This window comes from Melopsittacus undulatus, chromosome 4 (genome assembly GCF_012275295.1).
Source record: "Melopsittacus undulatus isolate bMelUnd1 chromosome 4, bMelUnd1.mat.Z, whole genome shotgun sequence".
Taxonomy (NCBI): Eukaryota; Metazoa; Chordata; class Aves; order Psittaciformes; family Psittaculidae; genus Melopsittacus; species Melopsittacus undulatus.
In genome coordinates, this window is record NC_047530.1 from 63,623,127 (window position 1) to 63,767,305 (window position 144,179).

General features: G+C 38.9%; 2 protein-coding genes across 7 annotated transcripts; one reads left to right on the forward strand and one right to left on the reverse strand.

Moving 5' to 3' along the window:
• Positions 1-9,616: 9,616 nt before the first annotated feature.
• On the forward strand, positions 9,617-43,892 carry PHYHIPL (phytanoyl-CoA 2-hydroxylase interacting protein like). 3 transcript variants are annotated; one of them, XM_005153652.3, is made up of 5 exons: positions 9,617-9,846; positions 34,562-34,758; positions 38,066-38,240; positions 39,186-39,303; positions 42,635-43,892. In XM_005153652.3, exons 1-5 carry the CDS (start codon positions 9,741-9,743, stop codon positions 43,167-43,169), a joined length of 1,131 nt encoding a protein of 376 aa, XP_005153709.2. In that variant the 5' UTR covers positions 9,617-9,740; the 3' UTR covers positions 43,170-43,892. The 3 variants fall into 3 exon arrangements, with proteins under 3 accessions (XP_005153709.2, XP_030909021.1, XP_030909022.1); XM_031053161.1 differs by lacking the exon at positions 9,617-9,846 and adding an exon at positions 10,174-10,240; XM_031053162.2 differs by lacking the exon at positions 9,617-9,846 and adding an exon at positions 10,545-10,563.
• A 294-nt stretch (positions 43,893-44,186) lies between these two features.
• On the reverse strand, positions 44,187-100,043 carry FAM13C (family with sequence similarity 13 member C). Of its 4 annotated transcripts, XM_031053157.2 has the most exons (16): positions 99,982-100,043; positions 95,241-95,297; positions 93,281-93,479; positions 87,223-87,344; positions 78,216-78,279; positions 70,346-70,496; positions 69,926-69,991; positions 64,681-64,891; positions 62,727-62,865; positions 61,275-61,356; positions 58,964-59,175; positions 53,289-53,372; positions 49,464-49,559; positions 48,107-48,303; positions 46,474-46,575; positions 44,187-45,674 (listed from the first exon to the last, which is right to left on the reverse strand). In XM_031053157.2, the coding sequence occupies exons 1-16, from the start codon at positions 100,041-100,043 to the stop codon at positions 45,551-45,553; spliced, it is 1,968 nt and encodes a 655-aa protein (XP_030909017.2). In that variant the 3' UTR covers positions 44,187-45,550. The 4 variants fall into 4 exon arrangements, with proteins under 4 accessions (XP_030909017.2, XP_030909019.2, XP_030909020.2 ...); XM_031053159.2 differs by lacking the exon at positions 53,289-53,372 and having other exon boundaries at positions 48,107-48,306; XM_031053158.2 differs by lacking the exon at positions 69,926-69,991 and having other exon boundaries at positions 45,519-45,674; positions 48,107-48,306.
• Positions 100,044-144,179: the final 44,136 nt, after the last annotated feature.

The following is a 144,179-nucleotide window of genomic DNA, read 5'->3' on the forward strand; positions in this document are numbered from 1 at the left end:
TGACTAATGCCTCTGTAAAGAGTTATACTAAAGACAAGACACCAGACAATTTATGTAGTGGTTTGGCTCTGTCTGGATGTCAGTGCCCACTGAAGCTGATCTATCCCTTCCCCATCCTCAGCTGGACAGGGGAGAGAAAATAGAACAAAAGTTTCTTGGGTCAAGATAAGAACAGGGACTTCACTCAGCAGTTACTGTCACAGGCAAAACCGACTTGGCTTGGGGAAACTAGTTTATTACCAATCAAATCAGAGTAGGATAATGAGAAATAAAACCAAATCCTAAACCACCTTCCCCCTAACCCCTCTCTTCTTCCCGGGCTCAACTTTACTCCTGAGTTCTGTACTTCCCCCCCAACTCCAGCAGTGCCAGGACCCTGCTCCAGTGAAGGCTTCCCATGGGGTCACAGCCTCCTTCCAGCATCCCCCTGCTCTGGTGTGGGGTCCTCCACTGGCTGCACATGATCTGCTCCCCCATTAGCTTCCATGGCTTGCAGGGGAACCTGTGCTCTGGCACCTGGAGCACCTCCTGTCCTCCTTCACTGACCCTGGTGTATGCAGAGCTGTTTCTCTCACATATCCTCACTCCTTTCTGGCTGAAGTTGGTTTTGTGCAGGTGTTTGCCCCTTCTGAAACCTGTTATCCCAGAGGTGCTACCACTGTCACTGATGGGCTTGCCCTTGGCCAGCAGCAGGTCCACCTTGGAAGCAATTGTCATTCACTTTATTGAACATGGAGGAAGCTTCTAGCAGCTTCTCACAGAAGCCAGCCCTGTAGCACCCTGCTACCAAAACCTTGACACACAAACCACATAGAATTCAATTTTGCTAAATAAAACCAGATCCTTCAACAAAGAAAGCATTATTTTTGTTTGCGTTTTGGTTATTTTTCCTATTCTTTACCTCATTTCCCCTCCCTGCCCCAGAAATGAACAGGTGTATGTCATGTGGTCAAACCTAAAAAGGTACTGTCAGCGTCTAAACTGAATTTATGTAGAAATATATTAATCAGAACCTGCACTGAGAGAAATAGGAGTAGATGAGGTTAGAGTAAAAATGGAGGGAAAGAGGAACAGAGAGAGTTAAGAATAAAAATGCTAGTAAGAAATGGAAAAAATAGTGAAATAACTCTAGTAAATTTGGTAAAAAAGCTCATCCAACATATCAGGTCAACAGTTAGCATGGAAGGAAAAGAGGAAATTAGAGAAACAGAATTTACTGATGATGGGCTTTTGAAGTGAGTTCAGCAGGTCACAAAAAAGCAGGGATCAGACAAGTCTGAAACAGACCCACATTCCATCACACGGGAGCCACTGTCAGACCTGTCATTAGGCAACAGCTGTGCCTGTATAAATGACTACTTTTCTGCTCTGCAGCCAGCACTGCTCCTGTGAGCATGTGTGGATGAAGCCCTCTGGACTTTGGACAAGGAGTTGAGGGGCTAGTGTTAGCCTAGGAGAGATAACTTTGCTGTATTTATTTGCTTTTCTCATTTCTCATTCCAGAATATATTGCAGGTTATCAGAGATGGCTGTTGCAAATACATATAAGAATAATCTGCAGGGGTATTCACAAACACTAAGTTTAGCCACAGGGTACTTCCACTCCCAGCTTCCTGTAGAATCAGGAGAAAGCATTTCTTTTGGGGCCATTCAGAGCACCTACAATGAGCTCCCATTGAGACGCTCTGCTGAGGATTTTACAACTCCCCGTAGGCTGTGGAAAGATCCTCAGGCAAATAAGCTCCTTAGGCTAAAGGTGGCTTTTGCAAATATCCTCTTGTGCAGCCTGGTTTAAGACCCAGGAGCAGTGGATGAGTAAATAACAGATTTTGCAGTCAGATCTATGATTTTCAAGGTTCTTACAGAATGCCACAATTCCTTTGCTGACTTTTAAGCCCTCTAAGGCACTGTGTATGTACAGCAACTGGAAATGTGTATGGGTTGCTATAATATCAATCACTAACATACTGCTGTGCTGCCATATATTCAGAGCACATGTAGCAGTGATAGGACATCATTCAGAGCAGAACATGGTTTAATTAAAACGTTTGTGTATGTTATTAACAAAACAGTGCTATAAAGTAATGGTCACTTTATTGTCTGTGTACTCTACCTAATCTGCATGTATATGGGTGCTAAGTGGGCATACATTTCTACCAGAGTAAAACCCTTGAAAAAACAGTTCCTAAATGCTGTTTCTAACCTATTTCCTTGTGAAATTCTAATTGTGGCTCACAGTTTAAATAATTATAGATCTGAAAGACAGTATAAGAGTAAGTAGCTATGAGTCAAGTGAGTGAAATTTAAGACTAGTCTCACTGCATATCCCGGCTCTGAGCCAAGGAGAGGGAATGTCTGGGTGTTCCTCCTCTTATTTAACACGGTTTTCCTTCGGTTTCCTTAGCAGTTGATTAGCTGTGTTCATGATAACAGTGGGGGACAAGATAATGGTAACTTTCCTGTCTTGCCATATCACCTCATTCATATCATATCTTGATGGTACAAAAGCTGGCAGGCAGCAACATTAATCTGGAATGACCATCTTCTGTGCTTATACAAAAAGCTTAAAGCTCTGTAGTTATAAGAAAACTAGGTAAGTGGATGACATTGAGAAACTAATCACTTAGACTTTCTTAATTAACTTTATATATTACTAAACCATACCTCTTTCTTGGCTGTCTTTAAGGAGTTTTGACATCATCTAGTGAAAGGAAGTAGTATTATGAGGAAAATCTCATTCACAGGATCAGTCAAGAGAGTTTAGGGTAAGTGCTTTTGGAAAGTTGAAGGGCAGTAAGACAGACCTGAGAACATAATGTAATGGAAACCAGCAGAAATGTGTCTTGTTCCAATGAACATGGGGAACACTGGAGAGAGAATGAGTCACTGTGGGCTACTTAAGCAAGTAAAAGTAAAATATGAACTGCACTGGAAACAGAAAACTGGAGGGCCACCAAATCAGGCTTCTGTATTCCAAGCTTAGTGCACATGAGAGAAACAGGGACAGCATGAGGATACACTGTTGCCAAGAGGTTAAAGTTAATACAAAAAGATGGTATTGTATTATAAGACCTGAAGGCACAATAGCACAAAATGACTTGACCAAGAAAATATTAATTGCAATTAATTTGTAATAATGAGATAAATTTTGAGACCAGTTCTTATTCCCACTAAAGCTAATTGGACTTTTGCCATGAAGTTTATTGGGAAGAGGATTAAACTTTGAGTAATGGCTTGGTTAAGAAATCATTGATGTAATTGTGAACTGCTGGGAAAAAGTAACTGAGAAATACATAACAAAATATCATCACTTGAACAAATACATCAGAGATGTCCCTTTGGGTATTTAAAGAAATGATGGAACAACTAGTTGCTAAAAAAAGAACACACAGAGAATTGAGGAAGTAGCAGGAGACTAATAAAGTGTCAGCATGGCTCAAGTCTGTAAAAATTGAATTAAGAATAACTATAGAAACTATTGTCTTATGGGCATAGCTCCAAATTGAAATATTAAAGCAGAAGGGGAAAATGTATTTATATGAAGGCGAATAGTATAATGAGACCCTGATAAGACACAGGTGCACTACAGTAAACTAAGCCAAACAAATTAGAACTTTTATCCCTCCACTTCTTTTTAAGAATAAGCCAGCAGCAGACTACAGAATGGCACCAAGACTTTGCAAAGGCATTTGAGGTTCTGCCACATAATGTCTTAAGGGAATTACTGAAACCAGTCAGCTTGGGCTAAAATTCGCTTAAAGGTATAACATGCTGGCCACTGAACTGTAGACAGAAAGTAAATCTGAATAGCAGTCAGCGTTGTCAAGGATAAGTGACTGCTAGTATCCTTTAAAGGTCAAGATATGTTCCAATATCTGGAGGATAAAGCACGAATTAAATGTGAAAACGATTACTTAAGTAGGAAGAATGATTAATAGCACAGGAGAGAGGAAACACGGAAGGTTCTAGTTATTCTCCAAGGATATTATGGATCTAATAAAGCAAGGCTAAACTTAAAAACAAATTAATAAACAAGCATTAGCAGTACTTTGTGCCCATTAGGCAACAAATAAATTTTATGAAGCTTCAAATACATATTTTTGTCTATGAAAGACTTTTTCTTTCTTAGATACTTATTCAGGCTTTATAAATCTGATCAGAAAAATTAAATTCAGAAAGCAGCACATAAAGAGCAGTAATAAAATGATAATTTGCTTGATATCTTTCTGTTTATCTAGGAGGAACATTTCGTTTTAATTGTTTACATTGCTGAGAGGAAATTGGGAGTTGCACACCATCTGGTACAGGTGGAGGGCTCCATAATCTGAAGTGTTGCTTATGAACGAAGACAGTGTGATTGTGGGTTGAGGAATGAAGGCTTACATACCAGGGTATTTTCTCAGTTCTGCTGGGTTAGACCAAAGACCTGCCTAGGCCAGTATAGTCACTTAGCAGTGGCTGAAAACCATAAAATCATTGAATAGTTTGGGTTGGAAGGGACCTTAAAGAACATCTAGTTCCAAACCCCTTGGCATGGACAGGGAGGGACACATGGATGTTTACAGAAGATGAAGAGCTGGACAAGTATATATAGCAGCTTTAACTTTTCACCAGAGTTTCTAATAATTTTCAGCTTAGGGACTCTGAATCACTTGTGGCTTGAGTAACTCTAAAGGATTTCTTTTCCCCAAACTTTTCCAGCCTCTCCTTGAACCAAAGAAAAATTTTAGCTCTGATACTGTTCTCTGGCCTTATACCTCTAACATAAATTGCACATCTCCTTCTATTTGTTGAAGCTTGTTACTATAAATTGCAATTGACACCCACTAATTCATATACTGGGAGACTTGGCAAACAGTCAAATTTGGCTACCCTGTTTGTACTATTTGTGCTTTAGTGAAACTATCACATACCCCCTTGGTTGCCATTTTCACAGATCAGTTAACTTTTTATCTGAGAGGGAGATTAGCTTTTCCTCATACAGAAGCCATTTTCACATCATACTTCACAAAAACCTACAGATTCATGAGTAGGTCCCTAGCAGCAGAAGCCACAAGATTACCTCAGAATTATCAGAGAACCATAGAATAATTTGGATTGTAAGGGACCTTCAAAGGCCATCTAGTCCATCCCCCTCTGCAATGAGCAAGGACATCTTCAACTAGATCAGGTTGCTGAGAATCATATCCAGTCTGGCCTTGAATATCTCCAGGGATGGCACAGCTACTGCCTCCCTGGGCAAACTGCTCCAAGGTTTCACCACCCTTATTGTAAAAAAGTATTGCATCTTTGATGTTTTAAAGTATGTTTTATGGCCTTGCATGAAAAGTCTGAATGCATGAACTGAATGCTAATGCTGAAATGAAGTCTTCCTAACAGGGAAAGACAGACTTTTTGAGATGTATGAAATCCTGCATACATCTCACTGGAGTGTTATCAGATACAGCAAGAGCTTCCCACCACTGCGAGCAGCATCAAAACAGAAAACAGCAGACAGACCCCTTTCCAAGACAGCTACAGCCTCAGTGCTGGACTTAAGAGTCAGGGTGCCTGGCCTTGTTTGTTTTCTTTGCAGGGAGGAGAGGGACAGACTCACTCCAGAGCTAAGACTGAGCACTGCTGCTCTGCCTTGGATTCTGCTGGAGAAAAAAGGGGCACCTGTGCTGGCATCCTCCTTGTTTAAGTGTTTGAGGAGGTTCCTGCTTTACTATCTGAGGGAAAAAAACAGAGGTCCCCTGTGAGATACCATGCCTAGTGCTCCAAGCTGTAGTACATCACAGTATGTCTCCACATAGAAAGGGAAGCTGTGTCACACTGTACTTTAATTATACATAGGCTTTCACTTAGGGTCTTATTATTCTTTTGTCTTTCTCACACCAGTGTGTGGATTTTACTTCAGTTTCCACACAGCCCTTTGAGAGTATGTGCCTTAGCATGCTTGAAACACTTGGCATGTCCACTGAAGACAAAGTATGACTGTGAAATTGCAAAGGATTTTTTTCTATTAAACTTCAGGAGTTGGTTGCTAAGCTTAGCCAATACTCCTTTTAGCACTGACCCAAAACACTGAATACTGGTTTTGACCCTTCTGTTTATCTGTCCTTTAATATTTCGCTTTTCTCCTCAAAAGTGACATATTAATAAGAGGGGAAAGAAAAAAAGGCTGTCTTTATTCCCTGCTTTTTCTTTCCTGAAAACTGTCTGTAGCCTTTCTGCCTTCTGCTTGCACAGTCCACTGAGCAATAACACAAGTCTTTTTTATTCCCAAGTGGGAAGGAAGAGCTGGAACTGAGTCTTGCTGAAGTCTGAGAAAGGAGGTTTCTTTTATAACTTCCAAATAAAAACCTGCTATTGTGAAATAAAAGACTGTTTTCAAATAGGAAGAATGGGGTTGCCTTACAGCTCTGTGCTGTACTCTGTACTGTGGAGCAGTTTCCCCAAAATGGAGTGCAACAAAGGCAGGGCAGAACTTTGTAATGGTGTGTGGGCTGGTTTGTGGGGAGAACAGGAGCACACAGCACCTTTACCTCTTGGTTTTATGGCTCGAATGAGGTTGTAGCTTGTAGGAAAGAGGCCACACACCTCTCCAGCTGGCTAGCAGTCTCTCTGCCTGTCTGTTGTAGAACAGTAGCTCTGCAGCAAAATCTTGGTGACCTACCTGGGAGTCTGTGAATGTCAGGCTAAGGCACAAGAGCTGAGATTGTTGAACCTAGACAGGCAAGAGATGTGTGTCATGGCTCATGTAAGTGTATAGTGCTGGAAAATGCTGCTTCTCTCCCTTTATGTGGGGTTGCAGTAATAACAGAGACACTCTTGTTGGACTAGAGAAATTGGTTATGTATTTATCTAAATTTTGAAAGTGTGAAAGGTTGCTGTTCTGGCAAATTCTTTGCAAGCTTTTGCAGCTCTAAACACACAACACTGCTGTCTCTAATGTTGTCCTGCCTTTGGCAGACTTCCCATTACATAATGTTGACCCATACTTGTTATATGTGACATTCTTTGCTAAACACTGTCAGGGATAATCTGTCACATAACAAACTTTCTGATTATACGTTAAGACTCTGTCATCCTTTAGCACAAATGCAACTTGCGCCTCAGACATTGCCATTTCTTGTTAAGACAAGCAGAGTACAGCTCTTTCAGGTGAGAAAAATACCAAGAGAGTATCATGTGGTTTGAGACTGAAATATCCTAGGACTAAATTCATTGCTGAGTGATTGCATGGAATCACATCTGGGAGTAATTTGAGCTTTAAAAATGTTGAGCCCTAGCCCAGGTGATGGGAGTAGTGATTGGCTGAAGAAGCATGAAGTCAGAAGTGTGACTCTGCAAATTCTGTCACAGGCAGGTTCGGCTTGTTCCTTGTTTTGGAAACATGGAGCTGTGGAAAAGGTTTCTCTGCTCTCCTCTTCCACTGAAGTCTGACAGTGTTTGTAGACTGAACCAGTCTTTTTGTTAAAAAAGATTAAAAAATTGAAAGAAAAAGAAAGAAAGGGTACTGGTGTGGGGAGATAAACAGGTATAGCTCAGCCAGGGGTTCTTGCTATAAGGCAGCTGAGAAATGAGAGGCCTTAGAGGAATAGAAACACCCCCAAAACTGTCTGCTTTCAAAGAACGATGCAAAATCCATTAGTTCCTAAAAACCTGATTTCAGTCACATAGAATAAACAGCAGAGGAGAGAAAGATGTATAGACTAGAGACAGAGAGAATAAAATGGGAATTGTCTCAGTATTCAAGAATACGGTCTGCTTTAAATGGACTTCATATAATGTTATAGCAAAAAAGTAACAAGATTGTGTGAGCTGCTGAAACGTCTGCCACGTTGTGGGGAGGAATGAATGTGGAACATAAGGCTGAGAGACTAAATACACTGTCTTCAGAGAAAGAAATTTCCCAGCCTTACGTAGGAGATGACTGTGTGCTAAGAACAGTTGCAATATCGAGGAGAAAGGTTTTGGTTCTATGCAAGGAATGAATGCTTGTCAGAGCCAAAATTAAAACCTGATGAATGCAGTCTCACCTGCTTTCATTTCTTCCCTCTCAAGATCCTACATTTGTCCTCATTCTGTCTGCGCATTCATTCATACATTCCTCTCCCCTCCCACCTCCCCATTGACTCACACTCTCCTTCCCTGTTTGTTATTGCTTCCTTTTAATTTTCTCTTCCTTTAGTTTTCCTTCCCACTCATTCCATTTCTCCTCTGCCTGATCCTTCTGCACACATATTCCTTCATGGTGAAAAAATAGCAGAGACACAAAGAGAAGGGAAAATAGAAGCTGAGTGAGGAAGGAAAGGGGCAGAGTAGACAGTGCAGGAAGGGTGCTCAGTGTTGCACTTTCTCCCCATGCTGAACTACACATTTTTGAAGGTGTCATAGGAGTCAGGGCTCTTAAAACCCGTTTCTTTCTCTCAGTCAGCAGCACTTGGCAGTGGCTTTGTGAAAGGTAATGCCAGAGCTCATTTCCTCAGATTAGCATCCCTGGAAACCATCATAAAGAATAGAATCCCAAAGTCCAGTGGGAAGCCATCTTGGAGTGACAAACATCTGGCAGTGCATGGAGCTTGCTGCCACATCGGACTGGGAGGAGGCTGGGTGGTCTTCAGGCTCTAAAATAGGAAACATGAGCTTTAAGACTCTTTGGACTTGCTGGCAGGCAGTGCTGACTGAGAATCATCACAGCCCCAAGCTTGTCATGGACCTGTGTACAATGAAATGGTGTTTCTCAAAGCAGCCAGTGCTGGTGTCTCAAAATCGATGGCCAAATGGTCCTGATTTTAGTTTAGTGAAATAACAGAGGTACCAGGAATGCTTATTGTAACATGTGGTAGCAAATGGGTTGAAACCACTTTATCTGTAGAGCAGTGATACCATCCCAGCTGCATCCCAAAGTTAGTCTGTACTCCTGCAGCCCCCAAAGCCCAGGCTGCTCCATCCAGCCTGCAGACCTGTGGGGGGAGTGGAGCTGAGCTGTCACACACTGATGGTGCAGGGCCACACAAGTTTTGGCTTGTTCTCCTGTTACTCTTTATTTTTATGCCTTGTCTAATCCTGTTCTTGTTCCTGAAACTGTTAACCAAGATGAGAAAAAAAAAAAAAACACAAAAACCCCCCCAAAAACCCAAACCTCTTACTTTTCACCAAAGCTTGATACATACAGCACCATACACTGCGGGTTATTTCTCCTTCCCACAAAAGGAGCAAGAAGGAAGTGTGCGGGGCACATAGCCAGAAATTACTCGTTCCTTTACCCTGTCCTGCCACCTATAACCTTCTGCCAGCTTTTCGTATCAATTTAACAACGCTCGCCTGCCCGCCTCCAAATTCTTGCACACATGAAGGATCAAAGTGGATGCTCGCATCCTTTGCAGTTTAGTGTGGATTACGTGCAGCGGTGGCGGCGGACTGCGTGCTCAGGAAGGGCAATCAGTGGCCGCGGGTTGTGGGGTTTTTGCCTTAATGCGACTCTTGGGTTATGGAGTAGCCTGGAACCAAAGCATCCGGCGGCACCGTTACATAAGGAGGGATGGGGGAAGGGACCGCTTTGACGCGGCCGCGGCCCCTTTAAACGCGGAGCTTGGGGCTCTCTGCTGCCCCCTCCCCGTCTCGCTGCGGAGACAAATCCGCTCCCCGCCCGCCTCCCTAAGCGCAGCCGAGCCGGGCGGCGCCGGGAAGCGCTCCCGTGCGGCTCTGCCTTGGCCCTAAACCCGACGGCGCAGGGAGCGGAGAGGGGCGCGATGGAGGCTCCGCGCCTGACGCACACCATGAACAGCCCTACTAGCCCCTGCGAGGAGGTGATCAAGAACCTGAGCCTGGAGGCGATTCAGCTCTGCGATAGGGACGGTAAGTCCGGGCTCGGCGCGGCTAATCCCTGCAGACGCAAGATGCTGCTGCCCTCATGGATGCTAATGCAAATTAATCCTCGCGGCGTATGGTCCTTTGTTATCCCCCATGTATTTGTAGGTTTAAGTGTTCCCCACCCTTCCCACCGCCGCCACCACCCTCTTGCCACTGAGAACAAAAGAAAAAGCAGAGGTTGCACCTTGCTGGAGGGAAGGGAGGGAGAGCCGCCGCTCCCTAAGCCATCCCTCGCGTTGCAGTGCGAGGTTCTGGGCGAGCCTGATGCACAACCCTGCCCCTGCCAGGAATGGACGCTGGGGTTTATTCTGGGAGAGGCCATGAGAGCTAGAGCTGGCACTGCCGGGAGCCCTGGTCTGAAGACACGGTGATGGCCCTGGTGGGCGCCAAACTCCTTTGTATCATGGGACAGTTCCTGTGCTTAAAATACACGAAGGATTCCACTAGCTGGCGGGGGATAACGGCGAAACTTGTTGCCTGTCGCTTGTGCCACAGATAAAGCGGGGAGAGGACCGATATTGGGGGTTGCAGGATGGGGCTCGGGGGGAGACAGAGTCCGGTGGGCCCCGCGGTTCAGCACCGCGGACAGCACCACGGCGTGCGGTTCTGTGCCGTGCCAGGCGTCCGCGCAGCCGGGGGACCGCAGTGCCCTAGAGCCAGCGGCAGCCCTTCTTCTGGGAGGCACAGCTACACCGCAGACAGGTGAAGTTTGGGGTTAGAGTTGCAGGTGCAGGTATTAAAGATTATCTGGGTCGAAGCAACCAGATAAATGTAAGGTGGTGGTGTGGGATAGCCGAAACAAATTTACATGCCTAAAGCACACTGAGAGCTGACTATGGTGGAATAATGTTGTTTATGCACAACTGTGATTGACAAACTGGACAGAGAAACTCATAGTCAAGCAATGAAAAAAAATATTTTCTTGTAGAGTGGCATATATTTTATGTTTATATACCAGATTATTTTCATATTCTCATTTGATGTTGAATTATCAAAAATAACTCCTAATGTTTTGATGCAAAATATGCTTTGAGTGTGGAATGTATGTTACCTGGTAAATATACCAAGGAATGGAATTACTGTGGTGGTGAATGGTACAACTGACTAAATTAAGCTGTTTCCTTGTTGTGAGTGTATTTTTGGAGCATAACTGCTATAGGTGATGATTAGAAAGAATCAGTCCAGCTTTCTCAGGCATTCTTTTACAGATTAGTTGTGATTGAATATTTTGTGCTTTTTTTGACTGAGGCAGATTAAATATTTTAAGTGCTGGATTTTTGTAGGAGCTTTATTTTTCTTGAAACATTCAAGAAATCAAGAAGGTGTTAAAAATGCCTTTTCAGTAATAATTTTCATAGCTGCATTGCAAATGCTTTGATTTTTCTGTTTGAATTATAATGTACCCTTCAATCCATTCATGCCTAACTCACTGCCCAGAAAAACTGGACTATGTTTATAGTAGTGGAGTCTAGAGTGTTCTTCAGTTAAGACACCTTTTCATGTTTGTTTATTGTATTAATACAGATAAATAATGCAATCCTCCTTGTTTGTCTGCCTCAAATAATTGTTAACTCCATGCTAATCACTACAGATTCTATGTGGTTCAGCATACTGTAGTTAAGGACTGTTCAATTTCTATGGAACAGTGTCATACAGACAAGCAAATGGGAAAATGTAGCATTTTTAGTTTTAATTCCCTTTTGAATAGGCTTTACTGCAAAACAACAACTTTCCTGTAGATCTGGCTTTACAAACTAATCTTTGTCAAGTAAGCCACTATCATACAGAGTCACTGTTTCCTACAATACATGGTTGAATTTCTGAAGGAGGCACCTATATTGGGTATGTCAGATGTGGAAATCAGTGCCTCATTTGGCACAAGGCTGCACTTGAGCATACTTTGCTCTTTCCTACAGGTGGCACTTATGTATCAAAAAAGCTTATTTTAATGGGAACATAAAAACAAGCAAGTAAAGGTTAAGGTATTAATCTTTCTAGGTAAGCATGTAAATGTATATGTAACATGCTTAGATTCCTAATTGTGTGCATGGGTTTAGTTAGTTCATTATATTAGAAACACAGTTTATTTTAGGGTATCTTTGCTGTAAAAGATGTGGTTCTTAAGGTGATATGTTGGCATCATTGAGGTTAATTAAAATTTTGTGATAAATATCAATATTTTACCCATAGTGAAATAAAAATATGTTAGATTTTAATATTCTGAAAATGTCCTCAATCTCTGAGTGGTAGTAATTGTAAAGGCAACAGATTAAATATTAACATTACATATCCAACCATGATAAATTCTGCAGCACACTTAGTTTGGCATTTCAGACAATGCTGCACTATAAACATAAGCAATAATTGAATTTATATGCAAATAACAAAATATTTTTCTTGTTTTATGAAATGAGGGAATTAATATTGAAACACTTCATATTAAAAAAAAATGTGTTATACCTCCTTTGGAGATATATGTAAGAGCCAGAAATCCAGGAAGTGGAGTGAGCAATTAATAACATCACAAAAATTAATATCTTTGTAGATTTTGGGTTGTATGATATTCTTTTTCCAAGTACCATCATCTTTCTTAATGAATCAAGACCATTTAGAAAACTTACAAATGCCAAATAAAAGAAAACAAATCTATGCATTTTGGAGATTGTTCTTTTTAAAAATAAACGCACCTGCTAAGATTTGGTTTAAAGTGAATGCAACATTCTGAAGCAGATTATCAGCTCTTATTTTCAACATTCTCTGTTATTTACAAATCCATCTTGCATTATTTTTCTTACTATTTAAGGTCTACTAGCACAGCTTAATATTAGTCTCTTACGCAGTCTAATATGTAGTTCCTTAGAACTCTACGTAACTCACTTTGTATATAGGAAAAAGTGTATCATCTGTTATTTTCCTTTACCGTATTTGAACACCACAGCCATATTCATGTAAAGTTAGGTCAGGAAATAATGTTTAATCTCTGCTAAAAATTCTGGTGACATTTTTATTGAATTTGTATTAGCCCTACCTAGGGATTAAACCTTTAGTAGATGGATAGCCTTTGTGTCATGAGCAGGCCAATTCTGTGAATATCTAACTTCAGAAAATCATACACTTTGAAAATACTGTGCTTTTTACAGACTTGGTAGAGCCATCTTGGACTTTAACAGCTGAATTTCCAGAAACTCCACATTGTGGTTCGCAGTGCTCCCCCTATAGATACTGCACTTTGGCTGCTGGGGTTCTGCTAGAGTAAGAACAGTGATGGTGTCATCTGCTTCCCATGGTTTTACAGTCGGCATAGACAGGTGGAAAGTGGCAGACACCTGTCAAAATGCAGAAAGGAGAAAAGCAGAGTGTCATGGTTTAAGCCCAGTTGGCAACTCAGCCACACAGCCCTTGCTCACTGCCTGCCCCCCTTCCTCCCCCTGCTCATGGAGGGGTGAAGAGGAGAATCAAAAGAATGTAACTCCTACGGGTTGAGATAAGAACAGTCCAGTAACTAAGGTATAACACAAAACCACTACTGCTACCACCAATAATGATAATGATAAGGGAAATATCAAGGGGAGAGAATACAACCGCTCATCACCTGTCAACCAATATCCAGCCCAACTGAGCAGTGATCTAGCTCTTTCGGGTAACTGCCCCCACTTTATATACTGGGCATGACGTGCTGTGGTATGGAATACCTCTTTAGCTAGTTTGGGTCAGGTGTCCTGTCTCTGCTTCCTCCTGGGTTCCACTCCTCCCTGGCAGAGCATGAGACTCAGACAGTCCTTGGTCAGAGTAAACATTACTTAGCAATAACTAAAAACATCAGTATTATCAGCACTATTTCCAGGCTGAAAGTTGAAAACACAGCACTGCAGCAGCTACTAAGAAGGAGAAAAATGACTGCTACTGCTGAACCTGGGACACAGAACAACATTCAACAAGGATGCAGAAACTTCAGAGACAGTGCCTGGGGAGCAGAGCAAGAAAACTGTCTAGAGGACACTAATAGAGACTTGGGAGTGGCTGGTCAAGGGTGGAAGAACAGGAAAGTCATTAAAACTGTGTATGTTTGTGAGAATTAGATTAAATGGGAAGGCAGAAATAGGAAAAATGACCCTGAATGAGAACAGGAGAAGATGAAGGAGCAAGGAAGGTAATCCAACTTCAGGCAGGGTGACCAGTGAAGTAAAACTGGGAAAAAAAGGTGAGGGACCATTCACCTTGATCAGATGAATTGGATGACTGAGGATGGAATGAGAACTGGACACCTGAGAAGAGTAAACCTAGAGATCTGTCTGCAAAGAAGAGATAAAGTACAAGAATAAGGAGGGGAGAATTGTACACAGAGGTTAGGAGTAGAAGAATGGAGCTAAGGCTTGCTGAGCAAAGAGGCTGGGACTGAAAGCAAAGCCTTAGGAATAAAGAACAGGAGTTCCGACATGTAACTGGGGAGTAGGAGAAGGGATGGAACAGGAAAAAGTTCAAGGAACAGGGCAGAACTGACCATGTTTTGGTGTGACAGCCAGAGAAAGGTCAGTGTGTATCAGCACGTCATCTTCCAAAGCCTCTCACAGCTCCAGGATACCAAATTCTTGTTGTGCACTTGCCAGCAAAGAATGGTACCATGGTATCGGGGCTTCAGGGATATTGAGAGTCAACAGCTGCAACTGACTTCAGCAAGAATAGGACTTTGCAAATACAAAGCACACCACTGAATTCTTGGAAAAGTAGATGTTAACCACCTTAAATAGGCAGTGAAAGATACTAACCATGTTTTACTTGTCTGTGCCTCAGTTTTCCATGTGTAAAATGGAAGCGCTATTATTGCTTTTCTTCATAGAGATGTTTTCAAAATAAACTAAAAAATATTTGTTAAGCAGCCAGGCACTGTAGTAGCCTAAAAAACCCATGAGGTGCATGGAAAAACCTATGATGAATGATGAAATCTATTTTTGTCTTCAGAGCAGAATATGAATAATGTGTAACAAGTAAGTCCAGGAACTACACACTGAACAGCAGCGGATAGCTGTTACAAGAAAAATAGTTCATTAGGTATGCACTGTTCATTATGTATGCTGAATGAGTCAGAATTTATGTGGAAAAATAGTATGTAATCATGCAGTTAAAGACTGTATCATAATCTGAACATACAAAGGGGCCTATTTAAAATTATTCAAGTATGCTTCATTCTGGTATTTTCTAACTCTTGACTGCTTGAGCTACACAATCTCACTAGCGTGCCTTTAATGTGTTCACTACATATATTTAAATATAGCATTTGGGTATCAGGATCAGAACTAGAATTGGTATCTTGGCCAGTTTCAGTTGCATAAGTCAATTTCATCACCTTCCAAACATTTGACACCATCAATAACATGAACAATTGTTGTCTAACAAGCTTGTATAAAACCATTACATCATACAAACTAAAATGTCATTTTTGTTTTATGTTAATGGCTTGCATCTTTGTTTTACCATGTTATTTGAGCACGTCTCATGTTTTCTTATGTATTTCAGAAGTTTATTATTATGCTGAAAGATATTTCTAGAGTTTGTAAACAGGAGTTTTTATGGCCATATAATGTACACATTTGCCTTTAAAAGAGAAGGGATAAAGTGGCATCATTTAGTCTCTGGAAGCATTCTTCAAATCTCTTTTTTGGCATTGTGGAGCAGTATCACTGCTATTTCTGAAATGTTATACTTTTAAGTCTCAGAGACAGGGAAAAAATTGAATTTCTAGGTAGACTTCTACATGAAGGACAACTGTGAGGTTTGAATTTTACAGTAATGATTAGAGTCTTGTATGGATGGGCTTGCATAGTTAAGGTTTTCTCAAACTATGGGAATTCTGAGCACAGGAAGAAAATAGTACTTTTATAGTGAGCATAATAGAGAGCTGTTTGTAACTGTGATATTTTGATAGGAAACAAAATTCAGAGGCATGTTTATTGTTGTTCTTATTCCTCTCCCCAACTGCAAGTTTGGACATGTAAATTCACTCTAAATAATACAAACTGTATCACTTTTGAATGGTAGTATGGCCGACTAGGAAATGTATTTCTTCCATAGAGTTTCATCTAACCTGGCTGAACTTAAAAATGGGTGAGGTTTGGGGTTTTGTGTGTGTGTGTTGGGGTTTTTTGTTTGTTCTGTGGTTTTGTTGATTTTGTGGCAAGCAATAATGCTGCTTCAGGTAGGAGCTAAAATCTAGTATATAGCTTTAAAAGCTGCCTTGTTGCAAAGAAAAATATGTATTATGGTTTTAATTTCACATTCTTACTAGAGACTAAGATTTCCACATGTAATATTCCTGACTGTTAGGACACAGAAAAATACTACATGGAGCCAAGCAATAATTTTAAAGGCTTCATAAATGGATGGTCTTCATAATTGTGGAAGAAAACTGATGATTTGCATCTGTCTTTCACTTCAGGCCACTACTGCAAGTGTCTTGGTTTATATCATAAGGAATGATGCCACTAATAACTAGCAAGGCTTTGAGTATCCAACATCCCTGTGTCAAGAAATAGTCATCCCCATTTTTCCTTTATATTCTTTAATTTTTAGAGTTATTTTCCTTCCTTCTTCCTCACTCATATCTTTTTAGAGCTTTATACCACTCAAATCTGTGTAATTGATTGCTAACTGATGTGTCTGGCAATGGCCAAGTTATATATTATTAACGACTTAAATCTTGCCTGGTATTTTATTTGTGCCCTATTGATTTAATTATTCTTCACTGAAAATTTTCTAGAGCCTTTATAAAGCAACTAAAATGCCTGATGTGTAATTGTGCAGATTCACATACAGAAGCACTGTGATATATGCTGATATTGCTATGTTGAAACTCAAATATGCAGTGTTGGTCTTGTTAATTTCTACTCATTCTTTTTAAACATTACTGTCTCCCATGTATGTCCCTTCTTCTTTGTGCTTGTTTCAGATTGTAGTTCCCAGATGCATTCATTTATTCTGCCACTGAATCCATTTTATCATTTTCTGCCTATGTTTCTAAGCCATCTTGTGCTTGCAGCTCCTTCTATTTTAATGTTGTCTGCAATTCAGAAATGTGATCTCCCTTCCAGATCATTCATAAAGATGCTTATTTAGCCTGGAACTAGTCACAGGCCCTATGGTAGCCCCTTAGACACCTGAACTCTTCAGCTGTATCAATCTCATCTGTCAGCCAGTGTTCAGCCCTGCAGATCAGTAGCTCTTAATAAGTATAATGGCAGGAGGAGTCATTTAAGGGAGAGAAATTCTATTCCCTCCAGCGTCTGAGAAGCAAGAATGCCAAGCCAACCCCTTACTTTAAATTTCATTTATGTTCTGCAAATCTCAAAGATAAACCTCTTTTTCTTCAGTAAGAGTTAAGCCATTAATATCTTCATCTGTTTCATCTTCCTTCTTAAACTAGATGTAGTGGTTTTCTTCTTAGCCTACTTAATCTGATGGCTCTGCCACACTGTAAACTGTGTTCTGAGTTTACACCTTCAAATTCACTATTTACCCTGCAGTTATGCCTGTATAAAATAGATCAGAGTCTGCCCTTCAGGCCACTTCAGCTTTTATAGCAGCTTTCCAGTGAGGTCCCTTCTCCCAGAGCCATAGGTTTTAGAACAAGCAGAATATCACTTTTGTCATGTAAGGTGGGGGACAGGGGGGGTAGAGACTACATCACATTCTCATTTAGAGTCCTCTGGTATTTCATAATTTGTTTCTGAATGGGTTCCAGTCAGACGTTACGATGTTTGATTGTCTCTGAAGACATGCTGAAGCTTATCTTCCTGACCTTGGATTTCCTTCTGAGGCTTCTCTGCCTCATTAATTTTTGCCTTTTTTCTTTTTCCCCTCTAGAATCTAGAAGGATCTCCTCCTTTACCCGTTCCTTGTCATTTGAGATTCCCTTTGGTTACTCACAGCCTCCTTAGTGCAGGTTTGGAGGCCCCAGCTCTTCTGAAAGAAGTAGTTTTCAGTTCCCCTTGTGCTGCTGAAGTAGCACCAGCATTTTTAACCACAATTGAGGAGGTGATATTTAAAAGTACTTGCAGTCTGGGTTTGTTTTTCTTAGTCCACTTGTTACAGTAGATACATCTGCCATGCTGCAAGTATGCATGGCCTTTTGTGCTTTATGTGACCTGGAAGGCGATATTTAATTCTGGCTGAACGTAGCCCAGAATCATCTATTCTGTTTTCTTTCTTTCTTTCTTTTGCCAGAAGTTTTAAGCATTTTACTTGTAGACTAATTTCTTGAAAAATTTATAAGCATGTAGAAAAAAATGCTACTTACCTTGCCAGTACATGATATAGGTATAAAATATGTCACTGCTATAGGAAAGTATGAACAAATTTAATGTTTATGATATTGGAATTCAGGAAAGCTCTGCTCCAGGATCACTTCCTGTGGTTTCCACACTAGGTTTTGTTATAGGATGGGTCTTCCTTTATTTGACCTTGAAAATGCTCCCTTTAGCACAGACAGTTTGGTTAGAATTTGTTGTCCTGTTTGTAGCTGGATCAATTTTCACAGCAGTATTTGTAGGTGAATCATTAGTCAATTTTATTTTATTGTTTTCACAGAATGTTCTTGTTTTATTTACGCATGAATGATCCTCAAAACAAGTTTGGTGTCGCTCTTTCATTCCTGCAGAATGACAGAAAGTGTTATCAGAGTTGCACTCTTTCTTAGTTCCAAGGACAGAATGTCATCTGGAGCTTATTCCTCCAATACTGTTAAGTCAGACACAGATGGTAGCACTAGAAGCATAGTTTGAGGAATTCCCTTATTAAGCTTTTTATATCAATGCACTCTCATTAGAAGAATTCTGCAATTCGCAATTGTCAGAAGCATCCCATGAATTTGTTCCCTGAGCCTCTCCATTGGCTTCAGTAAGACTTCATGTAAAAATACATTTGTGTTTGTAACACAGCATGATTCAGAATTTACAACTACTGTACTTTCTGAAATCTTGTATGCATTCTACCTTACTTCATACATAGGCACCTAATTTGGAATTTCTCTCTTGAAGTTTGTCTAGATTTCATCCTTACTTTTTGGCTAGAAATAATACTTTCAAAGAATTATTCAGTTGTTTTTGGTTTGTTTTTTTTTTCTCGTTCATTTCTATGTGTACTCATAGTTGAAAACATACCAACTTCAAAATCACTAGGATAAAAAGATGTTAAAAGGCTCTTTCACTCCTGGCTCGCCATAAGTACTAGTATACAGTATCAGTGGAGTAATTCATGCTGCCATTAGTCCTTGTAACCCAATTTATGTAAAGGGAAATTATACATGAGTTTATATAAAGTAAGGGATAAAATTAAGAACAAAGTATGCAGCAGATTGTATTTTAAACGCTACTAAGATGCATCTCATGACACAAAGTAAATATTATGCACTTACACTTTTATGATGGAATTTATACTGGTAGTATAATATAAATTCTCAGTAGTAAACATGTGGCTTTCAGAGCACTAATGTTTCTGACAAATTTCTAGCCTTTACACTTTCACTGTAATTTCTAGGCGTATCTTTAATCACAGGAATTAAAATACCCCAAGCCTATCTTCCCACTGAATCCATTGCATCATGGAAAAGCTCTGTCCCTCTGGTGTGAACTATATGGAAATTTTAGCCAGTGTCACCTGTGCACTCATGGAACAGCTACCACCTTACTCTTCATGAAAGGACAGGTTTGACCAGTAAGAATTCACACACATTTTATTGGTATTGTTTCACCTCTGCCCATGTGTAGAGGTTACTTTCCCTTCCCCCCTAGATGGAGGCAACTGAAGCTACTGGTACATTTCTTTGTTTCCTCTCTCTGTGAACTGCTTTGTACCATGCTTTGGAACCCCAACCCATTGAATGTGTTGCTTCTGCACTTCACTTTGTCACTCTGTTTAGGTAGCATGGAGTTCTTAAATCATATTTGATTTACAGGGATCTGAGTATTCCAGTCTTTTTAGAGTATGAGAGTTTAATTTCAAGTTTCATGACACATCAGTAGCAAGGTGCCCCGGCATGGCCTGTGTAGTGGGAACATGTCCATGTCCAGTACTCTGCTTTCTCATAGCTGTACAGGTATAAGGCAGACAGAATCAGGTCTCATATGTGAAAATAAAATACTGATTCTCCTCCTATTTTTGTATGTTGTCTAATGCTTAGCTGGTTTCTGTATTGCTTCCTTGAACAAACCTTCAGCAAACCAAGCGGGCTGTCTAGTGAGGTTGTCACCCCTAATGCAAGTCTGCAGTGCTTGAGATGGAAGCCATACAGTGAAACTAAATTCTTTGATGTATCTCACTATGCTTGTTATATTTAGCTCTTGTAGTAGGGAGTATGAGTTGGAAAGCACTACTTGAGATGCTTTTAAATGCTATAAATCCAAACGATGAAAAATTAATCTAAATATGAATTCTTTTTAAGTAACATACCCAAGGGGACCTGGTTCACTTAATGAATTTGCAGTAGGTTGTGCAGCTGTTCCTATATAGGTAGTAATCCAGTTTTGTTTTACCCCAATCACAATTGATCACTTATTATGATCCAATGGTTGGTTGATGGTCTGAATGATAAGACTACAGAAGACTTTGTAGCAGAAACTATTTAAAGTATTCAACTGAGCTGTGCTTTTAAAAAACAACTATTGAGGACCATGGAGTTCCAATGGGTTTGGATGTGATGGTTCAGAATTGTTATAGGTTTCTTTTTACTTAATTACACTGGAATTTCAGTTTGAGTTTTCTCTTCTTCATTAGACAGTCTTTGCTGGAGAATCTGCATGAAAGATCTCTTATGAATGACAGCAGGACAGAGAAATTGTGAGTGGGAGTCAAGTCCTGTAATAAACCCACAGAATCTATATGTTATACCATGTCTGAGTGAGGGGTCAATTATAATGCGGTGTAACTCTGCTTAAAGATTTCTTTTCACTGCTGTATTCAAAGCTATTTGTATATTCTAGTATCTGTGAAAAGGTTGAGCTCATTGCAGTCTTCCCCTTGGTAGGGAATATTTAATGGAGTTGTCTCTAATTTCTGCATGCTTTCCTAGCTTAATGAATCTGTCAGCAACCTAAGTTATCTATGAGCTCTCTGCTCTTGTCAGAGGTTCAAAAGTTGATAAGTCACCCAATGGCAGACCTATATTCAAAGACCTTGATTATGTTTGGTTGCCCTAGGAAACCAGCTGAAAATGAAACAAAACAGAACAACTCCACTCCTGCCAAAAAAAGGATCTTGAAACCCCTATGTCCTTTACATGTTGGCCTGAAAGTCTGAAACCTGCATAAAGAATCAATTTTAAAAAATAGTCCAAGTTACGTAGTAGAATCTCCTTAACTATTGTGAATATGTAACACTTTTCAAAACACACACAGTTAAAAAGCACAAAGTGGTGTAAAACAGAGACAAAGCCTATTCCTTACAAGAGATCTGTGTGAAAGGCACGCAGCAATTAATTGCCAGTGTGCTGAAATGAAGAAATGTTCATTCATGCTGCAGACTGCAGGGGTATCCAGTGAGTTACAAAAGCCCACTTATACAAAGCACCCTACTTTCTCAAGCAAAATGCATCACAAAAGTGTGTTCCCCAGCCTTGAGTTCTCTCTGCTGCTCTCCAAGTGATGAGTTTTGTCTTTCTCTCTGGGCTTCCCTTTGCTTGAAAGAAAAGTGGGTCTTAAATGAGAATCCTGTGTTATCAAGGCAGTTGCAGTTTTCAGACAAGCTGGCAGGTCAAATTGAAACTCATGTGAATACACGGCTGCCTCTCCTTGCTAGATCTGAACTCACATGACTTAACTTCAAGCAGAGAATATATTTTCTGTTTTTATTAAGACACAGCTGCAATAAATGGCGCAAGTTATTGCCAGCCAAATAAGAATGAGGTAAACAAGTATGAGCATGAGGTTCATAGTAATGAACTAAAATGAAAGCATTTGTCTCTCTCTTTTATTTACTGATATGTGAAAATACAGATTGTGAAAGGCCACTTCTCTAATACACAGCTAATATTAAAAGAAATAGAAGATTAAGGCCAATGCTTTGTCCTCAGTTACTGTGTTAGATGAAGAGCACTGGAGCAATTAGGCCAGTGACCCAGAGCAGTGTTACTTGGATTGGAATCTGGCCCCAAGCAACTTGTTCAGGGTCATACAGTCAGGGCTTTCATCTCTGAGGTCTGTTTTCTTTCATTGCTTGTCTTGGACACATAGGCAGTTCCACAGTCCCAGAGGCAGCTGTACTTGTTCATTCATCGGGAGAGAAAATCCTCATGCTATAAGAAGCTCCAGTTCCCTTCCTGCTCCGAAATCTGCCCTTTAGTAATCAATAGGGTGGAAGTCTGCTGAAAAATGCCACTTCCCTGTTTTCCAGCAAAGTAGTACTAAGATAGCATCCCTCCGAAAATAAAGTACAAAATGGGTCTGAGCACAGCCTGATGTATGGCCAGGATTTCATAAGGAGGCATAGACACCTGACGAGATAGGCTTCTCCTGCCAAATGAATAAAGTCCATGTGATAAACTGATCTGCTTTTATAGTAGTCTTTCTGATGTAGTTGCTTTCAAAATCTGAAAGTCCATGTAACTGAAGGTATGCATTATATGCAAATTCTAGTATACATAAGTGGCTGTAAAGTTCATTTTAATTTTTAAATGACATTTAAATTAAGGTAGAAGATGGCTTAGAGCTTTTTGCATCCCTTATTACCTTCTTTCCATTTCAGCATCTGAGAAATACTCATTTTAATTAAAATCTGTTTTTAAAATGCATCCTGTCGTCAGCACATGCTGAGAAGAGCCACTTACCACCCATGCACTGTAAGCTTGCTGTGCTGAACAAAATGAGAGCATTACTTTAATTAGTAGTAAATATTGTCATGGCTTAGTGTTTGTGGTCTACTATAATGTCCTGCTTGATTTCAAGAAGGTAGAATTGCTCTAGTCTAGCTTAAATGGTCAGAGGCATAAAAACTGATGGTGTGCCAGTAGGAGTTGCAGTGCAGCTGTAGCTATTTTTGTCGTACTGCAATTCTCATTCCACAGAAGGCTGCAGAGAAGCTTGTTTAGATTCAGTGTGATGAGGGATAGTAAAAAGAAAAATAAACCCACATCTTTAGTGTAAGCAGCCCAAGAAAACTTCAGTGGGAGCAGTATATCAATATGAATCTTTTTGCATATATGAGTCACTCAGCAGACAGGATGAGGAGCAAGGTGCTCATGTTTGGTGGTGGTATTCATTCTCAGTTTCAGTTTATCTGGCCAATTCAGTTTACTTGGTTTTGATATCTATGGGTCATAAAAGGAGTTCCCACCGCTTCTCCTCAGTTGTCTACCACAAAGATGTGGTCAGGCCTTAGGGCATGTTAGGATCAGTAGATCTGCATATATTACATAAGGGAAAAAGTAGGCATGATGGCATGTCAATATAACCTTCTGGACTAGGTGGCTTTTTAGCGTCTTTCCTGGTCCTGGTCCTTAGTGATGCAGTGTGTACCTACATCACAGCCTTCCAGCTACACATCTGATAATGTTATTCTTAACTTTTCATCATTTTCCCATGTATTTTTTAACACAGTGAAAATTAAATTCTGTGTGCACGTGTTTGTTTAGTGTAGCATTTTACTGAGATAACACTCCTCAACTTATGAGTAATAAACATGTGAAAAGGAAAGAGGAAAAACTGGGTAATAGTGGCCCAGCCTCGTGGAACACCAAGTACTTTACAGAAGCATAGAGACATCCAGTGTTCAGGAAAATGTTCTTTAAAAAATATCCATCAAGAGTAAGGGAAACTCTAAAAAGGTATCATTGTATCAACAAAATCTTGCGTCTATTTCCATTTTAGTACTCAGTCTATCTGAAAGTCTAGGGTTTTGGCTGCTATTGACATTCTGAAAATGTGGTTTAGTTTTGAAAGAGTAAGGTATAAATACTAAATACTTCTAAGACATCAGGATACCCAATAATAATGTAATCTTAGTGAAAGAATAAGGTCAGCCTTGCTATATTAGCCATGGACCAGATTTTCAGTCAGGTTTTGTCTTATGCTTTGGGTTTGTGGAGATCAAGTGTGCCTCCACTTTCATAGGTATGAATTGTTAGATATTTGCAGTCAAGTTTTCAGAAGGTCTCAAGTAACTCAGCTTAAATCCTGTTGATTTCAGTAAGACTCTTCTAAATCATTTAGGTACTTCTGAAGATGTTACCAAGTGTTACCTAAATTGTTGCTTCAAGTGAAGAGGAGTCAAAATTCAAAGGAAGAATTAACACTAAATTGGAACAATTGGCTGACAACAACAGAGGGCAACTCACAGTGATACAACTGAACTTTCTTTATGGTAATAAGAGGAAACAAATATTTTGAGAAATTAGTTTAATGATGCAATGTAATGCATTATTTATTTTTAATTAAAATTAATCAAAATACAGTTATTGCATAGCTTACCTTTAATTGCAGTTAGCAAGATAAAAATCCATCCACATTCAAGATTAAATGGTCTTGAGAGGTTTGATCCTATTAGTGCTTTCAGAAAAAAATAACATGGGTATAAGTGAAAAACTCTGAAGTATATGCAGAGAAATTATTCTTGAAAGTTTATCCCTTTGAAAACATCAGTCTAGAGGGTATTTATGAGTCAGATGTAGATTTGGTTTTGCTTTAGGAGTTCAGAAACTGGCTGCACTATAATACTTACTTTTTTCCCCATGTTCTTTTCCTTGTTTCTCTCTAGCAGGAGTCTTGCACATTATCAGAGGTTGCTGCTTCATCATCTGAATCATCAGAAATGATGAATGCAACTTTGGAAGTAATTACAAAGATTGGCTTCAGCTAACTCTTAACTTCTATGACCCCCCTCCCCAGTCTCTGAAAAGAATTTAGACTCATCCAGGGCAGTTAAATATGAGAGCTAACTGCAGGTACTTTGATTATCTGGTTTAGGACACTGTCTTTCTTCACTGAGTGGTAAGTGAGCCTGAGGATACTCACTACCTAAAGCTGATATTGGTCTTTGTTATTGTTTTCTTCATTCTTAGCATAGTAAGAGTATTGTGGTTTCCACAGCAGTACATAGAATCATAGACATCATATCAGTATTGCAGATGAACATCGTTGCAAGTCATATATATATAAAATCTTTTGGAAAGTAGCCTTTGCTTTTGAATTAGAGGATACATGTTTTGTATAAATTTTATTTCAGGTATAGTTTCACAGACATCTGTGGTCTTATCTCAGGACAGAATGTTGTTCCTGCTTTTTTCTTGTTACTGTATTTATTGTCATTTTTAAGAAGCAAATAAATGTTTGGGGTATTATCTTTAAAGCAGTGCATACAGCCCAAGAAATCCAGTCTTGGGAATTTTGTATCTAAGCCAAAATTTATATTCCACAGAAACGTTATAACAGGATTATTTGGTGTCTCCTTACTAATTATAGTAAACTTCCCTGTACTTAATTTCCTGTTGAACCTAATGTTGCATTCAGTGTCTACTGAGAGAATGCTTGAGCTGTAAACCAAAGCCCTACAGCTCTAATGACATAATCACATTCCAAAATATTCCAGTGTAACTCTTTATTTGCTACTACTAGATGTCGGGTTTGCCACGCTTGCAAATTGGTGTTCAATCAAACACCATTCCTATTGGTGTTAGTTTGAGAAAACTTAGACCCTGAAGTCCCATCTGTACAAGATCGTGGCATACATGATAGTCAACTGCTTTTCCTGAGGGCAAATGAGTATCTCAGTTGAGTTAGTATTCAAGCAAATGGTGAAACTTGACTGTGCTGCTTTTCCTTCATTATGCACTGTCCTTACGTTGCTATGCTACATGTCCTGTCAGGCAGCAACTGAGCCTCAGAGACATATATGTGAAATGAGAGGCTGCTTGAAGAACAAGGTGTCAGTCCTGTAGCCGGCAGCAGACAGTGAGAAATGAGGTTTGGGAGAGAGTGGGGCGCTGCTCAGTGGGAGCTAAGAACCTGCACATTATTTGCTGTCAGTGGCAGGATTGAGACATTGTGCTGCTCCTGATTTGAATCACGGGACCACTTGTAGAGTACATTTGCTCTCCATGTGAGATGGAGGAATAATTGAGTCCTTTGCAAAAGGCTGAGAGGAGTTCTTTAATACAGAAACTAGGTAATCTGGAGATTGATCAGTGCTTTACATAGGCATAGTTTTGGGTACCCTCTCTGCTGAAAGAAATGGCTGTAGTTAAGGCAAAATTGTGCTCCCAGACAACAGTTGTGTTCTCTTTGTTTTGCAATGTGGAATATTCCTGCTGAAGTCAATGGTAGATTAGTAGGAAACAGCTAAATTAAGCCTTGAGTTAAAATCAAGTAACAAGAGAATATGACTGTATATGAAAGTTTCAGACACACTCAGTAAATATAGATATACGTATTCCAGTTGTACATGGTGGTGCTTTACATTTTGGTCAGAGTGCACATTATCTTACTAGAAAATGCACAACAGTAGCATTGGGGACATGGGGAAGAAATGGGGAGAAGATTTAGAGGGCTTTACCCCTCTAGCGGGATTTATGGAGCCAGGCATTTTCTCTTTATCTAATGTAGTAATTGGTTTTGCAAGGACATTTATTTAGAAATGATTCTTGAATATGCTTATATAAATATAAAAATCTGTATTGGGAGTTAGTTTACGAGGATTGTGAGGCAGAGGAGAGAGACATTTAAGAGTATGAAACTATTCAGTCTCATTTGTACATGAAAAAAGCACAAATAAGGTGTGAATGTTACTTAAGCAGTTATGGATAGTAAGTTGAACTTTGAAATAGAATAGCTATCCTGGAGCTATTTGTTATGTGGCCTAACAAATAACATCTTTGATTTGGTAGTTTTACAATTGTTATTGTATTTCTATTTCCTCTGTGTGATCAGTCTCTTTTGAACAAGGTGTTGCAGTGAACAGTGAAATTCTTTATATCCAGGTTAATTATTGCTTGGTAGGGACATGTTGTCCTTGTCCTGTAAAACAGTTTTATGTAGCTGTAGACCAGTTAATTCCAAAGCTCTGGAGAAAAATATTATATTGTATTTTTGCTTAGTTATATTTAAGGTATGAAGCTCATATCAAATTTCCTGGAACTTTCTTGTTATTTTGGATGGCTATACAGAAAGAAGAATTCTTCTTTCTATTATTTTTTTCAGGAAATACAATGCCTCCACAGTAAGTTGGAGAACTTAGTCTGAATTATAACACTCAAATATTGTCAGTCTGTATCAGTTTTATAGAATTACAAACTTAATATTTCACCTTTATAGAGCTGATATATGACCAACTAGCTGAATTATCAAGACAAGGAAAGGCAGAAATTTCCATTTCAGAAGGTGTAAAGATGTCTTTGTTCATTTCATGGGAGTTACTGTTTCTAAATCAGTTGTTTTCAATTGTTATATCTATCTTAAGGTCCTTTCCAACCCTAACTATTCAATGATTCTATCTAGTAAGAGGATTTCTTCTGTCTACATGATCTTTGTGAAGTTGATCCCCCCTTATCAAACATTTCTACTTCAAAAGGTCATAGCTAATATCTCTCATTTGACATGCATGTCTCTCATGTATTGAAAATGTTGAGAAAAATACTTTCTGTTTTACCTAATGTATATATTTTAAGATCTCCAAAAGGAGACATTTAAAAAAAAAGTGATTTGTATTGCAAGGTTTTGTTTGGCTTCTAGTGTGTTTATTAAATGTGCTATTTGTGTATAATATAAACCTGTTCTTTGGGGTCTCAAAAATTGCTTCACCTTATAGCTTATTGCTCTATGCCTCTCAACCTTATGTACATATCTTCTGATTTTCAGCTACCTTACCAGAATGAGTTAAGGATCCAGTGTTAGCTTCTAATATGCTATCTAGGTACAGTTTCACCTTGCTTATTTTCTGTCTCACAAACCCTAGTCACATTTCCCTTATCAAATTCCTAGGTTTTCATGGAGCTGACACTTTACAGAAATAACTGCAGGGGTTAATATCTTGTGTGTCTTTCTAAAGGTGGTAGAGAACAACACTTTGCACTATGTTCTGCATGACAACAGCTCACATAAACACCAAACTACGTGAACCAGATGAGTGAAATTACATCAGTGTGGGAGAATATTGCGGTGACATAGAAGCAGCATAATGACTGTTCCACTGGCTTTCCTTTTCCAGTTGCTGGTTGTGGGATATCACAAAGGCTTCCTTGTGCTTTTGGCGTTCCCAGTTAGCTCAGTAACTTCCAGGTATCTTACCTGCCATGAAAAATTGCAGCAACCAAAAGGCTTCCAGCAGGTGCTTTAGCACTGAGTTTAGATGAATGGAACAATTACAACTGAATCTGGTTCTTTTTTGTAGCAAGCTTTCAATCCTGGGCCATAGGTCAGTGGCAGAGGTGGAGATTCTTCAGGAACTTGGCATAATACACAGGCTTAGTTTTCTGTATTGCCTGTATATTACCCCTGAAATATGTGCTTTGTATCACCTAGGTTTCCATATTTTTTTTCCCATCACAAAGCCATTTTTGATCATACAAATGTCAAAAGATCTCATTTTTTGAAAGTGTGTTGAACTGTTTTCTTTTTTGTTGCTGCTAGTGGTATATTCAGAGAACAGCCGGTCTTCAAATAGACTTTGAGTAAGACCTCTTACTTTAACTTTTGTCTAGCAAGTTTTAACTAAGCCTTAAATAAGTGCCTTGACTTTAAAAGGTATTGACATTTATGTATCTTCATTAGATTCTTTGGGTATTATTAAATTCATTGACTTTTAACACTGTGTGTATTTGAAATCTCTAAACACAGGCATGTCTATGGAAAATTAAACTTTTTTAACAGTTGTTTTTTCACAAATCATTGTGAAGTCAAAGTTTAAGAAACTGCTGTCCTCAAGTATCATCTGTCACCACATCAGCTGAGAATGTGGTAGTTAAAGTAGTGAGCTCTTGGGATGTTTCAGTGTAACTTACAGCCATCTCTAACAAGCATTCCACTGTTTGTGTTGTGTTTTGTTGTAAATCTAGACTGTATTAAATGCAAAGAGCTCTGTCCTCAGATAAAGAAACTTCCTAATAGCAACCATTTCAGATGCAAGGGCAAGCATGAGATTTACAAATTGACAGTCTGAAATGCCATTATGGTTTTTATGAATCTCTCGAGAATGTGTTTTCTTGAATGTGTTATCATCCGTGGCAATAGTTTGGCAGCTCAGGAGAGGCATAATAGTGATTTTTGAATGTTTGCCCCAAGAGCATCTGAAGTTCATGTTTCCCACAACATGATGCTAAAGACACTGAAGTTTTATTCCTGAGTACAAAAAAGTTAGAACCAAATGATTTGTCTTTGTCCATACAACTGCAGATGCCAAATGAGGCAAGCCTATTTATACATGTTTAGGAGGGTTCATAATATGTTTAAATGAAAATGTTAAGTTGCACTTCGTTAAGCTGATGCAATTTGCATCTTGAGGGACAGAAAGACAAAGAGTTAGCAGGAAACACAACTGACAAGAGATTTTAAATTGTGCAAGGAAAAGCTATTTTACTGTTCTCCTTTCTGTTGGTTGTTCTCTTGGCATGTTTGGGCTCAGTAATATAAAGCACATTTACATCACTTCGGAGATGTACAACTTTCCTCCACTACTTAGGACAGCTCTGATTTTAGTGGCATGAGGGTTCAAACAGACCCCCTTTCTCCCTGTTTATTCCAAATCTGGTTAGATATTTACATTTTTTTTTCCACATAAAAAATGAGTAAATTATTTTTGTCCAGATATAAGACAAATAGCTGATTTGGTTGAATCTAAACCCTGTGAAGGGGAAATAGCAATATGAAAAGCCTTTGTATATTACCTTGGTCATTTCCCCTAGTATTCAAGTCTAAATTGCAAAAAAAGGGAAATATTTTACAGCTATATTTTGTCATCCAGGATGACACATACTCCCTTGCCCTGCTGTGAAGTTAACATAGTTTTAGAACAAGTATTCTAAACTGATAAATATTTGTGACTGCGAATGCCCAGTAAGTACCAATCAGAGGGTGTGTTAAGGTTCTTTTCACCATCCTTCCACTGCTGCAGATGTTAAGGGTTTAACTTGTTTTGAGTGATGAGGCAAGTTAAAAAAACCCATCATCCTTTTCCAGATCTTTTCAGTGTGGACTTAACAAATTCCAAGTCTTTATCGTTTGTCGCCAATAGGGACAGATGAAAGCCATGAATTTTCAATGGGAATTTTCTGCCTTTTTTTTTTTCCCCAATCAGAGATAATTTATGTAAGCAGAAGATATAATGTGGATACTAAATTAAGTGTGTCTATGTGTATATAAATAAAATGGGTTTGCTATCCATTTGCCAGCATTTTGGCTCAGCTGCAGCAGTGAGTATCATAACTGCTTTAAAATTGATTAGACAATTTAACTTGAAATTTAACTCTGGCTATGGCAGAGAGAGATAAGCCTGTGAATAGGAGCATAAAACATTAATCCTGCAGTTCTCCAGCTGATCTCAATAAAGCTGGCATGTTGTATTTATTCTTTGGCTTTCAAGAAATGTAAAGTCTTTTGCTTCCAGTGTGACCTATGCACACTAGTGGTCTTTTTCTTCTTATTATATGGGTCAAGAATCACTGGACCCTTTCACTTGTTCTAAAGGTGAACTGGGGGTTTTTTTATTAGATTAGAGGTGTTTCTGCAGCACACAGGGGTGACATGCCTAGGATTTTTGGCAGGGGAAACCAGGTTTGTTTGACTACTAGTTCTTCTATAAGTTTCTGCCCAAAAGAGACCTGAAAACAGTGACTCTATACAGTCCCACTGTGGCTTCCAGTGTTAAAGCAACATGAATGTGCACAATGAAATAGCCATTTTAACTGGACGCTAATCTATTTTAGTTTTATATGGAGCTGTTCAGAGCAGCATTTTCTATACTACTTTCATGTTCAGTTTTTGTCTGGGTTGTGATGCTTCTTCAAAGAAAGGTCAATTTAGCCTCATTGAAGTGGCAAAGTGATGAACATGAAAGCAGCCAGGTCCAAGTCCTTCTCCACCTATTCTCACATCCATATCAGCTGCAGTTTTTGAGTGCTTTGGGGCAACTATGTGCTGGTTTTGAGTAAGTTCAGCTACATTTTCTGTTTTCAGTAGACATCCTGTTTCCTGATGTTGAGCTATTGTTTAAGTTGATCCTGGTATAAAGAAGTGTCTTGAAGTGAACATGCTTTCTGATATGAAAACCAGTTCAAAATGCTCACCAAAGCACAAGGGGAAAAAAAGGCAAGGTACAAATGTGTTACCTTTTAGTCAGTTATATCTCTCGGGTTCTGATCTCCATGACACCTATAGTACTCTTACAACACACTTGAAGTCTCCAGTTTTAACTAGCAGGTCGTCTGCTTAGCAGTGTTTTGCAGCAGCCCGTATTTTTAAGTGGTTTGGATGACAATACTATCACACCCTAATTGAACCCCCACTTTAACACCAAACAGTATTTTCTTAAAACACCTGACTTCAAAGTTTACTCAAAGCTACCCTTGTGCTATTGAAAATTCTGCCTGTTCTTACTATTTTGACTTACGTAACTGTGTATTGTAGTGGGATGCTTTTATAATATTGATAAACTCTAATGGAAATATTCAGCATTATGTGCTTGTTATAAATGGTGTATGTATATTATCAGACTGGATAGGATATTCTTACTCTCTTTCTATGCTATCCTGTCATCTTAATTAGGGTGCAGTGATATTAAGCCCTCTATCTCACATTTTTATGTCATATTGCAGTACATCTCAGGACAGAATGCTGTTCCTAACATTGGAAAGCACTATTTTCTTTTTTCATAACCCAGATTCCAGTTAGAGCTTATGCTCTGTAAGAGAATGCTGCTTCAAAATTTCTTGGTGGTCTGAGTGCTAGGGTGTCTGCTGCATGGGCAAAGCTGATCACTGTATGTTTGGTTCCTAACATCAGTCAAATCTAAGAAAGGAGGAACATACTCTTTCCTTTTTGATCTTGTTGCCATGCAATGGTATACCTGTTGGTATTCAAAAGTCACCATTTACCAATGCTCACTGAATCATCATCCTCCTTATTAGTACTATGTATCATTATCAGGTTCCTATTACTCCCTGTCTACTCAATGGATTCTGACCTTCAGGACAACACAAATATGTATCAAAATAGAAGTATGCATTACAAATATCACAGATATTTCATATTTTAAATAGAAGGGAAACTGGAGTATTGCTTGCTGGTGATAATTGTGTTGTATTCTACTTTCTTACTTAATATTCTCTTCATATTCTGTTTGTATTTAGAAATGTGTGAAATTATTTTTTCCACTCTCAAAGAGCTTTAAATGCTTCAGGGAAGTGTTTATTTTGGATTTTGTTCCACCATAAAGAAAAGGATGGCTTAGCACTTAGTAATGCAAGTGGTTTTGTTTTCTTAGACTGATGTTAAAATGTTGCTAAGGATTACCTGAAGATTTTTCTGCTAGACATTTACTTAAACTATTATTCACTTCTTAGGCAACAGAATTAAAGGATCAGGGGTACAGACATCTAAAGGTGTATGCCAGCTGTCAATTCCAATAACTGTACAGAAGAAAATACCTATTTACAGAAGCACTTTTGCTCCTGAAAAAAGGTCCTTTTTCATCTCTGTTACTTTTTGTCAATGGTCATTACTGCTTTGCACATGTGTCCTGAAGCTTAAACTACTGTGGCTCTGTGTAACTTGACTAAGGCCCATAGGTATGGAATACAGAAGGTCACTTTTGGGGCAAAGAAGTTGCACGTTAACACATGGTGGGTATATGTGGCTTGGATTTCCTAACTGCATGCCAGTTCAGTTACTTGGTGTTCTGGGATCCAAGTCTGTCCAGCTCTGCAGGTCTGAGAACTGCAGCAGCATCACTCCATCCTCTGCTTAAGCACAGACCCTTGCACCTAGGCAAGTGATCCCATGTAACCCTTTCAGTGTACTTAGTAGAGCTTTCCATCATTTTTCAAATACAAAATGCTTATAAAAGAAAGCAGTGCCATTTTCTCCCTGCAGGCTTCCTGAAGTCTCACGCTGGGAAAAGCATTTACTATGTATTTCATATGAACAGGAAGCTTTCGGTAATGACTGCTATTTCTGCATCTACAGCAGCAAGTCCAGCTGTTGATAATGTCATTGTGGATGGCACAAATAGGGTAGGATTTTAGCATCTGACTTTGATGTTAGTTGAGAAGTAAAAAAGAAAAAAGGCGATAGGATGTGTGAAGTATAAACAGCCTGTGGGATGTAAAGGCACAAAATGGAACAGAAAGCAGAGGAATATTATTTTTGGTTCTTGAAATCATCAGTAACATTACTTTGTTCAGAATACTAGCTGCAAATCTGTGGGTTTTGCAAACTCTATGATTGAATTTCATATGTCCACGAGAATTTTGAACAATGAGGCCAACATTAATATTCCTGCATTAAGGTGCTGGTGTAATTCTTTGACAGAGCATGTTGGGAGGTTGAAATGTCCCTCATGTTTCCAAGTCAAATTTTTATTATTATTACTGACCAGCTAATGGTTTTCATCGGTTATGGTGGAAGTATAAATAGTATGTTTTTCTGTAATTAGATGTGACTAAAAACAATCCTGACAGTGTGTTGCCTCACATCTCTGCATGAGCTTCCTGTCTTCCTCATCTGGACAGATTTTGGAATCTTTCTTTCTCACACAGACTTTAGTCCTGGTTTTCTCCTTTGTTTCTTTATAATTTTATCTATGTTTGATTTTTTAATTCCTTTTCTATGCTGTGTTTCTTTACCCCTTCTCTTACATCATTGTCTGTATTTTTTCTTTTTCACCCACTCATTTTTCTCATTTTTTTTCTTGTTTAAAATTGCTTATTCACTTTGGACTTGTGTCTTACGTAGTACATTATCACCTATTGTTTCTGAAGTTTACTGTTCATGGAATGCTCTACTACAGGGTTGTCTTGGGAACTAAGGGAAAACCTAGTTTTAGAACCTGTGATGCTTTTTTGAGGTCAATGGTTATTTGTTCATCTGCTATATACCTTTAGAAAAAACTTCCCAAGGACATTGCAGGATCTCAACTGGGAAAACAGAATAGAAAGAATAGACCAGAAAATGAAACGGGTGTGTATCTCCCTTTTACTGTGGCTCAACAAGGTGATCACTGTTAATTGTTTCATTGTCAAGGATACAGTACTTTATGTATATGTGTACATATATATGCCATCTATAAATCTTGAAGAGATTGGTTTTACTTTGTGCTTGAAAAATAGATTTAGGATGAATATGATCTTAATTTGTATTTATCTCACTGAGAGGTACAGATAGAGCTATTATATGAACTGTGGATGTTGCTGCCATCTTAGTTAAATGCTGTAGGACCAGATAACTTCAAATGTTTTTTATTCTCAAACTGCAGCTGCACACAGTTGTGATATTAACCAGTCTCTGCAGCCTGTTTACATGTTATTAGTGCTTATTCACATGAGGAATTTCATCCCTTTCCAGTGTTTCCTGTCACTGACATGGACACTTGCATAATTGTAACTCATAGTTGCTTCTGAGTACCACCTATGTGCCTTTATTAAAGGCTACTCAGAAATGGGATTGTATCGGAACACAGAAAACAGATACCTAATAGGTCTTTAAATAAACAAATCATGCTTACTTTTTTTGTGCAGGAAACAAATCACAAGATAGTGGGATTGCAGAGATGGAGGAACTTCCAGTGCCACACAACATCAAAATAAGTAACATCACATGTGATTCCTTCAAGATTTCTTGGGAAATGGATTCAAAATCCAAGGACCGTATTACTCATTACTTCATTGATCTCAACAAGAAAGAAAATAAGAATTCCAACAAATTTAAACACAAGGTAATTTTCATTTTAAAATCCTGAGTTTAAATAGACGAGTCTCAGTGTTTTATTAACCTTTCAAAGGCAAACCATGAGAGACAGGTATTGGACATCCAGCAAAGGTGGGTTTTGACAATCTGATTGACTGTTTATTTTTTACTCTGAATATTTTCTCCATCTCTAGCCTGTGTGCGTGTACACACAGATGCATGTATTTCATATAAAACTGAACGTTACCTTTCCCTTCTTCATTTGGAAACAGTTTTTGAGACTGTACAATGTATTACAAGACAGACATTTTTTATTCCTGACTAGTTCTTAAGCAGTATTTAAACAATTTATATGTTTTGTGCCTGTCCTTGTTTAGTGACAAACTCATGAAAATAGCACGTCTTTAGAACAGAAGAGTCACAAATTCTAATGCACTTCTAGAAGGCTTCCAGCAATTTGAGTCTGTAGCATTCAGCACTGTGACCTGAATATTCATCTGTCCTCTTTCCTCAAGCCACTGATGCAGGGACATACTGAATGCACTGCAGAATCTGTACTTATCAAGCCCAGCAAAATTTGCTTTGACCTCAGAATAGTTGAAATGCTGACATATCCATGGAAACATGAAATGAGATAGAAAATTAAACAACACAATCATCTGCAAATTTAAAAACCATTTTGGCAAAATCTCTAAAAGATAAGGTTTGCCAAGGCACAAATGCCTTTCATTTTATTAATCTACATGGTTTTTTCTTATTCATGTGCAAACTAGTGTAAAGTTGTAAAATTTGGGTTTGTATAAAATAGAGCCACCTTGGCAGATCAAAAACTGAATACACTTCAAAACCTGTATCACAGTGATGAGACTAGTGTTAAAACGTTTGCAAATATATAAAGTATATTCAGCATACTTAGGGTATGCACAGTTTTATTACTTAAGGCTGTTGTTGTATTTGTGAAGGAGGAGGTTTCTATTGGTAGTAGTGTGCAAAGACTAACATTTTAATAAGGCTTTATCTTTTTCTCAATGCAGTTTGCATACCCCCCTTCTTTTTTTAAGACATGGAAGTATGATTCTTGCCATGTAATAGGAAATGAGATATTCAGATATTCAGCAAAACTAGGACTAAAACCTGGGTGTGCTGAGTTCCTGAAACTGAGAGCAGACTTTGAAAAGAGAAGGGTAGGATGAAATGGGAGAAAGAGCTGAAAAATGAAAGCTGCTGCTTTGGCAATGAAAAGGAGCTGCAAAGCAGGCATCTTTTGCCAAAGAGGAGAAGAGGTAGTGTGACTCCTGTATTAGTTACTCAGTGCTTGCAGGTTGTTCTTGGAAATCATTGCCATCTAGGTACTTTCAGAGTTGTCTGGTGGGTGCTTGTGATGGAGCAGCCATTTGCTGCACCAGAATCCCTGCTGCTCTTGAGCTGGCATGTGACCTCCTTTGCACTTCTTTGGGGGCTCAGCCAGGAATGAGAGCTGAGCAGAAAAGAGATGAAAGGAAGAAATGGAGAATCCCAATCCCCAGAGGAATTCCAATATGAACATTTGAACATTTTTTCCTGAGGTCAGGGACCTGAAAAAGAAAATAAAGTGTTTTCTTAGATAAAAAAGTAACAAATTAAGAGTTTTGAAAAGCATCATATCTGCCCATCCTCCACAGCTGTGCAAGAGATAAACCCTCTGCCCTCTGTTTAATGGGGTTAGGTAGTCAGCCCGTTTTTTGGTACATTAGAAGAGTTTCCTGATACACAGCTCAAAGGTAAGGCTTTGATGCATGGGGGCAATGAGGCTTTTAACATTACATAAAAACTGACAATTTATGGGGGTAAAAGCCATCACCAGTGTGTGAGCACAGAGACCAATGGAGGCAGTTTTTACCCTAGCCAAAGAAAAGATGACAGGAAAACTAATGATTTTCACTGTCACAGCTGTTGACAGAATTACCAGTAGCAAATTCAGTCCAATGGGATGCATTTGCAAGACAGTTCCAGGGTGGCAGCTTTAAATGTCATTTGGGAGTTCTTTACTTTTTCCTTGTAATTTTTCCCAACTGTCATTTGATTTAAATAAGAATTAGCAAAAAAGAAATCATGACAACAAAATGTTACCCTTGATTATCAGTCAGTCGCGTTTCAGTTCTTGTTACATCACAAGCTGCTAATTTTACACTTTGTTAGTACAGAAACCAAAGAATATTTTTTGCTGACAGGAAAACAATAAAAGAAATTTTTCCATAATAGAAGTACAAAAAAATGTTTTAGGTCTTGCTTACAGATCATGAACAGAAAATGTCTCTTTTCTATTTCTTTTTTCCCTAAGGGACTATTGTGCTGGTATTTATAAGATGACTATGGACTATTATTTATAGGTGGAGAACTATGGGTGTTATCTAAAATTCCTGCTTTTCACAAGGCAGCCATCTTATTATTCTGTGATTACTGATATATCCAAGAGTATATCTCTATCTATCTATACCTCTCTCTATTACAGCTCCTCGGGTGCACTGTGCAGAGAATCATTCAACTTCACTGAGCATCCTTTCACCCACAGTTCTAGCATAAACTGTCCAGTTCTTTATTTTTCTTTTCCCCCTTTGTGGTCTGTGCTGCAGCCTTTGGTGTGGTGGAGATGAGGCATTTCAACAACAAGCAGCTATTCTTTGTTGCACTGTAGTGCAATACACTGGAAGAGCAAAACAGAGTATTTGTATGAAATGGTGACTGGGTGGGAATCAAGAGGTGCAATGGCAGGCACAAACTCTCTAGCAGGATGGCTTGCTCTGGCCCTTCCTCTACATAAGGGTACTTTGATACATGTAAATCACACAAAGTTACTCTCGAAAAGTGTTTAATTTTCTCTGTTAAGGTTTGAGCAATACAGCAATACAGCAATACAGCAATAGAGGTGGACAGACTGACAGCAGAAGGAATTTTGTTCGAAAGAAACAATGAGAGCACAAGAAGCTCTTAAAGATACCCTTGTCCTCAGTAACGTGTCTTTGGCCCTAGTCTGAATTATATGTTTGGGTTATATATAATCATATCAGTCTATGGTCACTTGGAGCCAATAATATGCATACAAGATATCAGCGTAGCTCTTTTATAGCAGACTGTAGACCACTGTCCTCTTCCACTCTTATTTTTAATTATATTTATTTTTTTATTATTACTTTTATTTGTATCATTTTCATTGCTGCAGCAATCAACTGTGAGACATAACTAAGGTTTATGCAGGAGAGACAGGGGTTGGGAATTACGTTGCAAAAACAATGGGTTGTGAATTGATTTGATTGCATGCTGACTTGTGTATTGCTTTGTCTTTTTATTCCTGTCAGGATGTCCCTACAAAATTGGTGGCCAAAGCTGTTCCTCTGCCTATGACAGTCCGCGGGCACTGGTTCTTGAGCCCAAGAACAGAATACACAGTAGCAGTGCAGACAGCTTCAAAGCAAGTTGATGGTGATTACGTTGTTTCTGAGTGGAGTGAAATCATCGAGTTTTGCACAGCAGGTAATATTGCTGAGGAAACATGCACCTCAGGATGTATGTAATTAATGTCCATTGTGCTGTCTGAGTGGGTCAGCCATCTCCCAGTGCCACCTTGGCTGATAGAGTTAGAACAGTCACACTTGGAAACTAGAATTGGAACTTCAGGCTTTGTATGTGCTCAGGTTTGGTGCTTTCATGAGAGGCATCTGGACTGCCCCTTTGTTTTGCAGCAATGTAGCTGCCCCAGAGTGCTGTGCCTGACACTACTGCTTGTGCCAGGGTAGGAAAACAGGCTAGTGAACCAAAGGGAAGCAGGGCCACTTGCATGCCTGCTGCTGGCTACTAGCACCATGTGGCAGCTCCCTAGCAGACAGCTTGCTTAAGACTGCTACTGCTCTCCCTCCTTTGGATGATGCAAAGCCTGAGCACCACCAACACCTTGTCTTGGTGATTAGTTTAGCCTGTCATTGATTTATAAGTAAGTCTTCCTTTGGATGTTTATTGCTTAGTGCCAATGTGCTTACCTGTGTGAAAGCTGAGTGCTGAAGGGAACTCTCTGAATCCCATCTTGGTTGTGAGACTGTTTAAACTGGGTCCTAAGCTATTTTGACTTTAATTGTGGTTGTCTCACAACTGTGTACACTGTAGCAAACAGTTGATCAAATGAGAGGGCAGTTCTCACCTCCTCTGCAGTCCCAAATACAAGGAAACCAGCTCTAACAAGCACAGGCAATTCTGAGCTGAAAGTTGGTGTAGGCTTGCAGCGTATTTTCAGGGAAAGGAGTGGGGAGAATCAAACTTGGGTGTTCCAGCCATTTGTCTGTTGCCAGTACTGGAAACTGGTGCTGCTGTGTGATGTGAGGTATGTTACTGAGGCTGTGTTCTGTGCTGCACATCTGTGTAGCTTCTGGAGAGTAATGTGGGTTTCCCTGTCCCCTGTGCTAGCAGATTGTCTTTTCTTTCCAGATTATTCAAAAGTTCACCTAACGCAGCTACTGGAAAAAGCTGAAGTGATTGCAGGTCGTATGCTTAAACTGTCTGTTTTTTATCGGAATCAGCACAAAGAATATTTTGATTATATCAGGTAAGGAAGTAAACACATGTAACGTTGTTTGTCAAATTAAGGGAGTAGTGAAAATAAGTAAATGGAGGCAGCTGTACTAAAGCTGGAGCACAGTGTCTGTATGCTTTATTTGCCAGTTCAGAAGAAGTGAAATAATATATATAATTCATTTCTTCCACCTTGCGTAACTTAGCACTTCCATTAGGCAAAAAGAGTTTGTGTTTTGCAGCAGAAACTGAAGTATGCACAGGGCCTCCAGCCTGATTAAAGTGTCTGTTGTCGTAGTGGAGTGTTAGTAGCCAAATACTCCCAGTGTACTGAGAAATTCAGAGTGAGATGTCTAATGGTAGGAGGGCACAACAGTGTGCATAAGGCATTTGCCTGCATATAAGAGTTCCATCTCAAATACTTCCTCTTCACATGCAACCACCTCATTTCTATTTCCAGATGTAGTAAGTGGGACTCTGCAAACTGAATGTTAATTTACAGCTCAAGTGGGGAAGGAGTGGGGGTGATATTTAGATAATTTTACAGCACTGCTTCAGCTGGAATGGATAAATGGGATAGCTGGAGGTAGGCTCCTTATTCCTGTTGGAGACCCAGTGTGTCTTTGTGCATACATCTGGAAGCATCATTACAACAGAAGACTTTTCTGTAGACGGAGTCACGGCTCATGCACTGACTGAGCAGGAGCAGCCACCATGCAGAGGTAACCTTCCACCATTGGAAGGGCATGGCTGAGAGGTGAGCAGTGTGTGGAAAGCTGTTTCAGCACTGTCAGAAGGGCGCAGCACTGACTCTACTTCTCTGAGAGATGGGGCTGCTGCTGTGCCACACAATTCCAGTTTCCTGCCGGTGTCACACTAGCACCTGTCTAGAAACTAAATAGTCAGGGGAGTCCAGCTCCAAAGGGCAGACTCCACCACCTTTGGAAATGTCCCCATGTTGTAGTCATGAGTATCTGCTCAGGTCCAGAAGTGTTGTGTGTATTACAGAGCATGGAGTTTGCTTTTTTCTCCTCTGTGTTTTGGAAGAATTATTTTATTGCACATAGTGACAGAGCTGCAAAACTCAATGGAGGTAGAAAACAAATTGCAGTTGTTGAGGCTCTTTGAGGACTTCATAAATCTCTGTTGCCATCCTGGACTAGATACCACAGAAAGGAAAACCCTGTGATGGCTCTGATTTTCGTGTAGCTTTGTTTTCAGCTATGTGACCATAGAGCCTTGAAGATTGCTATGGAGGTGCATTTGTAGCTGTGCATTTGGCCTTGTTCAGCCAAATGTGACTCTGATTACATCGTATCTTTTCTCCTCCCTCCTATTATGTTCTCTCTTGAGTCACTACAGAGACATGTTTGTTTTCCCTTGTGTTAGTGAGTTACAGAGACAAAAAACTGTGTTTCATCAGGTCAGTATGCACTATATAGTCACAAGGGCCAGTCCTTCCACAATACACCATTCCACATGTTAGGTTAAAAACCTTAACCCCATGCTTCCTTTTATGAAAAATTCCTTGTCATACCATGCCTGTATATGGCTTCTGTGGTGTCATAAATAGTAAACAATCTTGGAAAAGCTTATAGAGTGGTTCTAGTACAACTGCCAAACAAGCAGTAAGAACACACTTGTAAGTAGTGTTCATGTCACTCTGCTGCTTGCCTCAGCCGGGAGCGGCTCAGATTCCCGGGAAGCGTGACCTATAATTAGCCTAATTGGCCACTGGATGTCAGTATCTTGCCATAGAAATGGCTCTGCAAGAGGCCTGGATTTTCAAGTTGCAGAGACCGGGGTTATTCAAGATGGTTTTGTTGTGTTGTTTTGTTTTGTTTTTTCTCCATAGTAATAGCTTCAGTCATAAAATAGTACTTGTACCCCCATACACATGCCCCCCGTCAATGTCTTGTGCAAAAGGGCTTGAGACAACTATAGTCTTTGAATGGCCCGAAAACTTTTGTAATAATTTATTTTAGAGTTAAATGAAGATATGCTGCTGCAGAGATTAGAAATAATGACAAATCACAGTTGGAGACATTACTGAGTTGATTTAGAATCGGTTTGTGTGTGTACACCTGAATCGGTTTGCTTTGACTCCTACCTCCACTTTAACCAAGTAAAACCTTCTCCCACACAGCATCACTTACCTGGTGCTCTTACAAGTTAAAACCAGCACGAGGGAGGGGACAGGTTTTCTTGGCTAGTTTCCTCTCTCTTAAAAAGAAAAAAACAGTAAAGCAAGAGGTGGATGAAAGGCTCTCCAGCCCCATAGCCTCATGCAGTTTTGTCACTGTGTATAATGGCGCTTTCATAGGGTGCCTAGTAAATGTGCTGTGTTGCAAGACTTATGAAACGGGATATTTCCCTTTCTGGTATGTCCTAGGTGCAGAGCATGCCAAAGCTGTCACTATGGCATTTCCAGAGAAGTGATGGGCACACGTTCTAGGCAACGTCCCGCTAGACACAAAATCTCAGGTGCTAAGGAGGATTAGATGAGGTGTTTTGAACTGTTCTCCTGAATTCAGCAGCCTAATGCTGCTCAGTGCAATTTGGGATTTAGGGGTTTAAAAATTCACTTGTTGCACTGAATGGTTCTTTTCACTGGAACCAAACTCAGCTAAGCTTGCACAAAGAAAAAGGAGTTAGTCTTGTACATGTTTTCCCCTTAGGACCAGTGACTGCAGGAGCTGGATACCAACCAAAGTGGAAACCAACCAAATTGCCCAATATTCTGTGCCCAGCTCTGCTCTGATTGAAGTCAGCAGTAGACAAACTAGACCTGAAATTACCATTTGGGGGAAAAAAAACAATGGCAGACAGTAAATTTGCTCCTATAAGCTCTCTGAAAAGCATCATTTAGAAACAACTTTCCCCAGCAGTTTTCTATGTTAAGTATATACTGCCTATGCTAAAAATACATGGGAACAAACAGTATGTTCAGCATATTGAGACTGACTTGCAATTTTCAACATGTGATTAAACTAATATGTGTTTATTGTTAGAACTGTAGTGGAAGGCTGAACAAATCAACTAATTAAAGATACTGGTGGTTTGGGAGCTTTTTTGTTTGTGCTATTCTTTGTCTGCACATAATACCCACACAGCTCACAGCTGACAGAGAAGCCAGACTGGAGAAGCAGGTTTTGCCCTTCAGCAGGAGTTATTCTAGCTCTTCCTGAGTCTAGCATCTCTTTGTTTCCTTGCTTCTAAAATGATGACACTAACCACACTTCTCAGTTTAAGGGTTTTCCATTATGTCCCTTCTGTACTATTACCAAAGAGCATGACGACCAAACTTTCCACTTTTTCTTTTAACATGTGTTACAAAATAAACAATACCAGTCATTCGTTTGTAGAGAGCATCATGGGAATGCTATGCAGCCCTCTGTTAAGGATAACAGTGGCAGCCACGGCTCTCCGATCAGTGGGAAGCTGGAAGGCATCTTCTTTAGCTGCAACACTGAGTTTAACACTGGGAAGCCACCACAAGATTCACCTTATGGAAGATACAGGTTTGAGATTGCAGCTGAAAAACTCTTCAACCCAAACACTAACTTGTACTTTGGAGACTTCTACTGCATGTACACAGCCTACCACTATGTCATTCTCGTCATCGCCCCTGTTGGTTCACCAGGAGATGAATTCTGTAAGCAGCGCCTTCCTCAACTAAATATAAAAGATAATAAATTTCTGACCTGCGATGAAGAAGATGGTGTTCTGGTTTACCATCATGCCCAGGATGTTATTTTGGAAGTAATTTACACTGATCCTGTGGATCTCTCCCTTGGCACAGTTGCAGAAATTACCGGTCACCAACTAATGAGCTTGTCTACTGCAAATGCAAAGAAAGATCCCAGCTGCAAAACCTGCAACATCAGTGTTGGACGTTAAAACTTCCCTCGTTACTTAGGAGCCTTCAAACCTCTGTTGCCCAATTCCATAGTCAGACATTTCTGTCGGAAGCATGCACATGCCGCTGTCACCAAAAGCAAACACGAGTCTTCAGAATCTCCAATAGCATTTTTAGTATTTCTTCTCTCCCTCTTTCCCTTCTGTTTCCCTAATGCTTTAAATGATTAGAAGTCCTGGATTTCTTTCTGGCAACCATTTATACCTAGATGCTGCAAAAATTGTTTTCTGTTTCTTGCCAAATGTAACAAAATCCTATATAAACTGCTTTAGCAAAATAAAAATAACGGCTTATAAATGGTGTTTAAATATGCATTCATTTTAACTACTGAACAAATACTGGGATAATTCCAAACAGCATGAAAGGTTGTAATTGCAGCATGATTTGAATTTCGGAGCCTAGAAATGTCAGCACTTCCAACGTGTTGTTTGACAGTGTTATTTATGTTATTTATATTAGCTAACTGAAAACAGAAACTGTGTCTCGACATAATAAATATAATAGAAAAATATTTTATTTGTACTGTTGTATAAAATATTATACAATCATATAGAATATATAGAATACATTTTAATATCAATTGTATACATATGTCATGAAATCATTTTCCCTTATCAAAGATGTAGTTTGTAAACTTCAGATAGCTCTGTATCTGTTCCTGTTGCTCTAGATGACTTTAATTAAAACAGATTTATGAAGGAGACCATTTCTGATTCATAAATGTTATAAATTATTAAGTCACTCCACTCAAACAAACAACAAACCTCTGAGAAATTAAAAAATTCCTTTTTTAGTATTCATACTTTTTCCTCCAAACTACTTGAAGACGCATATGTCTTCAAAATCATGCCGAGCCATTGCATACACTATGAATACAAACATGGGTGGTACATAATAGCCTTTATAAAATGAAAATCTTCTTACAAGATAGAAAAGAGGTTGCTTATATGACAGGGGCAATACAAAATGACAGTTAAAGCAAAATACCAAATGTGATTTAACTTATTCAAGTACCTTTGTGTTTTTGTTTGTTGTTTTTTTTTTTTGTTAAATACATTTTTTCATTATGTCTGGGGTAGCTGTTTCCTAGAATCCCTGCTTTTCACTTCTAGTAAAAAAGCCACTGATAATTCTTCTGTTAATAGTCCACATTTCACACAAATGGTTTATCACAAATAGTGAAAAAATCTTAATATTACAAAGTGTGGTGCTCTGAAAGTTAAGAAAGACACATAATTCCAATGGAAAAATAACCTGTTATAATCTCATTTTTTAGTAAACAAGAAGTCTAGCATTCCTCATCAGATAACTGTAACTATATACCATATACTTCATCTATCCAAAATATCTTAGCATAATGCAATTATCTAGCCTTTTTAAATACATATATATATACGTAGCAATCTGTAACACAAGAAATACTTTGACATTTTACAAAGTGCATGCATCTAAACAAGCTTTGGTACTTAGAAAAGCAAATATTTGTTAGAGCATCAGGCAAAATAAAGTGCAAAGTTTAATACAGAAATTAAAATTAGCATGTAGTTGATCTATTTACTGAGTTTTAAGTATGGTGAGCCAGGTTGTGTGAACTACATTGAAAAGGACAGCAGCCAGTACATTTGTTTTATCTCTTCCCAGTAAACTGTATCTATTTTATTTTGTCAAACTCTTATTTCTGAAAAAAATAACAGTTTTATTTGGCAGTCACATTCCATCCATCCTTCTATTTCTTTTTATTTTATTTTATTTGCATAGGCAGCATCACTTTATTGTACTCCCAGAATTTGAGACCAAATCCTGGTTCTTTGAATGCACCTTTCTTTGAAGCTACTGTAACTGAATGGCAACTCTGTCTCGAAAGAGAAGAGTATGGTCATGATTTTTTCCTTCATTTGTTTTATGCTCTTCTTTCTTTTAATCCAGTGAATCACACATTGAGAAGCAACATTAATAGTTAATTATGGTGCAAGTTAATTCTGGTAAGAAATGTGTGGTACATTACCATGTGCTAAGAAAGATGTACTAAAAACCTGGAGAGTGTTTCCTCGCACCTTTTTAAACTACGAACAGTTCAAACTGAGGTTCTACATTACATCAGTGTACTTTTAATTTCTAACATTCTCACAGTGCATTTCAAGGCTTTTTCAAAAGGAAAAAAATATATACTATAGTCCACTCACCTGTGCTTAATATTCCTGTGTATTGCTCTCCTCCCTCATCCCAGCTAGTATAACTGGTAAAGTGCATCAAAAAATCTCAGTGTGTTAAATAATTGTGCAGCAGACCAAGACCTGTAAAATTGCTTCCTCTTTTTCATTACTTGTTTGCTAGAGGACCATACCACAGCATTACATTCACTTCAGATTGTTTTGGAAATATCATGCTTACTGATGAGAACCTCCAAGAGCCTGATTTTGGCTTTTGTGTGCTTGTATTCAGTGTATTCCTCAGCCATTGGTGCCCGATCTTCTTTTTGAGGACTCCTAGGAAAAACAAATGAAAGTGCCATCACTCTTATGAGTATGAGGAGATACAGTCTTTGAAATTAATTTGGCAACAACTAGTGAGGATTGGGTTGGGGTTTGTTTTTTTTTCCTTAACTGTGGTAATTTGACAGGACCAAAAAGCCCTAATGGACAGAAATGAAATAATAGTATTTAAAATACTGACTTTTCATACACCAAGTAGTTTTCTTTCTTGTCAGCTATGCAAGCTTAACTACTTCATTTTGAAATATGCAGAGAAGACACCACATAGTGCTTTGAAAACTGTTACCAGGATACTACATGCCCATATCTTCTACTGTTTTCACCAAACAAGTCTGCTAAATGAAAGGAGGAGGAGGATAAGCAAAGAATGAAAAGTAATTAATATTTAGCTTTGGGTGAAAGAAGCTGGCTTCTGGTTTGAAAACTGGCCTTTTAAAACTAACCCAACTGCCAAGTGTAATCCCTGCAGACAGACATCCTCAGAAAGAGTCGTTAGGAGCCTCCCTTCAGCCCAGGAAAGATCCTGTTTTGACGTGGGGTTTATACCCACTGCATTCATGTCCTGGAACATCCTCAGGTCTAGACCCTCCTCAGGGATGCCCAAATCCCAGAGGACCTAAGCACAGAAATGGACATCTCCACAGAGACCAGACACCTCCATGGTATTTTCAAGTCTCTAGCTGCAGCTTTCTTGTTCTGCTCACCTAAGAGTACCTACCCGAGCAAAACCCAGCACACCAGCATAGGAGCCCAGTGAGGAGAAGGAGAGGGGTTTAGTTGAGCTGTTATTTACCTTCCTGTCTGCTTATAGAATTGTTCCTCAAACTCCCTCAGAGCTTTGCGAAGCCTTTTCTTATCTGCTCTTGTTTCTCTGAGATGTTCAAGCAGGACGGGCCTGTAAAACAGAGACAAGAACATGAAACCCCCATGTGTTTGGAAGTATTGTAAATGCTGCAGCTTTGGGTAATAAGCAGCCTGCTGCTATGGGACATGCTGTCAGTGCCCCAAGGCATTCCACCACACCCCTCCCAACTATAGATATAAATAGCTGTGCAATCACTGTGATAAACAGTTGTGCACCTTCCCTTACACTACCATTCCCACCTTTTAATAAAGTGAAGATGGGGACTCTGTCTACAACATGGGAGGAAAAGTTGCTTGTGGTCTTGATTCTGTGTGGAATTAATGGAGTTTACGGGGCTCAGCATCTCACAGGAAATGTTGTGCATCTCTGTAACCGATTTAATAAAGTCACCATCCAAGCCCTATTCCTGAAAACAGCTGTTACCAGACATTACTGTGATTCAGTGGAAATGCTAGTGGTACCAAGAATCAACACTTTTGGAGGCCATGTCAGCTGGTATTTGTAGATTAAGGTTTTAAGCAGAGAAAAAATTCTGTCATGATATATGCAGCTGGTTTGGGTTGTTTTTTTTTTCCATAATAACAAAATTCACAGAAATACCTCCACAGCATTTGTGACCAAACTGTTACATATACAGTTGAGTTACTTAAAAATCAAGGCATTTTTATTTGCTCTTGATTTTGGTAGAGCCCAGTCAATTTCATTTATGCACCTAAGAGCTCCCAGTCAAAAAAGAAAACTCAAAAACAAAACCCAAGAAAAAGATAGCATCCATAAGTTTTCTGTTCTATCATAAGCTACAGCAACATGACAGTTCTGCCATAAGAGCATCTGTTCCTGCAAGGCATATTCCCCAGCACCTTGCAGGGCTGAGTGACAAAAGCCCATGTGCATCTTGAGATTTGTTGCCTCATGCAACCAGAAATTCTTAACTACAAATCAGAAGGTTTTGAGTTTTATAATGGAAGGTAAGAGGGTGGCACTAAGTTTTCTGGGCATCCAGAGACTGATAACTATTCTTATGATTTTATACACATTCAGTGGCCCCCACGTGACTGAACCTTCATTCAGCTCACCTGTGGCTGTTTGTATGCCTCATGTCTCTGGCCTTTTTACATCACTCACACTGTCAGTCCCAGCACATGGGAGCAGACTACCCTGCTTGGCCAAACTGTGCTTTGTTCTATGACTGCTTTGTAAGAACATAAGTAGCTAGGTATCTAAAAATTTTGCAGCAATTATCTGGTAATAATAGGTCTACATATCTTTACTATGTCATTACGTTGTACCTACCAATCTGTATATGTCATTATTTCTCCTACCTGCTTACATTCTTTCACCTTTCTCTTCATGGACTTGGCACAAAAGTTTGAATAAGTTGCCCAAACCATAGGTAGCTGCCCAGACAACAAATGTCCTCTGCCTATTTTCTCCAGTAAGAAAACACTGAATCACGTGTTTGGTATAGAGTATTCCCATGCAATAAGTATGGATCATGTTTAAGTTACAAAGTCTACATGAAATATTTTAAAATATTTTGGGGGAAAAAAAAAGAACTTACATTGTTGCCTCATGTAGATTGGACATAGACAGGGCTGTTTGCCTGAAAACCTTCTTTTCATCCAGAGGTGAAACGTATGCAGGCTCACTTTCCTCCTGAGAGTAACACAGGTGCTCATCAACAGGAAGGCAAGATATTGGACCAAATGACAACTCATGGCTGCTTTGAGAATGGTCTTCATCTGAGTCTTCCTCCTCCTGCTTGTAAAATGTAAAGCATTTAAAAATTAGTTGTTTACATTACAATACTAACAGTGAATAGGATGACAATGTAAAGGATTAGGATCTAACTTCCTGGATGTATTCATTGAAACAGATTACACGTATTGAAGGCTTCACCCAGGTCTGTCCAAGACTGTTCATAAGAGCTCTCCCAGGGCCCCCTGAGTTACTGCGTATTGTCCACTGAGGCTAAAAACCACAGAAGTTTGCCCTGTTTCTGACTATCTCCAGCCAGCAATTTATTTCTGTTTACTCAAAAGCCTGCTGGAACTTGTACTCCTCTTATGTACCATCCACCGTTTGTATTATGCCCAGGAATTCTGCCTGTAACAAGAGCTGGAGGTAGAGATTCCACAGTTTCATAGCTATAAACGTTAACTACCAAAATAGAGTGATGTTCACTGCCTTCTTCATGTTCCCTCATCCTCAGAAGCTGAGCTTTTGAAACTAAAGCTTAAACATAAAAACTCCATGGAGCAAAGCTCCTAAGAAGTAGCACAAGGGAACTTCAGTTAAGTTTCTAAATAAAATGTCCATAGGTACACAGGTCTACACTGGGATTTTTCAAACAAATCCAAAGCTCCACTGTCATCTAACAAGATAATAGTTAACATAATTTTAACATCAGCCCCTCCCCAGTTACTATTAGATTAGCATTTTTTGTGGGCATGCTAGTTAACTTCCAAATAGCCAGATTCCATTACCTCTATTGCAGTGAGACCAGCACTGTTATGTTACATTGATATTAAAGTACTACAAATTATGTGCTACATGATTGCTAAAAGCAAAATATAGAACACAGATATAGTGACTCCATAGTGCTTCATGGACGTAGGTAGGTTTCTTTCTGTGTTGCATATGTTAGCCTTAATGAAAACTAACACCACCCTTGACCTCTTACCCAGCCACTTGAAGTGATTGCCTCAGAAACCACTGCCACACATTGCTATCTCTGGCATGCTTAGACATTGAATTTTGCGGAGCACTTGCTCTGTGTGAAGCACTCTGCTTTAACCAATGAGCAGAGCCTTCAAATATCAGTAGATCTATTGCTGCCAAACTCACATACAGGTACAAACCAAACACAGCAGTTAGCATGTTTTATTGACAATAGACATGAATTCTTTCCAACTTACAATTGTTGTGATCAAAGATGGAGTTACAAGAAGTTTCTTGATAATTCTGTATCTGTCGTAAAGAGGTTTCATGAGATTCTTTTCTTGCTTAGTTACCTGTAGAGAAATCATAACAAAATATACCCCTCCAAAATAAAAAAATACAGAAATTTTGCTCCTGTAAAGCTGAGAAAGGTCTTAGAAGAATGTGACCTGATCTGTATTTTGCTTTCATAGATATTTCATGGGAACTGTAATTTAATCCATAAAATCTCTAAAAAGGAAAATGATAATCTGTTTTCTAATGGAAATACCCAATGTGGATTCCTCACTTCCTTGAGCCACGTGGCCTAGGCAGAGGGTAAACTATTCTCTATCTCTTTCTGAAGATGCTAATAGAGTCATAAGGGTTAAGATATGCTTCTACTCTGCCATTGGTATCTCCATTATCTCTAATAATGGCAGCAGGCTAGCTACAGCAATGTGACAATCTGCCTAGGACAATATACTCAGGAGCCCAGCGGGACAGCTGCGAGTGCAGCTTTACAGCCTCAACGAGTGAGCTGGCTCCATGCAGAATTGCTGTGTGCATCCCTTGCTGGAACTGCCTTCCACAATAAGAATTAACTGTCTATTCATTTTGTTTGGACTTTTATGAGCACTAGGAGCATGGATTTGGAGGAGAATATTGTTTTAGAGGAGGTATTAAGAGACTTATCTAGCTACAAATGTTTGTAAGTGTAAAAATAGACGTTATGGAAACTAGCTGTGCAGTAGACCAAGTTACTGTGTTTAGGAAAAAAAAGCAAATCCCACAAGAAGGAAGAAAGAAACAAACAGAAAACCAGCATGTTCTCCAGTGAGTAAATGCCAAAACAGTCATTTGCAAACTAATCCACTATCAGTCCCTGGTCCTCAACTCACACACCTGTCAGCACACATGGGGTACAATTTCACTGTCTTTTGACACTGCAGTGCTGCACTGAAGCCCAGCTACACCTGCTCAGATGAGTGAACAGCAGGTCTGAAGAGACAGACTGGCTGACAGTATGGACAATAGTTCAGAGCTGTGCAAAAACAAATACCTGATCAGCAGGAGCAAGGGTGACAGCAGACAAATGCAGGTTGGTGACACTGCATATTTCTGGCTGAGTGAGTAGTTAGGGACTATTCCTAGAGCCATGTTTCACCAGGGAATGTCAGGGCTTGCTTAGGCAGCAAGTCCATTTCTTTTCCTGTCTTCATGTTCCATTTGATTGCAACACACAAGAGCTCCAGGAAATGCCAAACAAGCCAGAATAGATAATTCTTTGTTTAAAACCTTATGAGTGCCCTTTCCATCTGACTTTGCTTAGGTAAGTCTGGATAAAGATGGTGTTCACCCACACTACACATCAACAGGACAAGCATCATCACCAGTAATCTTCACTGTTTCCAGGCTGCTGTAGCCAGAATACCCAGAACATGCAGTAGCTTTATAATTTTTTCTGCTGGGTTCTCTTTTTGTACTCCCAAAGAAAGTTTCTACAATAACTGTGACATTATCTAGGACTTTTGCTGTTTGTTTGCTTTAAAAAACAGAAACTGCAGCAAAACACCAACATTTTTGCATAATTGGCTAAATTTCTGATTATTGTCATGGAATTCCAGTACACTCCATTCAAATTAACTGCTTGATAATGCTATGATGTGATATTTGTTAAATGACAAGGCATGTCATGGGTTCCTAAGTCAAACATCTTAAGTAGGGAATGCTGAGTTGTCATGGTTTAAGTCTAGCTGATAACTCAGAATCATGCAGCTGCTTGCTCGCTCCCCACCTTCCCGCCCCAGCTCCCAGAGAGATGGGAAGGAGAATCGAAAGGGTGTAACTCTCACAGGTTAAGAACATTCCAGTATCTAACCTATAACACAAATCACTGCTGCTACCACCAATAATAATAATGTCAAGGAAAATAACAAGGGGAGAGAAAACAATTGCCCACCACCAGCCCACCGATACCCAGCCTGACCCGAGCAGTGATCTAGCCCTTCTGGGTAACTGCCCCCAGTGTATATACTGGGCATGACGTGCTGTGGTATGGAATACCCCTTTGACTAGTCTGGGTCAGGTGTCCTGTCTCTGCATCCTCCCATCTTCCCATCGCCCTCCTCACTGGCAGAGCATGAGAAACTGAAAAGTCCTTGGTCAGAGGAAACATTACTTAGCAACAAATAAAACATCAGTCTGTTATCAGCATTGTCCTCAGGCTAAAATTGAAAACACAGCACTGCACCAGCTACTAAGAAGGAGAAAAATAACTGTTACAGCTGAGCCCAGGACATGAGACCTCAGCAGTCAATATTCCAGTATTGTGAAAATCCATTTTCTGCACTGGGAAACCTCTTTGGTAGTAGAGAGGCATTTGTTTTGTGAACTAATGTCACTGGAGTTCCACTACCTGTGCAGTCATTGATTTGCCTTTTCCAAGTCATCACCCCCTGGCTTTTACAACCTGTGCAAGTTTCCCTCCCAGGTATCCCTTGGGCCCCTCCAGCTCTGAACTGTGCACAAGGCCTGTGCTGGCCACTGAGTGTGGGTCTCGCTGGCCTCACTCTCCGGCTGTGCTTGGTGCCCAGGATGCATGCAGACCCCTTCCCTCAGGAAAATACACTCATATAGACACAAAGGTTAAAATTTGCTTCTCTAAGACACATAATTATTTAAATATGCAACGTTGTGTGGAGCATCTCCAGATTGCTCGTTCATTTTCAACAGCAAAAAACAGAGATGTAAAAATCTTGTCAAACTTCAGTTTCCTTGCTTAAAATTCTTGCCTGATCTTTGAGTGGCCTCAAGTCAGAGCTGTTTGGTAGACCTGAGTTTCCCTCATGACAGCTTAGTATCACTGATCGCCTCTTTCCTTATGCAGTTAGCATCATCTTGCTTAGCTGGTTATTCACCTCCTTCCACCTTGAGAAGAAACAGCCTCTCTGAACCCCACGCTGCAAAGTCTGTCCCATTATTTTCTTTTCTTTGAATCTTCAAATCTCTTTGACCTCTACATGGCACTAATAACTCAATTTAGGAAATACAATTTCTTCATCCATTTCCTAAGTATTCTCTCTCTCCCTCAGCTCCCATTCCAAGCCCAAAGAAGATGGACAAAAATTATTTTATCCAGGATGCAGAGAGATCAGGCACAGATCACAATAATAACAGCTGGCATATTTTGGACACTTGCTGATGCCATTCCCCTTTTCCTCTACCACAACAATTACAAGTCAAAAACAGAATCAGTCGTAAGAATACTGAAATCAGAGTTCCTCAGGTGTGAGTAGACAAATTTTCAACTCATCTCACCAATGGTGGCAATGCTTTTTGTATCTACATTCAGCAATGAAGTCTCTTGAAAGGATTTTTATTAACAGTTATAAGTGCTGCTGTGAAATAAAGGAAAACACAGATGACAGGTCCTTTCATTCATGTCTCAGCTGGTGCCCTATAAGCCTTTTACCGCTGCTATGCATTCTAACCTTTCATACAACTCAGCAGAGTTATCGTATGCATGAGCAAAATCTGTTGTGGATATATAATCATCCACATTTATCACAAAAACCTGCAACTTTGAATCATGAAGAGAGATACAGGGTCACTAGAAACTTTCCTTTTTAATTTATTTTTTTTAATACAAACCGAATTCATCAGTATCCGGCAATAACATTTATACCTGAAGATTAGTTTGAAATAATTAAAATTATGTTAATTGTGTAAAATTCATTTAAATATATTTAATATATGAGTCAAAAAAGTGTTAGAGAAGTTAGATCATTTTTAATTTACCTATCTTTCCATGGTGTACTTACAGGTTGTCCATGAATAGTCTCAAAATAAAGTAGACATTTCTGAAGACTTATTTTTTCCAAAGCCATTTGTTTTTTTGTCATATCCTATTTAAAAAAGTTATTTATAAGATTATGAGTCAGGATTTCATGACAAGGGTACAGGTACATATCTGCTCAGTAATCTTTTCTCCCCAGATAAACATTAATAATGAATTTTGCTTCCGTCTACACTGAGGTTGTGGGGACTTGGCATTAACTTAGCAAGAACAGAGTCCAAATTTACATGACTGATGTTTCAAGTTAATCAAAGTACATGTTACCCTTTGAAAGTCTAATGCAAAGCTGATGAGAGCTGTGGAGATACTTTGCTGATTAAAGTAGGCTTTAGGCTACGCCTTTGCCAGCAGAAAACACACTGTATTTACTTTGTCTGGCCAAAGTGGGCTCCTTGAGGTCTGAACTTGTACTCTTTCTCCTGAAGAAAGAGGCATGAATAAAGATCTACTGAAAGGCTGGAACCTTATTTTTGTTAACTGTCATTATACAAAGATGTATATCTTTGTATATCAAATACTTGATTGCCTTGATTTCTTTCAAAGTCACTTTTCTATGAAAGCAATTTAACAAGCTTAAAGTCAGGAAGCAGTATTAGGTTATTGATAGAACACTTCATCCTGAGCTGGAAAGTTTCCAAGGGTACAAACTATGGTCTCAGTCAATAAGGCAAGAAGCTTTGTGTGTCACTGGATCAGAGCCTGCACCTGAAAACTGTTTCTGGGAATACTGGTTGACAGAAAATCTAAACAAGCCGAGGTTTTTTATTCAATATTGTAGCCAAATTGCATGCACAATCATCAATTGCGTTTTGGAACGGCTGGCTCACAAAAGACCACTGCAGCACGTGAGTACAAGGTTGCACAGATTTCAGTGCAGTACTTTCCTAGAACACTTTGCAGTGTTTAGGTAACATTTATGTATAATCACTGTAACATAAAACTAAACTCATCCATCTTAGGGAGAAATCAATTAATGAGATCTGTATGTTGGTAACTTGTACTTGCCAGGTCAGTTCACAAATCGTAGATAGCATTCCCTGTTATATATTAAATATGATTTAGTTGTAACAAATGAGAACAACCACCATTCTAGACAAAATCATAGAAACTTGTGAAAACAGAGAGGACATAACTCAACCTTTTAATTTTTCATTGAGAGAGAGATTTACATTGACTTGTAAGGGATGAAGAACAGAAAGCTTCAGCTACACAAACACATGACATTTACAGAGTGGAATGATAGATTCACAATGAAATCCATAAATATCCAACCATCATGATACGTGAATAACCCATAAATGCTGAGCCTACTAGAAAAAGGTGCTATCTCTAAAATGAAATGGAAGAATAATCTGATCAGCCAGCAGGAAATTGCAGCTGAAGTGCACACATCTGTAGAACTGCTATGGGGAAGCTGAAGAAAGTGCAGCCCTTTAATAACATTGGGAATGAAAGCAGGCTTTCTTTCTGTTGCCTCACAGTTTTTGCTCTGCTGAAGACCTAACACTGCAGTTGATTCCTGTTGATTTCTGTTCAAAAGTAACAATATGATACACTGGTACCAGAAAAAAGAATGTTGATTTTTCATCAATGTGGTTTGTCAGTTGGTGATTTATTAGTACATGTACAGGTGTCTGCTGCAGGGAGCACACAATTTAACTGGTATTTCTCTCCTCTCTCCATTTCTCCCTATTCCCAAAAAGATCTGCTCCTGGCACTTGCATGTTTTCTTCTGGGTTGGAACAGCAAGAAGCACGTGAAACTAACGTCCTTTTCCACAGTCTCTGCCAGGCATGACAGATCTGTATAAATGAGGGCCAAGTGTTTGGAGGTTTGGAGGAGAGCTCATCCACCACAATGAAGTAGTGTGAAGTGGCACTGGGGCTGGGAGGCAACACAGTGTCTTTAGGCAGAAAGTTGATGAATAGGTCTTTGTATTGACAACTTGCAGAAGTGTTTTAAGAATTAGCCTCTACTTTTTAAGAACAGACCAAGTGCAGAAGAAGGAAGGCTTTTCTGATAGCGAAGGAGTGCCTTGCTATTGACTTCAGCAGGAGCAATACCTTTTTAGCTTTTTGCCAAAATGCAAAACCAGTGCAGAACCACTAATCACACTTTGCCTTGAAGGTGTGTATGAGTTAATCACTACAAAACTCTGTCATTCATGTGAGGAGAACTGCTAACTAGAATGCAAGAGCATTATGAAGTAGATGATTTGTTTATTTATAATTAATACAAGGTTAATTCTTCCAAAACCTGTTAAGCCTGGAGCAGCTGCATGGTTAGGAGGAAACAGGATGATCAGTAGTATTGATTTTATGCATGAGAAATAGTCTCAAGAGGGTTTAACATCTGGGCCTATTTCATTAGCTCTTTTTATTAGCAATCTCAAGACAGTTTATATTCAGCTAAGTTTGAAAGGGATGATAATTTCAAAATCAGAGAAGGCAGCAGACAGAATCACAAACTACAGAATTATCTGAGACATTTTAGGTTGTAGGCTGCATACAACAGCACAAACTTCAATGCTAATTAAATAAAAACACTGCTTCATAGCCAAGGAGAAGATGAACTGAAGCAGATCAATAATGAGAGGACAGATACATAAAGGCAGCCAGACTGAGAACAGCCTTGGGGGACAGACTACAAATACTCAAACTAAACATAAGGCAGAAGTTATTTGCTGCGTATAAAGAAAAAAGGTACTGACACATGCAGATAAAGTCCAGGTTGTAGTTTGGTTTTCAAAACTCAGGACAAGGGCACACAAAATATTGTTTGAAGTTGTCTTCCTCACTAGATAGGTCCCTGACTGATTATGCCTTTTAAACTCACTGCTATTTTCCCAGGCAGAAAACACAAACTCTGGGGACAGGCAGTAGATAGTGGGGACTGGTCCTGGCTGAAGCTTCTCTCTCTCAGAGGCAGCATTTTGTTTCCATGCAGGCATAAGGTCTGGGTTCCCCAGGCCTGCTATGTCTGCCACATCATTGTGTGGTAGCCGCTTCTAACACAAAAGCAGTAAGAAAAATGTTAAGGGAAGGCAACAAGTGACATGACACATCATAGAACAATGCCCATTTCCTTCAGCTTGAAGATCAAGCCAAGTCTGACTGTAGCCCCACTGTGAAAGGCCATGTTTGCTGGTGAACCACAGTGGAGCACCACAGGGCTGCTGCTCCTCCTTGGTGTGACAGAGGCACCAATTACATCCCCAGCCGTTAAACATTCAGATTGGCTTAAAAATCAGGAGCTGGGGTTTGGATTTAGAGTTTGGGGATTTGGGGGGGTCTATTTAATAGTATAATTCAAATTACGTAAATTTGCCTTTCGGCTCCTGAACAGGATCCTATGGTTTTTTTTTCCTGAAGCCTTGTACCTAAAAATGCAGTGAGCTGTTAAGATAAATTGCCAGCTCCCAGCACAAGGAACTAGTGACACAAACAGTGACAGGTGCCTATCCCTTTTTGGGTTACTGAATCACTCATAGGCTAACCCCAATTTTCTCTACATCTTCTCATTCAATAAATTTACTCAGAGGCTTTTTTGTGAGAGGGGTGTTTTGTCCTGAAAACCACATTTTGCTATTTCATATTCAGATCTTGTGGTTTGTCCTTTTTAGACATAGTGGCTGGTTCGGGATTTTTACTCTGCCTCCCTCAAGGACACGCATCCTCTTATTTTTGTTTCAGCAATGCCTTAGAGGTTTTCTACAGCTGAACTTTAGGGAAGAACTTGGCAGGCTTTTATGGAAACACTATCCTTGACGAAAATAACTAAATCTTAAATCTTGAAAGAAGAAACATGTAGCTCCTATTAATTTATTATTAATCTAACTCAGAATCTGGTACAGGATTTAAATGTTATATACAGAATAAAATGTTGCACATAATAAGTATCTACAATAACACTAAAGTTGCCTATAGCCGAAATGAAGACTTTGATCTGCTGTAACCTGCCTTGATTCTTGATTCATTTCACCTCCTTAGTGCTATAATCTTCATTCTCCTCTAATTCATAATTAAAAGCCAATTTTTTTTAATGTTATATTTAAAGACCGACTAAAATATATGATTTTGAAGTAGAGTTTTGACTTCATATTATTCATTTTCAAGCCTCTATTCCATAGCAGTTACCTAGAACTATTACCAAATGCCTCTGCTAGCAGACAGTTCTCTCAAAGCAAGCTCTTTCCACAAGAATACAAGAAGAAAATAAATAAGATCTTAACAAATATTTGACAATATTAACTGTGCAAACATTTAATTTGCATTTACAGAATCCTCTGTGAATATTTCAAGCCAGCACTGCCACTGCACAGATTTAGGAGGTCCTCTTCTAGAAAATCAGAAGTGTAATTAACCAAAAAAAAGAGTGGGACAGAGACCCACACTCAACTTATAGGAGACCTTTCCTGGCCAGGATTTCCTCATGGCATCTGTTTTGCTGTCATCTCATCTCACTCCTTGCATAATTAAAATCAAAAAGACAAATTAAAATAGTATAGTACAGTCTGCACTGTTAGGATTTTAGGACTACGTACAGAACAGCTTGGTTTTGTTGTCATCCTTTGTTTTCTTACAAAGGAGTTCTGGTTATGAAACACTTTTTCCAGCTCAGGTTTTCAAAACCAGTAGTTTATAAAAAGAAACTATTAAAAAATCAGTCATGCTCTACATGACCTCAAGATCCTCAGAAGCACAGCATCATTATACACAGTTCTATAGAATAACTAGTTGTTTAAGAGCGAACAATAGAAGAAAACAAACCAAACCAACCAAGCAACCAAACTAACAAAACAAAAACTTATCTGCTGGGTATATTTTACTACTGAAATCCATCCAGGATCAATTCATTGCCTTGCTCAGCTGTATGTCATCAGGAATAGCAGCATCATTTGACAGCAAACATAGCCAAAAAAGTAGCATTCTCATGAACAATATGTTTTGCAGAACAGCTTTTGGCAGACCCTATAACATGACAGGAGTGTCAAGGTACAGCAGGATTTGAAAATATGTACTAATTTCAAAACAAATTGCCCACCCAAGCAAGCATGTTTCATGGAATGTTGCTCCTACATTTAGAACAATAATCGAGAACATGGAAGAGCAGAAGCAGTATCAGATCAGAAGGGCAAAGCAGTCTGAACGGTTGTGTTATCCATGTGATCCTAGTGCAGTGCTATCTATTGACTGGACAGAGGCTTTCCACATTTCTCAGGTGAGAGGGGAACTTCAGGAACGTTTTTAGTCACACAGTTTCTGTGGACTCAAGATAGGGATGCTTTTGCTGACATTATCTTCAATACGCTGGGATACACACTTAACTGCGCACACAACCTGAAGTAGGCAGGTTCCAGCAGTGCCTGGCAAAAAGCTTTATACATTCATCTCTGAGCAAAAAGCACTTAGCACTATATGAAAACCCCTTTTGCACCTCTTTTTCTGTGCAACTCTTGACAGAAAAGTAGACTTCAGAAAACTGCACTAGAGTTCCCATCTTGTTTGAGAGAAAATGCACTGCGGTGACAGAAATCATAGGATGTACATACACCAGCATACCCTGAGACAGCTACACTCTAAATAATATCTGCCTCAGATGATAATGTTCTGAAAGAAACAGCCATAACTTCTTAAATACCTTTATAGTCTCAGGAAGATTGAAGTGCTGTCTTTTCTCCTTTAGTCTTCTCAATACACTGTCCATGGTGTCTTCTACTGAGGGAGCTAGTTCTGTGCTTGTGGCCTCCTGTGTCCCAGCCTCTTTAGAGATCCCAGTGCTTTCACTATGACCATTTCTTTGGGGTACTCTAGAGGTACAGTTTTGCTCTTCTGACATTCTTAGTTTCAGCTCTGAAAGGCAAATTACTTGGTAAGTGAATAGATTAGAAATATTTGCAAAGAAGTTTCCTACAAGAAAAAAGAAAATTCCTATTTCCTGCATGCAATTATGTACTTTTCTTTTTCTTCTCAGTCCATCTTTTACATAAAAGGTGAGGACTGAAGAGGCACAGGGTTAAAAAGTGGGGTCTGGGTAGGAGAATCAATGCAGACTTTCTGTGGGAGTGAGATTAGGAAAAGGGCTTAAAAAGACAAACTGCCCTTGAGAATACCTGTGGGAGGTTTAGGGGGGAAGAAGAAGGGATGTGGAAGTAGAGCTCTCTCTCCCCCTCTTCCCCTCACCAAACCCATTCACTCCCAATTGATTTGATGTTGGGATGAGTAAAAACATGTCCATGCATGCTGTGGGGATTGTTGTCTAAGGATTTAGTCCTTCCTGGACAAGAAGTCCAGGTTCTCTCTGCAGGCACCTGCCATGCTCTCATTCCAGCTGTGCTTGCCTGCTCTCCTGTGCTGCTGCGCAAGTGAGGAGAGTGAAAGCCCTCCCTCACCTGAGCACAGCTGGGGAGCCCAAACTGTGCCACAGAGCCCACCATGCCAGCTGCCAGGCTTCTGGAGCCATGTACTCCAGTCTGCATAACCAATCTCTAGGGCAATTTAAACCATAACCCTCCCTTGCAGAGGCTGCATTGCTATCCCAGCCAGGCTGCTGAGCTGGTCCCTACATGGAGAATCACACACTTTGTTTCAATGACATCCCTCAGCAGAAGAGTACCTGAGCAACCAAGCAGAAGACATAGAGTTTACAGTTTGGCCTAGCTTCCCAGTCAGCAACCTGCCTGGATGCAGTAAAGTGTGTAAGTGTATTAGCCTGATACCAAGCCAAAGACCATGGAGCTCTAGAGACCTGACAGAGCAACAAGGAAATTTAATTAAGGCTGGAATTAGCACACACAAACTCAGGTGCTGTACCTATCAATTGTATGCCTGGCTGGAGAGGGACAGTGGAAAAGGCAGGAGACTGATGGCTCCAAATATGTTAGACTTATTGAAATCTGCACAAATATGTTAGATTTATTTTCAGCTGTGACAGTCTGAGGATACAGGTCAGGTTTGTAGGGGAAAACAATAAACTCATAGAGCTAGGAAGGATGGACAAAGCCTTACAGGCTTGAAGGACCTACAAGCACTTGAGTGTGTTTCAGTTGTACGTGTTTCGTGAACATTGTGAATCTTGCTTCACTTAAAAGAGGGTTAATAAAATCGAGGGTGTTCACAGGATTGAGGCATTTTGGGTGTGAAGATGAGGCTGATCTGTGAAAGATCTAGTAATCATGCAGCATAGTATTTAAGAGAGACTTTTCCAGAAGAAATCTACTGAGAGATGAGTTTCTAATTCTTTATTTACTCCAGTCACACTTTCTATAGCTATATTCTTAACTATATCAAAAACAGAGATGAAAGATAATATTACAATTTAATTAGTAGTTAGGATCCATTTATAATGGAAAAATAGATAAATTATAAATAGCCTTTAAAAAAAGAAATCAATCAGTCTTGTCTACATTCTCCCTGAAGGCAAGCATGTGATACACCCACAGACATTAGTGGGGTGGTACTCAGACAGTCAAGGGCAAAATTTGACCCTGAAGACCAAATCTAATATCAAGGAAAGATCTGGTTTTATGATCAAAAAAGTAAAAACTTCAGAGTTGTATAACCTCAGTCCTAAAGGAACATTTTGCACCTACATTTGAACTATTACAAGGACACTTTCGACTCTGTAGTTCTGTATTTCAGACACACATAAATATATCCAGAATTGCCTTTCGCATGAATATTTATAGTGATGAGGAAGAGGTCACATCTTTTTCCTCTTCCCCTTTTTAGCCTTGTTATGAGGATTGAACTGGCTTACATTTATCCCTGATTTCAGGAATCAAGGCAAATCATACCTTCTAATAAACTTTGTTGTCAGTGAGAGAATTATTGCCATGCATTGTGAAAAATAAGCACAACACAGAGGTTAGAAAATTAACTCTAAAATACTCCAGATATGCTGATTCTTCCAAAAGCTTTGGCAATAAAGTGAAATGACATGCTTTATGTACCTTTGAGCTGCTTACGACCTTTGGCCAAATCATTCATCCATTTCAGAACTTCAGGATTGGAAGTCTTGTCACCATGAGAAGGCTGAAAATAAAGAAAAAAGGGAAGAATAAAACAAAGGAATTGGTGATTATACAAGCAAACAGATAAAAACTTATCCACACATAGTGTGCTAAAAATGTCCATAGTTCCAACTGCAATATATCATAAGTGTCACACAGAGCATTTGGCTTGATCATGATACAAATTTGTCATGACTTGTCTCTCCCCATTGTGACACAGTGCTACATGGGTCTGAGTATTTTGGCTCCCCAAACTTTTAAGTCCCTGACTAATTGGATAAGTAATTTCAGTGACTTCAAAGGACTGATCAAGTACATAATGTTGGTCAAGTTCCTAAGTAACTTCCAGCATGGTAACTCAAGCATTCTTTCCCTTACAAGGATAAGCTCTTACTGCTTTAAGACAGGGATTCTCTTGTGAAACAGCATTTAAAAATGTCACCTGAACTCCTGAATTAATCAAATGAAAAAGTCCCGTGCAACAGAGGATGAACCACAGAAGCTGGTCCTCTTTGCATTTAAAAATTGCCTTCAAATTAAAAACAATTTACACTGGATCTTCAACACTCAGACATTTAAAACAGCAAAACAGTTTTGCAAAATTAAACCTCTGAAATAATTTATTTCTTGTCACACTGTTTAGGTATGAAATCTTACTCCTAAACATATATAACGACCATAAGGCCATTCAATTCACAAATGTATGATTAAGTTTGCAGACATTGATGAGATTACAAGGTAATATATCATTTGCTTAATTTTCATTTAATGTAGTCATAGGGTATCACAAACTTCCATTTCATGCTGTACATATCCTCAACAGGACAGATGTTTTGATACGTTTATACTGCACAATTCACCTTACACAAATTAACTTGATATGAGCAATGATCTTGCATACACTGCATAAAGCATACCATTGACCTCAAACACCTCCCCTCAGCAACATATCCTAATTTTTATTTCTCTAATTTCTGCCAGTAGCATCTATTGAGCTTTGAATGCTTACAGGAGTCTGCCCAAATGAAGGAATTTTCATAGCAGAGCAGCAGTTTACAAGCACATGACTTCTACAAAGTAAATAAGTAGCTTTCCATCTTTTGGATCATTTTGGTTCAAAAGCAGTCAGCTATGCTTCACTGACTCACACCTCTCACATATCTAGAAGATGGGTATTTTGCAACAAAGTATTCAAAGAAAATGTAAATTAGAGTCTCAGAACTACTGCATACCCTGAAAGATAATAAAAACATATTCCCTCATTGATGATTTTCCTATTTCATTTTACCAAAAATACCCTTTCTGTTGTTTTTACTACGTAAGTTTAAGTACACTGAGATTCTTGCCTGCCTCTTGCAGTGTTTCCCTTTATCTTTTCAGTTATTATCTTACCAGGTATTTTCTTTCTTGCTCAAACTTTTCTTCATACTTCCTAATTTTTCTCTTGAGACTCTGAAGATGCTTGGTAAGTTGTGCTACTGTGTGTGGTTCTTTGCAGTCTTCACAGTTACATCTAGAAGAACTTCTTGGCCTGCAAAAGTAGAAAGCACAGTAGCTGGATCAAAGAAGTGGCTATAATGGACCATGCCTTGTTTCAGGCACATTTAATGCTTTCCTAGCACTTCAGAATATGTATTTAAGTTCTTTCACCCAGAGGCAGTTTAGTCTTACAAAGTGAGACTAAAATAATTTCTTTTGCTTGAAGATACCCCTAGAATATAGAAACATAGAATAGTCAGGGTTGGAAAGGACCTTAAGATCATCTAGTTCCAACCCCCCTGCCATGGGCAGGGACACCTCACACTAAACCATATCACCCAAGGCTCTGTCCAACCTGGCCTTGAACACTGCCAGGGATGAATCATTCACAACTTCCCTGGGCAACCCATTCCAGTACCTCACCACCCTCACAGTAAAGAACTTCCTCCTTATATCCAATCTAAACTTCCCCTGTTTAAATCTGAACCCATTACCCCTTGTCCTATCACTACAGTCCCTAATGAATAGTCCCTCCCCAGCATCCTTATAAGCCCCCATCAGATACTGGAAGGCTGCTATGAGGTTTCCATGCAGCCTTCTCTTCTCCAGGCTGAACAGCCCCAACTTTCTCAGCCTGTCTTCATACAGGAGGTGCTCCAGCTCCTGATCATCCTCGTGGCCTCCTCTGAACTTGTTCCAACAGTTCCATGTTCTTTTTATGTTGAGGGCACCAGAACTGCACACAATACTCCAATATGCTACTGGGTTCACCATATTTCTTTCACTCTCTTTTTTTTAATTAATTGTGGGATTTTTGAGTATTTTTCAAAAGTTTAATCTAGTAGGTCACAGCCTGATCCAGTATTTACATTTAATACCCTCATCTTATTTCACAAATCTTCCAACTGTAATGGGAGACTGTAACACCATGATTTGTCAAAGTAAGCTCAGAGAGATTTTTATTACTGGAAATAAACATTTTCACTTTGAAGGCACTTAAATTTGTGATTTTTTTACAATTTCAAATAATAGGTCTGATTAGTGTCCATATGCAACTGAAAGCTATATACATAAGATTTTAAGAAAGTTTGGTTTTTGTCTAAAATGCACAGTTTGTTTCTGGAGATTACATATATAAGCTGTTCATATGTTCGGTGACATTCATATCTAGTGAATGATGGGAGCTATAGTCTTATTACAGATGAAATTTTTAGTATTATACCTTGATAGCCCTCTCTACTTTCCGTTCACTCACCAGACTAATCACTAACTTTTAAAACTGTTTCTTGCTAACTATAATTAACAAAGATGACAAAAAATAGCCTGCTGTGTTATCAGTGAAAAAAATCCTAGATCTTGTTTCTCATATTGTAAATTAACCATGTCAAATTATGCTACACTATGAAAAAACTGTAGCTGAAGTATGTATGAAAAAAAATAGCTGAAAAAACCTGAAGAGTCAAAGACAGCCTTCCAGTATCTGAAATGGGCCTAGAGGTACATCAGAGAGGGACTCTTTATCAGGGACTGTAGCAATAAGACAAAAGGTAATGGGTTTAAATTTGAACAGGGGAAGTTCAGGTTAGATATAAGGAAGAAGTTCTTTACTGTGAGGTCAGTGAGGCACTGAACAGGTTGCCCAAAAAAGTGGTAAATGCTCCATCCCTGGCAGTGTTCAATGCCAGTCTGGACAGAGCCTTGGGTTACATGGTCTAGTGTGAGGTGTCCCTGCCCATAGCAGGGGGGTTTGAACTAGATGATCTTATGTCCTTTCCACACCAAACCATTCTATGATTCTATGAATCTGTGACTGTAGATTTTATAAAAATTATTTCACATATATAAGAATTAAAATACAATTTCTTACATCATGAAAGGTTGAGCACTTGGTGGAGAAGGAGCAGACTCTGTGTCTAGATTAAATCTCTGGCTTTGGCTAAAGATAGAGCAGCGTGGTGACAAAAGAGGATTGTTGCCATCCGTAATGTGATACAGCAGTCGACTGGTCCCTAGGGAGTGATGTTCTTGTGGGCTGCTGTCCATGTCATTCTGCCAGTCTCTGTGAGCTGGCACAGGCTCTAGAAAGCAAGCATAAGCAAATACAGACTGAGGGTCACACACAGGATATTTAGCTACCTAGATAAATACATATCTATACTTACAGAAGTATTCAAAGCATAAGTATTCAAAGTAAACAGCAAATAGCTCAGCAAAATATCACATGTAGGATGAATGTACTACAAAGGATAAGAAAATAGAAAGGATGGTTACTGCCTTAGCATAAAGCAATTTTGAGTTCCAGGGGAGAAGGTAGATAGGTGTGTTTGTAAGCTATAATGTAAAGTATAATACAAAGATTGAGAGTTTTCAAGAATAGCAGCATTAATCATATTTTCATATAAATGTTTGCTTTGAAAGCCGCATTTCTAAAGAAGACAACGAACGTACAAAACAAGTTTATTTTATGATGTAGCATTTAGTCCTTTGGTCAAGAGAAAGGCAGGTCAAAAATACATGTCTTAGCTAAGAACCTCCTGTGTTGCTTTCTGTATCCTTTAGAATTTCAGTAAGGTTTGAAGTTGCATACCCATGGGTCTAAAGAACACAAAATGTGAAAATAAAAACAACCAATAACATTCAAGGTAGTTATTCAAGGTAGTGTGCAGTCACTGCTACTTGGAAGTCATGCTTACAGAGTACTGTTAATATTGTCTTGGGCTACACAGGGAAGCCTCACCTTGGGTGCCTCAAAAGGTAAAAGGTGATTTATAGAGATGGTCAAGCTAGAAATCAGAATGACTCATTTTGGGCTGGAAAAGTAGGAACTGGTGAACCTCATTGCACTGTTTATAGGCAACATGGAAAATAATGGGCACATTACAGAGCCTACCTCCAGGGAATACCAAGAGTTCACCTTCCCTTTGCTGTACCTGGTTACATTCATGAAAAGAACTAGTGAATGTTCCCCACCCTTTGTGGGTGAAATGGGTGAGGATGATCTGGCCTAATCAGTTTTTTGCTATGAGATGATTGTGCTTTAAAGCAGATTATACTTTCAAGAAGAAAATCTATGATCTCACAAAAGCTCTCCCTCCAAAAAAATGAGTTAATATGTGTTAAAACAAAGAATGAGCTCTGTCTCAGGTTCCCCTATATCAGTTTCCATAGCGCATAATATTTTTACACCAGGCACATTATATTTTTTCCTCTAAAACCATGTATTTCCAGGCAGCATGTGTGTTATTTCTAGTCAGTATTATACCTGCAGTCTAGCATGCATTCTAATACATTTCACAGAAACTGTTTTTTTCAATGGAAGTCTAAAACTGCACAGAAAAACTGTTCATGGACTTATTCACATAAGAGCAGGCAGGTTTAGAAAAGTTCTTTCATCTTCACCTTCTTTCCATTTTCTCCTTTGTACATGGGACAGGACATTCCCATAGTGAATTGGTAGCTTTTATTTGACCTCTCCCCAAGAGATATGGAAGATACAAATCCCTATAGCTGCACTGGGACAGTGGGGACAAAACAGCTCTGAATGGCACCCTTGATAGAACCATTGCCTTCATAGAATGCAACTATTGAATTAAAAAATAATAATTGCAGTGATCTAAAATATCACTTTATTAGGCACTATCCAACTCTTTTTGCTTTACAGACAACAAAAAATCTAGCTTTATACTACATAATCACAATTTTGTGTGTTATGCAAAGGCTACACAACTTTTGTATCTCTAAGCTCATCTTACTCTAACAGCACCATCAATTATAAATATGTTAAGCATTTCCACAATGAGACAATGTATTTGGTTATTAATTCCTTCCTCTAAGTACTACATTCTCTGTAAGTCAAATTCAACTCTCCAAGACACCAGAGCAACACCCTAAACTTCAAAATTGTGTATGAGATTCAAATCCACACATAGAGAGATCCAGAAAGGAATGTGGGGGAAACAAGAGTAGAGATTGTATCAGTCATGGGAAATTATGTAGACAGACAACATACAGTGATAAATGTTGTTCTACAAACAAAAGTATTGTTTCTTTATGGTAAGTAATCTTTCCTTACCCCGTAAGACGTAAAGAAATTAATAGTCTTGTTTGAGTTTTCATTTGTTGGGTTTTGGTTTGTTTGGGTTTTTCTTTTGTCTTCTGAAAAACAATGCGAAGAAACTGGATTCCTTCCTTTTATTTGACCACCTTTGAACTTCAGAAAACATAACCCCAGTGAAGTAGGGTGACTAAGAATAATTTCACTATTATTCAAACACTGTTATTAAAAGTAATAAATTATTTTATAGTCATATTAAGTAGCAGGCTCCTTACTATGAAAGGAAAATAATGTTATAAAAAAATGCAGCCAGTCTGTGTGTGGTCAGTGTAGTAAAAGTTTCCAATGTTTTTACTCTCATTTTCTGTGGACCTAGAAGTACTTGTCTTGCAGGAGATAACCTGTACGGCTGATAACCTACACAGGCACAGGCATTTGCTCCTTTTCACATTTACAACTAAGCAATTTTACTAGGTCCAACCAAGACTCAAAAATGGAAGAAAAGCACACATTCAAGACTAAACACTCCTAGATGATAAATGCAAAGGACAAGTAGTGGCTGGAGCAGCTCAGGTACAAAAGCAACACTTAGTTGTAGAGAATTCAAGGAGGTTTTTTATTCAGTTATCAAAGCAAGGGAGACAACCTGTGTTCCAGGTGAATTTGAGAATGTCCCCAAAGACTGGGGATCTTCAATTTCCTTGCACCGGGGCTTCCTGACAGCATTGCTCCACTAAAGCTTGCAAATTGGTGAATTTTGGTATGGCTCCAAGAAAGGGTTTAGTTCCAATGCTGCTACAGATGCGTTAACTTGCTATCTAATGTCCAGAAGTGGTCAGAAAGTCATTCAGACTGATTCGTTTACACAGCCTGATTACCATAATAGAGGAACATCTCAAGATTATAAGTTGTAACCAGACCCATTTTTAATTAAAACTTCGTGCCATCATCCCTATTCCAGTTGTGCATAGACTCTAAAAAAGACTCTAAGGGTTATCCTGGGAGTAGCCCATGAACGAACCAAACATCTGCCTGTCTTCAAGTGTCTGATTTCAGCCTCTATCATTGCCAAAACTGTGAACTAAGGCTATCTTTAGCTAAGCCAGTAAGTTACCCTTTGGCCTGTATTTACTCCATCTCATCCATTCAGCCTACCTTAGCACTGACAAGAGCTTACCACAGGAGTTAAAGCCAAGATCTGCTATCTTATAATATGCAGTATACTTCATAATGTGGACTTGGATCATATGACAAGTCATTTGGTACAAGTCTCTATTTCTTTTTCTGAAGTAAACCAATAATACACTGAAATCTGTTGTATCTAAAACGATTATGCAGATGTAATGTGTTCATTGTTATGTCTGTGAATGCCAGTATCAGGATTTATAATTTAAAAGACGTTTAGAACACCTTGTAGTCACGTTCATCTGTTCACTACTCAGGTCACATAATCAATTTATACTCATATTAAAAAGATATAGAAATTATGCTCTGCTTTTCTTTTTTTCCCTTAAAAAAAAAAAACCCTTGCAATTCTTCATACCCTCTTGTGATTCTTCATAGTCTCACTTTTGGTCTAATTCAAGTATCTACATACGCAAAAGTAAATTGGAATTTTCTGACTTTGCTCAGAGATAAGAATTCCTGTTCACTTCTTAAAATTTGCATTCTGAAATACCTAAAATAATGTATTCTTTGTAATTTTTCTTGACTGGAATGTGAAACAAAATAAATGGACTACAGAATCATGTTTATTTTAAAAATAACATATTCATACTTTCTTAATATTAAAGTTTTCATTGCCTAATTCACTGAGCAAAGGCTAATAACTAGAGATGTGGTATACATGGCACATCCTCTGTGTTCTTTGCCCAGGACAACTCTCTGGACTTCCATCCAAGTTCAAGCTGAAATAGCCACCAGTCCTATGTGACAACTGTATATCAGAAGATTTTGGTAGTAATTTAAGAGACAGAATTAGGACTAGCTCTCTCAATGCAAAATGGCATGTTATTATACAAAAAACCACAAACTACAAAGCAGATGCTAGCAGGAATGAAAGTACATTGAAATGCATTAAATAGGTAAGTTTTAACTAAAGCACAAATTTGAACAGCTAGAGTGACAGAGTATGCTCTGAACTGTGTGAGAGAAATGCTACATCATCCAGTATTTGCCTGTGTACCTGTACAAAGGCAAATAGGAGCTAGAGAGGTCACTAGCAGTATGAATTAAAAGAAAATCGAGTCAAATCAGCATAAATAAGAAACAGTTATGAACGATCCTAACAATGAAATGTGAAATTACCAGAACAAAATACTTCAGTAAACTTCTGGAAGAGGAGGAAAACCCCACCCTGACATAAAGGAAAAGAACCAGTGCAGATTTTCTATAGGCTACAAAATGTCTCTGCCTGTGCAGCATAGATACGAGATCTGTCTCTGCCTCAGATCCATGCTGAGAGACTAGCACCAGTGCAAGTTTTATAAGGTATTAAGGTTTGTTGATTTTTTTTTTACATAAATTACAGGGTATTTAGTATTTTTTACATTTACAATTTTCCTTAATTGTGCAATGCAAACCTCATACTCTAAAATTTCTTAAATAGAATACTATCATTTGTGATTTCTTTTTTTTGTAGATAACTCATTTCTTGCTGAATATTCTGAGCAGACAGTTTCTAAATATGTTCTTCTACATCCTGTCTTTATTCTGACATATAACATCAATTGCAAAGGGGTTACTGACCTACCTGCTTTAATTTGAACCATACATGGCAAATGACTTAAGTATTTGTGTATTCATGTCACTTGCCTGTGAGATGTGTTAGTCATATTGCCTTTGACCTATTTTTCACAAACAGTGATTCCTCTTCTACTGAGCATCACGACTGTCAGCCCTGTGACTACAAGCTATGAATTGACAAAAATAGCACTGAGCCTTAGGGCTATTTATTTCCATATTGAGGAAAGAGGGAGTGATAACACACCACAGATTGCCCAGATGGGTAATAATACAGGTTTGTGAATGATTAAAATCCATATGCTGTAAAACTCACCTTTGCTATTTCTCTGCTGATGCATTGAATTAAAATCAACAATAGGAGAAATGAAGTGATATTGCTCTGACAGAAAGAATGACAATAATAGAATTACATGATATGGAGGTGATATCAAAAAATACAGACATAGGAACAGCATAAAATTGCTTGAACAAAAAAAAAATTAAAACTGAAAATAAAAGAATGAGGATTCTTAAAACCTGTCTGAAAAGCAAGACTCCCTCTCAGAAAATCAGAATGCTATACCTCTTTTAAGAGGTATCGCCCCTTTTACATTACACAGCATTTGCTCATGAAATGCTGCTTAGCATTAGCTCTGCACAGCTTCCCAGAGGACTGAAAATCTGATATTAAACTGCAAGTCACAAGTCTTTTTTATAATTGCAAATGAGAACACATCACGACATGATCGCTTACCTCCACAGCTGGCTCCATCAGCTTGCACACTGGTTTGGGTTGATGAAGGGGCTGGATCCTTGGATGCCGGCAGCTGAGATGTTTCTTCCTGGGTTGGCAGAAATGCAGAGCACAGATCGGTTTCAAGGGCTTGTAGCTTCAACAAAGAATTCTGCAGACAAAAGCAGAACATTGGGCTAGATTGAGAACAACAGAACACAGCGATAGCTCCTCAACTCACTGAGCCCATTAGCAGTGCCTGCAAAGGGGTGTTTCACTAACAGCTCTGAGAGGATGTGCAAGGGAACAAACGTGCACTATTCTGCGAGTTTCTTGACTTCTGGTTATTTAAGTCCCAATTCACATGGATTATTCATAACACGTGGGAAAGATGACTTCGTCAGCAAAAGATGATTTATTCTAGGAAGCCGAACTGAGATGGTGTCCCTTTTCCTGGTCTCAAAGCAATACACTAAGCAAGTATTTTATTCATTGGACTGACATCACGATCTGATGACATTCTGTCCCTCCCCACTTACCATTCATAAAAAAACAAGTCTCCCTCTCCCATCCACTGAGTGCCGTACAGAGCAGTGAACAAAGACTTACTGAGAGCACTCCCTCGTGGGATTCTTGGATGAGATATTTTTTAACTGGCTTTTTTAGAGATACTTCTTTATGTAGATGTAGCTTTTATGTAGGCAGCAGCTGCTGCTACAGGGCAGCCAGATCATTTCCTATCCATTGGAAAGGCAAAATTAACAGACCATTGTCACTTGCTGCAGACAAATCAATGAAGACAGTGCTCATTATCTATAACATCACAATATAACATCCGCTACAGTGTCATGCTTGGTCCATTTCTCATTTTAATCTTTAATGCTGCAAGGAATATTCAGCTGTACAATCTGACACAAGGATCTTGCTTTGTTGTAAATGTTGTGAAAGCCCTTATCACCATCTGACTGGGCAAAATGAGTCACTACCAATGCCTCATGCATTCAGTTCCCCTCTTTCAAGGGAAACACATCTTGTCACATAAACAAAATCACACAAGGCTGTATTAATAATCACACAGCTGGCACAAACTGAATATATGTGAAACGTTAAGTCACTGAAATGGTACATATTTGTAGCACATTTTTGAGGGGAGGTAAGGGGGGAGAAAGGGGAAACAAAAAAACCAAAACCCACCAAACAACAACCAACAAATAAACAAACAAAAAAACCCACAAAAAATATCAACCCCTCCAAAAAACACCATCGAAAAAAAAAACCCATGATTTACAATAGAAAGAAAAAATCCTCAAAAGCTTCTTTTCCCACTCTGTCAAAGACATGAAATCATTTACTGGTTCATTTAATGAAATAACACATTTACTGGAAACATTTCCTTTGTGTAACAGTATCTCACCTCTGTAGTGAGTAGTTTAATGCCTTTGCATTATTTTAACTGTAACACAGGTCTTTGATAAACCCAGAGATGCCAGTGATTTTAGGTTAAAAAGTAAAAAAGGAAACTGATTTGGCTGAAAACAGCAGGGAAGACTTTCAGCCTTGATCCTTTCATTCGTTTTATAGAATTCAGGTGGTGAAAAAGGAGCAGAAAGCGATTTCTGGGAGATACCTCAAAATAGGGAAGTTTCAAAAAAGCACAAGATCACCATCACTAGATCCTGTGACCCTCTATGTGCTGTCAGGAATGCTTCAAAATCTGTACCCTGTACACAAAACAGATCAGCTGCAAACACCTGGACCTTGGCCTCAGCTTAGGCCAAAAGAGAAACCCAGAAAAACTTATTTCTTCTAGTCCCAGAGCAAACAGGAGTTCTGATCATTCCTATCAGAAGCAGCTTAATTAGAGACATGTGAGCAAAGAAATGGCTTGTGTTATACATTTTAGGACTAAGTTCCTCTCATCTGTTGACAAGATATATTTTGACATATCCTCCTGTAATACCAGAAAGAAGTGATTGCAAGATCAAACATAACAGTTCTTTAAAACAAATGGCATGATCTAGAGCTGGTTTCGATAATATAAGGCAGAAGATACCTTTACTATTGACAGGTACAAGCTGCATTAACAACCTAGCATCCTCTGTTCCTGTTGCCATTTGTAAGGATAATTTATCCATCTTGGCCAGCAGTGCCTCAAGTTCACAACTCAGTTTCTCCAGGACCCCTTGAATGATTGGTATTATTTCCTTGTCACTTACTGACACTGTTTGGTCCAACATTTTACATATATTATTTCAAATTGATCTGTTTCCTTTAACCTGTCTACTAGAAAGAGTATGCCAGGTATGTAAATGTTCCCAATATGGGCTTTGTAAGTGAAGACCAATATAATGAATTCACTCAGCTTCGCTGTTTACAGCCGTATCACCTAGTGATATGAAATTAGTATCCATTTTAGTGTCATCCAGCAGTCACAGTGATCCCTACCTGGATTCCTGCTTTTGTTGTATTTAGTACAGTTCTTATGATCAATTTGAGTATCTTTTATGACCTACTTTCAAAGTCTTCTTTAATCCTCTACAGGGCTTTCTTCAGTTAGAGACAGAATGATGGAAACCATCTCACCTTCAACAGCTTTCAAGTAGCAGTGAATTTTCCTTGTCAAGGGGAGGATGCTGACTTGAATCATACCCAGGACACTGTTTTGGGAAGGGATTTCATAATATGACAGGCCCCATTTTCCACTTCCTGTCATCCCAGTTGGGCACTACAAAGTGGCTGTGTAATTATCACAACAGATGGGCTGTATTTTATAGGCAGTAATATCATCTAGCAAAAGATGATTATACCATTTACACACCAGTGAAGACTCTGATCCCAGACCATACCTCTTCCAGAAGAACTGCTGATGGCAATAAGGAGAACATAGGCAAACATACCAGAACACACCAATAAGGAGAACATAGGCTAATAACTGACAAAAATACCTAACCATCACAGGATGTTACTACAAGCATCTGAAACAAAAAATCCCATATCAAGAAAATACATTCACTTTGCATCACTATTTCTTATAATACATTAATATTTATGGAAAATTCAGCATAAAAGCATTCACACAGACTACATTGTTAAACATTGTATTTCAGTAATGCTTAGCTGTAATTCACCAGCTGGTTTATATTCAATTGTTCTAAATGATATTTTTCATTCATCTTTGGAAGGGGGGTAGATGCCAAATTTACAGTCCCTGCCAAATACTAAAAAATATATATATATGTAATAATGATAATAATATCAACAACAACAATAGAAAAACCTTACAGAATTTCATGAATGTGCCCTTGACAGGGATTTGATGTAGGGAGAAAAAGTAAGTAGCTGTGATCACTTTGATGTTACCAGGGAGATGATGAATCTGGAGTATGGCATCAACCTCATCTTACTCCTAAAACACAGCTGAGTACTATGGTACTGCCACAGCACACTATAAATGAAAAGCCATCACACACTTATGGGAACACATGTAAGGAGACATAGCTTTAGCAAAGGTCAGACACAAAGCTGCCAAGTTCACCAACTCATCAGCAACAGGAGCATCCTAGTAAATGCTAGGGATGAGATTGCTGCATTCCCTGCTGTGTGTCCTGTCCTGCCCTCTTTAGGGCTGCTTGCAGTACTAACAATGGCAGAGCAGCTGGGCTGGATCCTGCCAGCCTCAGACCTCTTGCTCTCTGGCAGCGGTGTTTCTGCAGCTGCAGCCCAACCATAGCAAGAAGGTTCTCTGTGAGAGGACATGGCCATATATCAGCAACTGGCTGCAGGTTCTCTATCCTTGGGCTCACAGGGGGCTGGCTAACCCGCTACCAACTGTTGGCAAAAGGAAGGCAAGAAGAAAGATGTCTTCATCTTCTAAAACCTTTCAGGTTAATTTTAAATATTGCTCACCACTTCCAACTTCCTTCTAATTCTCCAATATTTTCCAGTACCTGCTTTCCAGACATCATGCCACAATGGTGGGGATGTGTACTCTTCTGTCCTGCCCACACTCAGCAATACATCTGATCTGGATATGAACCAGCCTGTGCACATGTTACTTACAACTCTGTCATGGTCCAGACCTGTCCCTGGGCCCAGCTGGGCCATCTCTGCTCTTGGCCATTTAAAAGAAGGTGCAAAACATGTCAGAAGAAACAAAAACAGCTAAAATACATAGGGAAATGTTAGGTCATGTTGAGCGCCATCACAAATTTTAGTAAGCTCTTCTATGTAAAACCAATATCACTGAAGTAATTTAAGATATGGCATATTATATCAGCTAATTATCTAATTTATATATATATATATATATATATATTTCAGGACTGATGTTCATTCCAGTTTTACTCTGATGCCTAACACTAGTGTTTCTGATGCAGTAATTCCTGATCCGTGTTAATGCAAATGAAAGGACATTATAATATTTTAGATGGGTCCTTAAATTTCTTTGGACAAATAACTATATTGTTGCCTCTTAAGAACAGCATTTTGCAAGTTTGAAAAGGAAGATATTATAATTGTCTTGGAGAAAGATTTCTTGTCTTTTCTTCTGTCCTCTTAAAGTAACTGACAATTCAGAGAACTTGAGCTATTCCAATTCCACTAGAAGAGAAAACATCCTACATTATTCCAGTTCAAAGATCATGCAAAAATAAAGACATTCACAGGAAGTCTGAGGAAAACAGCTATTTATTAATTTTGCTAATGCTTTAAGAAAACATACTGTCCTGGGTTCAGGAGTTGCAGTCATTTTTTCTCCTTCTTAGTAACTGATGCAGCGCTGTGTTTTTGACTTTCGGCCTGGGAACAGAGCTGATAACATTGAAGTTTAGTCTGACCAAGGACTTTGTGAGTCTCATGCTCTGCCAGGGAGGAGGGGAAGCCGGGAGGAAGCAGAGACAGGACACCTGACTCAAACTAGCCAAAGAGGTATTCCATACCACAGCACATCATGCCCGGGATGTAACTGGGAGTTACGTGGAAGGGCACTCGCTCTGCTCAGTCAGGCTCATTTTCGGTGGGTGGTATTGTATTATCTTCCCTTATTATTCCCCTTATCATTATTATTATTGGTGGTAGCAGCAGTGGTTCGTGTTATACCTTAGTTACTGGACTGTTCTTATCTCAACCCGTGGGAGTTACATTCTTTTTATTCTCCTCCCCATCACTTCGGGAGCAGGGGGGAAGTAGGGCTAGACTGCATGGCTGACTTGTCGACAGAGCTTAAACCATGACACATATGCATAAAGGAATCATATTCTCACCTGCTGGAGAACACACAGTACAAAAGGATTACCATTTGAAGAAGAAGCTTAGCCTGTAGTTAATAAACCAGCTCTACAAACAGGTAAGGCACTGACTGTCTCTCCTCCCATCTACAAAAATTGAGGCTTAGGACAAGGAATTATTGAGATGATAGATAATCTCTTACATCTAAATACCACACACCTACACTCACACTGTTAAATGCCTCTGGAGAATGGAACAATTAATGATCAAATTCTTCCAAGCTATCACCAAAATGCTTTGGAATGAGTGAGAGTCCCCTGAAATGACATCAACCTTTTCTTGGTAGGTGCCATCAGTAACTCCCTCTCCAGCTGGAGATCCTCACATGGGGCCCACAGGATCAGTGCTATATGACTTGTTGTCAGTATGTCCAAGGGATCACAGACTGCTGGGAAACAGCATGCCAAATGAAGCCTCATCAGCATCCTTTGTTTCAGCTTTGCAGACATCCTAAAGACTGGTAAATTTAATAAATGAGGGAAGAGGGAAAGAAAATGTGTCTGCCAACCCATAGACCCTGCTTTGTCTCGGTCTGAAGGCTGATGGGCAGAAAGGAGGAGAAGCAAAGGCCAAACTTAGTGTTTTCTGCCTAAAATGAAAACACCCTGCCCCACACACTATGTTACTGAATATTAAGCATGCATGCATCCTGTCCCTGGGCCTGCTCCTGCCCCTCCAGGACAGGAAGGCTGCTATCCTATCTAGTTTATTGATGGATTTACTGAATTTATGAAATCAGCTGGGGCAGAGAAGGAGAATAATCCAACCCTCCAGCATTTAATAGCCTTTGAAATGATTCATATCAGAAAGAAACTGAGCAAATATCAATTCCTTTGCTCTAAGGAAATTAATGCTTTTATATGTCACATTAGAACAGTGATGTATAAAAGCATCTTCTTGCTTTTTAATCTGAGAGTTCAGGTTAAGATAAAATAGGCATATTTTTTTGTGCACATAAAAAAATCTCTGTGGTATCTATTACAGCAATATTTGTGTCTTGAGGATATGACATTTTCAATTCAGAACTTCCTTTATGGGGAACAAACAAGCAACAGTAAGATAGAACAAGATATGCCCTGGGTCTGTATAATGCCACTGGTGAGCAGTGAAGAGAGACACCACTTTCTCTAATCCAAGAAGATAATTTATTTTCCCATGACCCATGTCCATTTGGGTTTGCAGTATACCTGAAACACCATCAAATCTAAAATTTTGCAGAAGGAACCACCAGAAGGCAGCTCTTCCTCATTCCTCATAAATTACTGGCAGTTTGATTTAATGTCTAATTATCTGTTTTAATATCTTACACTGATTTTATTTGTTACATTTAATCTTAACCTTTAAGGAATCCTTTGCAAGAATTTTAAATGGAAGCTTTCAGGTGTTAAGCTTTGGTGATTGTTTGCATTGGGGTTTCTCAAAAGAAACAATAACTTGATGTTTTCTTCCAGAGCCTTAACTGGCTAGACAGAGACTGAGCATACTCCCTTGTATTGGTCATGGGATGTGCCTCACTAGTTAGCATCACAATTTTCAACAGTGAGCCTCACAACAATGTCACAAATGCACAGGAGACAATCCATTGTAAGGAGAAGATTAAGTCTGAATTCCTTTAAAAGGACACATTGTGGTTTTATCCTAATGAAAGGCAGGCATCTATTAATAGACATACATGTTCTCTGGCTGATTATGGAAACAAAGCTGTCTTCTCCATGGTTTGAAAGAAATGGGATTCCCTTCCCCCCAGCTGTTTTTTTCCACTGCTTCTGATGTTCTGTTGTCTTGACCTACACTTAGAAATATTACCTGTTCTGTGTTAAAGTCCAGTACTGTTCATTGCCTTGCCATGTGTAAGCATACTCTGTGCTAGCATGCAGATACCCTTGTTTATGGAAGATGCTTTATAAAGTTTCTTACTTTGAATAATTGCAAAACTTGGATTTGACCTCCAGCATTTTGCTGATTCTGAGAATCTAGCTTGGGCTCATCTATTTTTTGACATGATCACACAAACAACTTCTTTGTGCTCTACCCTCTCACCATCCTCCTAGTATAATCTGTCTGAAAACAGCTCTTGCTTCAAGTGTCACAGGTGCTATTTGACTTTCCTTACTTTCTCTCTTCACTCCAGCTCTCCTTTCTTCCCATCTTACAACCAAAGTACCTTTTAAACCACATTATACTGTTCATAGATTATTTATGGAGGATGTAGAAATCTTGAGAACTCATTTTTAAACAAAACATAATTGATAGCTGAACACTTTCAAGCTGTAATATGAGGAAAAACATAAAATGTTCTAGAAAGATGGCATTTCACTCAGTCAATATTGAATGTTTAATTCTTTCCTGAGCACAAGAAGAGAAAGCTGGCTTAAATGTTTTTTTAAATCTCTTGCCTCTGGCGTTTAAACTATTATAGCAGTCTTGTATCACATTTTTAAGCTTCTCTCCAAAAACAAGACTAGGATGAGTTAGTAAAAAGCTAACCTTAAAGTCTCAAGCAATTACATTGTTCCAAAACCTTAAAATTAACAAAAAAAAACCCCAAAACAAAACATCAAAGTAAAAGCTCTAACATCATATTTCAACTTCTGGTTAAGCTTACCTCATTTAAGTCGTTAAATTGCTCAGTTGCTTCTTTTGGTGAAATGCATGTGTTCTGATCTATTCTACAAAACAAAACAAGAATGTTCACTCAATAGGTTGCTTATCTGTGATGCAGATATTTAAAACCTTTCATCATGTCTACACATAAATTACAGGTTATGGGATAAAGTTGTTTTATTTAAAAAATAACATTTCTATCAGTTACATCTGTATTTTATGCCTCATTCAAAACAACAATGATTTTACTGGAATCCTAAATAATGTATTTAAACTGTGAATAAGGTCCTGGAAACTATGACATTAGAATCTGGCTCTCTCTGCCACAAAGAAAAATTTCTACAGAAGTATGATCAGCTCCCAATATCTTTGTCAGCTACTGGAAATAAAGCCAAGAGAAAGCTCTAGCATATGTTTAGATCTAAGCACAGTTTGTCCCCCATGCTTCAAGTCAGGAACAAGAGTTTTCCTGTATCAGAGCCATAGAGAATACATCTTTCCATATTGAAATTTGATAGTATTTCAGGCTCCCAGTCTTCAACTTTCTGCTTAAGTTCTGTTTTGCACATTTCACAAAGACCCAAAGGACTCTAATGTGGAGCTGGAAATCCTTTGAGTAAGACAGATTTTCTACCAAGTGTCACTTTGCAGCCATCGGATATGTCCATATCTTTGTTTTTCCCTCAATGTATCACTGCTTCTCCACATGGAAAAAGGAAAGGAAGGTCCTGAACTGGCAAGGGGAAAATCTTTTCCTTCAGACTACAGCTAGAGACAACTGTGCCCCATCCAGGTAGATGTGGTCATGACTTAAGACTCCACACACCTAACAGCCTACCAGCTTCAGGATTAGTTAGTTACAAATTAACTCTACCAATGAATGAAATTGAAGCCTAAAACAACCTTCCCATGGATTAGGTGAGAAACCTGAATAGGCTCATAGCACAGCACTGGTCCTTCCCCAAAGCAAACAGATGATTTCCCCAGTCAACTTCAAAGCCTGACATGGGCATGTCACAAGCTGGTTTGCAAGAAAGCTGAAGAAAGAAAACTATTGCTGTCTCAGGGAATGAGATTTCTCATTGCTGAAAAGGTATCAATGTTTGCTGGCCACTGTGAGACTCACATGATCAAAAGTAACACAAAATCCAGATTCCTTTGGCCAAATTTATTAATATTTTTCAGCCTATTGTGCTCAGCGTCTTCTAAGCAAAATCAAATGGTTTTAAAAGTCTAGAAACCTCAAAACCAGTGAAGACAGATGCACAGGCCTTCATTGTAGTTCTTCGTATTTATGAGACATTTGAAGACTGAAATGATGGATATGCCATATTCTTTACAAGAATAGACGTATTAGATATCTACACCAGGGTAAACACTTGACTCCAAACAGGATACAAGGTGTGCAATTGACAGTGAAACAAAAATGAGTCATTTAGGTGGTGTACATCTAGCACCAGAATGGGAGGTCTCACAGACCAGCCAGCTTTAACCCCCTCAAGATGAACAGGTTCATGATCAGAAGCGAGTGATTTCTGGAGACACTTCAGCAGCAAGGTGCCTTGACTGACTGTTGCGCAAGCACCTATCTACATCTCTATGTAGCTCTCTACATATATAGGCTTTCTGCCATTTCACCTGAAAATCAATAGCAAATGTTGTCGTAATGTGAAGAGAACAGAAAGAAATTGGAATGATGGAAGCAAAAATGTTAGTGCCAAATAACTAACTTCTAGCTTTTCAGGATCAGAGAGACTGTGGGAGGCTGCAGAAGAGAGTTAAAGAAAACTAAGAAAAAGCATGGGGAGAACAAAAGGAGTAATTTAATAGGAAAAAAATGAAATATTCGTAGTTTGGTTTAATAACATGTAAGAAAGGACCAGCAAGACTACAAACAGCTGGAGAATTAATTCAGTAATGAAGAAAAAAAATAGGGTGATTCATTGAACTGAAGTAGAGCTACACATAAATAAAAGGGCACATGCCAGATTTGTACACTTCTGGTATTCATTTGAATTACTCCTTTCAAGGTCATCACACACAGCAAATGTGAACTCTCCTTAGAAAAAGAAAACAAAAAACTAAATGCTAGCAGCAGTTCTTACATGTGCAATACGATGTTCTGCATAATTCACAGCTGTATCACTCACACAGTCTCTAAGAAGTTCAGAACATCCCTGAAGTACCACCTCTCTCTCATTCAGGGTGATGATCTTGTCTGACTTTTTAGGATAAGTCTTTTAGCAGAAGCCTTGCATTTTGCTGCTTCCTTTTAAATAAAAATACTGGAGTAAGATGTTTTTTGTTTGTGTTTTTTTTTGATCCTGGAGATATTGAAATCATTAAGGTGAATAACCATTTTTGGGAGAAGACGATTTACACAACAGTATGCTGAACAGACCTTACTCTATATAGAAAATATTGGGGTCTGGTTTTTTGTTTTCACCAAGATTAACTGCTCTGCTAGGCAAGTGCAAGTTATCTGATTGTCACCAGGCAACAAGGGGCTTGCAATTTAATAACTATGGGTTGGATCCTACTCACATTAAAAGTCAATCACAAAATATCCATTAACTTCAAAAGCAGCAGGAGCAAGCCCTAATTTTCCATCTGTGCTGAGTACATTAAACGTATTTTAAGCCTTAGCTGAAATTTTGAATAATTGCAGGCAACCCTTATTTTGTATAATTTTCAAAATGTAAAATAATGAAAATGGAAAGCTTTCCATGGCTACCACTCAAATATATGTTATACCATATGCTTTACAAAATACGAAAGGCCAGATCTCTCATCCTCCCTATAGACTCTGGTTTTGGCAGAATTACCCTCTTCTATATGGCACAGATGAGAAAGATGCAGCTCAGTAATATGTACATTTGAAGCTTGTGGACGTCACAAAACAAAATTCAAATACTAATTATCATAACAGAGCTCCCACCAAACTGCAAAGGGAAGATCAATTTGCATGAGCAGTATGCTGTTTAAGAAACCAACCAGAACATGTAAATTATTGAAGTATGCATATCACTTCTAAACTTGCATAAAATTCACATAAAACCACATAATTTAAAAAACTAAAAAGAATGTTTAAACATAACCTAAGGAAATTCACTTCTTATTTCCCAGACTAAACCCATAAAGGAGCATTACATTCTGTAATTTGCAAGACTTAATCCAGTCCAACCCTGGATTACACCAACTCTATCCTCAGGAGATTTACTTGTCTATGCACCACAATGCCACACTCGCACCGTGTCTTGGCCCAATTATAATGCATTACTGGTGCCAAGATAAATTCTGGCAAGTAAACTGCACAATAAGCTGTGGGATGAACCCTCTTTTTCCAGATTCACTTTCAGACTATCCTGACCCAGTACTCCTTCCCTGTCTCTAGTCTAGTAATCCCAGCACAGGGGAGACCCACCAGGCTAACATCTCAGAAAGGGTAGTCTCAGCACCACATCAGAGGACTGATCCAGCCTATCCAGGGGTTACATTGCACAAGTTCACAGAAGAACAGAACCTGCAACCAACACACTTCAGTGGCAGAAAAACACAAAGGTCCTTCTTGAGAACTCCACAACTGCAAAAAGTGTTATGAAATTCATAGTCACCACCTTAATACAGGGCTGCAAGTGAATGCTTCAAAAACAGGCCTATGACTCCTTACAAAGCAATACAGAACTGCAACAGGCCTTTGGATGAACATAAAGTGCACTTTTGTGATGAAAGAAACAACATCATTAAAGGCCCAAGGCTGTTTGAATACATCCGAGGCCACTCCTTGGTCAGTCCCTGAATGCTGGAATAAGCAGCCAGCCAGAAAGCCAGCATACCTGTGTGTGTTTCATCAATCACAGCACCTACGTAAAGGCTGGCTGTGGGCAGCTGGACAGCCACACTTGTTTTTCATCTTATGAGCACCCCTCCCACTCACCAGGCACAGTCCTTACTTGGGCTACAGTAAGATGCCTGTTTTATTATATATTTTTTTGCCTCTATGCTTTTTTTTCTTTTTTTATTTTTTTTTCCTTAAGTGTATTGCAACCCAAGAACTTGCTCAGGGATTTTCTGTGTCTTGATACAAGAATTATCACTGGAACCAATATTTTAATATCAAGATTCCTGAAGAAACTGTTCGAACTGGTCAGTCATTTCCCAGCAAATCAGTGTTGCATCAACAAATCCTGGTTTGCTGACAGAGAGCTATTCACAGACACATATTGGTTTTGATGAATTTTTGCCAGGTCTGAGGCAAGACTCAGAGGGAATCCAGCCAAGTTCTCCCCCTGCTCACCTGGCTGCCTGTGTGGGAACACAGCCTCGCAAGCTCTGCCTCACTGTGCAGGTCTGCCATATGGCATGAGGACATCAGCAGTTCTGCAGCTTCCCTACTTCCTCCCACACATCCCTGAGTTGTAGCTACTCAGCAGAAAGCATGGAAAACACAAGAGTCCCCACCTGAACTGCACTCTCAAAAGCTGCTTGCCTTGAAAACTAAATACTAGAAGCCTCACTAGAATTTAGTCTCCCATAGGGAAAGACTCTGGCTGAGCCCAAGATCCAGGGCAGCCTGCTCCTGGCATTTCCAGTTTTCCTGAAGAACAGTCATAGGTCTAACAGAAACTGCCACCCTACAGCCTCTGTAGAAATTAGGCACCAATCAAGGGACCAGCTGATTCCTACTAAATTAAACCACTCAACTCCCATTTTATTTGGAGAATGGGGAAGAGGGGGAGATTCCAAAGACTTTTTTCTTTGGCACAAAATTTAACCCCAAAGTGTAATTCCGACACTGACTTGGAATTCTGTGAAACACTGACATTCCCACTGCCCAGGAGTCCCATGTTTCCGCTCTCTCTCTGTGTACAGGCATCTGAAAAGAACATCATCCTCTATTCAGATAACTGCGTACACAGCTCTGCAATCCACATCAGCTTTGCTGATTGCCTTTGAGAAGGCAATCGGTCAAAGCAGCTTTTAGTAATCATCTGTATTGTTCCACACTGGCTTTCCTATTCTCTGTTAAGAAAAGGAAATTCCTTTTATTTGTTCCTGGGGCCTACCTATAGCTTTTACCTCCCAAAGGCGTAGATTATATTACAGTCATAGCCAAACCCAACTACACACAAAGTCTAGAGCAGTATTCAATGTAATTGCTTGCAATAGTATTAGAAATTCATGTTCTTGTAATAAAATGTAAATGTTTCCTTCCTGCAGATGGCATTTCATATTCGAAATTGATGCTGATTTTCATAAATCATGAATGATACATACCTCTTAAAAGTAAAATTCTTGATTTACAGGTCCTGTATAGTTTAGCCAAGAAAAATACAGTATTCCCTCATTCTTCTGACTGTAGTCTTTTCATAAAGTCTATTTTTCCATTTCCCTCAAATCCTACTAAAACTTTTCTTTCACTGTTTCAGTGGTTATCATATAATGAAAGTAAATACACACACTCCCCCCAAAAAAAACTCACAATCAACATATATACTTCTAAATTGTATTTTTGTTGATCGTTTCTCTTATATTGCCTGTTTTTTGTCACATACCTGTTTATGAACATCCCTTGTTATGTTACCCTGAATTTAGACTGCTCTGCTTACCAGGGACTATACTGAAAAGTTTTTCATATCTCAGTAGTTTTTGATCCATGTTTAGACAAATTAAAACTATTGTGGTTTTAGCTGCTCCATACTCACTAGAACAGACCTTTTAAAAACTGTACAGTTCAGAGGCATTTACCTGAAACTCCAGTAAGACTAATGACAGAACTACAGAAGTCTGCAGAAACTGAATTAGAGAAGAAGTAACAAGCCACACTAGAAACAATTGACCTTGCTTCTTAGTATGAGACAAATAAATCTTTCTTCTCCTGCCCTCCACACATACATCTATGACTGTATCAAGTGGCACCCTTGTAGCAGTGTGGACATCTCCTGTTCTCCAAAGGACCAGACAGCTTTTTGGTCTATGACTTAAGGATCCTATGCAAACATAGTGTTCCAAAACACTGCTAATTTTAGCAGTAACCTAGGAAAAACAGGGTGGAAGATGGTAAAACTCAAGTTTTGTGAGGCTAGCCAATGTGTTCTGTCAAAATCTAGCTATGGTTGTTGACTCCTGCCAAGGCTGAATACTTAACCTTTGCCATGTCATAGAGCAGAAAAGGCAGAAAACAAGGCAAGACATCACAGTCTGGCAGCTATGTTTCACAGCCTGTGCATGAGCCAGTTCTGTTCTTCTGATGTAGCAGCCAGAGATGTACATGAGCTGAGATATGGGCATGTAATTGCTTAGGCCCTATCAAAGCTGATTGACAGCAGAGGGTTGGGGCAAGCTGCTGGTGACCCTTCAAAGGAGCCACCAAATACAGTCACCCTCAAACTGAAAGTGGTAACTTCAACATGCATCTCAAAGTTCCCTGCCCCAGCTGGGTGGTGGGAATGTTTTTTCCAAGGCAATTAAAGTAAACAAAGAGTGAGTGTAACCAAGGACTATGCATTAATGCTTTTCTGACTCCAAGTTCCTTATTTAAGAGTAAAATCTCCTCTGTTTTGTTGTAATATAAACAAATTCAGACATGGGCAGAGTTGAGATTTGATCATTATGCCTTCACAGCTCTTAGCATGGTAATTTCAGGTACCATTATTTAACAGGCTTAGCACTTGTGGACAGCAGGCTCCGCACTTGTGGACAGCAGTCTTCCTAAGGAGCTACCCTGATGTTAAATCAGAACGAATGGCATAATGAACAATGATTTAATACCAGGCAATCTAAAAAGACCAGACTGTTGAAATGGAGTGGGAAACTTTGCTGTGGCTTGTTTTATTCAGGCATACTCCTTATCTTTAAAGTCCATATTTATTTAATCATGTTCCTTTCATCAATCAAAATTAACCGATGTTATTTCATTACCTATCCATACACAGACCTCCTACCAGCAAAGCCACTAGGTAGGTTTAACTCTCTGATACCAAACAAACTATGCCCCTCTGTACAAGAAATCCATGTGATTTTTTTCTACCATTAAAAATGCCAGAAAAAGAGAAGACAGATTTCCTTGGCTGGATCTAATTACAGAGATGCAGTGTTTCAACTGCACACACAAGCACTGTAGGGTTGAAAGGTTCTTTGTGAAAGCTAATTAAATGCTTGGTCATTCTGCTAAACTTCCTTTGGAAGCATAAATTAATATCATTTACCACATTACCTACTAAAAGCTGTAGTGAAGGCAATCAGTTCATTTCATATAAAGCACTAAACTGCCCTTGGATGGCAACTGTCACTGCTAACCTGGTCCTGACTTGAAACAGGCCTTGGAGGCAACTAATTCTGTATGTCAGCTAGTTGTGCCCATAGGCACTGAGCATCCCTGGGATATACAGCTGCTGCTCCAGGGCTCCCAAAGCGAGCGAGAGCCCCTGCCACACAGCACCAAATCTGTCATGCATCTCAAAACAGAGAGCAAAGAGCACAGACCTGGCTCACCTGCCTGAAACTCTCTGTGCACATCAAAGGGTCTAACCAGCACCTGAACATGGGAAATGGGGGAAATGGGTAAAATGGTGCCCTGAAAACTGATGGCTGTGAACAGACAGCATGATCTCATGCTCTGTGAAGAGCATGACGGCAGGTACAACTACAGGCTGGGCAGAGAAGAGATTCAGATCAGCCCTGTGGAGAAGGACTTGGGGGTGTTGGTCAATGAGAAAATGACCATGAGGCAGCCTCAGTGTGCACTCGCAGCCCAGAAAGCCACCCATATCCTGGGCTGCATCAAAAGGATCGTGACCAGCAGATTGAAGGAGGTGATCCTGCCCCTCTACTCTGCTCTTGTGAGACCTCACTTGGAGTATTGTGTGCAGTTCTGGTGTCCTCAACATAAAAAGGACATGGAACTGTTGGAACAAGTCCAGAGGAGGGCCACGAGGATGATCAGGGGACTGGAGCACCTCCCATATGAAGACAGGCTGAGAAAGTTGGGGCTGTTCAGCCTGGAGAAGAGAAGGCTGCGTGGAGACCTCATAGCAGCCTTCCAACATCTGAAGGGGGCCTATAGGGATGCTGGGGATGGACTATTCATTAGGGACTGTAGTGACAGGACAAGGGATAATGGGTTAAAACTTAAACAGGAGAAGTTTATATTGGATATAAGGAAGAAATTCTTTACTGTGTGGGTGGTGAGGTACTGGAATGGGTTGCCCGGGAAAGTTGTGAATGCTCCATCCCTGGTGGTGTTCAAGGCCAGGTTGGACAGAGCCTTGGGTGATATGGTTTAGTGTGAGGTGTCCCTGCCCATGGCAGGGGGGTTGGAACTAGATGATCTTAAGGTCCTTTCCAATCCTAACTGTTTTATGATTCTATCATTTGCACAGTCCAAGCCTGCCAATAAGAGCTAAATTTTATCTCTAAGACACACCTTCACTGATAGATTGGGTCAGTTAGTTGAGTTGAAACACCATTTTTAGCCTTTTGCACAGCCGTGAAGAATTAGAGAAGTAACTGTGACTTCCAGCAGTTACTACAGCTGAGTTACCTGACATCAAGACTCAACTAATGCCTAACCTGCACCCTTCAACTGGGACAAACACAGTTGCCATAGCACCTGGAGTCTAAACTATACATAAATGCATACCCTTGCCAAAATCAGGTATGCTGATTCCCATCTTTCAGTGAGAATACAGCTCTGAAAAGCAAGTCAGCACTTGGGGGAAAGGGAAAGATGTGCCAAGATATTTTTGAAACTTGGCACAGAGGAACTGAAGTTTCTGAACTGAAGATGTTCTTTCAGCTTAAAATGTAAGAGGTTTAAAACATGATGAAATTTGCATTCTCATCTTCATCCCTTTCACTTTCTCCAACCAGCTCTAGTAATATAAATACAGATTACAACTGCCAATGAAAGCCATGAGTCTGAATAGTTTATACAAAAGGCAGCAAATTAATTAGCCTTTCCTACAGTTAATCAGAAGTGAAATGTACTGTCTTATGCCAAGGCTTACCTTGGTTGAAACCTCACGACTGTTTCCTGGCATCTTAAAGCTACGTTCTGTGCATAGTCATTAGCTGAGGATCCAGCCTTCCCCTGCCACTCTGGGAGGCCTGGCAATGCACTTTCCAGCTCCTGCACAAAGAAAAGAAATGTTGAATGCCCTGTCAGCACTAATCAGGCTTAGCTGAATATTTTGCTTTAAGAAAAAAAGAGCTCCATGAGACCAGATATTGACTGTGTTTCTCTGTTATTTTTTGGTAATTATCTAGAAACAACTGGAAAATACAGACTAGAAAAGGTTCTAAACAGAGTAGTTTCTTCTTTCACTGTAAATAAAACATTTTATGAAACCAAAGCAGACTGTAACCCATTTTCTGTTTATTAGTTAGATAAGAGATGTCAGTTTATGAGCTAAGAGATGCTATACACAGAATTTAATATTATTTTGCTTATATATACACTCACATTTAATTTGAAATTATTTACTCACATGTCAGTAATATTTTAGTACTTGGCCACTATCAGAAAAATTTTGGCTGACAAAAGCAAATGCAATTCTCTTAAGTAAGATTTGCAAGGTTTAACTAGTTTCCTTTTTCCTTTTGCTCCTACCCTTCCCTAGCATATGCATAGCTTTATGAATAGAGCATTACTACAGAAGGAGTGAAAGGCAGGGAGGAAAAAACAAATCATTTTAGCCAACCTGCCACACAGAAAATAAAAAAGCCATTTTATTCCAACAAATTGAGGGAGTAGGAAATAGAAAACTATGCATTTTACTTGAAGCTTTTGAAAACCAGTTGTATGGCAGTGACAAGATATGCTCAGCTCATCTTAATTTCTTTACCTATAAAGTGGGTTATGATATTTCCCTTGTATTCAAAAGGGTAAGTTAACGAAGTTCCTTGAAAATGCTATAATCAAAGTATGAATTTTTCCTACTTCTTTATTAGCTTTTATCATCCAGTATTTTATTCTAATAGTTTATAAAATTAAAATACAACATGCTTTGCAAAACAATAGTGTTCACTTCCTCTGGTAAAGCAATATATCTGGATAAATGGAGGTCAGAGGTTTGGACAGGACTGCTGGAATGGGAACACGGACGGCTAAGGTCATCCTATGTTTAGATATGCTTAGTTTCAGAAGCTGACCGCAAAAGCTGTTAATACAGTTAAAAAGAAAACTTTGGGTGCCATGTAAATGAGTGAAACAAGCACATTTCAAATTAAGCAACTGTTTCTTATGGCTGAAGATTCTTAGTGTTGTACTATTTAAGTTAATCAGTCAAAGCAAGTCAGCCCAGCTAATGTGCAAAACCAAACCTGCATTACCGCAGTAAACTTACTTCAGCAGAAGCATCTTCTGCAACATATAACCCTCTCCAATATCAGAAGAGATGACATGGCAATTCAAGATGCTTTCTGCTAGATGAAAGGGAAAGCTGAGGACAAGAATATATGCTGGTCGTAAGTGCTCACTTGCAGGTTTGATGTTTGAGGACATAGGTGGGTTTCAGTTTGGGTTTTTTCCTTTTCTTCTTTCCCTTTGTTGTTGCTCATCAGCATGTGATTAAGGTGTAAAGAGTAATCTCTAAGGAAACACCCTTGAAGTTTCTGTTTATCGAGAGCAATAAAATCCATTCCTCATGTGTCAAAGGCATTCAACAGTATAGTACTGTCTTATATTGTATTTTATTTTCTTCTTAACTATGGAGTTAAGCTTCTACAATGAGGTTGCATCTGCTAAGAAATCTGTGAAGAAGGAAATCTCCAACAAGTCTTAGTGCTGCATAATCACTGATACTTGCCATGATACCTGCTTTATATACTAAATAATATGTGGGTTTAGAAGCAGACAAGAAAAGCTTCTGCTTCACAAGCTGTCTTTTTTTAATCTATTTACCTCAAAAAACCCACAGCATGTCATAACCCATCTCTGTCAGAGCATCTGAATTATAGTACAGGCATACAAACTTTTGCTGTGTTTATGGAGTAGCTTCGTCTGCTCCTGGACTCCAGAAAGTGCCTTGCATCCTTTATATGCTGTATGCAAAACACAAACACAACTCTCTTCAAATGCAAGCACCATGCAAATATTGTACTGGCATTTTGGACCCCAGCCCTGGCATACCTCATGGTGCTGTGTCAGTTAGAAAATAGCCAGGACTGAAGTCCTGAGCAGAAGTGCCTCCTACCCCTTCTGAAAACACCAGTTCATATAAGAAAATAAGTAGGTACAGTGAATGGACAGTGAATTCAACAGATTTAACTCATGATGGAGGTACTGTTTAGACATAAACTGAGTGTACCTGAAAACTGCAGTGGAACTTGCAGACTGCCTGACATGTTTATGTGTTTATGTAGCTAACATGTTATTCTCAGCTCTGTGGTTTTTAATTTGAAATCCTTGCAATTTGCCCACATAATTTATACTCAAAATACAATATTTCACACAACAGTTTTCAACATTCCTACCCTGGCATTGATTGTCAAGCCACTATTTAATTTTATAGCCTTTTACCTTAATAATAGAACTGAATTTTTACAGTCTCTACCTACTAGCTAGCATGTTCAGTGTCATAAGCATGTCTCAGTATCTATAAGGAATTTGAGGATGATTCATTTAATAATCTATATTCATGGCTGCATCAAAGGTGAGTGACAGGAGAAAGGATTAGGTAAGGAAAGCAGACCTTCCATTCCTAACCACCTTTTCTTACACTGACTCTCTGGTGTATGTTCTGAGCATATGCTTTCTCACCCCCTGAAGTCAAATAAATCCTAATTAATTTGGTTTCCTATAGATTAACATTGCAGAATTGCTAAAGAAGTTCGTGAAACCATAGGAAAGATGGAACTAAGTAGTTGGAGTACAGCACTGTAATCCCATGCCAGAAGCTTGCCTCTCCATATTTTAGAGAGGCTCCGACTGCCCCCATACCCAGCTCTTGCCCCCAGGTAAATAACTGCATGCAATATCTGAGGTACAGTTTTACTCTAGTGTCATTTTATCAGCCTATGAGTGGTCAAATGAAGTTATTTGGTACTGCACTTTTATTAAACTTGATCCTGTTAATTATCTGTAGATGTAGTAAACTTTTCTTCATTAAGAGCTAGGTTACATGACCACAATACTACAATTGTGTCCAAAAAAATCAGGGGTACAGGAATCACACTTCAGCAGGCTGTGAAGCTCAAAATCCCCAAGATGGCCATCTCTTGTCTACTTGAGCCCTGTAGACTGTTCCCCCCCATTGACCTTTCTACAGTGGAAATCCCCTGAATTCTCACCAGTAGCAAAACTGGCTCCCATACAAATCAACTTTAATCCTTCCAACACAAGTAGCAAACTTATTTATTTCACAATAGCCCACTAATTTTAAATGGACAATTTTCTGAGAAAGCAGCTCGTGGGCTTAAAACACATAGGTGCAAGTGGCAAATATTTCCTTGGCTTATCAGAGCAATGCCTCTAAAAGAGACACAGTCAGTGCAATACTGTCACTGATGCTTCAGAGAAGTCAGATTGGGGAATTGAGGAGACTGTTGAAAGAGCACTCTATCAATAAACTCAGGAAAATGAGGATGAAGTTTGAACACCATGTGCAAGGCATCATGCTTTTTTTTTTTGTAAGTGCGTGTACTCAGATATTGCTGTTTGTCAGCTCAACATCAGCTGCTTCTAAGCACATCGTTTGTTACACTGAGTGACTTGGTGACAAGGTGCTTCACAGTGTTTCAAAGCATCAGCCTGGCTCACTTTTCTAGGTAACAACAACCTGCCATGTACATATGTAATTGTAGGAACTAATGAACTGTAAATAAACTGATACCTTCTATCTGTCTAACAGCTACTAGAAACAACACAGGAGCACATTGCTTTCAGCTTCAAAATGGAGAGAAGCAATTGCTACCAGGTCACAACTAGAGCTGCTAACACAGACAGCTTTGGAGAGATCATAACATACTGAAGATCCCAATGAGAATCCACATACAGAAACAAACCTTTTGCAGGTCTTCTGCAAGCAGAGCCTTGTTTTCATGGGTGCTGCAAACAAAGCCAGGAGCCAGATGCTGGCTTCTTTAAGAATAAAAGTCCTTGTGGTAGCTGCATATGCAGAAAGGGTCAAGGAGCATGCACACCTTTACTAATGAAAATGAAGGCTGTGCAAAATGAAAGGCTTTATAGATGTGTTCTCCAAAACAGCTTCCTTCTGCAAGCTATTCCAAGAGGCAAGCTCTTTCCTCTACAGCAAGCAGGACTGAAATCAGGGTGGATACAAGACACCTATTGAAAAGTCTTTCAGTACTAGGATACAATTCCTTGTATGAACAACTGGAGTTCCTACTATGGAGCAATGTTTGCTTTGTGTTTGTGTTGTATATTATACTCAAAGCTCTACATGAGCTTTCATCCCTCAAGTCAGATGAAATGGGACTTAAACATTTTACCTCTTCCAGTATGCCAGAAATGGGAGCAATGAGTTCTGTAGGGTCCCAGGACCACTTTGGTCTTTCCTAATTCAGGCCCTTGAGTCATGTGAAAATTATCTGCCTGACGCTGTTTTTCCTTCCAGAGGCTGCACATCTAAGTTTCACTGGTATGTTATGGCAGTCTAATTATATGCTTTAAAAGTTTCCCATGAAAGAATATCAACATTTTTAGTTAACCACTTCAAGCCACATGAAATAAGTAAATCTGTGCTGTTAGCTTTCATTGGATGAAAGATACATGCATGGCATATGCAGGGAGCAGGCAGACAAGAGACTCAGAAGTAGTTGAAAGAGCAACAGATGGTCTATGATACATCCCTGTTCATGACTTCTTCAGGACTCTTCTTCTTGATATGCCTCCACTTGCCCCTTATAGGGCAAAATTTTCTCATTTTTCTTATCTGCTGATAAACATGCACATCTTGCCTTGCTGCAGCCTCAATATATTTCCTATTAAAGCAATACAGTTGCAAAAGATCAAGAGTTAGTACTTCACCTCAGGGGTGAACTCCAGAAAAGCATGCAAGAAGAACAGGACAAGAGCTGATATTAGTACTCTGAAAGAGACCATGATAATACCATTTGGATGACATTTGCTTTTACTTTTTCTTCTGGAATTCAAAAGGATATTCCTCACTTAGAAGGTAAAACATGCCATCCAAAATTATTAATTCCCTAAGTTTGAAAAACTGGACCAAAATAATTCCTGGTCTGTGATGGGTTCAAAGCATTTTAGAAAGCACTCTACACATTTCTAACCACAGCCAAGAAAAGAGAGACGGTAAATGACCAAGTAATTATACATCAAAGAAGAGATGTAAATGTAAACATCTGTATTTAACAATGTTAGGCCTTGTGCCAAATACAGTCCAACAATCACCAACACATTAACATCAGCTCTCTTGGTTATGAAAATATTTCCAGCTGAGGGGTTAAACTCTAGCCCTTAGACTGCACATAAGACATGACTTGAGAAGCACCAGAGAGAATAGAGCTGCCCTATTCCAGCAGCTGCTGGGAAGTGGTAACTCTGGAGTCTACACAATAATGTACCACCACAGACAGCAGCAGAAGCTTCTTTATTTCTAGTCCTCTTTTATAGCCTTTAGAAAAGCTACAGTTCTGCTCCCCTCAGCTCAACCTGGGAAGCCCGTGGGAAAGAGTGCTGGTACCAAAATCTCCACTGGAATAGATTATTATTTTAAAATAAATTAAAAAAAAAATTAAAAAAACCCAAACCAAAACAAACCCCCCAAAAAAACCACTAAAAAAAAACCCAAAAACAACAAAACAAAACCCAAACAAACAGGAAACTAAACAAAGCAAACCACAAACAAAACCAGAAGTTAGGATAAAGTATGAAAGTTCTCTGTTGGCAGCCAAAATACCAGCATAAGAGAACCTCAGTGAAATAAAGCAAACAGACAAAGCCTTGTCAAAAAAATGAGGGTAGATTACTGTGGGGTCTCAGTTACATCATGGATTACCAGGGAGTCCCATTTTGCATTCCAAAAGGTGTAGTTGCTCAGACAGTCTGCCATAAACCTACCCTTGGTAAGTTTAGTTCTTTACCTGACTTTCCTCATGGCTTTTTCCATTTTCTAGCTTTGCAATGGGCTTAGGTTTTCTCAGCTTCAAGTTACCCATTTCAGGCTTTAGAGCGTAGTCAATTACAGACTGCTGCTTGTGATGCTGAGTATCTTGCAAAGGCAGCTGCCTTTCTTCTAAGATAGCAGTGTTGTCCGGATAATTTTCTTTGTTATCATCATCTCTGTAAGAAAATAAGATTGAAATGTATCAGGTAGGACTTCAGGCACCTGTCAAAACATTATGAAGGAAAAACAGCAATAAGTTCTTAACTCTTCATGGTATTTTAATTTTACCAAGTTGAGTAGTCTACACCTCAAACACTGCTTATGTTAGTAACATGCACCTGAGAGGCTACTGTTTACTACAATATCACAAGTTAAACTACTGTTAGTGTTATTATACATTCAACTGTGGAGCCATTTAAATAAGACTAGTTTTAAAAGCACTTTCTGGCTTCAGCCCTATAGTTCATATACCTCAAATAAAACCTGAAACTGTCTTTTTCATGCAGACCTTTCCCCATCTAGGTTATAATGTCACAAAAATGTCATCACATCCAAGAATTCTTCCCCATCTATATAGTCACACTTCCCTTCTGACAGTCTGACAGTCTGCTTTTAAGGGCTTTTGAACAAAGTGAGGGAGGCAGGCATATGAAATAGGGTTTGGACAGCCAGAGATGTGTTTGGGTGGAATGGACAAGCATCGTGTACTCCCAGTTTGGAGCTAAAGTCCTCTTGTGTAACAGCACATCTGGTGGTTTAAACAGACACTGTTGCTCATGGATGCTCAGGTAATCACTGAATCTGTGACAGGTATTTTCAATCTCCACCTAGCCTACAGACCTAGCCACCAATCTCCAGCCTGTTCTAAGACCCTGCTAGCCTTATCCACACCCCGTCAATCCACACTTAGACTGGTCTAATGCCTTTCACTGGTAGCGTTGCCCTGACGCCATTAAGAAAGCTACCACAACACACAATGCGATGCTGCCTGCTCACTTGGCAGGGTGAGCAGATTGGCATTACTGCTCCCTGGCTACTGCACAGTTTGCAGGTGGAATTTCAGATGTTAGTTTCAGCTGGTAAATTCTTAATGGTTAGCTGGGAGATGACCTCTCTCCTGGTGTGAAACTTCCATAACTGAGGGGTTCAAGAACTATTGAATTAATGCCCCTGAGATTTTTTTTAGCAAGCATAACTTGTTAATTCCATGTTTTTTCCTAAGGATTCTGAGCTGCCAAACTTACTTTCCATCTGTGGCCCATCAGCATCCAGATGGATGCCTGCAGGGTGCCTATGAGTTAAACACTATTGCTGCCCAAGCCTTATGCAAGTGTGCTCCAAGACAGTTGTTATAGTTACAGGGTAGGGTGCTTTATATCCTAGGGCATTTCAACAATGTGCAGAAGTGTTGCTAATTTTAAGGTATAATCTGATTTAAAGTTTTAAATTCTTTCTGAAAGGTTAAGTTGCATCCTCCAGCAATCAACATAAACTAACATAGCCATGAGAAATACATGCCTCAAGAATACTTCCATTGAATTACAATTTGAATTATGTTTTTTTTCACAGAGATATTCATCAACGAGCATATCAGCATATCCTTGTAGAGTTGCAAAACTCCACATACTAGTACTTTGTACTAGCTGCTATACAGGAAAATTAGCATCAGTGCTGCATCTGAACGGAAGCAATTTGATGTGAAGAACACAAACCATAATATATTTAGTTACATAACAACAACTGAAATTATTATTTTTCGCACAAAAGTATACAAGAAAAATATGCATTTCCCAGAAATACTAATAGCCTTAGCAGTTAATAGCCTAGAAATTCTGCATTCCCTTGAGAATAACAGTTTCTTTCTAATGGTTTACAGAAGCATTCTGACAGCTTTATTTGTTGCCAGTGGATTTCAGACAAAATTTGCAGTAGAATACCTGGGGCTGGAACTGCCTGCTTGATCTTGATGTACAGAGTCTGAATCGCCGTCACACCTTGGAAATGGATAGAAAATAATTGCTGATTTTCTGCCAGCTGCAGAAATTTAGCTTTTAATAACAAGACAGTGCAGCTCAAAGCATAAACACATTTCTCCTTCTCTCACATTAGCCGTAGTCATTTAATTCCATAGCTGTTCCATGATAGTCTGAATCTCAGAGGAAGAAAAGGATTTGAGATTTTAAATGTACATGATTTGATATGTCATCTTCAGCCAGATGGAAATAATGATGACAAAGAATCCAAATGTTACATAAAAAAAAGGAAACTTTTAATTGCTTATATGTGCTTCACATTAAAAAAAAAAACTAGAAACCATTAGCAAAGGGTGTTTTTCTGCAAGACTCTCAAAAATATTAACTGTAGCAGAGCAGTCATTCTTTGTACAGCAGGAAAATAAATCCCCGAATAAATTAGAGAGTCTTAAAAAGTGAAGTAGCAGATTTTTTTTAAGATACATGAACAATCATAATCAATTACATCCCCTAAGTTACAAACAACAGAATTGTCATAAGACTGCCTAATCAAAAGAGGAACCTGAATAAATATGCTAACCACTCAGTGCTGAACACTATATTGTGCAGGTTGGCTAAACTTTGTAGAATAACTGCAAAGAATATGAGCAGTCTTTCGTCAAATGAACATGCATATATTTACATACACTTCTAAAATTAGGCATACACCCATTAAAGGTATTATTTGGGGGCAAAAGTTGGGGCTCTCCTGTCACCCCTCTGTTCATACTCACAGAGCGCAGACACTAAGCAGGCCTGGGTAACTTGAAGTTTGCTGGCAGAGGAATCTCTTCATTATGGGGGAAGCAGCCTGTACTTCCGCTGACTTGTTAAATTTTCGGAAGAGCTTAAGGACAGAGCACATTGAGTGATAACAGCTCTGTGCTGCAATTTGATAGCAAGGTTTTTAATATATTCCTCTTTCCCACCAGTCTTCTGCTAGTGTCTTTATCAAAAGCCAGACTGCAGCAGAAAATATTTAAAGGGACACTCAAGTGTTTACACTTCCTGAATACATCAGCATATGGATAAAAGCATTTGCTGCTCACAACTGGAACACATAACTACAGTTGCAGATACCCCCTGATCACACAATATTCCTTCAATGAGTGCAGTTTTCCCCACAAGGCAAAGTGGGGTGACAGATGGAAGACAGGGGCTGATGTACAAAATGGATAAATTCACAGTAGAAATCTAGTTACCTTTGCCTCCAAGATGCCAGTCACACCTTCCCTTCTGGTCTATCACTAATTAACTTACAGACACCAGCAAGGTATAAGGATAGGACATACTGGGGGTATCAAGAAGGAAGCCCAAAGACTCCCCAAAGAGGGACAAACTTTCTGTCCTGTGTGTGCCACAGGAAGAGGAGGTAGGAGGAAGCAGCTCTGCTACCAGCTTCATCCACCTCCTTCTCCCACCAATCACCACACTTGGCAACCTTCGGTCCTGAAAGACTGTTCTGGTAACTGGGAACACTCGCTGGGGGGACAATGGATGACTGAGCACAGGTCTATCAGACAAGTCTATGTGCACATACTTATGTGTGTGATCCTTAATTTGGGAAATTGCCCTGGGGGTTGATATCCCTAAGCTGACTGTAGTAAGGTGATCCTGAAGAAATAGAGATCCTAACAGCATCCATCAATTGATTAAAGTCGCAAAGCAAGACAGAACTTATAAACAACATAAATGAGCATGACAAAATGTATTTGAATAACCAGATAGCACTAGATAAGAAAGATAAGCAATAATGAATCAGAGAAGACTGTGGCCATCATGTAATAAAAGATTGCAAGGAAGCTCAGAAGCAACACACTCTGAAATTGTTGACAGAAATTTTTCTCTTCATAAAAATAAATACTAACCAAGAAAGCTTATTCACACAGACTGTGCTTGAGGCTAAGACCATAGCAGGACCTTTAAAAAGATGAATTCCTGATGTAATGCAAATATCCGTCACTAAAGCACAGTGTTTTTACCTTGGCTTCTTTAAGAAATGTCATTTACATGTCCATGCCACCTGCCTGCACATATCAGCACAGACATGCACACATACTTCTCACCAGCAACTCGTAAATCTTGTTGTCCAACTTTAGCTATATTTAACAGATAAAGGGGTAGGCAAGAGTTTGATCAGCTTTGAATAGCTTGTGGCTACATGAGAGTTTCTACCAATCCAAAAACTACAGCAGCATCTCACACATTCCTAAAACATCTGACAACATGCCAGAACTGCCTCAAGATATAAATCCATATGGGTTGAAGCTTACATTGGGCAGGAAGCATATCTTCTGACAAAAACAGTGATGTGAATTATTTTCCTTCAGTGGCCAGTCTAACTCCTGATTGATGGATATGTCTCTCAGAAGTAAGTACATCCTCTCAGAAGTACATCTCGTGGCATGAGCCAGAGTCAGGTCAGAGATGGGATCCCAGCCTAAATGGACTGCTGCTCATATTCTTTATAGTACTGCCTCTTTATGTTTCCTCCAAGGATCTCTGGTTTAACAGGATTAACTTTTTTAACATTCTTCTATTTTCACCTTTCCATAGGAGCCGTTTCAGTACCACTTGAAAACTGCTCCTTTTTGCTGACTTGACCTTTAAGATGTTCACATGAACTACTCAACCAGGCTGCAGCAGCCCCAGGCACTTGCCTTGTCTGGAGAAATGCTCCTGAAAGCATTGTATCACTGATTTTATACCATTCAGGAGCATTAGATTTTGCATTTGCCACAAATAGAGACAGAAAATGTCAAACGAGGATGTCTAAAGTTGCATGGCAAGCTCTCTCTTTATTCTGCTAAACAAAAGTAACCTATTTTCAGATCTGACCAGCACAAGCAACTAGAGCTGAAATCAGAAGAACTGCAGCCCTTAAAAGCAGGCTGGAGGGAGGGGTTTGTGGGATGGAAGGAGGCTCTATACGGGAATTAGAGAAGTCAGTTCTGGAAACCAAGTTTATTTATTTGTACAACACATTTCAAATGTCATTGCTCACTTGCTTTGTTTTCTAAAAGCATGTTTCTACTTCTGTGTTTGGAAAGATAAGATTAAAAACCAAAGCCCCTGAAACAAAACTAAGAACAGCTTAAATGAGGGAGATTCACCCTTCAGGCAATGCCTGGCCCAGTCCCAGCTCTGCCAGGCTGCTGCCTTGCAGCTCAGCATGGCACAGCACAGCACTGTCTGCACCACTCTGCCCTTTCCCAGGGGCACTGCTGACACTATGCAGTCAACTTTCATGCTAACCTGGCCCTTGACATAATGGTCACACGTAGCACTACAGAGAAAGGCATCACCTTTAGGTCCCAGAAACCTTAAGGGTGAGGCAGGCACAGGGGCTGGAAATCTCACAGGGGAAAGGAATCTCTGTGGGAAACAATGGATGCACTCAGGGAGAGAGGAAAGGGGGAAGGAAAAAAAAGATAATGAAAAATGTAGTATCTGTAATGTGGTGATTCTTTTGCAAAGGGGGAGCATCCCAGAATTTTACAGACCACAATTCAGCACCTAACTAATAGGGACATGGGAAAATAATTTAAAAATTACTTAATTTATTATCTTTTGTTAAATCTTCCCATATCTGCCACAGTCACACAAAAAGTGTGACTAAGTTAACGTGTTAAATAAAGCAAGACATTGTGAACAAATAAAGCACAATGTAAGAGAGGGAAATTACTTGAATCCCTATGAAATGATACTTTTCCTGTAGGGATTTTAGCAACACCTGGGGATGGCTCAAGCAATTACAGTGTGGCCTGCTTTCAGAATGTATCCTGTCCCCACAACTCTTAGGAAAACAGCTCACTGTCCAGATAGTGTGTTTTGAATTATGAGTATTTTCCAGTGCAAAACTCACCTAATACACAAATAAATCTACAAATCATTTCCTTCCTGAGAAACTGCTTGGCACATTACTGCTGAAGAACATTCCCAAGAAGCTTTTGAAACAATCAAAATTATGTAAAGTAATAACATAGAGAACACCAAAACTGAAGTGGTTTAGACTGAAATAAAACAAAGACGATTTCATTGGTAATAGTTTCCTAAAACCTTTGCCTTTCTCACTCCTTAATGTTCTTCCTTGTCCTGCTGTCTCTAAGACAGCAAAAAGAAAATCAACACATTTATGTATTGTTATGCTCATTATATATATATATGAAATGCCTTTTAATGAGTTTATGGAATTGATTATAAAGAAATGACATATTTGGTACTTGGTATGTCTAAATAATATACATGGGGTTTTTCACAGTATTTGCAAATACTTTTTTCTAATAATGCTTGCAGGAAGTACAGACCATGTGTTCTTAGAAAACTGACATACTTGTGTGTGTCAAGTACCATAAATAAGCAATGTTTTCACGGAAGATTTATCCTTCACTGAAAATCGTGCATTTAAACATGTGTGATGTGCAGCAAACATACATTCTCCCAGAAAAATATTTCACTGCTAAATGGTCACAGAGCATGTAAAGACAGCTGTTTCATGCAAGCTTTCCCATACAGTCAATAATATACTTAGATTACAGAAAAAATGAATTAAAATATATGGAAGATAGCCCTGGAATTCTCACATACTACTTACAATTATTCTCTACAGTAATTAAACTCATCATTCTTATTTAGAAATAAGGACATCTTTAAAGTGTTCACTTACTCTGCTAAAGCTGTTGAGTTGAAGGATTTATCCTGAATGCTGAAACAGAAACAAGAAAACATCAGATAAGTCAGCAGGCTCCCTGAATCCTTCTCAGTTGTAGGAGCACATGCACAAACATGGCATTGCAAGGCAAGTCTCTGTGTGTTAGCTCTACACGCACGACTGTACCTTGGGCTGCTCTGCACATGCTCATAATCAAGGAACCATAGGGATTACTCCTACAACACTCACAAAGCCCATCCGGCAGCAGTTTGAATTACTACAGGGATGCAGGTAGTCTGTGAGGCTCAGAAAGGGATCATATTCTTTCATAACTGGAACAGTGCTGCTAATAAAGGCTTGGGTTAACAAAAAAGTATTTGGCATTCCATCCTTTAAACATTTGCTCTATGTAATTGACTCAAACACAGTTGCTTTTATTACTTAAATAGGGTTGCTCAGCTAAGATCTCTGGAGGTTTTTTCTTCTTGTTTAGTGGTCTCTTACACACTCAGCCCATGGACAAACCCCAGGGGAACCTGTGAAAAAATAATCTGGCAGAAAGGATAGATCAAACAGCAAAAGGCTATTAAGCTAACAGCAAGCAATAAATGAAACCATTCCCATGAAAGGCATAGGCTGATGTGCTCCTGCCACAAAATATTCCAAACCTTATGAAATACATTCAGTAGGGGTCAACTCAGGATACCTTAAACTGCAGGTTTAGAGGCAGCTGTCAAATTCCCCCTCAAACACCACCTCTCAAATCCAGTGAATACACTGTTAGATCATCCTGAAATCTTATGGCAGCAGGAAAATGAAAATAAAAAAAAAATAAAAAGAAAAAGGAAAATATCTCATTGCTACATACCAGAGATGGATTTGTTTTTTTGCTTGGTTGGGGGAGGAGAAGGCAGTGGAGACAACATCATCTTATGAGCTTTGCTGTTTGTCACAGTGACGACAGCACCAAGCAGAATAGGGGTACAGAGGAGTGCAGCGTCCTCCCTGCAGCAGCTTGTGCCACTGCCTGGTGTTGACACACATCCCAGGCAGCAGCAGCAGCAGCCAGGAGACACAGCTGTGACGATTTCCCTTCCTTCACCAGCAGCACTAACAGTGTATCTTATCTCCATCTCTTCCCAGCCTTCCTACCTGCTTGCATACACTATTTAACTCTTTTCTTTCCCATATGTGTATATACATCAATTTATACAATAGCACAAATTACCTGGGGATCAGAGTATCACAGACAGTGAATAGGGATTTCTGCCCTAGAGATCAGCAGGTTTTGTGAGAGAAAGGTGAAGAGAAAAGCTAAATTTAATGGTTAGCATATAAATCCTACCTTAGACCTAAAACTCCCATTCTCTTTCTCCTCCTATTTCCAGGGGCTTGGGTTTGAGCATACAAATATGATTTTTTTTGTTTGTTTTAATATTTGCAGCAGAGCAGCTGAACAAAAGATATACTTCTAGCTGTTGTGGCAATCAAAACCACAATTTACATGCTCAAAAAGTAGACGACCATTAAAAAAAATCTGGTATTATTTAAAATAAATATATTCCAGAATGCTTAAGCGCTTGGCTTCTGTTTTTAATGCTTAGACTAGGTTTACAGGTATCATTTCAGGTGTGTAATGGGGGAATCACACATTTTTAATCACAAAATCACATTGATAAACATCATAGCTTGGTTAGAGTAGAGCTTAAAGAGAGACCTTTAAGGGGATAAAGTTTATCCCCTCTTCCCTGCATACAAACCTACAGGAAGGGGAGTGAACACAGAATGCTCTTGTAAATGTGTAGTACTGTAAAACATCACACTTTGACATACTGCTTCTTTGTTATATCGTGGAAAGACACTTTTTCTGCTAAGAAAACTTCCAATATTTTTTGTTCTTACCCTCTTTTGCTAAACGTTGATGGAGCCAACATATCACATGACAGTTCTCAGCTGACAACAAAAATGTTGGAGAGCTCCAAAGCAAACACCTACATGTATTTTGGATATACCAGAATTCAGGAATACATTGGTCTTCTTCTGAAAATCTGACTAATATATTTCCTATTGTCGGCTGACAATAGGTTGGCATCAAAATTCTATCCTTTGTTTGGTTTGTATCATCAAGAAAATTATTGCTAAGACAAGAGAAAGATTAAAATAGGAATCAGCCTCCAGCTCAGTTCTGCACATAGTAGAGAAGCATGCTCAACATAAATGGTATGTTCGTAAGTTCAGAACAGCATTAGCTGGCACTATAAACACATGCCAGGCAATGAATGCATTACAGAGACAATATGGTCTGGTTGCAGAATACTGCAAAAGAGAGAAGTGAGACAGAAGCAGGCAGTAGTTCTAGCTTCAGGAGGGTGGAGAGTATTGCTAAAGACTGGCTATGTGACCGAGGACATGGAGACAGCGACATGTTCCTACTGATTCAAATCTTGGATGGAAAAATACAGGGAACAAAGTCTTGGTGATGAATTCCAGCCTGATGCCTACGTGAAGGCTGACATGAACCGAGGATGAAGAAAACTGTGGGTAAAGAAGCAAAAGTATCAGTGCAAGCAAGATGAGAGGAAACTGGGATGTGTTAAGACACAATAGTGAACTGTTAGCAAGTTTTGGAGACCAGGCTCTCATTCGCTTAATGTAACCAATTGTATCTTAGTTGCTGTGTGCTGCACTGTACATGTATCCACTAATACAGCAAGCTATTGATTATGTATCCAATCTTAATACAGCCAGTTATTGTGTATGTATCAAAGTATAATACACTGAGCTATTGTAAGCTGACACAGACACTCTTAGCCAAAGAATGATTGTTACTATGCCAAAGGCAGTAGAAAAAGGGTATATAAACACTGTAAACCTGAGCAATAAACGAGACTTTAAAAGCACTGCTCATGTCTCCCAGCTGTCTGCGACACAGGAGAACAGGAGAGAGTTCAATAATCAAGATCAAAAGGCCAGAAAAAAAGGAGGAACAGTAAAGGTTGCAAAGCTACAGTTGTCTAAATGGTCACAAACACACACCCCACACCCCTGCAGAAACAGTGGCAGCTTGGTTTCACCTGCACAACAGAACCTTTGCCTCCATTTCCAGACTTTGCTCATCTCCATAAATGACTGTTTTCTTAAGGGCATTTCTGACTCAGGTAAATTATGAGGCCTTTCAGCCATAAAGATGAAATAATGAAGAATTTCTATTAGGAAATAAAATGTATGTTTAGAGGGAGAAATACATATTTACAAAGAACTCTAAACTTTCTGAGGCTCTGGAAAAGTTAGTATTCCTGCATTTAATATCCACTATCTAATGACAAGTTCAGTGCAATCCTACAGGGTATGATTACCGTTTATTGCAAGACTATTTTCTTTATTATTATTTGTTATTCCACAGAGCCCAAAGATCTTGTGCTGAAATTGCTGTGTCAGAGGCAATTACATTTTGCATTATGGTTAGGCCATACAAGGGATCTGCACAAGATGCTGTGGAGGGACACAAGAGATGCAGTATGACATGCTGTGCATGACAAGGAGCCCAAGTTAACCCCCACAGCTCTGGGAAGAAGTTACTCATGTTCCATTACCTAAATAAAGTGAAAGTTGGAACAATCTCCCCCCCCACTGACTCGCTGGATAAAGTCAAGTCATCTCTGCCAGAACCAGCTGAGTTCAGAGACTCATGAAGTGTTGAGCAAATCTGTTTGCCTTGAAGTATGTGTGTTCTTGCCAAGTAGCAATACCCTGAAGTGCTCCCCCTCAAACTGTACCAACAAGGAGATGCACTCACTCCTACCTGTATGCATACACAGCATGTGCTTTCGTGGATAGAATACATTCAGCTCCACCAAAGAGCAGCTTAAATATGCTTGCCTGTCAGATCACACTGCTACTTCTGAGGTCATGCTTGTGACAGAACACTTCTATTTAAGCAGAAAACAAACTGAGGGATTCTGCAGTAGCTCATCTCTGCCTTCGGCAAGTCCATTCTCTTCCAGTATGCGGGGCTTTCTTATGGGATATGAGTGGGAATCATTCTGCAGCAAAATGGTAGCAGTCTGGATCGCTCCAGTGCCTTGCCCTTTCTTCAGAAGTGATCCTGCAGGATACTTCTGCTGTTTTCCAATCACTAAGGCATAAACCAGGGAGCTGCCATGTGAGAGAGAAGTCACATGCCTCTTTCCTGTAGTGACAAACACTGAATGCTACACTGCAGCTCAAAATATTCATTTGTTCACTCACTTTCTTGACATGCAGTCTGCCTTTTTATGGCTAACATTTTCAGAGACATCAGAAAATATCTTAAGACAAATTAAACTAAAATACAGCAATTACATGTAGAGGCTGGCTGGTGAGAACTCAATACAGTTTCTGCATCTGTGATTTTCTCAGTGACCTAATTAGGACGTTATCTGAGTGAATGGACCCAGGGGGGAAAGCATTCAGCTGATCTTGCTGTGTATCTTAAAATGCACAGACAAGCTCATGCAGGAAAAGACTCTAGCTGTGCATAAGTACAGTAACAGTTGTCTTAAACAATCCAGGGCAATTCCATAAGGCACATATATGCTGGATTGCTAAAGCTTTGGGCAAGTGCACAGACCTTCAGAGTTGTATTTTCAGAAGTGAGCAATCAAACTGCACATACTTCCTTACTCAAGCCTTCTAAGCAGTGGGCCCATGAATCCCATACACACTCCCGTAGTACATCCAAGTTTGCACTGAAGGAGGTACATCTACCCTACAACTCAAAGGCACAGTCACTCATCAGCCTCCCTGCTCTCTTAAAAGGGAAATTATCATGGAACTATTTTGTGCAGATTGGAAATTCTGATTTGTGAACCACTTCAGTCCTATCATTTGGGTTACATGTCTGCAGCTCAGGTGCACACACCTGAGCGAGCACTAACCCTGCCTGTGAGGGAACTGCCCAAGAACACGGTAATCACTGGAGCAGGGAGCACAAACTAAGCTCCCCACTGGAAGGCTACACTGGTGGTGCCCTGGTTAATTAGCACAAGCCTACTTCATATAGGTGTGCAGACTTGAGGAAGTGTGCTAAGCTGGAAATACAGAACTGCGCATACAATTTTCTTATTAAAACCAAGCTGCTTTACGAAGTCCCATCAGCTCTGTTGAAAATCTCTATAGAGATGCCCAAAAATCATTATTCGTCATGCATTAGGCCACAAGATAAACCCAACTATACTAGTCAAACTCGGGCTGACTGAGCTATTATAGGCAGTAAAACTTGATCAGCTGCAATCATCCACTGCAGACAGTTTAGTACTGCCACAGATGACAAAACTATTTCCAGGAGGTTCACACCAAAGTCCAGGTAGGTTCAACATAGCACTAATTCAAAACCAGTTTTTCCTCTGAGCATTACAAGATGGGGAAAAATACTCATACACATGTACGCACTCCTAATTTTACTGAGGTGCGCAGAACGCTTCAACAGATCCCTACACCTAGAAGTAAACACTCTTATTGAAGAAGCCTTGGTCTTTAAATATCTTCTTACTTAAGAAAACATCAGTTGCAAGAATGACCTCTGTGAATTAATTTACATGCCTGTGTCTGCAGGATCACCATGTTCCTTTTGCTTGTAATAGTAGAAAGAAAGGCAAATAAATGCAAGGACACTGTAAAAAAATAATACTACTTCCCTGAAGCAGAACATGTGTGGAGAATGTGTTTAGATAATGTCAGAAATGGAGTGGATTTGTTCTGTTGGTGGTGGCTTTTTAAAATGGTTTTCATTCTTTTTTTGTTCAAGTTAATAGCACAGGAATGCCACAGGGTCATGTTTCTCCTTTTCCTCATCTTATTATGTTAACAACGGAAAACAATAACAGTATTAATTAGTATTACACATAGAAAAGTTCTTAAGAGGAATTAGCATCTTGTGAGCATCAAAATTAAGGAAATGCAGAATTAGGAAGTGTCACACTTTGTGTTTTTTCATCTGAAGACAACCACAGAGAACTAGACAGCTCAACCAGGAACAGGTTTCACTTTCTAACAATCAAGAATTTCCTTTTCTTTCTAAAAGTGCAGATCTTGCTGCACAAATTGAATGTGATCATATAGGTAGAGGCCATAAGCAAGTAACTTATGAGCAAGACTTCCAAATTAAGACTTAAATATATAGCTTTCACAGCATTTTTCAATACAAAATTAAATGGAAATGTTAATTTGAGCTAAAATGCATTCTCAAAGTTGAATATTTGAAATTAAAGGGAAAACCAAGCAGAGAGCTGCTCATACATTCAGAAAACATTATGTGTTTTTCTCTTGGGTCTGTAGATGAGTGGAGCCAAAAAGTCTTGTTAAGCCCAGACAGAAGAAAGACATGCAAGTTATGTATGATTCCGGACTGTGTCTTGAGGAGACAGCTGTTGTCATGTAGAGCAATATGGATTATGCTGAGTAATTTACTTGTTTTCTGAAAGCAAAAAAAACAAACAAGAAAACATGCTTTTTACTAAGATTTTCCTTTGCAGAACTCTTCCTCATCACCTGGGACTCTAATTGTATATGTATATGTATAACTTGTGTGCACATACATACACATGCATGCATGCATGTATAAAAGGTTTGTTTCTTCCAGTCATCAATTCACAGGGCCATAAACCTGAGAAAACTTCAATGTTTGCCTTTTTCCACATCTATCTGCAGCAGTATAATTACTTATGAGGTGCTGTGCAAATCTTTCTCACTAGCCTCCATGTAACTAGCAGAGTAGTACCGTCTATCACCTATAGCTTTATCTTCCCAGCAGCAGAGAAGCCAGAATGCTATAAACCAAAATCTATACCAATGTAGAAGTCACATATCAAAACCAGTTTACAGCAATTGCTGCTTAATGTTAGAGTTTATTCTCAGTGATGCATAGGCCACACCTCTTTAATTAGCATTATCAAAAGAGCTCCATTATCAGCAACTATGTGTTTTAAAAGGGCACCTAGCCCCCTCCCCAAGCATTTTCTGTGCACCATATGACAACCATTGATTAGTCCTATTGACGCCTAAGGGACAGTTCAGGTAACATTAAAAAGAGATTCACAATGAATACCCTCTAAGCCTCTTTCTAGTTTACAAACCTATGTATATATTTTTACTCTCTGATTACGAGCAGGAAACACCAACATGCTCAGAGGGCCAGGCAGCTGTACTGGGCTCCATGCAAAGCTATGCTAGTTTACACCACCCAAAGACGTTGCCCACAGTATCTATAGCACAGCAGGGCTGTTCCTTTGAAACGATGTGCCTGAACACTTTCTTGGTATATAGCCAGACCCTGAATATTTCTTTTTCATAGCTAGCTACCTACTTTCTATTTTTGTTGAAAGGCAGGAAAATCTAACTGGCACAGGCAGATTATGAAGTATTAACATATAAATTAATCAAAGATATGAAACATAAAACTGCACCATTATAAGTTACTTAACTTCAACACACAAGCTATTTTCTATTTATGAATTTAGATCATATTCAGAGAATTCTGAATAGCCACTACTGTTTGCGTGACACCAAGAATGATGACTAAAATTCAGAAAGAGAATAGTAATAAATAAAAAAGTAGCTACAAAAGGACAAACTGTACCTGAACACATAATCATAGAATCATAGAATAGTTAGGGTTGGAAAGGACCTTAAGATCATCTAGTTCCAAGCCCCCTGCCATGGATAGGGACACCACCCACTAAACCATGTCGCCCAAGAGGATAATGAATTAGCAGAACTAGTTCTCATTTGGAAACAAAAGAAAATATGGGCAGTAACACATAGATATTTAGGAGTGAATTTAGCTTGACACTGCATTACTCTGAATATTCAAAGTATCTGAAAAATCAAAAATAAAAGTACTTATTGTGTCTGAAAAAACAAGAAATCTCCATTTGCACATACCAGCTACAACTGTACAAGACAGGAGATCCCACTGAGAGTTTTTTAACCCCATTCACTGCAGTCAGTATCTTTATATATGTGAATCTTGCTACTCCTTTGTCAAGGGTTCATTAATTTCAGGGCTTAGCAGGGGCAGAAGAAAAGTTGATGTCATTAAGTCAAAATTGACGAAATGTGTTTATTTGCATGTTTTTTTCTGAACTTGCTTCATGTATCACATAAATATAAAACCAAGACACATCCAAGTTCTGGAACCCCCTCCAAGCCATGGTAAAAAGCCTATCAAGAAGTGCATTTAGTTGACTTATTTCTGGATGTCATCTCAGCATAATATTTCTTCCTAGCCATCTTACCTCTCGTAGAGGGGAAAAGCTGTCCACATGGCAAGCAATTCTGGACAGGGAGAAAAGATAGAAAAGAATGTGATGGATAAAATAATGAAGCTGATATTGGAGGACATAATAGGAAGACATGAAAACAAACTCCAGAATAAATACAGCAAGATAAGCAAAGAATCACAAGGTAAAACACAATTGTGATGGGCAGCTGGGGGAGGTCCCTTCTGGGCATTAGCTCACTGATTTTTGTGGGGGTTTATGATGCTCCAGTTGCTCATTCTCATTTAAAAAAATAAAAAGAAAAGGAAAAAAAAGGGCATGGTAATGAATCACATATTTTTTTTGTTTTTCTGAGTTTTCATGAATTTCTATTCACTATAATGAATAGTCAATGACATTTGAAACCCACTGATTTAGACCATTAACTTCTTCAATATCATAGAATCATAGAATCGTAGAACATGCTACATTGACATCAGAAAAGTCTCATCAGTTATGATATATTCCTCTGCACTTGTATCTCACTGAAATGCCATGAAAAAGCCACTGAATACTGGCATCAACAGTCAGTGGTCAGCTCCTGCTCAGCTTCTACCTTGCTGTTTTAATTTCTTCTCATAGCAAGTAGTTCTCCTCTGTCTGGCTTCTATTTCTATCCAGACTCATGGTCTGTGCTAATGTCCTATCACCCACTATTTTAACTTACCAGAAGGACAATGCACAGATAGAAGTTTGTTCTGAAATTTGAGAAAACGAGGAATTCTCAACACATCTTGTCGTTTTGTCTTTCCCAGCAAACAAAATATTTTTCTGTTATTTCCTTTTAGATTGAGGGAAAGACAGAGACATTCTCAGCAGATTGTGTCTTTCAACACAGTAAATCAGTCAGGTAAGGACACAGCACTCCCTACATTAAATAACACCATCCTATTATATAAGATTCAGCTTCATGGCATAAAACAGAACCCCACAGAAAATACAAATAAATGGTACAGAGATGTCTTATACACATGTTCAAATTTACCTTCTTATTACTTAAAAGCATTTTCTTTTGTATAATGGTTGTTTGGGAAAGAGAGAAATGTGTGTCAGTCACTGAAACACAGAGAACACAGGACCTAATTTATCAAGACAAGGAAATACCTACATAACTGCACAACATCTGTACTCTTGGCATTTTCTTCTCCTTCTGTGCTGTGTACTGCTTGTTTACACATGTGCAATTTTATCTTGTGAAGTGGCTTGGTTCCTTTTCTGTGCAAGAAATATCCTGAGAAAGCACCGTGCTCAAGTATGTTTGCAGACATTCCCTATACCAGGACCACAAGGACATCCCCATTGCTTAGGTAACAGAGTTCATTGCCCCTCTTACCAAGAGCTGAGTTCTGACATAGCCAGATCACAGGTGATCTACCATCCACAGTCCACAGAAAGGTCCTTACAACAGCCCATGATTTTCATGGGGCCAAGCTTTTTAGCTCGTAAGGGGAGGTCCTCTACTAAGGGCCAGGACAAATCTCACCCAGTGAGACTTTGCAAAAGATCTCTCTTCATTCTGACTTAGAATGTCCCACAGAGGTCTCCAGAATTAGTTGTGCAAATTGCTGAAGCACACAGAGAGAACAGGAGTCAGTCCTCCAGTTATAAAACACATTCCATGGGTTGGGGTTTGTTTCTTTTTGTTATTTGTTAGAATATGTTCTCATGCCAGGTTACCAACAGACTTTAAGGCTCAAAAATAATTTAAAAGCCAGGATTTTCTCTGGGATGACCTTGTCCAATTTAACAGCTTATGACACTGAACAAATGACCTCAGCTCACATAAATTTGGTCCCATTGAAAACTGTTCGTGACTCAAGTATTTCCTGTATAGATCTGATGAAGAGAAACAGAAGCATATAGGAAAGACATTTCTGCAGGAAACAGCTCTATCACTTTGGTATCTATTGCAAAAGTTTTGTGACAAAAGGCCAGTGAAAATTACTTTTCCCTTTTGAGACATTTAAATCCTTTGTTGCAAAGCACATTGAGGGCTCTTCATGACATCATCACATTTTCTAATTCAAGTTGTCTGCCCCCTGACCTCTTTGATAAAATAGAGAAAATCAGGTTTGATTTTACATTATTCAGCAGAGAAATAAAAATATGAAAGATGTTTTTATTCTAATTCTAATATTTTGAATTTAGCAGTCATGCAACATCAATCAGCAAGATGCCAGTCATGGAAGAAAGCTTTATTTCTAGGTGAGCTATGCATCTTTAGAGAGAATTAAAGTCACCAGAAAAATTCTTAAAAGCAGAGCCAGGAAAAAAATAGAAATACTGGTTGAAACCATGAGTGTAGTATCTTTTTTTGTTCTTTCTGTAAAGATTACAAAAAAAACCCACATCTTGCCTTTATATTAGCAAAAATGCTGACAGTAGCTTTTAGAAAGAGCAATGAATACTGCAGTCTAAATGTGGGCATACTCCGGAATATTCAGAGCTACAGTAACTTCCTTCTCTTTGCTGATGCTTGAAGAAATACAGCCTACATTTTCTAACCCAAATCCAGGCTCTCAAACCCACATTTAAGCACCTACACAGTTTCAGACTTATTTTAGGTAGCCATCAAGATGCAAACATTTGGCCAATACATGTTATACCAATTTTGTTCCTAGAATGATGGTCGTAAAGGCTCTGGGACTACGCCTAACACTACAGCTGTGTTGATGCATGCTCACTACAAACATAGAAGGAAAAAAAAAACCAACACATTTAAACCCAGCTTCAACAGTTATTAAGCCATCAAACCAGGTACCATCTCAGGACATAGTTGTGTAACGTGTCTCCTCCCTTGTTCTTAATGTTCTTCACAGATCACCTTCATTCTGTGTAACTACTCCAATGATACTGTCCCAGCCACCTCAGGTGGCAAAAGGGCTAATATAAACCAAGATGACTATTAATATCTCCTACTAAACCCCACAGAAATGGTGCAAACCATGCATTGATAGTGAGATCCCTTACTTGCTTCTGTCTTTCCTAGATTCGATACTTGGCACATATTTCGTTGCTTGTTTTATGCAAAAGCCATTCAAGTGTCCTGAAAGAATGAGCCAAATAATGACACTGTAAACTACCCAGCTCAAAAATGCATTCAGACAGGACATCATGCAGAGTAGGAAAAAGCCATTCTCCAAAGCAGTAACAGTTCTTAATAGAGTATTATTCATAGCTGTGCGGAAAAACAGCAAAATCAGATAACCTATAGCCACCAAGAAGTAAGCATGACTCAACTGGAGTGACTCATGGTTGTGACTAATCTGTTTAATAGCTCTCTTTTTAAAAAGTCAGCCTTTAAATAATTTCTGTGTGTTCTTTTTCAATTGCCTTGCATTCCATAATTTTATATTATTAACAAAGCACAATCACAGTATAGGTCTAAGCAAATCACGATTGTAATGCATCTTAAAACTTTACATTGATGTAAATGCATCTTAAAACTTTAAGTAGAGCATATAGTAAATAAGTGTTATGAAAGTGCATTTATCTAAAATCCAGCAGATCATTTCTTAGTTAAACATAAGGCAAATTAAATAATGCCAGATTGAAGGGGTGGAGGGTTGAGTCATCCTGCTATCAGGTGCCTGCACCCTGCCTGCAGGTGTTCTGCAATTCATTGCTCAATCACATTATAGTTTTGAGCAGTGAATTTCAAGCAGAATAAAAAAGTAGCCGAGTCCTCCCCGAAAAGCGAATGCAGCTATGTCAGGGAACAGCAATGCCTTTAAGGAGATTTTGAGGAACAGTCATCTTCTGGCAAAAAGCATTTTGCATTTTTAAATCAATAGGGATTTGAAATTTATAAAAGAGAGGAAAGTTTACAGTTCCTTCTTTATTAGCCCACTCTTCAATACAGGGCAAACATTACTCCTTATGCACCATCAAAATGAATCCTCATTATCTAAAAACATCTTTAAAACCTTAACTACTGTTTGCACCTGTAATGTGGAGCAGCCAAACAAATCTTGCTACTAGTTAATTTTTAGAAATAGTCATATGCCAAAGTGAAACAGCAAGCAAGCAGGAGAAAAGAAACAGAATTAAACTTATTCCCCAAGCACATCACCAAAGAAAGCTTTTGAATTTCGACCCTTACAACAGGGTCCTGTGCTTTTGAATTTCAACCCTTACTATAAAGCCCCCATTCAGCCTTTGCAGCAAATGCATATCCACAATGCAGCCAGCACTAAAAGAAAAGGCTGTGAAATCAGCTGAAAAGACACACTGAAACTACCCATTATGTGGTGCTGTGATTCAACTGCTATTCCACTCTATCATTTGGTAAACCTATAGAGGTACCACATTTCAAAATTACACTTACATCCCTCCTAAAACTACACATACAATAAATTATCCATGTAACATTTTTCAAGTCTCTAAGCAGGTTTATCTGACATTGCCACTAATGAAAAAGAGAATTAATGGGCTTTATTATTATTTATTACCCTCCCCTTAACTGTAGAAAACCCAGCTGCTTTCCCTAGGATGTTGCTAAAGACCTCGATGTGAATCCCTACCTACAGCCTTAGGCAGGAGAAGCATGAGAGAGGAAACAAAAAGGATGTAATATCACTTGGGGGATCAGGCAGTAACCAATAACACACTAAATGGATTCCATACTGTAGGGAACATTTGATTGCTTGCTGTAGACCAGTCAAGCATCTCTGTCCTCTATCCAGGAGAAAATTTCTATATAATTTGTCAGAAAATGTTTACTTATGTGTGCTGATGAACTTGTAAACTTCCACTATCCTCATTTCCACACTTCTTCACTTGTGCACTGTACACTTTTCAACAATTCTGAAACTATTTCATACTCAAAAATATAATAAACTGATAATAATTAATGCAGCATTTTGATAAACTATTCAATACACCTTCAGGAGTTTTATCTGATGCATCAAAGCTGTAGAGGCTCTGTAAATAATAAATATGCCAATGTGCACATATTCAAGCTGTCAGCCAAATACCTTTTGGCTCACAGCAAAATAAGACTGTGAAGCATTTCACTGGTTTACCTTCAGGAGGTGGTCATCGCATTTTCTGGGAAAAATACATTACAGAAAAATTACATTATACAGAAACTATATTATGCAACCTACATTTCTTTTATTTTGCTTTTTGGGCATTTTTGGGGTGGGTTTTTTTTTGTTGGCACAAGTCTGTTCCGGTTTTCAAAATCCATTATGAATGTAGGGAATGATGCTCATGAAAAGGGTGAGTCACAACACTGCTGCCACTCAAAAAGTCATCAACTTTTTTCATAATATCCTCTGAGCTCTGGAAAAAAGAAAAAAAACCCCCCAAAAAAAGCTTTCTGCTTTAAGAGGAAAACTGAAACATGTTTCTCAGATTTAGTCTCAAAAAAAAATTATATTTTTCCATATTGCTTAAAAGCAGTCTTAACAAAATTAAGTATTTCTTATCGGTAGCAATCTAGTTACACAACAATATAAAGTACACAGCTAGAATAATGTCAGGGTATACTCCCTCCCATGGCAGTAAAATTACATGAGGAACATTATATACATACAAAAGAATTAGTAATCATTTCAGAGCAATATCAAAGGATTCCTGCAGATCTCACTCAGCTGTCTGGACCTAGCTGTACTGTAACAGTGTGCAAAACCTGCAGATGAAATATCACAGCAGCTAGCCTTGGGCTTAATTCTCAATCTCTGACATACAGTAAGTTACATAGACCTTCACCAGTAAGTGAAGCGCAGTTCCCCTCTCCAGAAGCACGGGCCTGAGATACACACATAGTAGCCAAAGCATGCAGCAACCCTTATCTAAAATCTCATATATACATTTTCCAGGAAAGCTGCCAAGCTGTTAATATGTTAGATAGGAGATTCCTCACCATGGAGCTCCTGAGACATTCACAGCTAGATTAGTCTCATGCACCAGAAAGTTACACTTTCCTGTACAGATATACTAAAATTACCTTGCCATTTCCCATATTTTTGTTGTATTCTCTTCTTCTGCTTCATCTTCCACTAGCAAAGCTGCCGGTCACTGCAGGCTTTCAGGTGGACAAGTCTTAGAAATTATTCTTTAAGGTGTCTCTTTGGCAAAGATTTTAAGGAAATGACCTAAAAACTTCTCATACATAGGCAGACTGCCTGATTCTTCCATAAGGAGGCAACCAGCAGGTCTGTTTCCAGCCTAGGACCACTGCCATAAATTATAGCATTGATGTAGACAGCACAATCCGTTTCTTGGTACAGAGCAGTGAACTAAGCCATGAAACATCCTAAGAATCTTAAGAATCACTTAGCTCCTATAACTTAAACCATCACCTAGCCATCTGTATTTCTATATATGTTTCCACAGTGTGCAGTTTTCAAACTATATTTTTTGCTATTACTTAGGTTAGCAAGACATATTCCTTAGCAGGAAGAAGTCACCCGATTGTAAGACTGAAAACAACCACATGATTTCGAGAATCTGAAAACTTGTCATCCAGAGGAGGGCCATGAAGATGATCAGAGGGATGGAACATCTCTCCTAGGAAGACAGAGAAAGCTGAGGTTGTTCAGCCTGAAAAAGAGAAGGCTCCAGGGAGATACGAAAGCAGCTTCCAGTGCCTAAAGGAGGCCCACAAGAAAGCTGGAGAGATCTTTTTTACAAGGGCATGTAGTGATAGGACAAGAAGAAACAGCTTTAAACTGAAAGAGTGTAGGTTTAGATAATTAGGAACCTCTTTACTGTGGGGGTGGTGAAGCACTGGAACAGGCTGCCCAGAGAAGCATCTCTGAGAGGGTCAAAGGCCAGGCTGAATGGGGCTTTAAGCAACCTGGTCTAGTGGAAGTTGTCCAGGCCCATGGAACTAGATGATTTTTAAGGACCCTTCCAACTCAAACTATTCTGTGATTCTATAAAATCTATTTCACATACAGACACAGAGAACATCTACATAACGAGATACCTACCTACTACTCACACAAGGACAAACTAGAAATATATCAGCATTATTTGAATGGAGGTACATGCTATTTACTTTGAACTGTTTTTAACAGAATTTTGCTAAATCCCTAGAAACAGAATATGAACTTGAATATTCCCTTCCAATTGCTATTCAAAGTAAGATCAAAACTGAAAAGGTCTGGAGTCATAAACAGATGAAAAAAAATCAGTCTAAGAGAACTGAAGGGAACAAAATAGTTAGTGCCTGGCAGGGATTCATTGATTCCCTCAGGATTACTGACACTAAGTCAGCAACCTGCTAAAGCCCCTTGTTCCACCCATCATGTATGCAAAAAAGCCTTTTGACTTGTGGGATCAAAAGCAGATTTAGAGCAAGGTAAGAAAGGGAGAAATGGCTCTTGCATCTGAAAAAAAAAAGAAGAAATCGTTTGGGCTGAGGAGAAATAAAACCTGTTAAAAGATTGAACAGTGTAGAAGTATCTCAGTTCACGGTTGAAGAAGACAGACAAAACCTGAGGTTTTCAGGTGGAATGGGAAGATGCACTGAAAGAAAGGAGGAGAGTGGAATAGATTTCATGTTGAACTTGAAAAAGAGAGGACAGAGAATTAAAAAGCCCGAATCCTGTGGTTTCCCATAAGCGCAGAAAGAATTAAATATGAAAACAGAAATACTAAACTAGAAGAAAAAGCACTGATAAGAGCCAAGGGAATTTATCTTTCCTGTATTTATAGCAACACACGAATGTTTTGTTTTTTTTTATTTTTCAAAACCTGTAATAAAGACCCTGCAAACCAAACTGATTAGTTGAGCCATCTTGTGAGTAACCTATTCTTACTGCGCATTTTAAAGACACTGTAATGCTGACGTTATTTTCAGCTGTATCCAAGAAATAGGCTTTAGGATGTTTGAAAATTTGCAAATGTAATTAATGCAGGGCAGAGGTTTCAATTGGTAACTATGCCTACTTTATTTTGCATTTCATTAAAAAAACCTGTAAATGTTACACTATCTTTTTCATTGAATTAATGCTCAGAAATATGCATGACCATAAAAAGCCATCTGGTGATTCTAGCCATGGAATCAAGCCCAGTGACTGCTCTTTAACCTTAGCACCCCAGACAGTTAGGATTCAGTGTTTATGAAATAAATACACACAGAAACATATGGAACAAACAGGAAAACACAATCTGAATTTCCCTTTTGTTTATGTATTCATTAAACTGTATTGCTGCATGTGCAAATGATCAGTTGGTTGCATAAGTATGCGTGCAATACTTGTGTGAAAACACGATAAAACTAATGCAAATTATATGGAAACAGACTTTTTTCATATGTGCCTATTTTGATCTTCTGTCAGTTGACTTATACTGTGGGGTTTAGAATATTCTTTTGCCTACAGTTGAGTTTGGAACAACTACAAATGATTACAGCACTGACTGATAAGAACTTGGATTGAAATTAAAACTAGAATTAACATAAAATGAAAAAGAGATATATTTGTGTACCCATTTTCCTTGCTGAATGTGATAAAAGCTTTGACTTTAAAAAAAAGTTTTCATTTATTAACAGAATTGTATGAATGGGTTTTCATATACAAATACCTCAGACAAGTATAAGATTTATACTTTGATTTACATTTATATCAGCCACAGCCAGATTTACATTTTAATTCATTCTGTCCTCTTGCCAGCTCTAATTTGCAGATGTTGTGCATATAAGCTTTCACTCTGAAACATTCTGGCATGCTCAATGTTTGGAAGACATTCATATCTGCAATGATAGAGACTAAACAGATAGGACAGATGGGCAGATGAGACTGGGGGACATAAATAAGTTAGAACCTGATGTTACCTATGTACTGATTAATTAGTAAGCTAGTATATTTTCAACAGTGCAGCTTAAAGAAGTCATTTTCTCTAGATAGAATATTTCTGTCTAGTTGGATTCGAGTAGTTCACTAATACTTCTTAATGGGTTTATTTTTTTTCTTTAAAAATGTTTGATTTTTGTCAAATGTTGATGCATAAAATCAGAACATGCACAGCTAATCTAATACAGTGTCTAAGAGCAACCCTTAGTTTCTAGAGCTTAACTAAAACCACACTTGTTCAGAACTCCATCAGTTTAGTCATCACTGAAAAACTATGAAAAGAGAAGCAAAAAGTACCAACACAGTAACTATTTTTATCAAAAACAAAACATTTCCATTTGCAGATTTCTTAAAGGAGAAAAAAAAAAAAGTCTTATACACTGACTTAGAAAGAAAAAGTAAGGAAAGAAAGGCTTACCCTCTCCTCAGTCTCTCAGCCTCCTATCTTTCCCATAATTCATGCACAAATGGTACCGGGAACCACAGATCAATCTGTCTGCCCTGGACTGCAAATATGAAGTTTGGCTGTTTACCTCCAAATACTTTGCCTCAAACCATGGGCTACAGAGAATTAACCTCTGCTGATCTGTCCTGTTAAACTCTGTTAAAGTCTGTGCCATAACTCATGAGAGCTGTCTGCAACTCATAGCTGCCCACATGAATTCTATTCCCCAAACTTAAACATTATAAAAGATTTACTTGAAAGGTTAGGGGCTAAACTTTTCACCACATGCAATCTGCATAAACCTGCACTTTTGAGTCTGTACATTACTCTATTTACAAGGCACAGTAAAGCTCTGACCAAATTATGTTGCTGAACAGAAACATAGGCAAGTCAACCACTGTCTAGAAATGACCTGAAATTGATGCAAATATCTTACCACTATGTCTCATTTGAGACATAAAGTCAGCCAAGAGGAAAGAGTAGTTCAGGAGCTCAGGTGCCATTCCTGCTTTGTGAATACATTCTCACATATGACCGTATTCAACAAATATGTCTGTCGCTTGTTGGGAGGCATGTCAAACCTTGAGCTCCTGTCCTAGTCTTATCACACCAGTGACACAAAGTAGATACTCTTCTAGAGGATGAGGCAAAGATGTACCAACTATTTTCCACAGCAAACTTTTTCAGACAAAACAAAAGCAATAGAGATTTTATACTGGATTTTTGATCTGTTAGTTTGACAAAATCACCAATGCTCAGAAAAATAATTTTTATCAAGCATACATTATTTTCTGCTAGGATACAGTATATATTCTATTCCAAATTACAGAAAGCCTCTATGCAAAATAATGCTATATTATCCCCTCTCATACCTTTCTGTGCAAAAAACAGTCCCAGACTCCTTAAATTATTCAGCATGAAGTGTTTCAGGAACAGAATTTGCTCATATTTCTTTAAGTGAAATGCAGTTGAAAGGCAAATGGCTCTATTTAACCCATTCCTCAGTCAAGCAGAGCCTATTTTGTTAACTTTATCTTTTCTTTTGATCTTTAATATTTTAAACTGACCTAGGAGGTCTGAATCACCCTATTTTACCTTCAGTTCAAGCCTCACATATAGGCACATCACAAAAGCTAAGGAACTGTGATGAATGACAAAAAGCAGTGTGTAGTTGAAAATAAGGAGAGAGACAAATTAGTTAAGTGCTGGAGTAAATCACTCAGGGATGTTACTCAATACCTTCATCTCTGGTGGAGAGATCAGGTTAGACAAATGTCTGTAAGTGGAGTTTACCTTCCCTTCAGGCAAAAGTATGGATTAGATGACCTCCTGAGTTTTTTTCAGATCTGTGAGTCTACAGATAGAGTACCATTAATCACTGTCTGTCTTTGGAGTAGCCTTCATGGCCCTTGTAACTCTCAGAATGACACTCAAGAACTGCAGCTACTATAGCAACATCACAGAGCTACTTCACCTTCTTCTATAGGGCAAAACAGTGACCATCAGTAATAGTTCTGAGACTTGCTATAACATGTGCATTTTTTTTTCTTTGTCTGACTGTATCTTGCCAGATAAGACAAAGTATTTTAAAGCATTTCAAGCAACAGGCTTTCTAGTCATCTGACAAAATCTTTATATGTCATCTGGCTAGAAGCAAAAAAAGCAATGTACTTCCAGGCTTCAAGGAGCTGTGACTTTGAGAGCTGCCTGAAGAAAATGAGGATTAAGGGAAAGCCTTCTGCACCTGTAGGTTCATGGCACTGCCCCAACACCATCTGTGCAAAATCACGTGGGAAGGAATGCTTTATCTATTCAACATATTAAGCATTTTTTCCTGTTCTGTTTTGGTGCACTTATGCATTTGTTCTTCTCAAAAACCTACCTCCATTCACAACAGCTATTATAAACTAAAAGAATGCTTTTCATTTTAAAGTTTTCTTAATAGAAGCTTGTCCTGGGTTCAGCAGTAGCAATCATTTTCTCTCTTAGTAGCTGGTACTAAGTTTTGACTTTCGGCCTGGAAACAGTGCTGATAACACCAATGTTTTTAGTTGCTGCTCAGTAATGTTTACTCTGATCAAGGACTTTCTGAGTCTCATGTTCTGCCAGGGAGGAGGGGAAGCTGGGAGGAAGCAGAGACAGGACACCTGACCCAAACTAACCAAAGAGGTACTCCATACCACAGCACGTCACGCCCAGGATGTAACTGACAGTCACCCAGAAGGGCTAGTGCATTGCTGGGGTTGAGGCAAGGTATCGGTCTGCAGGTGGTGAGGTGTTGTATTCTCTTCCCTTCTTATTTCCTTTATCATTATTATTATTAGTGGTAGCAGTAATGATTTGTATTATACCTTAGTTACTAAACTGTTCTTATCTCAACCCATAGGAGTTACATTCTTTCAATTCTCCTTCCCATCCCTCCAGAAGTGAGGGGAAGAAAGGGTGGGGGGGAGTAGACTGCGTGGTTCTGATTTATGGCCTGGGCTTAACCATGACATCCTTTAGCTTAAAGGATAGTAATAACTGCATGAAAGCTAGGCATCCATTTTTATCACCTCCACACTGCCCAACATCTCCATGCCAGAACAGTTTCTTTTTTGGCATCCACAGGAGGCTTGTTTCAAGAACAAACGGTTCTGTGTGAGCAAGAAATTCAGAGATAAAGGCAGTATCTTTGTGAAGCAGGCAGACAGAAACTGATACTGTAATCCTTGTACACTGTGCAAAAAAAAAAATTACTGGGAAAGTTTTTAACTAAAATGATAATTTCTTACCTTGAAACTATTCATTCAATTATACCTAAAGTATGGCTTGAAATGTAACAGCTAAACCACAGGAGAAAGTATTTCCAGAGTTCAGTTTTTCTCCTTTCGCTATATACTTCAATGTAAAAGACAGCTGATGTAACAGAAAAATAGCCTCCTGACATATTGAGAGACATAAACAGGGAGCAATTCAGAAAGAAGAAGACAATATTGTACTTGCATTTTATTCTTTTGGCTTTAAACAAGTGGCTGAAACATTACTGTCATGGTTTAAACCAAGTCTGCACAGCTTGTTCACTCACTCCCCCCCTTGCTCCCCCAACTCCCAGAGAGTTAGGAAGGAGAATCCAAAGGATGTAGCCCCCACGGGTTGAGATAAGAACAGTTTAATAACTAAGGCATAACACAAATCACTACTGCTACTACTACTACAAATAATAATGGTAAAGCAAATAACAAGTGAAGAGAATACAACATCGCACCAGCCACCGATCCATAATTCTCCCCACCCTGCCCGATCAAGCACCAACCGATGCCTCCTCCATTCCCCGCAGAGCTCTCCAGCCCTTACAGGTCTCTCTCGGTTACATCCTGGGTATGACATGCTATGGTATGGAATACCTCTTTGGCTAGCCTGGGTCAGGTGTCCTGCCTCTCCTTCCTCCCGGCCTCCCCTCCTCTCTGGCAGAGCATGAGCTCAGAAAAGGCCTTGGACAAACCAAACATTTGAGCAGTAACTCAAAACATACTTGCTATCAGCAACCGTTCCCAGCCCGAGAGTCAAAACACAGCACTGCACCAGCTACCAAGAAGGAGAAAAAATGACTGCTACTGCTCAAACCAGGACAATTACGAACTCTCATCACAGAGCAATAGTGTCCTTTGTCTTATTACATTTTTGTCTCTGTAAGAGCTGAGTAGTCCCAAATGTTGAAGGAGGAAGAGGAGAGTACATGTTGCATTAAGGAAAGTTCTGTCATGTTTCAGAATAGGCAATGGAGGTCAAAGCAGCAGCTGCTTTGTCAAAGTGACAGATGCAAAATCTATCGCAAAATTTGTGTTTCATTAACATGAATATTATAAACTTTTTATTAGTCCACACACATTCAATACTTAGGCCAATTGATTCCCAAGAATTTCAAAGCTTTCTAAAACCTAATGAAAAAAACAAAAATAAAAATTTTTTGGCAGTGGATTTGGTTGCAAGATTGAAGTCCCTGTGATCTCTGGTCAGTACCACAGACAGTCACTATTATTATAAAAGTAATAAAATTTAAAAATTGCTTTGGGGTTATTTTTTGCTCTTTTTATAGTCAAACTTTACTACTATTAACTACTCTGATTAAATTCCTCTACTTTTTTTTCAAGTCACTAATTATAATTAAAATCTTTGATTATGTTACAAATAATTTATGACCAAGGGCAATTTAACTACTATTATTACAAAATCTGGAAAGACACAAGAATATTTGTTGTTCACAGTGCACAATTTGGTTAGCAATATTTAAGATATCTCACATCTGAAGAACTATGTACAAAAGTAGAATATGTACTTTTGAAATGGAACAAAAATGACTTTCATACAGATGCTAACACAAAACAAGTTTTTCAATAATATAGAATAAAATAGCTAAAAGCAGAATGCAAAATGACAAACAGAAAAGTTCCTAAGAATCTGCAAGAAAATTACCAAAATTACTTTGCTATTCTGTAATTTCATCACAGTATCTTTGGTACCTTATGGGACAGAGAAAAAAAATTACAAAATAAAGATTTCTTTATATATATATGCACACATACACATCACAAAGATACATTTATGTTATTTTTATATATTCTCAATTTTTTGATATTTCTATTTTAACTCCTTTGATGAAGCAGAACTTCAGAGTTCTGCTCTGTTTAATTATTCCCTAACTTTTCATTAAATGCTATCATGATCACCGGTAGGACCTGTGCTGCAATGCTGCAGTTTGAATAAAAAGCATTTCTGATTGAGTTTGGCATCGCTGAAGCATATAAGTGACTTCAGAATATAAAATGATGCAAGGGATGAGTACCTTTAGGATCAAAGAACTTCACAGCAGTTTGGTATAAAATTTCAGTAGCTCTTAAGAGAGCTAGATCTAATCTATTGATGTATGATTGAGATTTTAGCTCCTAAATACCTATCTATGCCACTTTTTACAGTAATGCTTTGGAAAACTTTGAAAGAAATCACCTTCTAGAATCTGTCACCATGCACACCCAAACTCATAATGAGAGCAGACGAACATCCACATCAGCAGCACCAAACCCCTGTGGTGCAGACTAAATAGCAGTGCCACCAGTAGTTCTACTGGAAAGGTCAAGGGCATTATGTATCAGTGGTCTCACTGCCCAGCTCACCTCCAGAACGGTTCAAAGAGCTTCATTGCCCACTTTGAAGCATGGCAAAACTTTTCTTAACATAGCATGTGATGTTCTCCTTTTAGCATTTGGGAGTAATAATCTTTTACAAACAGAAACAAAAATGCAATAATACAAACAAAATATACACTACTGTTCTGTTGTGACAGCTCATAATGTTTCAGTCAAGTGCTCAGTTAAAACCGAAAGAAAAATGTGCAGATACAATTTGGCTTTCTTCTCCTGCTTGACCAAACTGATCTCCCTCTATGACAAGATGATCCACTTAGAGAATGAAGGAAAGGCTGTGAATGTTGCTTACCTGCACTTTAGTAAAGCCTTTGACACCATTTCCCACAGCATTCTCCTAGAGAAACTGGCTGCTCATGACTTGTATGGGTGTACTCATCACTGGATAAAAAACTGTCTGGATGACCAAGCCCAAATGGTGAATGGAGTTAAATCTAGTTGGTGGCCAGTCACAATTGGTGCTCCCCAGGGCTCAGTACTGGGGCCAGTTCTGTCTAAAATCTTTATCAATGATCTGGACTAGGGGATCAAGTGCACCCTCAGTAAGTTTGAAAATGACACAAAGTTGAGTGGGAGTGTTGACAGTTTGAGGGTAGGAAGGTTCTTCAGACGGTTCTGGAGACTGATGGGCTGAGGCCAGTTGTATGAGGTTCAAGGAGGCAGAGTGCCAGGTCCTGCACCTGGTCACAACCCCAGTGGAACACTACAGGCTTGGGGAAGAGAGGCTGGAAAGATGTCTGGTGGAAAAGGACCTGGGAATGCTGATTGATGGCTGGCTGAATACAAGCCAGCAGTGTGTCCAGGTGGCCAAGAAAGCAAACAGCATTCTGGCCTGTATTGGAAATAGTGTGGCCAGTATGTCTAGAGGAGTGATTGTCCCACTGTATTCTGCACTGTTGAGGCTGCACCTCAAATACTATATTCAGTTCTGGGCCCCTCACTGCAAGAGAGACATTGAGGTGCTGGAGCATGTCCCAAGAAGGGCACCAAAGTTGGTGAAGTGTCTAGAGAACAAAACTAATTCTGGAACAACCCAAGTATCACAGATGTCTAAATCTACATCCAGAATTACGCAGACAGTAGTTTTCCATATTTTCAAGTAATACCACAGAGCCTTTCCTTATAAGAAAACAAACAAAAGTATTTGAACTGCAGCAGTATTATTTTTTATGGTCTGGGTTTGTTTTCTATTCTTTGTTATTTTTTGTTTAAAAAAAGAACAAGTATTGACATCTTGAGTCCTTGTCCTGCAGTCAGTAATCTCCCTGACTGGCCTAATGCAATCAGCCTTTACTTACATTTCACTGATACTTGGTGATAGACTTGCTTGATGATCTTAAGCTCCTTTCCAACCCTAACTATGAGTCTATGATTATATACTTCTGATGCAAGAGCCTGTTAATGGTCATATTTGTACCAGAGACCATGAAACGTAATACTAGAAATAAATCATTCTGGTTTTGTAGAGAAGAAAAATTAGTATTGTATTTAAAATGTGAAAACAGTCCAAGAAGTGTATCATCCTCCATTAACAGTAGCTTGAATAAGGTGAATTTTTCATGCTTTAAGTGGAAGCCAGAATGGTGACTGTCATACAATTACAGACTCACTGAAATTCCACTAAGAGGCATAATAATAAACAAACTAAAACAAATCTCTCTGCTAAGCAAACCTAACCTTGCTAAACTACTTCAGAAATGTTTTCTTCCTTGCAGTTTCTGAAAACTGATATTCTCTGAATTTGACCTTTACATATTCACTTTCTGGGCCTTAATTTCTATGATGGTTAACACATGCAATACATCTATACCAATTCTAAGCACAATTTTTGGTAAACAGTTTGTTTTCCAAGTGTTCTTTGTGCAAAAGTACCACCTACAGATGTAACTTCCTACAGCAGTTAGGTCCTCCTGCCTCTATGGAAAAAACTCTCCCATCCTGTCACTGCCTCTCTTTCAATTTTCTCATTACTTCCCTCTACAGACTGCTGTATTTATGTGAGAAATACACCTAGTAAAACACTGACGTGTTCAAAAAACACCAAAGATCACAAAATGACAGAAAACTATCCCACTATTGTTCAGTTTCAGCACTGGCAGCTCTTACCACAACCAGAGTAGCTGTGACACCTCAACACATATGAAAAACACCCCATAACTAACCCTGGATTTATGGACAGCTTTATCCAGGCTCATCTGAAAGTGTTGACACCCTTAGTGGTAACAGCCTCCTATTATTTTTTATTTATATATTTGCAATCTAGAATGTAATTTTCATTTCTTGTCATGGGCCATCCATAGGCCAAATTAAGATTGATCTATATTTCCTTTCTAAGCCAGACAGAAATAGTATAACTGATAACAAATACTAAACATTTATTAAAATTGCATTGGCAGAAATTCAGAGAACACTGTGCACGGGTAAATCATCACCACTCATCAGCCTGTCTCAGTGAGGGGCACTTATTTTCTGAGTGTGTGGGCTGACACTGAGATGATTCTCATTAATACTGAAATTGGGGAGATGCATGTGGCATCTTTTGGAATCAGGTGTGATTTAACAGCCTACAATAGACAGCAGCGTGTCTGGAGACACCTATATCAGACATTCTTGCCCAACTGTGATATTACACATATATTTTTTATGAGAGCCTGGTTTATTGGCTTGGTTTTAGATACCACTTTAGAAATTTTGAGCAGGTTTTAAACTCCTTAGAGGTTTGGAACAGTACAGAAAGAAAGAGTCTTTGCTGGGGAAGAACCATGTCATGGTGAGATTATTTTTAGTTCTTGAGAAAACTAGACAAAATATTACATCAATCTGGATAGGAAATTGCCTAAAAATAGGCATATTCAGACTTTTTTACCTTCGTCCTTTATGTTTCTCATATTAGTGACTGTCTCCCAGCAGAAACACACACTAAATGGAGCTCAGTCTCTGGGAACCAGGAAACATAACTCCTCAGAGCCTTGTCTCTAAAGTTTTTATTTCGTGTATTTTCCAACTGATTCAAAATACAACCAATAGAAGAACCCTTTCTCCCCCATCATCCCCTTGATCCTCCCTGATAGGCAATAGTCAGGAAGAATGACATTGATCCCAGCAGTAAAACATATGCACTGCTTGCCCCTTAATACCTACTTTAGTGGTTCATTAGTATTAACGGCATTTATGCATATGTGCTTCAACTGGACAATTATCCATCCAAGGGTCTCATAGTGCACCATTTTCTGTGCTCACTGTAGATAAGGTTGCACAGCTTTTGGCCATCAAGATTGTGCTTGTGGTGTAAATTGATATACTGATCTCTTGAGGGGTTAAAACACTGCCTGAAGTGTGAACTTGCAGTTATTCTTCATGGAGTTTGAACTTCAGCTAACCACAATACTATTAACGGTATTAGAAAAGATGTTACTGTAAAATATGCCTTGAGCAATTAAACAATTATTTTAGGCTTCACTGAAAGCTGAAATATTATCTCCGCCTTAACACAGAGAAGAAAAATCTTGAAAGACATTGAAAGCGTTGATAAATGTATACATACTGAAATTTACCATAAAGAATGATGGTATAACATCATGATGCCAGAACTGATCAATGTTCAGAAATATCATCTCTCAAATTACACAAGAAGAAAATGGAACTGACTCAACCCTGATGAAACTGTTCCTTCCCTGTCAGCAGGAACATGTGAAAGAGTCTCTCTGTCAAAATGTTTTTGTCCTGACTAAAAAGATTTTACAACAGAAAGAACACACAAACAGAGGAGCTGAAGATAGATATGGATGTAAACATCTATCCTTGTGTTCTGTGTCACAGTAAGAAAGGGAGACTGTAGAAAGAACCCACTCTCCCACAGTAAAATAGAAAGCTTTTGTGGGATTTTGAAATATCTGGTTATTAAGTAACATAAAAAGATATCATCCCATAAGAAATTAAAATTTTCCTGAACATCTTTGAAGCAGAAAGGGAGAAAAACACAAAGCAACAGTCAATAACCAGCTCAGGTGCCTGTGCTAAGGTAGCTCAAGTACCAGGTAGTTAAGCTGAGTGTAAGAAATATTCCAGTACCATTTTACGTGGTAGAAAACATCATAAGTACCAAATGCTTAGTCAGTCTTAAACATCTACCTTAAAATGAAGTAAAAATGGCAGCCTTCTCATAAAACTTTCTTTATGCAGCTGTGGCTATTGTATAGCTAGGAGCATTCACGTTAAGATAAGCATGAACACCTCAGTCTGATGATCAGGCAATAAAGGAGCTAATACCACTTTGTCAATTTAAAACTGAACTGGGAGAGATTTCTGTTAATAAAAGTTAATATTCTGTTAATAAAATATTCTGTTAATATTTATTAATATTCAGTTATTTACTAATATTCAGTTAATATTCTGTTAATAAAAGCATTAAAGTATTTAGCTTTCTCCAAAAGAAAATTTGCCACCTCAGAAATGTTGTCAGGATGCTCCTTTCAAATTTAATAGTAGCTTTGTAAAGCAGGGCAAATTATGCTACTGCTACATGTTGTTTGGCTTTTCACTTAATTGATATGAAGATAGTTGCAATCTGACAGAAAAAGTCAATTTATACACAAAAGTATAAAAAATTTAGTTTAACTTTAGTTAAAAACTTTAGAATAAGGGTCTATAATTTGGTGATTTTCAAGTATTTCTGGAATATATTTCTAGCAATATTTATAGTATAACTTCTGTGGGAACATGCAACCACATCTGCTGTGGTTACTGCTACAACTGTAATACAAAGAGCAGATAAAGCCAAGTTAAAGTTTTAAACTAGTTAGCTCAACAAAAGGCACTTTCTACTTTGCCACGGGAAGGCCAGAACTCAACACGGGCTCCTTTGCTCAGTATTTCACCAGCTCCTAACATGATCTCTTGATGACTTACGTGGATGTCTACAGCCACACCAATGCTAGTTCAGCTGAGTTAGCTCATCCAAAACTGTTCTTTTACCTACATTATACAGCAATCTCAGCTACAGACTGCAGTATACAAGCAGACATGTAGAACAGAAATCTTTAGAACAAAACCGTCATGCAAATCAAGCCACAGATGCACTCTATAAATATGTAATTAATGTTTCGCTGCCTTTAAAGTGTATTTGGAAATAAGCTCTTTCTGGCATCAGTCTGAGGAAAAGTGTTCAAAAAAGATTGAAACAGACAGAGTTATTTCAAAGAGAGAGAATGAAGTGGAATGTTGATATAATATTTGTAAGAAACCCATATTTTCTTTGTGACCACTTCATAATATTTTCATTAACCTGCCTTGCACCTTTCAGCTCCGCTGAAGAGAGAATAAACAAGCTGTCTGTCACATATCAAACTGCTGGACAAGGGTGCCTCCTCCCATCACAGAGCTTGTACTCAGAGTCCATATACCTGCTGCACCTCTGGCTCATGTAACCCTTCCTTGACTACCTTACAGCCTTGGCAGGAGCAAATTGTAAAGTTAACCCCTGCCTGGCAGCCCAGAGATATGTATCAGCATCACTGCAAAACTACACCGTATTCTCTCTATATTTTCATGACACCTGAGACTGTATGCTTTAGATGGATATTATCCAGGAGTCCACCCACACTGTACTTGCACCATCTGCTTTCCCAGCACAGTCTTGTAAAATCTCCCATGGTCTTTCTAGGTGCTCAGATGTGATCAGTCTGAGGGCTTAAAATACTCTCAAAAAGCAACATTCCAGAATATTTTCCAATTTACCATTTTAATTATATACAGCTTATTTAAAACCCTGTTACCACCTTTCAGGTCAGTCCTTGCTCTTCTGCACAAATCTCTGAATACAACGCACAATAAAACAAGAAAGCATGATACAAGCTATTCCCACAGGATGCTATGGACAATGAAGGGATGTATTTTTTTTTAACAGATGAGAAAAATTGAAATACATCTGTAGAAAACTGTTATTTAAAAATAAAATACCCCCAAAACCTAAGCCAACAAAATCCTAAATATTCTGCATCAAATAATTAAGAAAGAAAACAATATACAGAATTTAAAACACAACAGTGGAGAAGGGTAGTCTAGCTACTGCACTGAAAACCTCAACCAATTTGCTTCTCTTCAGGGCAGATGGTGAAGGAGTCATTGGTTTGATTTTCTCAATGGAGGAGCATGGAAAAAAATGCAGTATTTTGGCATGTCAAGGGTTTTACTGAAAAGATACTTATCCATGAGAAAACATCTGCAGCATGCAGTGTTAATAAGACGGTGTATCTATGTCACTGAATTACATTTTTAATTTGCAAATGGTAAAGGATGAAAACTGATAATTGTAAGGGCTAATCTAAAACCTCTTCTTTGATTTTTTTTTCCTAAAGGAAGAATTAGTTTGCTGATGACACCAAGCTGTGTGGCTCGGTTGATACGCTGGAGGGAAGGAATGCCATTCAGAGGGACCTTGACACACTTGTGAGGTGGGCTGATGCCAACCTCATGAAGTTTAACCATGACAAGTGCAAGGTCGTACACCTGGATCAGAGCAGAGCTACAGGTTGGGCAGAGAAGAGATTCAGAGCAGCCCTGTGGAGAAGGACTTGGGGGTGTTGGTCAATGAGAAAATGAACATGAGACGGCTTCAGTGTGTGCTCACAGCCCAGAAAGCCAACTGTATCCTGGGCTGCATCAAAAGGAGCGTGACCAGCAGGTTGAAGGAGGTGATCCTGCCCCTCTACTCTGCTCTCGTCAGACCTCACTTGGAGTATTGTGTGCAGTTCTGGTGTCCTCAACATAAAAAGGACATGGAACTGTTGGAACAAGTCCAGAGGAGGCCACGAGGATGATCAGGGGACTGGAGCACCTCCATGTGAAGACAGGCTGAGAAAGTTGGGGCTGTTCAGCCTGGAGAAGAGAAGGCTGCGTGGAGACCTCATAGCGGCCTTCCAGTATAAGGATGTTGCAGAGGCACTCTTCATTAGGGACTGTAGTGATAGGACAAAGGGTAATGGGTTAAAACTTAAACAGGGGAAGTTCAGATTGGATGTAAGGAAGAAATTCTTTACTGTAAGGGTGGTGAGGCACTGGAATGGGTTGCCCAGGGAGGTTGTGAATGCTTCATCCCTGGCAGTCTTCAAGGCCAGGTTGGACAGAGCCTTGGATGGCATGGTTTAGTGTGAGGTGTCCCTGCCCATGGCAGGGGGATTGGAACTAGATGATTTAAGATCATGGTGCTTAAGATCAAGATGGTGATTTCCAACCCTAACTATTCTATGATTCTATGAATCTAAGAATATATAGTCATAATACAGCAAAAATAAACCTATGGTCTGAATTTGAGTCAGGATATTGTCTTTCCTGTTACCAGCTTTGTATAGTGTCTCAAGCAACCAAGTTGGAAATGTAAGCAGCAGACTTCTCAGAGCTTTCTCTGAAAGACAGCTACGTTTTTTCATGCTGAAATTAAAACTCAACAAGAGGATACCATAATATTTTTGCTTCGTAGAACTGTCAAGATAAAAAATATATAACACATTTGTTCATTTGAGCTCTCATTTAAAAAAGTAAATGGTCCACATATTGGTCCTCTCAAAGTTATAAAAGTATTTCTCAACATTATCAAACAAATCAAGTTAGATATCACAACTTATTTAAAAACAACCTTTTAGCAGTGTGATTGGAGGCTTGCCTGCTTTTAATGTAATCAGTCATCTGTTTCTTTTAATATTCGAAGTCTTCCACCTGCAGGCTATTAGCTTTAGTGCTTTGCAGGAAAAGAGTCAAAAGAACTGATAAATAGGAAATACTAGCCATTGTTGCCAGCCAACAGAAATATCAGAGGTGACATGTGAAGTTAGCCAATATAAATTAATAATTATTTAATGAAATACAAGGCAAAATTGGAGGCTTTGTATAATGCTGGGGGCTTAGAAGTGCCCTCAAACTCTAAATTCAGAATATTTCATTAAACTTGACAATTAATTAGTGTGCCTAATGATCCCCTCTCTCTCAATCTGAGAAATGATCAGGAACACATCAATCTTCTCTGGAAATGTTTTGCAATATGTTGCCATAAATAGCCAGAATTCCTGCTTTTCTGTGCAAAGAAGGGATTTTCAGGGTTTTTTGCCATTACTCTCAATTACTAAATTACCCCAAATAATTAAGTAGAATTCAACACCTAAATGGTTTGAGGTATCAAAGAAGCCATCAAGGAGTATCAGGGAACCTCTTCCCTAACCCACTGAATTTCTGTTCTCAGTAACAAAGCACGAGCTGATCCAGAGTTACATCAGAGACCAGTAGTTATGGAAAATAACATTACCACTGTTTTTTATGATGATTCATATCCTCTAATTTTCAGATTCTCTTCACAGTCCTGCTGTTCCACAAACAGCATTAATGTCACACTAGAATAAATCTACAGATCTTTAGTACCGTTTCTGAGACAGGTGTTCATAAAATTCATAATCTGTGATTTTCCAGGCTCAGCCATTGTCAAAGCTATATCTGGAGGAGATAAATTCGGTGGACAATACAGGTCTTCAATATTTCACAGAATAACAGACCACATAAAGTGCAAAACATATTTGACCATAATAATAGAACCAAATGCTAAAATATTCCATATTGACAGTGTTCATTTTATGAAAAAATTTTTGCATATCACCATTCTCATGCAGTGTGAGTTATGAAAAACTGAAGATGCTGAAGCTAGGGTAGAAACCTAAGATAAACTCAATTATTTGCAGGGCTCTGATCTTCAGCTTTGTTTCAGCAGCAAATAAAATCAGCTCTGAGACACTTTCTTTCATACCTTTCCTGTGTGAAGAAAGACTCATTAACTCCCTCTAAAGCTAAGGAAGTGCCTCAAAAGCAGAGCCCAGTAACGGGCTGCATTACCATAGCTGCTTACACTGACATGAATGGGACACACAGATCTAGGCATTCAACTTTCTAAGCCCTGCTCCTCATGCCTTTGTACTACTCATTAACATCAGAATGACCCTATCCCTGAAGCCAAGAGCTGGTCCACAGATAGCCTATAGGAATAGTACATGGAAAAAGAGTTGGCTGTTTATATGTTTTGCATATGCTTTAATTACACTACCACTAGAGCACAAAACAGCTACATGCTTTATTAAGCACTGACAAATTTTGTGGCAATTAGAAAGCCCAATTAGCAATTCTCATACCATGGGGACATTTTGTCTGATTCAGAAACAGTTAAATAGAGAAAAATCTAGAAGAAAAAAAGGCTTAAAGGTATTTGAAGTTACAGACAGAGGAATCTATGCCTGTAATTTAGAGTATGTTTAACATGTGCTTAAAAATCTGTTCTCAACAAGGGCTCTGACTTGGGAACATGTTTCTTGACTCACTTCTCCATCATTTTTTCCTCTCATTGACAGAGCTGCCTTATAGTTTCTTTGGGAAAAGTTTATCCCATAAGAAAAACTATCAAGAGCTAAAAGCAAATGCAACTTGAGCGTGGAAAGTTACATGCCACCATACAACATTTCTGAATAGAAATACAACCAGCAGTTATACTGGTATAGTTAACACTCAAACAAGAGACAGTTATCAATTATCTCATGTTAGGAAAAAAAACTGTCTTTATACCACAAAAGGATTCCCTGTGGTGGTTTATACACCTTTCACTCTTAAGGCATCTATTACCCAAGGTGATCCTATTCAGTTCTCAGTCAGGATACATCACCAGAAGGATCAGAAATGCAGCCCTGTTATTCCAGAGCAGTTTAGAAAGGTGTGCAGGTATACCGACATTGAAATGTTGCTATTTGATATGAGAGACAGTCTGTGCAGGTTGGAAGTAAATCAGTCCAGCCTCAGACTTGGGAGGAATTCTGAATTCTGTAGCTCAGTACTGTCCCCCGTGTAAACTGAACTGGGTTCTCTTTTTACAGAGACTACCCAAAGCTCTTAAATTAAATTCTATTTTCATAAGGAATCAACAGGGAAACAGTTCATGTAATTCTATATCTTCAGCTCCACCCACGCAGCTGATATGACTCACAATCCTCAAAGATGTTCCAGCTTTCAGGGATGTTAGTGCTTGCCTCATTCAATTTACTGTAGCACTAGTTATACTGAGATATAGACACCTGCTTTACAGCGGTGAGGAAAATAATCTACTTGACAGCAATTAAGGTAAAACTTTGCTTTGGTGTGAATTCTGGAAAGCTGCTGTTTCCTCAGTCTGCCATGGTCCCTGCAGAAAGGGTGACATGTTAGCAAATTCTAATGACTGCTCTTAAGGGAAAATGAGGGCAATTCAAGAAATTGTACTTGCAGATTAAAATATAGTAACCTAAAACTTCTGTAGAGTTCTACTGTCACACCCCCAAAGTTGAAAATGAAACTACTGATCTCCAATTTACAATGACTGCCAGCAACACTTCTCAAGGATTTTGCACACATCACTTAGTATTGGATTTTATTTTACTAGAGACTAGATGAAAATTATTCTTTTTCATTTGGAAAATACTCCAAAATTCCTTCCTTTTCCCAGTGGTGAAAGTTGGAAATGAAAGCTTGACATTTGTCACAACAGCTACTTAGAAATTGCAGTTCCATAATTTTTTGTCAGCATCTTCAGCAAATTCCCTTGAAATACTCCCTGCTGCATATCATATATCAATATAGAGGACACACATGGATGGATACAGCAGAACTGAGTTGATTCTGGAAAGTGGATCACATAAGCTATAATCATTCATGATGATCTATTAGAGAAGATGTGACTGCTATGCTTAGTCTGGATGTATCCCTAGCTGCTTACATGTAATGTCAAGAATGACTGGACTCACTTTCTCTTTACCAGTCTGATTGTGTAAACAAATAATGTTAAAAACATTACTGTATTAAAAAATATTTTTTTAAAAAAGGTAGAAAAGGTGAATGTAAACAGTGAAGTAGCAGTAACATAAATGGAAAAGGTCTTTCTGAATATGTGAGGGAGCCAAAACCACATCACATACTACTCTGAAGCAAGGGTGCATGCGCACACAATGGGAAGTAATATTAATCTGATTAAAAGCTCAGATAAAAGGCTGTGTGGATGCATTGCCCTTTAACCAGGTTTCTTTTGTTTTTTTCATATCAAGCAGAAAAAAGCCAAAGAAAAAACAAGACCTACTCTCAAAATCAAAGTCAAAAAAACCTCATGTAGAATTTTACATTACTTTATCTAACACCAAAATAACGTATATACATGGCCATGCATGTAGACAGACTTTAAATAGCGTATTTCTTTCAAACTCTCACCTATAGGATATAGAATCGTAGAATCAATTAGGCTGGAAAAGATCTTTAGGATCATCAAGTCCAGCCACTAACCCAGGACTGCCAAGACCACCACTAAACCATGTCACTGAGGGCCTCATCTACATGGTTTTTGAACACTTCCAGGGATGATGGTTCCACCACTTCCCTGGGCAGCCTGTTCCAATACCTGAACACCCTCTGAAGAAGAAATTTTTCCTATTATCCAATCTAAACCACCCTGGCACAGACTGAGGCCATTACCTCTTCTCCTATCACTTGTTAACTTGGGAGAAGAGACCAACCCCCACCTCACTACAACCTCCTTTCAGGTATTGTAGAGAGTGATAAGGTCCCCCCCTAAGCCTTCCCCAGACTAAACAACCCAGCTCCCTCAGCCATTCTTCATAACACTTGTTCTCCAGACCCTTCACTACCTTTGTTACAGTTCTCTGGACTCTCTCAGCATCTCAATGTCTCTCTTGTAGTGAGGGGCCCAGAACTGAGCACAGTATTTGAGGTGTAGCCTCCCCAGTGCCCAGTACAAGGGAATGATCACTGCCCTGGTCCTGCTGGACACACTATTTCTGATTCAGTCCAGGCTACCACTGGCCTTCTTGTCCACCTGGGCACAAGCTAGCTCATGTTCAACCATGAACATCAGCATCCCCAGGTCCTTTTCCACTGAGCAGCTTTCCAGCCACTCTTCCCCAAGCCTGGAGCATTGCATAGGGTTGTTGTGGCCCACATGCAGGACCCAGCACTTTACCTTGTTGAGCCTCATGCCCCTGGCCACAGCTCATTGATCCAGCCTGTCCAGATCCCTCCGCAGAGGCTTCCTTTCCTTCAGCAGATCAACACTCCCACCCAATTTGGTGTTGTCCACAAATTTACTGAGGGTGCACTTGATCCCTTCATCCAGATCATCAGTGAAGATATTAAACAACACTGGCTGTAATACCAAGCCCTGAGGGACACTACTGATGACAGGTCACCAACCAAGTGTGACACAATTTACCACCATTCTTTGGGATCTGCTATCCATCCCCCTGTTTTCCTCCACATGCTTTGTGATCTCACTTAGGATCATGTGCTCCGTGGCCTTCCTCAGCACTGAGGTCAGGTTCACAGGCCTGTAGTTCTCAGGGTCTTCCTTTCTGCCCTTCTCATAGAGACAAGTCATGTCAGCCAACCTCCAATCTTTGGGAACCTGCCACTAGACCAGGAGAGTGTAAAGTGTTTTTGTATATTATACGTAAAGCATATTTGGAAGCCTAAAGTGAAGCCAAAAGCATTTGTTTATTAATAGGTCTTCATCACTGACCTCAGTACCAAGAAAACATAAAAACAAAATATTCTATTTCCTGTATTTTGTACATGAGAAAAAAACAAAAACAAACCGAACACCAAAAAGTAAGCCCAATGTACTGCAAGGAGCATTGGTATCTCAAGCCTACTTTGCAGCCAGAAATATCCAAGTCCTGGCCAACTTTTCTGAATCACGGACAAATAAGCAGCTTAAAATACCAAGTGTACTCCCAAAAAAATCTGATCAGAGAAAAAGATACTCTGGAAAGTCTGCTCATCGGTTTTGACATCTTTGATCTTCACTATTAATTGCCATTGCCTTTGCATATTTTATGAAAAGCATATTAGGAGAGTGAAGGAGGGAAGTGAAACATCAGCCTCATTCCATCCACTCCAAACTTCTTAGAGGACTTGCTGGTTTGTTAATCTCTAGATAGTTTCTGACAGAATTTTCTTCACGGTTAAGACAAGGTATGTCAGTTTCATATTGCTGATATTTTACACTATAAACTTTCCAGTTACTTTGCACATCTTTTTCAAAATAAAAGACTACAGATTTTACTGGCATTGGGAGGTGTATAATGGAGTTAGGACAAAAGACCCATTTCCCATAATAATCACAATGCTATTTGTGTATTTAGCATCATTTACATTCAAGCTAGTGACAACAACCTGGTTACAGTTTGCTACACCACAGGCTGTTCCTGCAGCTGTCCTTGAATTTAGCCATCAGAGCTGGTAAATCTGATTGGATTTTATATTTATCTTTTACGTGAAAAGAAGTAACAGAACCCCCCAAAAAATGAATCTGCTGTAATTAACTGTTCTCTCCCAAAAAAATATCCTGCAGCATTTCTAGTTTCGTACATATGCTAGTTGTCTCTCCCTGATGACAGACACTTTTATTTGCCCTTAATGATAAACTTAATTTAAAGTGATTAAAACTGCCCGGCTAGGTGTACTGATAGACATCCATCAAACACATTTCTCTATATCAGATTTCCAAGATGACAGATCTGTATATGCAATCAAGTTAAGCCTCTATGAAACAAAACAGAAATCAGCTAATAGTTATCTTGTTCAACCATACTGATTAGGTTAAATGGGCATAACATTAAACCAGCTAAATTAAAGACAACTCCTGTTACAAAAAAAAAGAAAAAAGGTAGAAAAATTAGTAACAAAAGTCTGTTATTTGCTAATCTAAAATTGAAGTCATCCTCACTTTTCCATGATGAAAGGAATTTCATGAAAGTTAAATTACCAGGACAAGTTTTAGTTCCAGAATATAAAAGCACAGGATAGAAATTAGGCAGTAACTGAAAAAATGAAGCATCATCCTATTTTAAGACTGCTTACACTATAGAAGAAACTAGCAACACCATGTAGGCATACTAAAAAGCAAAAAACATCTTTAATGTCAGTGATATGAAGGCAGGTGCATGGTAATTAGTCTTGCTCTCAGTTCACCAGTTTTTTCAGTGATATCCAGTGATAGGACAAGGGGCAATGGGTGTAAACTGGAGCATAGGAGGTTCTATGTGAACATCAGGAAGAACTTCTTTACTGTAAGAGTGACAGAGCACTGGAACACGTTGCCCAGGGGGGTTGTGGAGTCTCCTATGTTGGAGATATTCAAGGCCCACCTGGACAAGTTCCTGTGTGATGTACTCTAGGTTAACCTGCTCTTGCAGGGGGGTTGGACGAGATGATCTTTCAAGGTCCCTTCCAACCCTTGGGATTCTGGGATTCTGTGTTTCAGAGCTAGTCATGAATTTTGGAAAGCCGAAGTAAATTTACTGTCCTTTCACTGTCATGTACTCTTGATAACACCTTTCTTTACTGATGGATTAACTGAGAAATGGGGCAGCACTCAATTGTGCTTAGACTTAACAAAAGGGTGACCTTAAGATAACAAATACCAACACTTCAGAATCAGTAAGCTTCGAAGTACATCTAACAGGTTACTTAATTACAACACTGAATCCCATCACAGCAGATTGAGGCTATGTCTCTCTCCTACATATTTATTTCATGAGTATTTGTGCAGTACACATCTTTTGGGTGGCAGAGTGTCACATCTAAGAGTTGGTTTCAGAAGCAAACTTCTTGTGGCATCAGATAACTTTTTTACACCAACAGTGTAGCTCAATGCAAGTATTGTCCCTGCTTGCTGAAGATCAGGTCACTTCATTCAGGTGCTCCATTCTCTGCTCAGACAAGAATGTGCCACACTCAAACTAAATGGTTAAATGGTTAGAACATCCTATTTCACCAGAAACAAATTACTATGCATTTTCACCCCAACAGAGTGACAGTAACAAACAGCTGGGGTTACAGAGTGGAGATTTACCAACAGCATTGGCTTAGTTTTGTTTAACTGAGAACAAACAAGTGAGGAAGTTCACACCTGCTTCCAAGACAGACCTAAAAAAATTGCCTTTTGCTGATGATCAGACCTTGGCTGCAAAAGAATAAACACTAGTGAACAGTGAAAGTCAAGATCCCTGAGAAATGCAAATCTAGCTGTTGTAAGGATACATAAATTAGGTTTGAATTTTCGGCAGAAGTTTCAGATAGCAAGAAAAATTCAAAGCAGTTGGATTCTCAAAAAAGTGTTTGAGGGTGAGACTTTTTTTTTATAATACAGAATGTATGGCATAAACTCAAGATAGAAACTGTAGCATAGGAAGGCCACAAATTCAGTATAATAAGAAAAACAACAGTTGTTCAAAAATACAGAATTCCTATTATCCACTGAACCCACTACTGTATCTCAGATCCAGAAATTAATTAGAACTACATGCAAGTCCTCCACCATACCTAAACAATCAGTATGATTTAGAAGATACCCTCTCACAGAAGAAATTATTATTCAACAGCACTTGATAATATGATGATAGAAGCTGAACACTGGGAGGTACTATCTGCTGGCAAATAGAGATAGTATCTTTTGAAATCTTCTCCCTTGACTTTTGCCTCCCAGATGATTTATTATACTCCCTTATTCCTCTACTAGGATGTGATTAGCTTTTGGGAAATGCCAGCTTGCCTCTGCTTCAATAGATTTGTCTAAAACCTTGAATTATCTTTCCTAGTTTTCTGAGAAAGCTATTTTGTAACTAATGTGGTTTATTAATCTTCTGCATTTCTGGTAAAACAAGCAGAATATTAAGTGGAATACTTTAGCAGTGCCTAGCATTAAAAAAATACCTGGGAAATACTTGAAGTTGCTCTGAACCATAACATCTTTTCAGTATTTTCACAGCAAAGCACAATAAACTTGATCTCAATTATGGTTTTTTCAGTTGAATCTCAGAACAAAACTCACAAAATCTAAAAGACTGGAATGTGTACCATGATTTTCCAGTGGCTGTTAACCTAGTCCATGCATTTCTACTCCAAAATGCAAATGGGGATGGAAAGCATTACGGGGGTTTTTTAAGTCTTACGAGTAAAAAATATTCCTTTAAGAAGTTTCCAGGCTAAACTATTGTCCTGTGGTCAGACAAGTCAAATGCTGGAGAAATGATGCAGGGAAATCTAGTCTTGGTCTTACCATAATACTATTTGCTTGGATAAACACAGGTCTTATAAAAGCAAAGTCTTTGTGACAGAAACACAGCAAAAGATTTCAGCTCTGTTTAGTCATCAGGTTTTCTCTCTTCAGAAAATACAACCATCTGCTTGAAGCACAGTCATTGTACACCCCGGTCCTCTCAAAAAGAAGCTTTCAAGATACTGAATGCACTGCCAGCTCCCTCCCTTTCCCAAAAGTAAATGCACAGTTATTCAGTTATTGCTGTATTTACTCCGATTGCATCTCAGCCTACTGGTGCAATACCACACCAGTGCAAACCCATGGAACACTTCCTGAAAGTAGAAAGTTCATCCTTACAGCTTAGGAAATACCAACATGTGACCCATGATATAAGTACGTATAAGCAGAATAAAAAACTGGAGGAATACTGAAAAAAAATAATCAAACAAAGAAAAACAATGAACAACCCACACGAGAATCAAATATACATTTGTGTAGTGACATTGGTGACATTGGCCTGCTAGACCTCCATTTATCTGTCTACTGCTGATATACATCGACACTTTGAGAAGTTTCACTTTTTAGGGTATTCCTCCAAGAAATCAACCATCATTACATTATAGAAGTATATTATACAGATTGGTAGTGAGATAACCAGAGTTTCCATGAACCAGTTAAATAACAGGTGCTTTCATCCTACCTTAATAACATGAGACTGTCTCTTTCTTCATCTTCTATGTTGTTTTCCTGTGTAGAGAAAGAAACAAAATGTATAAGGCTGGATTTCAGTTCATGATGAGCTTGGTTCACTGGTCTTGTTTATTTTCAGGAGTTTAAATGCTTCTTGCTCATTTAAGCCTTCGTAATTTTCTTGTCTTAGTCAAGATTGCACCCTATCATTTTCCAGCTAGATGCCCATATGAGAAAGCAGGAAACTCTAATATGATCCTAATAGAAACAGCTGGGGAAAAATATCACCTTTGAAATATTAAAATATGATTTTTAAGTTAGGCACATTTTTCTACATATGACAAAGCAGTAACTTAGTAGGAACACAAATACAGGAAAAGTGTACTTAAAAATACCCAGACCATAAAGCTTACTGGCATACAGCACATCTTGTGATAGAAAATATAAAGAGGTGGGAAGGGAGTGGAAGCCTGTTTGGGCAATAAAAACAGTTGGATTTTATTTTCTGTTTAATATTTTAAAATGGTAGTAAAGTCAAACCAGCAGGGAGACCTCAGCTTGAATTCAGAAAAAGACTTTCCCAAGCCCAAACTTTCTATGGCCTGAGTGGAGGCATCACTACTGCCTTAGGAAACTTGGCTCTGCAGCTTTTCATATTGATGTCATGTGTTCCGTTTATTAAATTCCCTTCTGCTCAAGGTGCCTACAGTTTTATACAAATGAAGAGCCACGATAGCCCTTTAATTGGTAAATATTGTGGCAAACAGAAGACTGAAATTTAAAAATAAGAGTTCTTAGTTAAATATGGAAGTCATCTATAAAAATAACACCAAAGCAGCCAAATCAGAAGGATTTTAAAAGACTCTTTCCAAATCTGCTGAAGCTTTTGCCATTTAAGACTGAATTAAGTTTCAGCTTTGAAAGGCCTCAGTGGTAGTATTTTAATTTATTTTAAGAGATAAGACAATTTTAAATAAGAACCTGTGTTATCTGGACCCCAGACAATTAGCTATGTAATTGGGAAGAGGAAAAAGCATTCTGGCTTTGCTACCCTTTTCACTTTCTATCCTTTCATCCCTTGTGATTTTTCTTGCCTCAGTGCTATGTCCTAATCTAGGAAATTAGGATGTGAGAGTTTGTAGTATAGACAGAAAAGAGTTATTGTAATTACATCTGTCATGTAGTTATCATGTAATAACAAAACAGCCACTATATGCATAATAAGAGCTACCCAGGAAGAACTTGTCATGCACAAAATATTATGAAGTAACTTTCTCTTAGCTCAAGCCTCAATCAAGCCTCAAGTCACCTTACAACAACTATCATAAAAATGGAAAACTTCTGATTTAGGCCCCAAGTCAGGCAAACACTTGCATGACGTTAACTCTAAGAACTTAAATATGCTAAGCACTTGCTAAGTAGGTTGGCAAGAGCTGAACTTCCTTGTTAAATAAAGCAAGACCTAAATCTTAGACACACACACAGCAGTTAGTGCCTGCCAAGAGGAATTTCATACATAGCCCTGAACTACATAATTTCCATTAATTTACATTAATTTACAAAAAACTAATAACACAGAGGTGAAAAGGACTATGATGAGCTCAACAGCTCTTAGATTAATAGTTCAGAATGTGAGAATGCCCACCTGGAATCCCAAGCCTTTTCCACTTTCTTTGCTCTCCTTCCGTATACATGCACATGGTTTCCAGTTTCATTGTAAATATCCTGACTGTAAATAAGGAATTGCAGTGTTTAAGTCTTTATCCCCAAATGTACTGATTCTCTCTTTTCAGCACCATAGCATGCTGGATTTCTGCAATCCCACAACAGGCAGTTGCCATGGCTGTATGGCTGCAGTACCCACCCAGGATGGGAAAGCTAGGTTCAGTTCCCACAACTCCCCAGGAGCGTACCCTAAGCACTGCAAACTGGGTGAGTGCATTTGATCCCACTGAATGCAGCTGCCTTATTTTTGTCGGTCTTGCTCCAATACTTTGTTAAACATCTAGGGACTCTAGGCCTCCCTCTTCTCCAGTGACTACAGTTCCCCTAGGTTAAAGAGACAGCATTATTTTTGTTCTAACTCCCTCTAGGATGATCAGCTTTTAATGACTGCATGTTTTTTACTGGAACCTTTTCAACAAGGGGTACTAAGAGTTTTCTTCCTGAACTTTACAATATGAGCAAAGAAAATAAACTCATTTTAAAAGTGGCAAGCTATACAATACATATACATATATATATATATATATATATACACAATACATAGCACACACAGCTTCGTTGTTTACTTTACCATACCTTAAACACGCATAACTTTTTTAATACGCACTGATTTCTTGTTAACAATGATTACTCTAGGGTTCTTTGCAGTTCTTTAATGTAAGAAATTGCTCTAATTAATGACTCATTCAACATTCATCCCTTGCAGTCAAGGAGTCAAGCCACAGAAAAAGAGAACAGGTCTGCAAAATAAACACTGTGTATCTGACAAAGACACACAAACACATTGAATTTATTTTTTTTCCTTGACATTTTAAAGTTAGGTTTTGGCTCCAAATTTTCAGATTTCTTCCACTAACAATTAAACCAGTTTGTGAAAACACAAATATGCCAGAAATATAAAATATAAAAATATAAAAATGTTTATTCATTTAACAAAAGCAGCCATTTACATCTTTAAAAACCTCACTCAGAGAGTTGGTAAAAAAACAGGCATCAAACATCTAATGCATTATCAAGTAACTCTTGAAACTGATCTGTGAATTCACCATTTCTCCACACTGAGGCATGCAAGCAGAGTGATACACGCTGAATTCCTAAAAACAAAGCTTTATAACTACCCTGATTAATTGTGCCTATAATAAATTTTCCAATTATTTCACGTTCTGTTTGATGCATATTAAAGCCTCAGTTTAGATATATGTTACTTTACTACTCTGGCCTGATTCTCTTCTCCCTGCCCAGACTTAGACTTGAAACATGAAACACTGCAATGCCACTTCATTGTAGTGCTCAGAAAGCATCTTTTGAAGGCTTATTTTCTACATTAAGATTCATTGATTGTATCAGTCTAGCACTTCTAGCTTTGAAATGCTTGCTGCAGAATAGCTTTATAATAAAGCCCATAGAGGGAGGAAGTGTTTGTCCTGTTCAGTTTCTATTCAAGCTGGCTTGAAAGGTCAGTTTACTATCTATTTCAAATTTCAACTGACACTGCCTCACAGGACACAGTCATTTTGGCACACTGCATGCTAGGTAGACAAGTCTTTTGAAGACAAAGGAGTTCTAACACTTCCTTTTTAGTCTTTTTGCAAAAGCTCTTACTACTATCTCACCTGTAAGCTTCAGAATTGCTTTTTCCTTTTGTGCTCATTAGGACAATGCAACTGACTTTTAAGGGGCAAAGACAGAAAGAGGATGCATTTCATTACTAGGCTGTTTTTTGTGAACGAGAAACACGGACAATTGTAATAATGTCGAGGCTGCCTATTAATACCATAAACCAAACTCTAATTTGGGAAGCCTGTAACTAAATGAAACATTAAGCTGTTAGCAATAACTTAGTGCAGCTTAGTTTGGGAAAGAGCCATAGAAATGCTTTGGAAACAAATTCTATTGCTAAAAAAAAGTAATAATAAAATTAAAATCACACTTATTTGTATCAGATACATGAAAGAATCGGGGGTAGGTGCATGCTCCAACCCCACAGATTTTGTAAGGCAATGCAGTGCCTGTCAACTTTTCATCTTTTGAGAAACTCAAACTATTTCTGGAAAGAAAGCCAAGGAAATTCCTCTCTGCTTTCCTTTATATCCCACAGTTAGTTACCAAAATGTCATGAGAGCATGGCAGTGCTCTGCAATACAGATAAGCAATGCCACCAAACCTCCTTGAAAGGACAAGAAGTTTTAACCTGCTGGGCATTTTAAATGCCACTTTCACAACTAGACTTCAACTGCATGGCTACATTTACATCTCCCTCCACACCTCCTACTTCCTGACGTTATTTTCATAGTCAAATGTCATCCCCACAGAGCTCGGGTAACATGGCAGCTGTTGTGAGTGTATTGCCAGCTAGTGCCAGGCCAGCAGCTTCTCGAGCACATTGTCTCAGCAGATTGACAATCAAAAGGGATATTGATAATTTCCAGCACTTGAACTGCTGGGTGATGGAAAACAGGAGCAAAAAGAGAGCATGACTAAAATCAGCTCCCAAGAAGCATTAAATTCAAATTTTGCAGTTATTCTTGTAACTTCTTCCCACAGCAATAAAGAGTAAGAGACACTATTTCTTTTCCTGCAAAAACGAATTACTACACCTTTCTGCACAATGGCCCTCTTGGAACACACACCGTTGTTCAGCAGATGAGAGAAAATGATATCTACATTCACAGCTATTTGTTACTGTTTAAGTTAAACAACAGAGAGGGCAGAAGAGAGTTAGTCCCAGATGGCAGCGTGGAGGGAAAACCATACTGCTACATTAAAGATGTGCTTTTAATTAACTTCTATCTGAATTATTATAATTAAAGATTTTACCACAGGTGTTCTTACAATAATTACCTTCTCTTTCCTTCTGCAGTGCACATTCCCAGGAAATGGGAACAGAGACTATTACCTCATTTAAAACTCTCAATTATTTTAGATTTGATTGCTTTTTAATTGTTTTATTAGTGATACTTT

Bases quoted from the DNA above. Each gene is read 5' to 3' on its own strand.
- FAM13C (XM_031053157.2), bottom strand. From the start codon at position 100,043: ATGTTTTCTTGTTTCTGTTTCAGCATTCAGGATAAATCCTTCAACTCA. The intron at 93,480-95,240 runs GTATTCTACTGC...ATTTTCTTACAG, and splicing joins GCAGGCAGTTCCAGCCCCAG to AGATGATGATAACAAAGAAA. The intron at 49,560-53,288 runs GTAAGTACACCA...ATTTCTCTACAG, and splicing joins AGACTATTCATGGACAACCT to GTAACTAAGCAAGAAAAGAA.
- PHYHIPL (XM_005153652.3), top strand. From the start codon at position 9,741: ATGGAGGCTCCGCGCCTGACGCACACCATGAACAGCCCTACTAGCCCC. The intron at 38,241-39,185 runs GTAATATTGCTG...TTTTCTTTCCAG, and splicing joins CATCGAGTTTTGCACAGCAG to ATTATTCAAAAGTTCACCTA. The intron at 39,304-42,634 runs GTAAGGAAGTAA...ATTCGTTTGTAG, and splicing joins GAATATTTTGATTATATCAG to AGAGCATCATGGGAATGCTA.